Here is a 121,896-nt window from a genome sequence, read left to right on the forward strand (position 1 = left end):
GTAGGAATTCAAAGCAGGAGCCTGGGGCCAGAAACAGAAGCATAGGCCATGGAGAACTGATGTTCACTAACTTACCTTCCATGGCTTATTTCTTTCAAACCCAGCACCACCTCTCCAGTGTTGACACCACTTGCTGTGAGCTGGGTCCTCTCCCATTAAATGTTACTCAATAAAATGCCTTCAGACTTGCTTTTAGTCCAATCCGATGGAGGCATCTTCCCAATTGAAGTATCCTTTTCCCAGGAAACACTAGCTGTGTCAAGTTGACAAAACCAAGCACAGCATCAATGTCCAACTTGGTGAGCCAATGTATTTTATTTGAGTTATTTACAGAAATACAGGTGAGGGGTTACTTCACAGAAGCAAGAAATAACTCAAAGACATCATCACCAAAGCCTGCTTGAGTGTAGGTGACATATCTTGAAAGCTGGAAATCTGTAGTGCCCTGCACACTCTGCAGGCAGTGGCATGGGTTGGGCAGTGTCCTTGGCACTATCTGAGTCTGTTCCAGACATCTCTGCTAGTCTCTGCTTCTTCTAGGAAATTTAGCTTATCTGACGGTGTCTCTCAAGAGTCCTTACAACTTACATAAATTTGGGGAGGGAGGTGTCTAATGTTCCTGGTCAGTTTCAGGAAATTCCTGAAGGAAATGAGTTCTTTATTTCCTGAGCTTCTTCTGCAGGATAAATAATTTACTTCTTAGAGCATCCTGTTGTTTTATCTCCCTCTTAACATCCTGTGCCTTATATAGTTTCCCCCTTAGAGTAGCCTGTTTTTATCGTTTTTTTTTTTTTTAAAAAACGCATTATACCCTAAGTCTTAGAAAGCTTGCGTGTAAGATGGAAGGTTGTAATGTCCTAGGAAACAAGCTATTCAGTCCTCTCTGCCTCATCTCTACTCCCAACACTTTCTCAATGTCACTTGTAAACTCATTTTCCCCCGTGCTCTGTAAATGTTTATAACCTACACATTTTTAGGCTCAGGATGACTCTCCATCAATTTTCCAATGATAGGAGCCTCTCAGCATCTGTGCACACCAATGATGGTGAACGTTTTGTCCAGACAAGCTCTGCATTGGTGTGTGTCACTGTCTTTTTGGGCCACGAGGGAAACATGAAAGAATTAAAATTTCCAAATGTCCTCCCTGTCTGAATTATAACTTCTCATTTATTTTAGCCTCATACTTTATCATATCACACCAAAGTCTCCAGAACATGCTTTGCCTCTCACATGCTTCATGTCCTTTAAAGCACTCAGCCTGTAGACCTGATATGGCTTCATATTTATACTGTTAGGCTGACCCAAGTCTCTGGGCAAGAGGGAACCATCTCTGGTGAGTAGGAAGCCTGCATTTTCTGAACATCTTAGGAATCTGACCCAAGAACATTGCACCCTGTAATCTTAGCTTCAAAAGCATGTCATTATGTTAATGACCAATGGTTCTCTCTTAAAAACTTCTGTTTATTAAAGTTTCTGTGCAATAGTTCCATTTCCCCTTAGGGTGCTATGCCATTCCCCAAGCAGCTTAAACCATACTGTGAAAACAAAACTCGCCTTTGGTGCTGCTGCCCTGCCTTCTTTCAGAGACAACTGGGTAGTCTGAACCTCCATAAAGCTTCATTCTTTCACTTCAGTGCAGCTCATGTGGTCTTGTCCCACAAATCTTATACACAAATATACTATCACAGCACACACCTAATTGGTACTCTAATTATGCTATCACAATAAGCACCTACTTGTTACTCTGATCATTTTTCTGGATATGAAGCCATCTCTTTCCAAAGCAATTTTGGCCTCGTGCATTTTTCAGGAATAGATACATTTATAGTGGCACCTATCCACTGGTAAAGAATCTTTTATAGTCTGAGTATTTCATACATGTATACAATGTATTTGATCATAGTTACCTCTCTTTTTGCCCTCTACCTTCCCTCAGAAACATCCATCACATCTCCTTGCCACTCAATTTCACCTTTTAATTATTTGTTCGTTTGTTTGTTTGTTTGTTTTTACCCACAGAAGCCAGTTGGTGCTGCCCTTATATCCATTGTCATGGGATCATCTTCTGGGACATAGAGACCTATTAGTGCCAGCTTTGCTAAAGACAAGTGATTTCCTCATCCCTTATAGCTCTTCTGCTAGGACTAAGATTTGGGGAGCTCCTTCCTGCTATGTTCTGGAATTTTTAACTTGCTTACTTTGTGAAGGTCTCATGTAGTGGACCACAGATACTGTGTGTGTGTATGCATGCATGCATGCATGTATCTATAGTTCATTTATGTAAAAGCCATGCCATGCTGAGGACACCATTTCACAGCACTCCTCCTGATCTTCTGTCTCTTACAATTTCTAGTCCAGCTTCCTAATGTTTCCTAAGTGCTGTGAGAGTAGGTTGACACACACATCCCAATATCGCTGAGCTTACGGTCCCTTTTTTCTCAACACTTGAACAATACTATGTCTCTGCATTAGCCACCACCTACTGAACTAAGAAGTTTCACTGACCAAAATTTGGAACACCACAAATCTATGGATATAAACATAGGTATTTAGAAAGTAGTCTAGTGATCTGATCATTTAGAAAGACTTTGTCAATGGGTTCTTCAAAAGATCTTTGACTTAAATTTTCACTTGAATGATACATGGCATTGGAAATGAGCCTTTGTAAATACATCGATAGAAATTTTGGTGCATAATAGATATTTCACAAATATTATAGAACTAATTACTGTTGAAAGGCAGAGGACAATGATAAGATTTGCATGGCATTGTTATATTTTAAGATCTATCTCAAAAAGGACAATTTCAATTACGATATCTTGTTCAAATACAAAAGAACTTGAAAACAGTACATTGGCATTAGTATAAAAGGAATAATTTATTCACTTGATGGACTAAATGCCATCTTGTAATAAACTTTATATTGCTATAAAGAAAACAGTTTGCAGACACTAATTCTCACAACATGAATCTATAAAAAAAATGCCTAACAATTCAAGGTCAAAAATGCCAAGTGCATTTGGGAAAATGGAAGATACTTTATTGGAAAGAGGACTGGACAATTAACATTGCAGACAAGGTAGCTGATATTTGAATAATAAAATCAGAATATTAGTTTGGAGCAAAGGATGATGAAAAGCTTTTCAAGGTTTTCTTTTCTTCTTTAGATAGTGATGCAGCCATTTTTGATGGCACATGTTTGCCAGAATTTGTTTCTATATGTTCTTCTGCTTAGGGATTTTATCTATCTTTCAGATGTCAGACAATGTGATTCAAGCTTTGACATGAGTATGAATTACCCAGGGATCCCACTGATAATGTAGACTCAGATTTGCTAGTCTAGAGTGGGGCTCATTTTTCTGCATTGCCAGTAAGTCCCCTGTGGCTCCAATGCTTTGGGGGCGTGGTAACGTATGAGATAAGGAGGGTTCAGGGCAGAGGCTCAAATTCTGCTGTGCTCTGGAATAACCAGGGGATTGTTGTAAACTACTGGTGTTTTCGCAGAGTTAATTGGGTTGGGATTTTTCCTCACTTTGGGATTTAAAAATTGCCCAGATTTTTCAGATGGATAGAAAACTTGAGGAACACTAACCTAGAGAATACTTAAAATGATTACATATTTTTCCCATGCAAACTGTTAAATACTTGTTTTGGCATTCTGATTTTAAGCATATGAATAAAAATAATGGTGTTGTTATGGTGTTATCATATTTATAGTTGATCTGTATATTAATGTTTTGGTAAAAGAATGGGGTATAAGTTAATTTATGCTTTTTGACCAAAAAATGTATATCAATATATATACATTGTTAAAATAAACAGCATCATACCATTGCTTCTTTTTAGCTAATGTGCAGTAGGACTCTATATCAACAGCATTTAGAAAGAATATCATAAACTTACACATGCATATACATGTATAGTTTACTAACTGACATATTTATTATCGTAGATGAGATGATCTTAAGTGCTATACATGTAATTCACGCCAACTCTATAAACTAGGTATTGTTGTTCTGAAACTATCATGCTAATGTATATTTGCTATCAAGAGGCCAAACTAAGGACTAATGTAGGAATGGATCAGCCAGTTATGCTCTTACAGTGGTTCACTTTGATGCTCTGTCCAGCGAATCTGACGCCACCTCCTCCTGATAGAACATCTCTTTAAATTCAGCACTTAAAGGTAGTAATACACAGTCACATGCAATAGTTATATGCAGGAAGGAAAGACTTGTTTTGCACCTGCTCTGGGAGTAAGTAGATTAACTCTGATGAGGATGTTTTACTGAAATCATCATAGAAAGTTCAGTGGATAACTGGAGTCTGCAAGAGTGGAACTGGTAGAAAACTTTTTTGAAGCTCGTTCTTTGTTTAATGCAAACAACAAATTTTTGCTTCTAACAGTGAAAGCAAACCAAGCTTTGCAATAACTGTATTTAAAATAGCAAAATCCTCCATACAGACTTTATTTCAAATGTAGATTAGTTCAGGTTTCAGGCATCATCAGGGAACTTTCCCTATTAATCAATGGTGGTTAACATAGAAATTCAGAAGAGGTCAAAGTACAAAGAGACTATGCAATTGTGGAGATCTCAGTCACAGGTGGGACATTTATATCACCTCTTCACAGGGCTCAGGCACCACTGCAGAAGGAGAAGAAAGATCATAAAAGCCAGAGATTGTAGAGGACTAGAGCCAAACAGTGACTTCAGAACACTGCGGCACCACTACACTCAGAGCACCTGCAGTAATCCATATATGCCCCGAAAAAGACGAAAGAAGTCACCATTCTAGCATGGAGTGAGAAGGGGGCTCATGGGCACCCTCACCTAAGGAACTGTAGATAGTCCATACCCTCAGGTGAAGGCAGAGTCCATTTTTCTCTAAAAGTGTAGCACTTGGTGTAGACTGCACTCCGGTAAATGACTCAAAATATACTGACATAACAAATTGGAGTTGAAGGATTATTAAACTAAAAGAAAAGATGCAAATTAGAAAGGTTAAGGAGATGAGAATGGATCTTGGAAGAATTAAAGGGAGTATTTAGGATGAGTATGATCAAAATGTATTGTATAAACTTCTCAAAGAACTAATAAAATATTTATTAAAATAGTATAAAATGGGCAGAGTATGTAGCTCAGTGGTAAAGTACTTTCCTAGCATGAGAGTCATCTGGGTTCAATTTCTAGCAACAGTGACAGCATAAGACAAAATTAATATAAAGTATAAAATATTCAAGAAGTATTCTGCTTATTCTGTTTTCTGCTCTATCAATATAAATGTGTATATGTACATGTATGTGTATATTGTATTATGTGTGTATGTGTAAGTGCATTGCATATGTATGTATATCCATCCACACATACTTTAAAGAAATACATATTTATATAGAAGAATATATATATCTAAATAAGAGTACATATTCATTTGAGTGTGTGGGGGGGAGTAGAGTATAATAATCTCCTTAAAATAAATACCAACAGCAAAATCCGTAGACCATATATTCTGGTGAACCAGAAGATGGCTCAGTGTTGAAACTACAAAATGAAAGGTGCCACAAAGATGATGAAGAACATAATTTTACCCGTCATTTCTGCAGCCTCTCTCTTCAGAAGCACTCGCCTGGACTCCAGAATATCAATTGCTGACTGGAAATCATAGGATAGGTACTTTTTAAATGCACTGGCTGTCAGCTACAAATCTCTCTTCTCCTCTTGTCCCCAGGTACTTACTACAAACTTACTTATAACAATATTGTGTATATCCTGATTACTAGGATAGCAATGCTAGCGATGGATGATAGGAAAGCCTCCTCTGGGAAAGTATGAAGCGCCAATCTCCTGTTCCATTGAAATTTTTGGTGACTATTTTCTTCCTTTTTCCTGAGTTCTTTTTACAGGAAAATTCTATCTTTCTGAGATGCTTCAAATCCTGTGTTTGACTAGGCTGAGATTATGAACTTGAAAGTGTATGGAACTTGAAGGTATCATACAATGTGACATGTATTTATATGAAGATTTTAATGGAAGATAGACTTCATTGCATGCTATTAAATGCATACACACCTGTGAGAAAGTACCAGACCTTAAGAATATGGCTATGAAAATGCTAACTTCATTTCTGTGCAATTTTACAGAGAAATTAAATGATAAGAAAGCAAAATGGCTATTTCCGGTAGATATGTATAGATATATTCTTTTTTGTCCTTATCTTATGTATTAGTTATTAATTTAAAGCTTGAAGTCAAGAAAGTTAACATCTTTGGTTCAAAGCATTGATAATGATACTAACAACCTTGGTGAAAGTTTATTACTTGGTTTATTATTCTGATATAATTATAGCCAGAGAACCTCAAAGAGGGAAATTTCCAAGCTATGGGGGTCAGTTCAATTGATTTAATTGATTATTCCCCATCATTTCTTATGTCTGTAATTTCTTCAAATTCTGTTCTATTCTATCTCGACATTTTTATTCCTGAGGAAGAAATCATGACAATTGAAGGAGTGCTCATAATCATCCTTGAGTCAAAAAGGCCTCTTCAGTGCACTGAATGTTTGGACCAGTGTGGCCACTCAATGGGCTTTAATAACGCACAGCAGGAATTTGCTCTGACATTGTTTAGCTGTGGCAATGCAATTTCAACATCTTACTACCAACTGCTGTTGCTCAGAACTGTGGGTAAGGAGGGAGATAGACAAATTGTCATTTCAATTAATATCACCTGTACTTTCTGTTCTCTTCTTTTGATCAACCAAGAAAAACCATCTGAGGATAAGACACAATATCTCAACAAAGCCAAACATATTCTCTAAAGGTGACCAATGAGTTAAAATTTAAATGTGTTAACTTTTAATGTAGGCACTTTGAATTAAGTATGTCAAGCAATATTTATATTATTTATGGATATTCTAATACAACACCAATTATATTAGCAGTTTAAAAATAAATTTAAATATCCTCTTTAAGAGGATTTTCCAATCTTTGTTTCTTACTTATATTTAGTCACATCTTTGCCAAATTTAGAGTACTAGATTAAAAAAGTGTTATCAACGTTTTATCAAAGATTGAAGTTATCAACATTTTATCAAGGAAGAACCAGTAAAGGGGAAAATCAATTGTTTTCTGGTTGGATTTGAGGCTACATCACAAGAGGGATGAACATGTAAACTTGATCAAATGCTCATAGCTATGGAGGTTATAGGCCCTCAGAGGGGAACTTTCTTTTGCTAAGTCAACATGACATCAATCTGTCTTCTAATTGTTTATGATTATAGCTATAAGCTAGTATTCCTCTTGGCCCTTGTCTGAGAAGTTTTGCTTTGAAGTGTGTAATGAATAATGCAGAGACAAATCCCAATACCTTTCCATGATTAAGCAAAATAAAAAATAATTTGAATCAAGTAGTATATTCAGTAAAGTTGCAGCATGAAAAAGTCAATGCACAAGAGTCTGTGGCATTTCTGTGTGATAACTAAAAAACTATTAGAGACTGAAGTTAGGAAGATTCCATTTGTAATGATATAAAATAAACATATTACTTCAGGAAAATTAAAAAATTATACAGTGTAAGCTGTAAAGTACCAATGACAGTAATTAAAGGTACACATGAGGAAATTAATACTGTTAGCATGTTCATAGTATTTCATGTAGTTTTAGAACCTGATAGGATTTACATAAAGATATTTCTAACCAAAATACTAATTTTTAAGCAGAAATGGAAACAAGAATCATCACAATATGTTTAAACCAATAAAATTTAATCCATGGCTTATTTGCCAATAAAAATGAGTTTCTTTTCATTTTACTTTTCTGAAGTCATGTTCAGTGACACATTTCAATACATATTCTTTGTTTTTGGCATTCAGTTTCAAAAAAATGTATTTTGGTTGTTTAAAAGAGTTGAACCTGTACTTAAAGAGTATTCTGGACTAGCACAGAATATTCAAGGATGTTTAAATTTATCCCAATTCACATCCTTATTAATAGACTAAAACTTCAGATGATGGTTTTGGTTTTGTCTTTGAGGAAAAATATTCAGCATTAGTGTTAAATGTTTTGTGTAAGTGAATAGTGTTTTATTTCAGAAAATATTTGTCTGACTTGCCAAGGCCTGAGAGCTATTCACTGCTGCAGTGTGTGGGGGTGGTAGTTAGTTATTTTCAACAAACACCATGCCAGTTACTATTCATTTAAGCAGTAAATAAAAACCTCCTAAGGAAGCTAATTTTTTAAACAACAGAAATGTTAATTTTATGGCATTAGAAGAAGATAAATGTATTTATTATTATTTTACTTTAACCAAATAGGTGTTTGGGAAATGCTTACCATATTTGAATAGTGTGTGAACATATGAATGAAAGATGATTCATTTCTGTAATTTACTAATGTGTCAGAGGGTTAACTGTTACTTGTAACCTTTTAGCCTCCCATCACATAGCCACATTTCAGTTACTTTATTGTCATGAAAACTATCAAAATCAATTGCTTTGATTATGGTGTTGTAAAGATAAAATGAGCTAATACATAGCAAGAGCTTTAGCCTTCTTTTGTGTCCCCCCCATGTATGTGTGAGTGTGTGTGTACGAGCATGTGTGTGTATGTATATATATGTGTGTGTGTATGTGTGTGTGTGTGTATTCTTGAAATATAAGTTTTTGTCATATTCATTATTACTGGAAATAGGTCCTTATAATACAACTTAGAAGGCTGTAATTGATTTCAAAGAAGCTATGATGATGAATAAAACCAATTAATTATAATAATCTTAGTTAATGTACGGCTCTTTCTCAAACTGCTGTTTGTTATTCTTCTTATGCTACTTACTCTTACTTATACTCTTCACAATATTACATAATTACTGTGATTCAAAGTATGGAGTCGTTAACCCAGAAGTGAACAAAGTTTTAAATTTATAAATTGATAGATTTATATTCAAATACCCAAACACCCAGTGTAATTTCAACTTCCAATTTCAAACAATTGACCATTTGTTTATCACAGGAATTTAAATACTCAGGAATTCAAACACTCAGTAAAATTGAAATAAAAACCACAAAACCATTCTATAAGACCAGTGTTCTGCTGATATCAAAGCTAGTTGAACATACGAGAAGCAAGTGACTGAGTATAATCTCTTATGAATGCATATACAAAACCAACTTGAATACAGAAGGATATTAGAAGGGGGTCTACACAATAAAGCACTGGGATTTACCCAAGACAGGCAAGATTGCTCAAACACCTAAAATGAGTCCAAGTTACATGTCTTAGTTAAAAAAAGTAAAGAGCCGGGCTTGGTGGCGCACGCCTGTAATCCCAGCACTTGGGAGGTAGAGGCAGGTGGATTTCTGAGTTCAAGGGCAGCCTGATCTACAGAGTGAGTTCCAGGATAGCCAGGGCTATACAGAGAAACCTTGTCTCAAAAAAAAAAACCAAACAAACAAAAAACAAAAAAACAAAAACAAAAACAAATCCAAAAAACCAAAAAATAAAATAAAATAAAAAGCAAAGAATACATGATCTGATCTTCTCAATAGACATAAAACAACATGCTTTAGCAACAGCAACAACAAAAACCAATTCAGCAAAAGATCATAGGAAGAAACTATATTATGACAAAGAACAGAGACAAAACCACCTCAGCAATACCATTTTGTGATGTGAAAGATGGAAAATAACCCCCAACAAGATCAGGACTAGATAGGAAGGTTCACAACTAATTAGCAACAATGCACAGGGAGTTCTAGCTATTGTGTTTTAGAAAGGAAGAAGTAAAATTATCTATGGGAGATGTGTTACTCTCTCTCTCTCTCTCTCTCTCTCTCTCTCTCTCTCTCTCACACACACACACATACACACAGACACAGACACATGCATATACACAGTCACACATACAGATATTGTAGTTAGTGAGTCATTTAACAATATAGGACATAAGAACACATTTATATTTCTGTATATTAGAAATGAAAAATAGGAAAATTAAAATAAGGAAATTACAATAGTATCGGAAAGAATAAGAGTTATGGAACTAAGTTAGGATGAAAATGTATTTCAATGTAAAAATGATATAAAATATTATAGAAGTTAATTTTAAAAGTCCTAAGTAAGTTGAAAGAAATCCCATGTGCATAGATAAGAAGACTTAAAATGGCCACATGCTATAAAATAATCTATAAAGGTCCTACAAAAGCTCCAAATACTTTTTGTTGTTTAGACATGAATTAGTAGAACCTACCACATGAAATTTTAAAGATTCATTAGTAGGCAAAACAACATTAGAAAGAAATCAGAACTGGCAAACACACACTTATCTAATGGTAAAAATTTATGACAAAGATACAATACTTTAAAGGTTCCAACAACTGACATAAGGGTGTACATGGACTAGCATGAAGATGACATGACCCACATGTCTATGGTTAATTGATTTTTAGCAGGGTTATCCACATCCTTCTGTGGGAGGTGCAAGTCTTTTTGATAAAATGGTATTGGAATACCTTGATATCTAAACAAGTGAGATTTGATCCACCCCCAAACCATATTTTAAAATGGATCCAGAATAGATCCACTATCCTAAGAGCTAAATCTATAAAACTTTTAGAGTAAAAGGTCTGTAATATTTATGACCATATAGTAGGCAGTGATTTCTGAAATTATGAGACAAAAAGCAAACACGCTTTTAAAAAACTGAATCAGTCATATATCAAGTGACATCATAAAGAGTTCAGCGGGATGACTATACAGTGAGACAATATTTGAAAATATACATTTGATAAGAAGAGTAATTAATTAATGAGTGTGTTTGTCTGCATGCCTAGTGCCCATGGGGTCCAGATCTGATCCCTTGAAATTGGAGTTTCAAATGCTTATGAGCCACAACGTAGATGCGAGGAATCAAATTCAGGTCCACTGGAAGAGCGAGCAGCCAGTGATCTTGACAGGTGAGCCCTCTCTTCAGATACGTAGAATTACTACATTAAATAGGAGTTGTATTATTATCAGGCTGGGGAGATAATACCATGGGATAAGTGCTTGCTATGGATGCCATCGACATGAGTTTGGATCCCCAGAACCAATTAAAACAGCCAGGTACAGTGACACATGCCCGTAATTCTAGTACTGTGGGACTGAGAGTCCTGTAATGCCAGCGCAGTCAAAATGACAATTCCATGTGCAATGAAAAGGACAGGAAAAGAAGTGGTTCTGCAAAGAGAAGGTGAACATATAGAAAGGCAAATCAAGCAGAAAGATTCCCAACTCTATATCCAGAAAGACATTAGCAGTTGCACATATAGGAATATCTAGAATGCTTACACAAACCAATGTGATATGTATAAAATTTTGATAAAATATTCATGTTTTGAAAAATAAATTTCTACCTACATTAAAACTAACACCTGACTAACAAATAACAGCTGGCACAGACCACCCAGAAAGCAAGAAATATGAATTAGACAATATCCCTGATTATAAACATACAGTGCTATGAAAAGTGTCCCAGAGAATCCAGGGTAGACTGACTTTACTTAGGGGAGATACCATCTTGCAGAATGAAATGACTTCCCTGCATTTCTACAGTTTAAGTTCCATTAAAATATAAAAACAGGCTAGAAAATTGGCTCAGGGATTATAGTACTTGCTGCTCTTGGAGAGGATATGGGTTTGGTTCCCAGCAACCATATGGAAACTTACAACTGCCTACAACTCCAGTCCCAAGGGACCCAAGGGTATTTCATGCATTTGGTACACAGAACTACCTGCAGGGAAAATACCCATGCACATAAGTAAAATAAACTAATATTTAAAAATAATACAAAATGTAAGACTATTGAAACATACAAAATTATATGATTTTATAATTGTATTTGATAAGAATAAGAATTTATTATTTTTACTATAAGAATAAGTAATTGTGCAGAAATATTGTGTTTCTATGCTATGAGAACTTGAAATGATGGAATGTAGAGTGGAATTGGTCCTTACAAATCTGATCAAGGCCTCTAAAACTTTCTTGCATCCTAATCTTAAGCAAAGTACTCAAACTTTCTATATCTCAGTTTCTGTGTAAATTTGAACAATTCATAGACTTTTCTTTATTATTGCTTTTCTATTTTTGTGATAAGACACCATGTCAGGAAACTTTCAGAAGAATTTATTGGGGGAGTCTATAACCATCACTTCAGGAGCATAGCAGGGAAGCAGGCATGGTGCTGGAGTGGTAGCTGAGAGTTTATGTCTTGATCCACAAGCATGAGGTAGAGAAAGTTAACTGGAATGGGCCAGTGACAGACCTTCTTCAAAAGGATATATATCCTAATTCTTCCCAATTCCACCAACTCGGTACTACAAACTGTGCATTCAAATATACTATGTATGTAACACCACACACCTCTCAATTTGAGTCATGAAGGTTGATTTTGTGGATATACATAAAGCTGTTGGCACAGCTTTGGCCTATGCAATAATGGATCTCCATCTGGTACCAGCTGCCTCACACATATTCAGAAGCAGAATATGGCGCACACGCCTCCTCCAGATGGCCTTCTTGGCAGCATTTTGGAGAACTAGATGTCTCTTCTACTTATGAATTCAAACCTTCTTAGGTATATCCACACCTAAATATCTGTTTTCTACTGAATCAAATTTCTCATATGCCCCTCTATGATTTTTATTTTGGAACAAAGCTTGATAAAACAGATAAAATGTCCACATAAGCTCAACACAGATTAGAGATGTAGTGAAGTATTTATGTCAAAATATTCTAGAATGCAGGATAAGAGTGGAAAAGGAACACAGAGCCTTTTTAGAGATGAGACAGTATCAAAAGGGTTGCAACAATTTGGTTACAAAATTCAAAAAGACCTTCTTGGAAATAAGAAGGAAGCTTTCTCCAAACTGTGCAGTCTTTGTTATGTTTCCACAAGCTTCTGTGGAAAAAGAAGTCAGGCATCTTTTCCAGTTCTGGACCTTGGAACTTGTAACAATTTGTCAGGCAAACGTGCTTACAGATGTATTAGTGGCAAGAATATCAAGGAGATTACCAACTGGATTGTTGTTAGTCAGAGGCCCACTCTATAAGAGTGAGTTAAACCTAATGCTGTAGACCTGGTCAAAGGCCCATGGCTGGAGAGGCCATAGACACTAGTAGTAAACCCACTGCTTTTGTTTTCCTAATTGTAGTCAAACTGTATCTACAATATTTATAGTAATAACCATAGACTGGTGCAGCCTTCAACCTTCACCAAAGAAACTTCTATTTACAGTTACCTGCAATTAATGTAGAAACTCAGTCAAAATGCTGAGACATGTGACTGCTATGTGCTTAGCCATACGTGGGACACCTATGTCACCCACTCCAAGACTTAATGAACATAGTGGAAGGGGGTAGAAAAAAAGATAAAAGGTAAAAATTCAAAAGAGAGGGAGGGAAACTGTGAGTTGCTGTCTTTTGAACACGACATGGCCACGACCCTTACTTCTTACAACATCCTGCATAGGATTTTCACAAGATTGACATCATAAAAGCAATAAATCAAAGATAGGAGAGGAGCATATGGGACCCCACTCAACCCATGGGAACTGAGTGCTGCTGGGAGATAAGCCCCTGTCTTCTGTGATGGTAAGTGGTTCATGGTTCAGAGGATAGCTACATAATTTTACTCATATCAATGCCCTTACTTAAACCAAATGCAAAGGTAAAAACAAAACAGAGAGACATGAAATTTGGATAGGAACTTGATGGAGTATGTGTGTGTTAGTGGGGATATGAATGTATATATTAACTTTCTACTATAGGAAAAGGGGTTATGGCTGTGTCTGTGAAGTCTAACTGTAGTTGAGTAGTACTCAAAGGTATAAGAGTTCAAATAGACATATATTGGAATATATTATGACTCTAAAATAGCTAAAAAATATTAAATTTTTTAAAAAGCAATAGCAGAGAATAGAAAAATAGAGGTAGAGAGGACACCTGTTGCAGTAAATTGTGATAGGTGGCCTTCACTATTTATGTCTGAATCTTCTCTTGTCTGAAGTTATTCTTTTTCAGTAGACTCCCAATCTAACACCTGACTAGAAGCCCTCATCTCCTCTTTCATAGCCTTCTAGAGCCTAATAACTTTGAACATTTCAGAAGTATTTAGCTCATGACTGTGTTGTAATAAAATGTATGATTGAGATCTAGAGATCCCAGCACTCAGTTTCTGTATACAAGCTCTCAGTGATGCCATGCACACTGTCAGTGACATCATTACTGAGAGTAGTCAGTCTCATTCCAAGAGAGAAGGGAGGCAAACAACTTCAAGTAGCAAGGAGATAAACACAGGCTATCACTTTGCTCCTGTCCTCAAAATCTCATTTCACAGAAACAGAAAATAGAACAGTGGGTTTCAAAGACTGAAATGGGTAGCGGTTGGAAAGAGTGGGAAGAGATTGGCTATCATTTACTAAATCAGAGCTATGTTTATTTCATTGCATCTAAAAGAATAAGCTTTTAAATTTACTTACCACAAAGAAATGATAAGTATTAGATGATGAATATGCTAATTATCCAGATTTGATCAATATACTTTGTATACATTTACTGAAATACCATCCTATACTACATAAATATGTAGTTACTAGGTGTCTTAAAAGCAGTTTTAATATACAGTTAAACTCAGAAACAAACTTTAGTCATCACATTATCTCACAGTAAAATTCTATATTTATACTCATACTTTTTAAATTTTCTATATGCTTTGTTTATATTCCAAATGATTTTCCCTTTCCGGTTTCCCCTCACCTTTTAAGTCCCATAAGCCCTCTTCCCTCTGCCCATTCTCCAATCAACCCCCTCCTACTTCTCTGTCCTGGTAAGCCCCTACAATGCTGCATCAACTCTTCCAGGACCAGGGACCTCTTCTTCCTTCTTCTTGGGAATCATTTGATATGCGAATTGTGTCTTGGGTATTCAGAGCTTCTGGGGTGGATATAATAATATCCACTATTACCCCAATGACTGCATCCCATGTGTGTTCTTTTGTGATTGGGTTACCTCACTTAGGATGATATTTTCCAGTTCCAACCATTTGCCTAAAAATTTCATGAATTCATTAATTGCTGAGTAGTATTCCATTGTGAAAATATACCACATTTTCTGTATCTATTCCTCCATGGAGGGACATCTGGGTTCATTCCAGCTTTAGGCTATTATAAATAAGGCTGCTATGAACATAGTGAAACATGTGTCCTCATTGCATGCTGAGGAATCCTCTGGGTATATGCCCAGGAGTGGTATAGCAGGGCCCTCCGAAAGTGTTATGCCCAGTTTTCTGAGGAACGGCCAGACTGATTTCCAGAGTGGTTGTACCAGCTTGCAATCCCACCGGCAGTGGAGGAATGTTCCTCTTTTTCCACATCCTCACCAACACCTGCTGTCTCCTGAGTTTTTAACCTTAGCCATTCTGACTGGTGTGAGGTAAAATCTCAGGGTTGTTTTGATTTGCATTTCTCTAATCACTAATGATGCTGAACATTTCTTAAGGAGCTTCTCAGCCATTAGAAGTTCTTCAGGTGAAAATTCTTTGTTTAGCTCTGTACCCCATTTTTAAATAGGGTTATTTGTCTCTCTGGAGTCTAATTTCTTAAATTCTTTGTATATATTAGATATTAGCCCTCTGTCAGATGTAGGGTTGGTGAAGATCTTTTCCCAAATTGTTGCTTGCCGTTTTGTCCTTTTAACAGTGTCCTTTGCCTTACAGAAACTATGTAATTTTATGAGGTCCCATTTGTCAATTCTTGATCTTAGAGCATAAGTTATTGGTGTTCTGTCAGGAACTTTTCCCCTGTGCCCATGTCCTCAAGGGTCTTCCCCAGGTTCTTTTCTATTAGTTTCAGTGTGTCCAGTTTTATGTGGAAGTCCTTGATCCACTTCGAGTTGAGCTTAGTACAAGGATATAAGAATGGATCAATTCGCATTCTTCTGCATGCTGACCTCCAGTTGAGCCAGCACCGTTTGTTGAAAAGGCTATCTTTTTTTCCACTGAATGGTTTCAGCTCCTTTGTCAAAGATCAAGTGGCGATAGGTGTGTGGATTCATTTCTGGGTCTTCAATCCTGTTCCATTGATCTACCTGCCTGTCACCGTACCAACACCATGCAGTTTCTAACACTATTGCTCTTGAGCAATACTTGAGGTCCAGGATATGGATTCCCCCGAAGTTCATTTGCTGTTGAGAATAGTTTTAGCTATCCTAGATTTTTTGCTATTCCAGATGAAGTTGAGAATTGCTCTTTCTAACTCTATGAAGAACTGAGTTGGGATTTTGATGGGGATTGCATTGAATCTGCATATAGCTTTGGGCAAGATGGCCATTTTTACTATATTAATCCTGCCAATCCACAAGCTTGGAAGATTTTTTTTCCATTTTCTGAGGTCTTCTTCCATTCCCTTCTTCAGAGTCCTGAAGTTCTTGTCATACAGATCTTTCACTTGTTTGGTTAGAGTCACACCAAGATACCTTATATTGTTTGTGGCTATTGTGAAGGATGTCATTTCCCTAATTTCTTTCTCAGCCTGCTTATCCTTTGAGTATAGGATTTGCTTGAGTTGATTTTATAACCAGCCACTTTGCTGAAGTTGTTTATCAACTGTAGGAGTTCTCTGGTGGAGTTTTTTTGGTCACTTAAGTATACTATCATATCATCTGCAAATAGTGATAGTTTGACTTCTTCCTTTCCAATTTGTATCGCCTTGACCTCCTGATGTTGTCTAATTGCTCTAGCTAGTACCTCAAGTACTAAATTGAAAAGATATGGAGAGAGGGGGCAGCCCTGTCTACTCCCTGATTTTAGTGGGATTGCTTCAAGTTTCTCTTCATTTAGTTTGATGTTGGCTACCGGTTTGCTGTATATTGCTTTTACTATGTCTAGGCATGGCCTTGAATTCCTGTTTTTTCCAAGACCTTTAGCATGAAAGGATGCTGAATTTTGTCAAATGCTTTTTCAGCATCTAATGAAATGACCATGTGGTTTTTTTCTTTGAGTTTGTTTATGTAGTGGATTGTATTGATGGATTTCCGTATATTGATCCATCCCTTCATTTCTGGGATGAAACCTACTCGATCATGGTGAATGATCATTTTGATGTGTTCTTGGATTCGATTGGCAAGAATTTTATTGAGTATTTTTGCATCGATAGTGGCCTGTAGTTCTCCTTCTTTGTTGGATCTTTGTGTGGTTTTGGTATCAGCATAATTGTGGCTTCATAGAAGGAGTTGGGTAGTGTTCCTTCTGTTTCTATTTTGTGGAATAATTTGAAGAGTATTGGTGTTTGGTCTTCTTTGAAGGTCTGATAGAATTCTGCACTGAAACCATCTGGTCCTGTGCTTTTTTTTTTTTTTTTTTTTTTTTTTTTTGGTTGGAAGACTTTCTATGAACCCTTCTATTTCTTTAGGGGTTATAGGACTGTTTAGATGATCTATTTGATCCTGATTTAATTTTGGTATTTGGTATCTGTCTAGGAAATTGTCCATTTCCTCCAGATTTTCCAGTTGTGTTGAGTATAGGCTTTTGTAGTAGGATCTGATGATTTTTTGAATTTCCTCATTTTCTGTGGTTATATCTCCCTTTTCATTTCTAATTTTGTTAATTTGGATACTGTCTCTGTGCCCTTTGTTTAGTCTGGCTAAGGGTTTATCTATCTTGTTGATTTTCTCAAAGAACCAACTCCTGGTTTTGTTGATTCTTTGTATAGTTCTCTTTGTTTTTTTACTTGATTGATTTCGGCCCTGAGTTTGATGATTTCCTGTCTTCTACTCCTCCTGGGTGAATTAGCTTCTTTTTGCTCCAGGGCTTTCAGGTGTGCCATTAAGCTGCTAGTGTATGCTCTCTCCTTTTTCTTTTGGGAGACACTTAAAAATATGGAATGCTTCACGAATTTGCATGTCATCCAAGCGCAGGGGCCATGCTAATCTTCTCTGTATTGTTCCAATTTTAGTATATGTGCTGCTGAAGCAAGCACATACTCATACTTTCAAGTATCACCCAACTGTAGCCGGATCCCACAGCCACATCTCTTATAGTAGAGCTTTGCTGGTTCTTCTCCATCCTTCTGTCTTTCCAAGGCCATCTCTACATTCTTCCCTGTGAAGGTTCCAAAGCCCTTCTTGCTTTTTGCTTCTGGTTTCCCAATTTCCTCTCCTTGAAAGCCTCCCTCTTTAGTGATTGGGTGACCTCTTTGTCCTTAAGGAGTCAACTGGAGGGATGTTCCAGTAACAAATCAATCCAACCTGGGCTTCTGCTTCCTGACAAATGTATTCCTTCATGACCCCATTGTATTGCTTGCCTTTTCCCTACCCCAATAACGCAGGGATTTGAAAACCTAAACATTGTTCATACACCAGAGAGGATAGACTGGTTATTGAGGGTAATCCTATTTCTATTTATGGCCTCAATTTCTAGATAACTACTGGAAAGAGGGTAAATACTCAGATTCATTAACTGAAATGGATCCACAAAGTTATGGTAGGCCTAGAAAACGATGAAAAATTTATTTCATACTAAAAATAAGAAAAATAGCAAATACACAGAAAACATTTTCTGATGTTGTTAAGAAAGCTATGTAGTGCCATAAGGAAATAATAAAAAGCCGGTTCTGTGACTTATTTTACTCACTGTCACTGATTTTTAGTATTTTCAAATTACCAGGAGGGTCAAGTGTGTCTAACAAAACTATTCAGAATGTTAAAAGACATCTTTTACTTTTTTACAAAAGTATTAATGAAAAACTTTATATGTATAGCAAATAATATTTGTGTTAGGAAATCATATAATTTATGTGTTTTTTGACAAAATGTAATACAATAATACATTTTAAAGTTATTTAAGAAATAGATTTGGATTACTTTCAAAGACAAGACATTGATTTTAAACTATTAGCTAATTTAGAGGCTTAAATGTGGCAACTTTAAGATCAGAAATAATATTGTGTCCTGATACTGTGTTGACACCTTTCCTTATATACAGCAGAAAGATTTCAAAGTCAGTGGCTACCTGTGAAAATTATAAAAGATGTTTAGCAGGTAAAAAAAAAAATAGGACCCAATCAGAAGGACTGATATATATTCATCATTGCTCCTGTGTTACAAAAATGGAAAGCACATTATAAGTGGGATGTTTCAGTGGAATTTTTACGGCATTAGAGTACCATAGACTTTAAGGAAAGTATCTGATTAAGCACAGAGAAGAGGAATGTTCGTAGGCTGGAGATAAATCTAGGCTTGTTACAACCAAAGGCAGACATTGGAATAACGTCGTAAAGATCTTCTCATTTCTCCTCACTGACAACTGTAACACATGGGCATGATTAATCATAGTAGAGGACTTGGAAAAGGAAGACAAAGTATAGACAGGTTAAATGCCGTACAATGACAGCTAATGATAGTGACTCAGAAATAACAGATGGAGCCCATGTTTATAGATCACCGATAGCAAGGAATCTCCAGACACTAACAAGTATAAATCTAATCAAAGTTGCAACAAGCCTTCACGGTTGACATGAACAGTGTAGGGAAAATTTATGTCACAGAAAGACACCAGCTCCCAACAGGTACCCGATTTGTATTGACAGATTTGAATGAAGTCCATAGAAGGCCTGCCCCCCACTTTCACAGGACACAAAAGTTCTGGAGAAATAGATGATTTTTTTGAATGATAACATTAGCATTTAAGTGATGTTAAGATTCCAACCAAATTAAATGTATACATGATGGACACATCATCGTTTTATTAGTTCTTTGAAAACTTTGTACTTATTTTGATCCATCCACTCCCTCTCCCAACTTTTCTAAGATCAACCTTGCCTTTCCTATGCACTCAACTTTGTGTTCTTGTTACTTTTTTATTCTGTCAAGGTCAAGGGTAATTTGAGCTCAGATATTCTTGGATGCAGAGACCGTCACTGGAGGGTGGGAGATTTTAACCAGAGGATATACTCTTGGGGAGAAAAACCTTGATTCTCTCAGGAGTTCACAATTGCCGATAGATCATCAACTAGAATGGGTGCTTTGTATCCAGCTCCCCACTGCATGCTGGGGTTTGTTTGTTCTGGGTTAGACTTGCACAGGTGCTGAACATGTCGCAACCACTGTGAGTTCATAGGTGCAGCTTCCCTACTGTGTCCAGATGATGCTGATTCTGGATTCAGTGTCACTGATTCCTTCCAGCCATCAATTGCCTCAGGCTCTTTCAGACTCCTCCTTCCCCCCCCCCCAAAAAAAAACCGAGCCCTGAACTGCAGAAAGGAGGGCTTGCAGTATAATGTATTCCTTTCAGAACTAAACATCATGCAGCTTCTTAATCTCTGCACCTTGGCCAGATCTGAGTCTCCAATTTAACTATCATCTACTGCAAACAGAATCTCCTCTGGTGTGGGTTGAGAGATGCATTAATTAATCTATCACTGTAATAAGTCATTAGGAGTCAGCTTAATACTATATCCACTTAGCAGAATAGTAGGTTCTGCTGAGATTTGTTACATTTGCCCTTGAAAGTGCAAATCCCTATTAAATACAGCCTTGAATTAAAAATGATCCACTCCTCATTTTTGATAAGGAGTGGCAGGCAATGCCTTAACAATTCAGCCATTGCCAGCTTGGCACATGATAAATACTGCGATGCTATATTAAATATTAAAATATTTGGTTGGAATGACTTTTGCATTGGCCTGTTTGAGGCTAGAGTGGCTTATGATTACTTTTGCATTTGCATTACAAAGACAAGTGAAGAAATGGATCTTCTGTTAACCATGTATTGACCTTCCAGCCACATCCACAGGCTTATGCATGCCAGTATAGAACAGTATAGAAATTACATGTAAAACAGAAGGCAAGTGATGGGAAACGGACATGTTCAGCAAATAAACAGGTTAAGGTAATTATTTACATTCCCCCCTTTCCCGCCCCACTTTTATTTTTCAGCTTCATCTCCCTGTCGCTCAGCCCTGGGGATGGCTGTGAGTTGCAAGCTAAGTGCTGGAATGAAGAGTGATTGATCTGGAGCTGAGGTCAAGGAAGATCTCTGCTCCAGAATCATTGCTGCAACCTCCCCTGCCATTTCCCTGGCTCTTCAGCAGTTTCTCCTGGTGCAAATCCCCTGCAAAGACACGGAAGCAGCAGCCCGAAGTTGCCCGGCGCAGGGCTCTGGAGGCATTGGCTCAGGAACTTTTCACGTCATTCCCGGCTCCAGAGCCCCTAGTCGCGGCGGCGCAGCCTTTCCCACCGCGGATCCCCGGTGCTCATGGGGCAGGCGGAGACAAGCTTGCAGCACTGAGCCAAACAGGACCAGTCCGTGATGTCCAGCACCAAATTAGAGGATTCCCTCCCTCGTCGCAACTGGTCATCTGCTTCGGAGCTGAATGAAACTCAAGAGCCGTTTTTAAACCCCACGGACTATGACGACGAGGAATTCCTGCGGTACCTGTGGAGGGAATACCTACACCCAAAAGAATATGAGTGGGTCCTGATCGCAGGGTATATCATCGTGTTCGTTGTGGCTCTCATCGGGAACGTCCTGGGTGAGTCTGGTCTTGGGCAGCCCTCCAAAAGGGTTGTCACCCTCCCTCTGCCCAGGCTGCAAGGCTGGGAGACCCCTCCCTTCTCCTGGGGTGCAAACAAAGAGGTCGCTGCTCTTGGGTGAGGTTTCTAATAATTTTTTTTTTAAGTTTTCTGATTTTTCAAACTAGGAGAGATCTCTAGAATGATTATTCTGTTTGTTTGCAGAGTAAAGAGGGAAACTGTTTCTGTTTGAGAACCTAGAATACAAGCGCAAGGAGAGGGGCAAGGACCTCCAGGTGGATTTGCTGAGTGAAGGGGAATTTGTAACGCTTTTGTGCAGGCTGGGTGGGTTTACTGGGGAGGGCTTGCACCCGCAGAAACTGATGAAGTCATAAGGCCTCCGTGAGCTCGGTGGCACGTCCTTTAGCAAGGAGGCTTAGGCTCAGGTCAAGAAGCATTAATGAAGGGGCAGAGTGGAAGCAGAGGCAGACAGAGGAGCAGGAGCGCGCTCAATCGCAAAAGCAGAATTAAACAGAAGCGGTGCCTGAAGCCGCAGGAGGAAGGAGGAGCATCCTAAAAAGTACCCCGGAGCTCACTTTCACCATCCATTCAAGCATTCATTCATTCATGCATGCGTGCATTCATTCATTCAACCAATGCATACCTCCGCACGAGTGGTTGTTACCAGTTTCAGAAAATATTTGTACCAACTGATTCTTTTTCCTAAAACGAGATTAAGCTTAATATCAGAGTCTGTCTTGGTCTGTGAGAACACAGGTTCTCTTGCGCGCTCATTACTATTCTCCCCACCACCACCTCTGAGGGATCAAGTGAGGGGTAAGGAAACTATGGGGACTGAGGTGATGGATTTATTAGGACAGGACAGGGGATCGCTTTTAAGACGCGGAGCTTCCCCCAGAGAGCTACGACTTAAATTGTGAATGGAAGGAGCATGTACCTTGATGAATGGGAGAACAGGAGGCTTTTCAAATGCAGAGGGCAGTGTGGAGGAAGTCTGTTGAAAATGACAGGAGGAGGCAGGCAGCTTGGAGACAGTGCTCTCCCCAATAAAAAGGGTGGAGAGGTGAGTGAAAGGGAATAGGCTGTGAAGCTGGGACATGGAAAAGAAAGGTTGTAGCTGCAATGAAGGACAGTAAGGAACTCGCCAGGCTATCAATCGCAACCTGGCTTTTCGCTTCTCTCCTAATTCACAGTGTAGATAAGCTGCCAGTTCCTGACTGAGAGGGACTCATAAGGGAGAATCTTAGTCATGAGACTAGATCTCCAAGAACTTTAGCTTGCCCTTTTATTATTTTAGGATATTTTACTTTTTTGATTTATTTTAAGATTAAAAATAAAGACCATCTTCTTAGGATACAGGGAACGTAAAGGACATGTGAATGGATATGATTCAGCCTCTTGTTAAAAGAACAAGTCTTTTAATGGTTTATCTTCTGGTTCCCACCTTGCCATCTACAGAGTCACAGGCTATATATACACAGAGCCCTCTGAGCTCAGCAGTGCTTACTGCATGGGGCACATACTTATTGCTAAGTGAGTGGTAGAAACCGAACGTGCACTGAGTATCTACTTTTGCAAGACCACTTAGCATATGCTCTCTTGCTTAAAAAAACTACAAAAGCTTATTAGAAGACATGATTCATATTTAAACCCCCCCTTTTTTCCCTGATCTCAGGTCCAGAATTCGTTACTGTAATTCTACTCAAGATCTAGAAAGCCTCTAGACAATGGATTCTCTGTTCTGGGTTGTCTTCTAAAAGCTCCCTTTTCTCCTCTGCATCTATGTAGACTGCTAGCAAAGTACCACTATGATTCACCTCAGCAAAAGCAACAACAACAACAACAACAACTGTCTAGGAAGCTATATTATTGCTTTTAAATTCAAGAAACATATAAACCTTCACCATTTCCTTCACAGTTTTTTTTCACAGGCTTAATCGCTGTGAAAAAAAAATGTGTTCTTTGATGTTGTTCCTCTTTGTTTTGCATAGACCCTGTGTTGCAGAATATTTGCCACCTGATTACATAGTTCAGACATATATATTTGCTAGTTAGGGAAAGAGAAACATCACTGAGGCTACTTCATAGTGTCAATGAAGACAGCATTGTCCACAGCCTTGAGTCTTAAAACACTTACTTCCATTCAGCTTAAAAGAAAGACTTACCCAAGGAACTCAGCTCTCTAGACACTGACAGCTATTTCCCCAGGGAGCGAATTACATCTGAGTAACATTGAAATTTCCTCTGGGGGAACTGAAGTTCCTACATTACTGACATATTTCCTGAAAGTTGGAGAGGTTTGGGTTTGACATTTAGACAAATGAGCACTGGCATTGCTTACAGACTTCTCGACCTTTGATGTCACTGTCAAGTCTGCAAAATGGATGGGAACAAGAATTACCTTCATGCTTTATGGTACAAATAGCTCTACTTAGGGTATCAGGGGAAGTGGCACTACTCATGCGGCATAAACAAAAGGGATACCAGTCATGTGAAGGAAGCATAACATAGTACAGGCAGCGGGTGTAATCACTGACCTTCAGGTCCACACAACCTGCACACTTTCAAGTAACTGACTACTTGAAAAATACCAACCTTGTTGAACTTACAAATATAACGCCATTAGCTAGAAGTCTGTTCTCTGACAATGTTCTTTTGGAAAATGATATAGAAGAATACTGTCTAAGCAGAAAAGCAAAGACTTGATCATTCTTTTCCATCCTGACAATCCCTCACCAACATTATGACCCCACTTCATTATAAGGATGCTTCTTGCAGCGATAGAAAGCAGTTTCCTGGAAACAAATGACAAAGTCATTCACAAAAAGGTACAATTACTGTAAATGGGAGTTGATGAGTGTTTGTGTTCCAGCAGAAAGTCATATGCATGTCTAATTATGGAACTTTAAGTCCTAGGAAGCAGTAGGTGGTAAGGTTCTATATCTTATAACCAAGTCCACTCATCTACATATTTAACTGATATATTTTGAGCGAGATTATATCGATAAAAATTGATGTGCATAAGAAGGAAAAGTCTTCAGAACACTAAAATAAATAAACTAGATGTAATCTTTAACCATTATTCCTAGAGAAAAATAACTGGACAATAAGGTGTTTTTATTCATTTAAATATTAAATCCCCAGGAAAATTCTCAATTCTCTGCCACTCTCCCCCTATCTGAGTGATATTATTTCACTTGGGAAATTTCAAATATCTCTGTCACTGCCTCAATATAGAAAAAGCAAAGCATTCCAATAATGAAAATTCACCTAGATATGCTTCTTGCTGTTTGTGTGTCCACTATCAAATTCTCAACTCTCCAATCTACCCTTTGCTAATTATAAGCTGAAGCCAATACTAGCCTTATAAAAGTCAAATCACACATAATATATAAATGCTTTCTCTTGATAAAAAGGTAAACATGAAAACATGTGTTTTAAAAATAGCAAATACTAATTAATGTTATTTTTTATTCCTTTATTTCCAATGTTGAGGTCTGTAGCTATCTTCTGCTGCTATTTCCCATCTTGATCTATGTGGTTCTTTCAAGCCTCTGTTTTCATCCCATTCTCCAACAGAGGGTTTTCCTGAAAAAAAGAAGTGAAATGGAGTTGGCCGCATTCCTCTCCCTTTCTGTGTCAGATCCATCTACCCACCCACTTGGTATTGTCTGCTTAACATTACTTTTCTGTTCCTCCATGAAGGTTCTTCCTAATTCTAGATTACATTTTTTCTCACAGATTATACATGTTGCAGTATTTCCTATTTGTTTGATCATTTGCTTATTTATTGCAGTTGCTGTTAGTCATCTGGTCTATCCTTAATAATGTTCTAAATAATTATTTATAATATGTTGATTCAATAAAGTTATACTATCTTGGCACTTAAGGATTTAACCCATAAAACTGAAGGCAAATTCTATTTGTGAGGTGGTAGACAAATATGCAATGTAGTTGTTTTCTACAGTTAACTTTGTATCCCAGAGGTGGTGTTGCAAAGTCACAACTCTATGCCTAGTCTCCACTGCCATTAGGTTGATACAATGTGATATTATTAGAGAATACCCAGCCATCATGAGCATGTTTGTCACATATTTTGGTTAAGAAGAATCACAATAACTTTCCCCAAGTTTACTCTTGTCCAACCATAGGAATTTTAGGGTATATATACCAACTTACATGAAAATCAAAAGTAGCAAGATAAAGTATATGATGCTTAACCTAAAAATTAAACACAACATTTCAGCTTTTTGATTCTTTTACAAATTTTAGTGGGAGACAATAAACTAATATAATTGAAGAATTTTCATCATTCAGCATTTTGGTTGTGCTTGAAATTTTCCCATGCTAACACTCAAATTCACTGAGGTCTCACTAGGCTCTTACCATTCAAAACCACAACTCCTACTGCTCTTTCTCTGGTGAAAGAGAAGCCTACTGTTGCTTCTTCTGGCACTCGGGAGCTCCCTGCTCAGCTAGGGGTACTTGCTTAGATCAGTAATGACTCATGGGGATTGATCAGTCAGTTACATGTGACATGTATGATTGATGTGTTTATCCCCGCATTCCTTTTCTCACACTGAAGAAAGATGAAGACCATTTATTGAATACTATGAGCTAGGCTCTGCTCATGTATGTTTAAATGCCAATGTACAATCAAATTATAATACAGAAATTAATAAAGGTTTAGCAAATGAGAAAAATACAATTTTAACCAGTCTGAAAGTTCAGTAACACAGAAAGTAGCAGCACTAAGTCTCAAATATGGATTTGTTAGAACCAGTGATCCATGATCTAGTACTTTGCACATCCTCTTTATCATCTAAGCTTGACAGGAGAAGCACAGGTGAAGGGAGGGGACAGGCAATGCTCTGGTGCCCTCTAGACAGTGTGCAGCACTGTCCTGGCGTGTTGTCACACTGTTTCTCTGATAGACTACACTTCTTCAGCTCTGAGAATGAGCTCATTTGATAAGGCAATCAAGGTCAGGATAGGGTTACATAGAGAAAGTTTCAAGGTAAAATAGGTACTGCCAAAAATGCTTTTGCCTGTTCTGGGGAGCTGACTCACTGGGAAAAATGTTAGATAATTTTGGCTAAGGATTTTTTGTATTATTGAAAGTATTATTGCTAGACATAACGTAAGACCAGAAACCACTTAAAACCTGATGTAATCTGGAGACCCTTGTCCTTTCTCTTTGTTTTCAAACTCAGTGATACATTTAAAACATTAGTATTTTGTTAAGCAGACTTTAGTTATTAATTTGACTATGTAGATTTGATATAGTTTAATTCGCATTAAATTCCTCATCATTGGATCCTCATAATCTAGCTCTTCAAATTAAGTATCTGCTTTGTTCCTTTATTCTTATTTACATATCACTGTCATTGAATCTTTGATAGCAATTTGCCTTCGATAATAAATGTTGAGAAATCAAGTTTATTATTTGTAGAGTATTTATTGTTTTGTCTTCGTTACTCATCCAGAGCATCTTTCTGAGGCAAATCATATTTAATTTAAGATTCAAGATCTTGTAAGGTACTCTGAAAGAAAAGTATGGCACATACTAGCCTGTAGGTGGTTGCACAGAGTGAGAACAACTGTCCATTTCCTATCAATCGAGAGGACCAGATCAGGAGCACAATGACCTTTTCCCAGTCCTCTGCTAAACTGTCTTTGATACATGGATTTGTCAGTACAGTGGGAACACAATCACACTCAATCAAACTTAAAAATTGTGAAAATAAGATCATTTCAACATCTTGCTTAGAAGGAAGAAATGACTAGAAGGTCTTGAAAGACTAAAGTCTTTCTAGTCATCAATTGTTTCTATAGGCAACTAACACGAAGAATTTTGTCTTAGTTATTTTCCTATTGCTATGAGAAAATACTGTGACCAAGGCAACTTATAGCTGGGACTTAACAGCTTCAGATGGCGACTCCATGACCACCTCAGCAATAAACATGGTGGCAGGCAGGCAGGCATGGCACTGGAGCAGTAGCTGGGAGCTTACATCCTGATCCACAATTAGGAAGCAGAATGGGAGCACTAACTGGCAATGTTGGTTCTGGGATAAAGAAACCCCAAACTCAACCCCAAGTAACACAGCTCCTCCAATAAGGTCACTCCTCCTAATTCTTCCTAAGTTCCACCATGGAGCACCAAGCAGTCAAACTATCAGCTTATGGAGGCTATCTTAATTAGGGTTGCCATTTCTGTGAACAGACACCATGACCAAGGCAACTCTGAAAAGGACAACATCTAATTGGGATTGGTTCATAGATTCAGTACATTATCATCAAGGCAACATCTATGCAGGCATGGTGCATGAGTTCTACATCTCCTAAGGAGAGTTCTTCCTCTTCATCTGAAGGCTGCTAAGAGAAGACTCACTTCCAGGCATCTAGGATGAGGGTTGTAAAACCCAAGCCCATAGCACACCTACTTCAACAAGGCCACACCCACTGCAATAAGGCCACACCTTTAAATAGTGCCACTCCCTGGACTAGGCATACTCAAATCACCATATTCAACTCCCTGGACCCCATAGGTTTGTTCAAACATATGAGTCTGTGGGGGGAGCCACACCTAAGCACAGCATAATGGAACATATATTTAGTCCAACTTCATAAGTCCCCATAGTCGATAGCAGTCTCAGCAATGTTAAAAGTCTAAAGTTCAAAGTCTCTTCTGATATTCATCCAATCACTTAACTGTAATCCCCAAAGCTAGACAGGACACCAGCTGGTCAAACTCCAAACTCCGCATCTCCATGTTTGAAGTCAAAGCAGTCTTCTGATCTCTAGCTCCTTTTCCATCATTGTTGATTTCAACAAACTTCTTTCTCCTGGGCTGATTCCACTCTCTGTTATCAGCTTTCCTCAGAAGGTATCCCATGGCTGGGACATCTTTAACATCTTAGGGCCTCCAAAGCAACTTCAATGTCACAGCAGCTTCTTGTTCCAATGTCTGGGATCCACACATGATCTTCTGGGATCCTCTAAAGGGCTTATATCACTTCACCAGCTCTGTCCTTTGTAGCACTGTAGGTTCAGGTTAACATCAGTCCACTGCTGTTGCTATTCTTGGTGGTCATCACATGGTTCTTGCATCTCCAATACCAATACTGGGGTCTTTTGCAGCAACTAGGTTTCACTAATCTCTCATAGGCTCTCTTCATGTGCCAAGCCTCAACTTCTTTGCATGACCTCTTACACGTTCAAAAACAGTACACCTAGGTGATTCAAGTCCAGCTGTAGGACAAGGAACAACCTTGGCTATTTCTGGAACAGAGGCTTCTTTGTATTCTCAAAAACACTTCCAAGATTTCACTTCAGTGATATTGGTCTCTTCTTAATCACTGCTAATTTCTTTGCCTCAGCTAACCAGCATCAATTGTCAAAGTAGTCCCTTCTATTCTGGACTCTAAAGCAAAAGCTACTTGGTCTAAGCTGCCAAAATCTGCTATTTACTGGAGCTGGAACATGGCCTGCTTGTTCTGTTACCAGCTTTCTGTTTTCCAACTCCCTCACTGCCTAAACTTGGCAGTCCTGAAACTTGGTCTGTAGATTGACCTTGAACTGCATGCTCTGTCTCCTGGGATTAAAGGTGTGCACCAAGACACCTGAATTTAAGTTTTTCTTTACTTCGAACTTGCTCTGTCTCAGGCTGGCCTTGAACTCAGAGATCTGCTTGGCTTTGACTCCTGAGATTAAAGGTGTGTACCACCACGCCTTGACCCAAATTTAGCTGGATGGGATCTTGCCCCAAGGTCACCATTCCCTTAATTCAATTTAATATCCTCGAACACAGGATTCAGCTCCACTTCACTTCCTGGTGCCCTTTTAATACTTAAACCATATATTTTCTTTTTTTTCCTTTCCCAGCGTTCTATGCTTGTGTTCAAAAATGTTCTTCATGAGATTTAACCAGAGAACCAAGTCTCTGCTGGGCTTTTTTGAGACTTCTTTTGTCAATACAATTAATATATATATCTTTATTTTAGTGTCAGGTATAGTATTTAAACCATGGCAAAAAGCAACCACATTCTTCACCAAATTATCACAAGAACAGTCTCTTGGCCACATATTAAAATTCCTCTCCTCTGAAACATCTAGAATCAAACTTCCACTCACCCTCAACACCAATGTCTTCAATATTCTTAGTAGGACTGCCCATTAAGCCTCACTTAAAGCAGTCTATTACTTTCTAAATTCAAAGTCCCCAAATGCACATTCTTCCAAACAAAAGAATGGTCAAGCCCATCACAGCAATACCCCAATCCCTGGTTCCAGCTTCTCTCTTAGTTAGGGTTCCCATTGCTGTGAACACACACCATGACCAAGGTAACTCTTAATAAGACAACAGTTAATTAGGGTTGGCTCACAGATTCAGTCCATTATCATCAAGGTAGAAAATGACAGCATCCAGGTAGGCATAGTGCAGTTCTACATCTCTTACTGAGAGTTCTACATCTTCATCTGTAGGCTGCTAGGAGGAAACTTACTTCCAGGCAGCTGGAAGGAGGGTTGCAAAGCCAAAGCCCACAGTGATACACCTACTCCAACAAGGTCATACCTTCAAATACTGCCACCCCCTGAGCCAGGCATACTCAAACCATCACAGAGGCCACTCACATTTAAACCACTAAAATAAGGTTTGGTCTGAATAACAATTCCCTGCCAAGGTAGCAAAAAAGCCTTGAATTTTCCTCATCTCAGGCAATATACATATATTATTTCTTTTTTGGATTTTTAAATTATATGTGTGTGTGTGTGTGCTTTTGAGGGGTTATGTGTATCCCAATGTGTGGGCAGGTGGCCTAAGAGGCCAGAAGAGGTTGTTAAAAATCCTCTGTAGTGGGCTTGTGAGAAGCTTCATGCAAATGCTGGGAACTAGATCACCATCCTCTATGGAAGAAGTCTATAATCTTAACCACAGAGCAATTTCTTCAGCCCTTGTCTTGATAATTTAAGAAAGGATGTGGGTCAGAAAGTCTGTTTTACCCAATATGTCTCATGTTCCAAGCATCTACTGTGTTTATGTACCACCTTAGCACCTGGCACCTATAGTAATCAGCTTCCAATAGCTTCTAATATCTCTACTTCCTTCATACTTTGTCTCTTCAAAATTCACATCATCTTTGTTTTAATCTGGATGACAACAGAAGATGTGAGTGAACGCCAAATCTACAATTACGTTTTGAAAGATTAGAAGCTTTAGCTAGAATGCATATTCCATATTTCCTCCCGTGCTCGTAAGTATTTCTCTCTGGAGCAAGCATACTCAGGGTCCATCTGAATCCCTTCCACAATCCAGAGAGAAAATGAAGACTGTTAACAACTTCATGTGTGACCTTGACAGCAAGACCCCTCATTTCTGAAAGGGGCCATTTGAGAAGACTGTGACAGACCCCTGATCCAGTTTTGACTGACACTTAATGACAGACTCGGAAACAGAGCTGTCCATCCAAGTTCCATACCAATAACTGGCTCTCTGAAATTGAGAATATACTTCAGTTCTTTTAGGCCATTAGATTTTTAGGTAAGTTGACATGCACATCCTAAAATATACATGATAGGATAAGAGTGAACTAGAAAATTTAAAAAAAAAAAAAGATTCTTTAACCAAAATATGATGTGGTAAAATGACAAACATGCTCATAATCATTGAGCTTCATTTAACAACATTATATTTTGTCATCCTAATTGCAAAGGAGTCTGGGAAACGTGCATCTCCCTCACAGAAAAGGTATGATACTAAATGGTATTTTAATTTGCATAAAGTCAGAATAAGGGAAATGAGAGAAATTCAGTACCCAGCAGCATACCATTAAGATAAGCTGATTTACAGATATGTAGTTTTATATCTCTAACAATAGAGTTAGCTGAAATTGTTGAGGTGTTTTATGACAATCACTGTACTAAGTCTGAGAGGACAAAGAAGAAATGAGAAGGGCAGGCACCCCAGAAGAGACAGACATACAGTTGTCTCACTATAATGTGACAAGAGTTATGGTAGAAGAGTTCACATGAAATAGCAGAAACACACGTGAGAAGACTGTAAGCTCCTTTGCAGGATTAGGTAGTGTCTTAGCTGGTGTTCTATTGATGTGAAGAGACCCCATGCCCAGGGCAACTCTTATAAAGAAAAACATTGGATTAGTAATAGCTTACAGTTCAGAGGGTTAGTCCATTATCATCATGTCTAGAAGCAGGGAGGCAGGCAGGCAGATATGATGCTGGAGAAAGCACTGAGAGTTTTATATCTGGGTTGGCAGGCAGCAGAAGGAAGATTGTGGCATGCTGGCCAGGCTCGAGCTTTTAAAAACCTCAAAGCCTACCCCCTAGTGACACACCTCCTCCAACAAAGCCACACCTACATCAACAAGTCTCTGAGCACTGCCACGCCCTATGAGCCTGTGGGGCCATTTTATTCAAAGCCCCACAGGTAAAGACAGAAAAAGAAGACTCCTAACCTGAGTATTAATGAGCGAATTCAAGTTGTATGGGTAAAGAAAATTGGGTAAGGATATTCTAACCATAGAAAACAGCATAAACAAAATCAAAGGGGCATGAACTACAAAAAGAATTTTACCAACGGGCAACTCCCAAGTATCCACAGATAAGAAAAGACTGGAAATAAGTCTGGGTTATGATAAGGCATGAACTAAGAAGAGCCTGTGCATGATGCCTAAGGTCAGGAGTTCTAATGGATATTTATCTCTAGGTTGGCAACATTATATACTTTAAAATATCTGAAGGCATGAGTAGTTTTAAAACTTTTGTTTTCTATGATTCATAATGAAAGCACAGCAATAATTAACACTGGAGTATCCTAGGCAGGCTCAGTGGGTAGAGGACCTGCTGCCAAGCCCAATGATACTACATGGCAGGAGAGAACTGACTCCCACAAGTTGTCTCCTAACCTCAGTGAGCACATGGTAGCAAGTTCGCAACCATACACAACACAGGTATACATCTACATGAACACAGAAATAAATAAACATGATATTGTTATACAGCTGTAATATCCTTCTCTAAACTGTCAGTGTCTTGAATTTTCCAAACTCAAGAGGGTATTTTTAATTAGTATCCATATGAATGAAGTAGCCTTTAAGAAAGTAGAAGTCCAGAACATGATACCACACCCATGAGTCATGGAACATGGAGAAATCAAGCTGGTCGTGAACTGGAGAGTCATCCCTTCTGGATAGCTTTCGTAGTGATGGCAGCTATAATTCATCACTTCTGAGTGATAAAAATAATCACTTATCTAGTTGAGTGTTCTGGTATAAAGTCCCTAGCTAATGAGCTATTGGTAATTGATAAGTATAGAGAATAGAATGCTGTGATTTTTCTTTAGAAGTATAGGCCCCTGAAAGTTGACCACATTCCAATACATGGTCTTACATGCAAAAATATACAAGCAGCAGTAATTGGACTCCATGGATTTATTTTAAAATATCATCTGACAACTCAAGGTTAGGCTATTACAGAATGGGCAGTAGATCTGGATGGAGTTGGAGGAGAGGATTAACTGTGATCAAAAAATAATGTATGAAACTCTTAAAGAATTAAAAACATTTTCACTAACATAAAAAGGATAAATACATGGAGATACATTGCATTTCTTTATTTACTTATGTATGTATGTATGTCTGTATGTATGTCTGTATGTATGTATGTATTTTTGGTACTAGGACTGAACTTGGATCCCCATATATGATCAAGTATAAACTGTATCACTAAAAGGATTTTCAGCTCAACATTTTTCTGTTTTGTAAGGACACATACATCTCAAAAGAATTATGTTATAATTGCTAAACCAATAATTGAGAGGTACCATTTAAGACATCTCTCCCCAGAAGAGCAAGCCCTCGGTATCACACAGGGGCTTATACCCGGAAACCATTTTGCTCCTCTAGGAAACATCAAGCTGCAATAGTTCAAGTTTTTTTTTTCCTCAAGGAAAGTACACTGAGATCTTACTAGATAATATTCTATATTGCTGCAATATCTGTGGCTACATAATGTACAAAACTTTCACCTCAACTATCTTTGTTTCAAAACAATCCCTAGTTGCCTTTATGAATCTACAAGTACACTTGAGTTTCCTGTTCTAACGGCAGGATGAGAACTGATCCCGAATGTCACCATGACTCCAAAGTTCTGTCAGGCAAGCACATCTTTACCTGAGCACGAGGTGCTTGGAGCATGCCAACCGCGGCTCAACTTTGGGAACTTTCCATAAAACACAAGTAAGTGATACTAACTGCAAACTTTCTGCTGTGTAAACAATAATTGGAGAAAGAAAGAAAGGAAGGAAGGAAAGTAGGAAGGAAAGAAGGAAGGAAGGAAGGAAGGAAGGAAGGAAGGAAGGAAGGAAGGAAGGAAGGAAGGAAGGAAGGAAGGAAGGAAGGAGAGGAAGGAGAGGAAGACATGAAGGAAAGAGAGGGAAGCTGGAGAAGTGACTCAGCTAGAGTACAGAGTTCTCAGATAAAGAAAATGGAAAAGTAAGAGAAGAAAAGAAAAAAATCTCACTTCTGGTGGAGTATAAGATCAACACTGAAAATCATTGGATAGTTCCAAAAACTTGATTTAGTAGAGAATAAGAGAAACAAAAATAACCCTCTGAGTGGCTCTGGTTCTTAATTTTCAGAAATTTTAATCAAAACATTTTTTTTTAAATCCAAGGTGCAGTTTTGTCACAAGAAGAGTAGTGTCATTAAGTATACAGATATCAATCAATCAAAGCAACTTTCTCAACAATGTTTATTGTTACCAGTCAGTGAACTACAGTAAAATTTAGAGAATTCACTTTTAGGAGCTATTATATTGCCCAACAAAGTATTTGTAATAGTCTAACTTAGACCTTGAGTAACAAGGATGACAGAACTATTATCTCTCCTTCCCTACGTGGCAACAGTCAGTATTAGAGAGTTGCTGCTGTATTAGTTTTCTGAATAGCTTCTCATTCCTAAACGGTGACTAACTTCTTCATTCTGTTATCCATTTTTATCCTTATATGCATATTTTAGTCTGTGCAAGTTGGAAATGTCTGTGGAGTTTAAGAAGGCAAATGGATGGAGCTAGAGAACATCATACTAAGTGAGGTAACCCAGACTCAAAAGGTGAATCATGGTATGCACTCACTAATAAGTGGATATTAACCTAGAAAACTGGAATACCCAAAACATAATCCACACATCAAATGAGGTACAAGAAGAACAGAGGAGTGGCCCCTTGTTCTGAAAAGACTCAGTGAAGCAGTATAGAGCAAAATCAGAACAGGGAAGTGGGAAGGGTTGGGTGGGAAAACAGGGGGAGGGAAGGGGACTGATGGGACTTTCGGGGAGTGGGGGTCCAGAAAAGGGGAAATCATTTGAAATGTAAATAAATATATCAATAAATTAAAAAAAAAGAATACAAAAAAAAGAAGCACACAAACTGTTCTGTGTGTTTTCTTATAGAATTGATTTAAAGGGTTTTGAGTTTGACAATCACCACGGGCTCAGTGATCTATAATTGTCATAGTACCTGACAACAGGTGCTAGGAGGGAGGGACAGGGAAAGACACAAGATGAGGAAGACAAGCGAAGTAGAGATCTATCTTCTCCTCTTGGTTAGAGGACTTCTTATAACTACTCTTAAGTGTCATGTGTTAACAACAAAGGAACTCTCTAAAGATTATGGGTGTCAAGTTATAAGAGATATATTTATCATCCAAGTGGAAACAAAAGCAGCAAAGCTTTATAGAAGACTCAATCTTGTGTAGAAAGGAGAAGCAAACGGAAAAAAAAAAAAACCACAATGTCTTGCAGCAACATGGTAATTTTCTAGGATTATTTAATTTAGAGCTATTTCCTTTCCTTATTTCATTCAGCAAATATTTATTAAACACCCACAACATGCAACCTTTTTTATTTCATTCTGTAGAGGAAATAGGGAAGCTAATGAGATATGACCCTTAACTACAAGGAATTCCTAATTGTATGTTTGAGTCAAAGTTGTAAATAATAGACTACAGTTTGGTAGAAATTGAAGAGACAAACATAAAGTCAGAGGGAAGAGCAAATCTAACTTGAGGTCAGATCCTTCACTAAAAAGGAAATGTGTAATGTTCCATTTGTTGACATGTGAGTATAATTTTGAAACGTTCTGAGAGTACAAAACATTCCAGTAAAGCTGATAAAGTAGTAAATTGAAATAAATTGAAAATACATAATAATTGTACATAAACCTTGCCAAAATTGATGCAGAAATCCCAACAAAGCTTTCATTTTCATTTGCTTCTTGACAAATTTAGCATAATACTTGTTTTTGATTCTTTGAATTTCTTCCTTTGTTGTTTTGTGAGTCCTTATTTTGTATTTCTTTTCTGTAGCATTGGGTAATGATAGATTGAATGAGCAAAACTGCCATTTTAATATTTGACAAAACAGACTTCAAACCAAACCTAAAGTGTCTGTGGACTTTAGGGAACACATGAACTGTTATGAAGAAATAGAGAAGGACACTACACATTCATCAAAGGAAAAGCCTTCCAAAAAGATATTACAATTCTAAATATTCCCTAAACTAGTTTTTAAATGACTTTGTTGTCACATGTGAGAGTTCAGAAGGAAGATCAATTTGGAGCAGAATAAGAATGAAGATGTGAGATACCCTACATTAACAAGCCTGCTCGGGATGCTGTAGGACAACAATTATTAAGGTAAAGTTCATGCAGCAGATGAATAGGAATATAATGAAACAAATACAAAAGATACTTACAGAGCTGGAAGTTTTCAACTCATCAGACATGAAGAGTACAAGAGTAAAAATAAATAAATGCACTTGACAGTAAATATACAGTTTTAGCCAAAGAAAGTATGTTGCTGTCTTCATCTTTTTATTAATGTAGAAAAAATGTCTACAAAGGAAATAAGGTATGGTAGGTAGAAGGAGAAGAAGGAAGAGGAGAAGGATAGGGGGAAAATGAAGGAGGGGGAATAGAAGGAAAGGAGGAGAAGAAAAGAAAATAAGAGGAACTTGGCAACAAGGGCTGGAGTCACATTGCTAGAGGAATACCAATATGGGGTCATCCTGCTTCAAAGGAATCTCACATCCCACAGGCCAAGCATAGTACATTTGTTCTCTATTTCCTTGTATTGTGGTTATATAATGTGCATATTTTATTCCATATGTACATATTTTATTTCATTCATATATATACTGAATTGTAAAAATATATAAAGTAAATAAATATGTTCAGTTGCTTTTAAAATTATTTTTAATTAGCATACAAAAGTAACAGGATTTTTGTGCTTTCTTTTTAATAACACACTGCGTGTACTCATTCTGATTAAACATTCAGCCTATATTCTCATTTCCTCTCACACCCTCCATCTCTTCCTTCCTACAAGTCCACTTCCTTCTTCCATGTCATTTTGGTTTGGTTTTGTGACACAGGTGAATCAAGGCTGTCATATGTACATGCATGTGGATCTATCATCCACCAGAGCATGGGACTCACTAATGACTATACCTCTGAAAACAATGACACTCCTTCCAGTATCCATCAATGACCAATAGTTCTCCAGTAAGAATATGGTCCTATGATCCTTTCCACTAGCGATGACTGAATATTGAGAGGCCCAGTGCAGAGAACCACAACTGCTGTGAGTTAGTAATTGCAGCATCTGTCATACCAAAAAGACATCATCTGCTTCTTATATACTTTCTGTTCCCTCTTCTGTAATGTTTTGATCCCTGAAAAGATGATATTGGTGTCCCATTTAGAACTGAACACTCACCAGTGATTTATTCTCAGCTCATTGAACAGCCAAGACTCTTTTGCCTTAGATATATTGTTGCAAAAAAGGTTTTCTCTGATCAAGGCTGAAAATAACACTTATCCAAGGGTGCAAATATAAACATTTAGAAGGCCATGCAACAATGTCCATTTTACAATATAATAGCAGTAAGTAATCCCTGGTGTCTACAACCTCCCAGGTCATGAATATTTGAGTTTCTAGTACAAGGCATGAATTCTGTTTGAAGGAACAGGTCTCAAATTGAAGCAGTGGTTAATCCCGCTGTTGTACCATTGGGTACAACTTGCCTGGTAGGTCCATTCTGTAACACTCTAGATTTACCAATGAGTAACACTGTTGATTATTTTTCTACCCTTGTTGTCATGTAACATCCCCAGCAGTGCTAAAGTCAGCTAGTAGTGAGTTTAAGAGGATTCCAGTTCAGTTCCAGCTTGATTTCCCTGTCACTTGCAACAGAGGTTTGTGATCTCTTCAACAGTAGGGTCTTGTCATCCAGTCTGGGTGACCAAACCAAGAGCAATGGCAGTATAGTTTGCTGTTTGGAGGTCTACAAAGGCATCCCTGACCACCAACTCATACAGAGGGATCTTGTCCTGGCACTGGGATTTTCATTTGGTCATCTATGGCTTCTGGAATTAGCATTATCCACCCATGCAGGATACCTACATTTAATTTTTAAATGATTCTTAATTAAAGACAAGACTTCTTTATAATTGTTTCTTCCATCTTTAAGTTTTGGTTCTCCCTCACACTCACCTCCTTCCTTTCTTCTATCCCCTGACCTTCCTCGTTTGACTCTATAAGCCCCAGTAGCATCTTCCAACTGTATTCATTTTGAATGTGTTCTACTGTGATTCTCCTATATACCACTTCTCTCCTCCATTTTCCTTCAGCTCCTTCTCCTGCCTATATACTTTTATTCCCAGTATTTCCTCAACATTTCATTTCACATGTGTTCTATTACCATTCCCGACTCCTTCTTTCACATCCCACCTCTTACATGCCTGCGATGGTTAGTGGTAATTATCACTCAACACCTAGAAGGCACTCTTGTGAGGAATTATCTAGATGAAGATTAGCCTCTGAGAAAGTCAGTGAGGGATTGTATTAATCCTTGAGTTGTGTGTTAATTGTGGACAGAACCATTTCCTGGGTCGAGATCCTAGACCACATAAAATGAAGAAGCAAGCTGAGCACTACATGCATGCAATAATTCAGATTGTTCGGCTCTTGAATGTGAATGAAATGTTACCAGCTTACCCAAGCTTCTGTTGCTTGATTTCGTGGTCAAGAACTTTAACCTGGAACTGAGAGCCAAGTTATTTTTTTCTCGCATATGCTGTTTTTTAGCATCAGGAAAAGAAATGTTCTTTTTTCTTCTGCTAATTGCAGTTTCTTGCTATTACAAATTGAAAACAATAAAAAATAAGAGTATAAGTATCTCTGATATGATGTAGGATCCATTGAGTATATATATACTCAGCAGTAGCATAACTGGGTTGTATTAATTGCTTGAGAAACGTCACCACTGATTTTCATAGTGGCTACATCAGTTTACACTCTCATTAGCAATTAATGAAGGGTGCTCTTTCTCCCCATTCTCCACGGGGGTTGGTTTCTCAGTGATAGGATTTCTGAGTGGGGTGAGATAGACTCTAAAAGTAGTTGTAATTTGCATTTTTCTCATGGCTAAGGACTTAAATGCTTTTAAAAATGTTTAATCTATTTAGTGTGTGTATTTGTATTTATGTACATGTGCGAGTGCATGGGTATCTTAGTATCCATGTGGAAATCAGAGGACAGTTTGTGGGAGTCAGATCTTTTCTACAACATGAGTCTTGGGAATCAAACTCAGGTCGTCCTGCTTGGTAGCAAGTGTTCTTACCTGCTGAGCCCTTCTTGGTTTTCTAGAACCTTGAGATACATCATTAGGTAATTAAATCGCTCTGACTTTTTTTTTAATTGGCAAGGCTTATAACTATGAAGTTTTTATTAGTCCTGCTTTGGTCATATTCTAGAAGCTCTGGTAGTTTGTTCTATCACTTTCATTTGGTTCTAGGAAAGTTTTTAAAAAATATCCTTTCTACATTCTTTAATGGCATGCTTTTAATTCAAAAATATATTGTTTAATCTCAAAGTATATCAAGCACCTGTTTAGTTTCTGAGGTTTCTCTTACTGATGATTTCCAGTTTTATTCTGTAAATCTGATAGATTGTTATAGTTATTTCAATTTACTTTTGGTGTTTAAGTTTTGCTTTGTAGCCTATAATACACTCAATTTTAAAGAAGATTCACGTGGCATGGAAAAGAGTATTTATTCCCTATCTGTGAACCAGAAGATGTTGTAGATTTATAATAAATACAAAAATAATAATGATCTATTCTATAAGTCAGCCTTTAGGATTCTTTTCTAACTTCAGTTCTGTAAGATATATCCAGGTATGAAGGAAATCTGAATTCTTCTACAATTGTGTTAGGAACCATGTGGTCTATGATTCTTTTATCATTGTTTTATAAAACTGATAACAAAGGATTTGCCATATAAGTGTTTATAGTAGTAATATTTTTACTAATATGTAGTTGTCCCTGTGGGTCTTTTGATTAGTTTTGGGGTTGAAGTCTACATTATCACATATAAGATTTAAATTGCCAACTTGTTCACAGTTTCCTTTTACGTCATAAATTGTTTCCAATCTTTGATTATCAGTTTGGGAATATATTTCCTACTTATATGCATTGATTTAGACAATAGAGAGTTGGTAATTTTTTCGTCTCTTTTTATTTTTCATTTTTGAAATTTTCATCCACCATATTTTTAAAAGAATTAATTATTAATTTTATGTACTTTGAGTTTGTTTATGTAGTGGATTGTATTGATGGATTTCCGTATATTGAACCAACCCTGCATTCCCGGGATAAAGCCTACTTGATCATGGTGGATGATCGTTTTGATGTGTTCTTGGATTCGGTTGGCAAGAATTTTGTTGAGTATTTTTGCATCGATGTTCATAAGGGAAATTGGTCTGAAGTTCTCTTTCTTTGTTGGATCTTTGTGTGGCTTTGGTATCAGCGTAATTGTGGCTTCGTAGAAGGAATTGGGTAGTGTTCCTTCTGTTTCTATTTTGTGGAATAGTTTGAAGAGTATTGGTGTTAACTCTTCTTTGAAGGTCTGGTAGAATTCTGCACTGAAACCATCTGGTCCTGTGCTTTTTTTGGTTGGAAGACTTTCTATGACTCCTTCTATTTCTTTAGGCTTTATGGGACTGTTTAGATGGTCTAGTTGGTCCTGATTTAATTTTGGTATTTGGTATCTGTCAAGGAAATTGTCCATTTCCTCCAGATTCTCCAGTTGTGTTGAGTACAGGCTCTTGTAGTAGGATCTGATGATTTTTTGGATTTCCTCAGTTTCCGTTGTTATGTCTCCCTTTTCATTTCTAAGTTTGTTAATTTGGATACTTTCTCTGTGCCCTTTGGTCAGTCTGGCTAAGGGTTTATCTATCTTGTTGATTTTCTCAAAGAACCAGCTCCTAGTTTTGTTGATTTTTTGTATGGTTCTCTTTGTTTCTACTTGATTGATTTCGGCCCTGAGTTTGATGATTTCCTGCCTTCTACTCCTCCTGGGTGAAATAGCTTCTTTTTGTTCTAGGGCTTTCAGGTGTGTCATTAAGTTGGTAATGTATGCTCTCTCCATTTTCTTTTTGGAGGCACTCAGGGCTATGAGTTTTCCTCTTAGCACTGCTTTCATTGTGTCCCATAGATTTGGGTATGTTGTGTTTTCATTTTCATTGTGTTCTAAAAAGTCTTTAATTTCTTTCTTTATTTCTTCCTTGACCAAGGTGTCATTGAGTAGAGTATTGTTCAATTTCCACGTGTATGTGGGTTTTCTGTTGTTTCTGTTGCTATTGAAGACCACTTTTATTCCATAGTGATCAGATAGGAGGCATGGGATTAGTTCTATCTTTTTATATTTGTTGAGGTCTGTCTTGTGACCAATTATATGGTCGATTTTGGAGAAGGTACCATGAGGTGCTGAAAAAAAGGTATATTCTTTTGTTTTAGGATAGAATGTTCTATATATATCAGTTAAGTCTAATTGGTCCAAAGCTTCAATTAGTTTCATTGTGTCCTTGTTTAGTTTCTGTTTTCCTGATCGGTCCATTGAGGAAAGTGCAGTGTTGAAGTCACCCACAATTATTGTGTTAGGTGTAATGTGTGCTTTGAGTTTTAATAGAGTTTCTTTTATGAAAGAGGGTGCCCTTGCATTTGGAGCATAGATGTTCAGGATTGAGAGTTCTTCTTGTTGTATTTTTCCTTTGACCAGCAAGAAGTGTCCCTCAGAGTCTCTTTTGATGACTTTGGGTTGAAAGTCAATTTTATCTGATATTAAAATGGCTACTCCAGCTTGTTTCCTGAGACCATTTGCTTGTAAAATTGTCTTCCAGCCTTTTACTCTAAGGTAGTGTTTGTCTTTGACCCTGAGGTGTGTTTCCTGTAAGCAGCAAAATGTAGGGTCCTGTTTACGTATCCAGTCAGTTAGTCTGTGTCTTTTTATTGGGGCATTGAGTCCATTGATGTTAAGAGATATTAAGGAATAGTGATTGTTACTTCCTATCATTTTTGACGTTATTTTTTAAATTTGATTGCTTAACTTCTTTTGGGTTTGATGAAAGGTTACTATCTTGCTTTTTTCAGGGTGGAGTTTCCCTCCTTGTATTGGTGTTGTCCTCCTATTATCCTTTTTAGGGCTGGGTTTGTGGATAGATATTGGGTGAACTTGGTTTTGTCGTGAAATATCTTAGTTTCTCCATCTATGGTGATTGAGAGTTTTGCTGGATATAGTAGTTTTGGTTGGCATTTGTGTTCTCTTAGAGTCTGCATGAGATCTGCCCAGGACCTTCTAGCCTTCATAGTCTCAGGTGAAAAGTCTGCTGTGATTCTGATAGGTCTTCCTTTATATGTTACTTGGCCTTTTTCTCTTACTGCCTTTAGTATTCTTTCTTTGTTTAGAACATTTGGTGTTTTGATTATTATGTGACGGGAAGTATTTCTGTTCTGGTCCAGTCTGTTTGGAGTTCTGTAGGCTTCTTGTATATTCATGGGCATCTCTCTCTTTAGGTTAGGGAAGTTTTCTTCCATAATTTTATTGAAGATATTTGCTGGCCCTTTAAGTTGTAAATCTTCACTCTCATCTATGCCTATAATCCTTAGGTTTGGTCTTCTCATTGTGTCCTGGATTTCCTGGATATTTTGGGTTACAAGCTTTTTGCACTTTGCATTTTCTTTAACTGTTGAGTCCATGGTTTCTATGGAATCTTCAGCATCTGAGATTCTTTCTTCTATCTCTTGTATTCTGTTGTTGATATTTGCATCTCTGTCCCCTGATTTCTTCCCAAGGCTTTCTATCTCCAAAGTTGTCTCCCTTTGAGTTTTCTTAGTTGTTTCTACTTCTGATTTTAGATCCTGGATGGTTTTGCTTAGCTCCTTCCCTTGCATGTTTGTGTTTTCCTGTAATTCTTTAAGAGATTTTTGTGTTTCCTCTTTCATGAGCTCAGCCTGTTGACCAAAGTTCTCCTGTATTTCTTTAAGAGATTTTTGTGTTTCGTCTTTCATGACCTCAGCCTGTTGAGCAAAGTTCTCCTGTATTTCTTTAAGTGTTTTTTGCATTTCCTCCTTGTTGGCTTTTGTATTCTCCTGGATTTCTTTCAATGATTTTTGTGTTTCCCTTGCAAGGGCTTCTAACTTTTGATCCATTTTCTCCTCAATGCCCTTCATGTGTTCCTGTACCAGCATCATGACCAGTGATTTTAAATCCAAATCTTGTTTTACTGGTGTGATGGGGTATCCAGGACTTGCTGGTAGAGGAGAATTTGGTTCAGATGTTGCCATATTGCCTTGATTTCTGTTAGTGACGTTTCTGCGTTTGCCTTTTGCCATCTAGCTCTCACTGGTGTTACTTGGTCTTGTCAGTGCTGGACTCACCAGTGCAAGCTGCCCCTTCCCCGTTGGCCTCTGGTGCACAGCTTACACTCTGCACTGCCTATAGACAGAGTGCTGTTGTCCAGGCTGTTCAGATCCCGAAGCAGGCACCTGAAGGCTCCCGCTGGGGCCCGCAGGATTTATTGGAGCACACCGACTTCTCCCAGCTGGCCGCCCGGAAGCCCCCACTAGCCTCTTGAGGGACCTGGAGATGTGGCGGCCACCCAGGCTGATCTGAAGCGGAGAGAGTTGAGCTGGGGGCTTCTGCCTGAGGCCTTGCCCCAGATTGTGTCTGTGGACCAGGTGGAACCCGTGTGCACCCCCAGGGAGCTCCGAAGGTGAATGTTGCTGTGACCTCCCCTGTGCTCCGCTCACTCCGCTGGGCAGCCGATTTCCCCAACCGGGCTGGCGCACACTAGGTTCGCCTTGTCGCCTGGGCCCTGAGTCCAGGCAAACGCCTGGGAGGCCAAGGTCCGAGCAAAGTTCCCCTAGGGCTATGTCTGTTATTTGGGTCCGCCAGGTGACCCGGATGGCGGGCGTGCGCGTCCGCGCTCCGCGAAAGCACCGGGAGAGTCTGTTGTGCTAATAACCTCCTGGGCTGGTTGACACACAGATGGCCCACCAAGCCGCCCAGTTCTTGGGGTCAGTCCTGTGCCTTTTGGGGCCTAGACCCCCGTTTTGTTAGCCTCAGGCTACGCTTGTTAGCAGTCTCTGCCCTCCCGATCACTCTGGCTCCTGTAGGCAAAATGGCGGCGCGTGCACTGGCCGGGGCAAAAAAAAAAAAACTCCTGGCTGGGTTGGCGCCCCGATGGCCACTCGAACAGCCCAGGGCCTGGGTGCAGGCCAACGCCCGTCTGGCTCCGACCCCTGCGGTGTTGGGCCTAGGATTATGTTTGTGTACCTCAGTCTGACCGATCTCTGGAGCCCGGGATCAAGATGGCGGTGAGTCTCTCCTGACTGGCGGGCAGCCGAGTTCTGAAGTGGCTTCCGTGCAGCGAAAGGCTCCGCAGAACCGCAGTTGCTTGCCGCCCGGCTGGTCAGCGAAGGTCAGTGGTCGTGGGCGCAGGGCCTAAGTGGACCCTGTGTCGCCTTGGTTCCACCGCTGATGGCCCTTCAGCTGGAGCAGCCACTGCTACCGCCGCCGCCGCCGCCGCCGCCCCTCAGTGTCTCGTATGTGAGTACACTGTAGCTATCTTCAGACACACCAGAAGAGGGTATTGGATCCCATTACAAATGGTTGTGAGCCACCATGTGGTTGCTGGGACTTGAACTCAGGACCTTTGAAAGAACAATCAGTGTTCTTAACCACTGAGCCATCTCTCCAGCCATGCACTATATTTTTATTGATTTTCTTTCCCTTCCATTAACTCATTCCAGATACCTTCTACCCCTGTTCCATATTCACATACTTGATATCATTCCTCTTTCTCAAAACAACAAAACAAAAACAAACCACATCGCACACAGAAAAATAAGTGTGTGTGCATGCATGCACATGTACACACACACACACACACACATACACACACTCACTCCCATAAAATTACAATGGAACCATGAAAACCATTTTGTGTTGGCCAGCTATCCCTCACCTTGAGTGTGGTTGCTACACCCTGCATCAGAAACTGAGTTTTTTGTTTCCAAGCAACTATCAATCATAAAGACATTCCCTGTTAGGGATAGGACATTGTATCAACTTCCCTTTTCTGGGGTTAGATTTTGCCTGCTCTGAATTTGGGCAGGTCTCGTGCATGCTATCAGAGTTTCTTTGATTTATACATTCATCAGCACATTTTTTTGTCTATAAAACAATCTCCTTGGAGTTACCATCCCAGCTCTGGCTTTTACAATCTGTCTGCCTCCTCTTTCATCTGCATTCCTGAGTTTTGAGGGAAAGAGTATAGTTCAGAAATTCTATTTGGATAGAGTGCTCTGAAGTCTTTTTCTTTCTTCACTGTCCAATTTTGGGTCTCTGTTAATTACCACCTGCTGCAAGAAGAAGCTTCTCTGATAAGGATTCAGTGATCAGAGACAGCTATAGCAATGTGCCATTAGTAACAGTTTCCAAGTTGTGGCTATTATGAATAGAGTAGCAATGAACGTGGATGGACATGTGTCTCTGTAGTAGATGCAGAAGCTTTTGAGTATGTGCCATAGAACATTATACCTGTGTCTTTGGTAGATCAATTTCCAGCTTGTTGAGGAACCTCGACATTAATTTCCTGTGTGGCAATACCAGTTTGCACTTTCACTAGCAATGAATAAGTATCCCCCTTCCTTGAAACCTTACCAGCATATAATGCTCTCATGTTTTTATTATTTTTTAGATATATTTATTTTATTTATATGAGTACCCTGTAGCTGTCTTCAGACACACCAGAAGAGGGCATCAGATCCCATTACGGATGGTTGTGAGTCACCATGTGGTTGCCGGGAATTGAACTCAGGACCTCTGGAAGAGCAGCCAGTGCTTTTAATTGCTGAGCCATCTCTCCAGCCCCCATGTTTTATTGATCTTAGTCATTCTGACTAGGGTAGGATGAAATCTCAACACAGTTTTAACTTACAATTCCCTGATGGATAAGGATATTGGACACTTTTAAGCGTTGCCCAGATGTTTGTGCTTCATTCCTTAAGAGCTCTGTTTATTTATATAATTTTTATTTGTTAGTTTGCTTGTTTGTTTTTGGACACATTGTTGTTATATGTAGCTCTGGCTTTTCTAGAATTCACTATGCAGACCAGGCTGGTCTTGAACCCACAGATATCCACCTGCTCCTGCCTTTCAAGTGCTGGAGTTATGGTATAAACCACCACAGCTTAGCTTCTAGACCCTGTTTTCAATTGGGTTTTATTTATTATCTTAATGTTCTGATTTTTATATCCTTTATTTTTATATCCTTTATATTCCACATACTAACCTTGAATCAGATGTATACTTGATAAAGTTTTCTCCTGATTTATAGGCTAACACATTGCTTTAGTGATGGTGTCATTTGCTAAACAAGCTTTTTAGCTTCATTGAATCCTGCATTTTAATTATTGGTCTTAATACCTAAACATTCAGAAAGCCTTTTCTAGTGCCAAAAGTTCAAGTCTATCCCACTATGTTCTCTTCTATCAGGTTTAGAGATTCAGGTCTTGTGTTGATATCACTGATCCATTTAGAACTGTGTTCTGTACACAGTAATACATATGGATGTATTCTCATTCTTCTACATGTAGCCATCCATTTTGACCAGGACTAATTGGTGAAGATGTTAGTGTTTCTCTGTGTTCCCTTTTGTTCTGCTCTCTTGGCTTCTTTTTCAAAAATTAGGTGTTCATAACTGTATAGATTTATGTCGTGATTCAAAACTACTCCACTAATCAATGTGCCTGCTATATAAAAATACAGTGTTTTTATTGCTATAGCTCTGTAGTATAATTTGAAATATGGGATTGTGATACTCCCAGTAGTTCTTTTATTATTCAGTTATTTTATCCATCTTGTATTGTGTGTGTGTGCTTCCATATAATATTTAAAAGTTTGGTTTTTTCAATTCCTATGAAGAACTATGTTGAGATTTTTATAGGTAGTGCACTGACCTATATAGGTTGTTTTGGGTAAGATGGTTATTTCACAATTTTAATCCTACCAATCCATGATCATGGGAAGTCTTTCTATCTTTTGGTTTCTTCTTCAATTTCTTTCCTCACATGAATTAAAATTTTTTTATACAAGTCTTTCTCTTGCCTGATTAGAGTTATGACAAAATATTTTTGAGACAACCGTGAGAAAGTATTGCTTCTGTGATTTCTTTCTTGGTAAGCTGGTCATCTATATAAAGAAAGACTACTTATCATTGTGCACTTGGGGTGGAGATGTTGGGAATCTCTCCACTTCAGTCACTGAATAGCTCCAGATATTCATCCTGGGGGCAGTTGCTCTGAGAGAGAATCTTCCCCTCATTCCACAGACTGCCATGCTTTTTCTAGAGTTCCAGTCTCTTTCCTGATTAGGCAATGACTGTGTTTTGTTTTGTTTTGTTCTGTTCTGTTCTGTTCAATCTCATATTCCATGACTACTGCCCTGGTGCCTTTTCTTTCAGTTGCTGTGTTCCTCTTTCCTCTGCTTTCATGCTCACTGAATTCAACCTTGGTCATCTTTTCAGCATTGCAAAGGCCCTCTCCTTGGCTTACACTCACTAGCACTTGATGTTTTTCCCCACAACTACCTGATGGACCCTGGTTCTGCAGTAGCAGCAGTGGCTAGGGGACAGGCTGGTTTCATTATGGACATTTCTGAATGGTCTCCTTTCTGGTTTCTCTAATCCATCCTTTTATTGCTCATTTGATGGCTTTCGATCTTGACTTTCTTCCATCCAAACGCTCTCTGCACAGATGCTACTTCTAAACAGTATTCTTCTCCTCCTTTTATATATACTTGAGACTTGAAAAGAATCATCTTGAACCATGTACTTGCAAAAACAGCCAGAAAATAGAAGCTAAATGCACATCAGAAATCTAATTTCAAGGCCCCTGTTTCAACTCTTAAATCAGAATTCCAAAAGTTTACAGACATTGGAATTTACATTTTCCAATAAGTTTAAGGACTTATACAATGAATATGAAAATTGTTGCCATAAGAAAGAGTAAAGATGTCACCCCAGGGGTTAGATGGCAGCTGCCAGAAAGAAAAAAAAATGCTTTCACATGAGCTGGAAGTTGATTGTGCCAGGAGTTACCAAGGGAAAAATATAAGACCTATTTTTAATTGGAATTAGACTAGAAAACAAAGAAATGTAAAAAAGGACCAATAGGAAAAGAAGGAGGAAATAACAGAAGTCAAAGCCATCAGAACTCTAAAATGTTTTTTGATGTTAATTTTTAAGTAATATTCTGATATCACAACTAATGTATAGTTACAACTGTGGACTTTAGCACACTCTATTATCTAACAGACAATTAGTATATGTCTTATTATATGACATCACACTAGAAAAGGAGAGTTTGAAGTCTGAGAAGGTAAGTAAATTTCATCGCAAAATAGAATTAGTAATACAAAATCTTACTTCATTTTCTACATAACAAGGCAGCTCTGCAAAATTAAATTGAAGTCATTTCATTTTACTATGTCCTTTGAACCATTAAACAAAATCTACATATACATATTGCTTTTGAAAAGTAAATGTAAGTTAATCAGTTATGTCATAGAAAGAACTGAAGTGATGATATGAAAATTAAAGGGGTGTCACCACCAAAGCATTATAAAAGCCAAACTCTGAGTCATTCTTAATAGCTCTGATTTATTATGTCATACATTTCAGGAGTCATTGGTCACATATTTGGATTACAAGAAATTTTGAAAGCATTAAAAAATTTCAATAATATTTTAAAGTGTGAAAACACTAGAAGAATAACTCAAGAGGAGAAATCTAAAAAAAAAATGTCTAAGAATATTTCCATACCTAAATTTTAGAAATGCAACTTCTACCCCAAAATACCTAATTTCTAAATGTGTTATAAAGGAAAAACAATAATCTGGCAAGCTCTAACACAATGTAGATAAATAGTTGGCTATCTTTTTCTACAAATTTTCAGAAATTGATATTATTCCTCCAAAAGTTATGTCTTTGCAAAATATGCAGTTAGATTTATAAGCCTAGAGATATATCATATATAATAAAGTTAGAGAATTACTTTGTTATAAACTAAATAAATTTATTCAGATTTTAACAAATCTAATATTTCTATGTATTGCATATATTTCACTACAGATATATTATACATATGTATATGCTTCTATTTCTCACACACTTTAAATAAATGTCTATGTAATTAATAGTAAGATTTTTTTTAAAATCTTTTTTTAATTTAATTTTATTTTTTAATTTACATTGCAAATGATTTCCCCTTTTCTGGGTCCCCACTCCCCGCAAGTCCCATAAGCCCTCTTCCATCCCCCTATTCTTCCATCTACCCCTTCCCACTTCCCTGTTCTGGAATTCCCCTATACTCTTGCACTGAGTAATAGTAAGAATTTTTAAATAACATGGTTTACAAAGTACTAAAGTCTGAAACTGTCATTTGACTTGCACAAAAGTTTTAGCTTTTCTTAGCTTTTCCTCTAAAAGTTGTTACTTTTAACACAATTTTATGCCCCTTGTAACAATGTGTTACTTTGTGCTTAGTTTTCATATTGATAACTATTTACTGATAAAGCATTTTAAATACCTTCATTGCCAAATATAATTGGCTTCTTTTTCTGTCAGCAATCTCTAAATGTCATAAATTCATCCATAGTTCCAAAGACAGTACAAGAGCTAAACATATGTTGTACTCTTATCGGCCATTTTCCTCATCAGTATGATAATTAAAACTGCAATGATAATTATGAGTACAAGGGATGATGATCTGTGTTCAGATCTGAGAACTGAAGAAAATCACTAGAAGCTTCTGGATAGCAAAAGCAAGATCTCAAGAACTGATTTCCTTTGGAAACTCATGGAAAATTATTTTATCAATAAAAGATATCTCACAGCTTGCATCCTGTTGTTCTGTTGAGATCTAACTTCAGTGGTGTGCCTCTGTTGAGTACATATAAAATAAATCCCAATATCACTAAAATATCCATTCATTTTTCATGACACCACTATGCAGAGAGCCTACTGTTTAGAATTTTCTTTATAATAGAAGCGTCAACTCTCAAAAACATATCCTCACTGCCTTGAGAAGTCAGAATCATCGTGAGGAGGCCAGAGATGAAATAATTAAAGTAAAACACAGCAGGGTGGCCATTCTTAGGTAGAGAACTTAGATATCCTGAGTATATATTCACACACACACACACACACACACACACTCACATTGAGGAATTCAATGGATGAAAATGAAATATTAATGCCAGAGATTGGATATCAAGGAAGTGATGACAGATGAGGTAAGAGAAAACTCAAAAGTGGCTACAGAAGCTTTGACACAAGAAAAATTCCTCTACCTGTAATTCCTCAGGTAATACAGATAACAAGGAAAACTATTTTCTCCTTCTTATTCCAAGCATGAAACTATAGTGTCTAACATTCACCAGCACTGTTTACCTGTTTGTTCACCTTGTAGTGCACAAGACACTGCTTTCACCTTAGAATGCACTGGAAATATAGCTTGTTTGCAAGTTTATCTCTTTTAAACCACACAAGCTGGAATAGCTCACACTGCTCGTGTATAGCAGTTTCTGGGGAGACAAGAAGAATGTCCATTCAGCTCAGGTAGGGAAACTATTACAGGATGAAGTAAGGACATCACCAAAAATTAAGTGAGTGAGCCCATGGGTTTTACTGGGCTTCGTTACAGGAATGCTGATGAGGGGTTACTTACAGAGGCAGAAATGGCTGGAATGCAGTTGGATCACCAAAATCCCATCTCAGGATAGATGGCCGCTGGTGAAATCTGGAAATCTGGAGCACAGGGCATGACCTGCAGGCAGCTCAATATATTGGAGAGTAACCTTTGGAAGAAAAGTTGGCTGAGTCTCTTCCAGGAAGCTCAATAGGTCCCTGCTTCTCTTGGACCACTTTAGTTAAGCTCTGTTTCTTTCTTAGAGCTTGTGTATGCTTGTGGAGAAAGAGAATTAATATATCTGGTCTGTTTCAGGAACTTTCTGGAGCCGTTGACATGTCTACTTCCTGAGATTAATGGGCTCCCTTCCAGGATGCATGTCTCACCTCCCTTGGGATCACCCTCCTGTTTTACCTCCTTTCTAACGTCTTGTGTGGTAACAAGCATCCATCAGTGGTGAGATGGGAAGGTTTAATCTAGGATGAATCTACACAATGGTTGCTAAGAAGCCATTGACGTTAAAAGATAATGACATTTCACACAAGATATAGTAAGAGAGTTAGAGTTTGTTTACATATGCATTCTCATCTTGCAATCTACTATGTTGACATAATAACTAGAAATCTTTCTAACTTTTATAAAATTTGAAAACAATTCAAGGTACAATTGAGATGGGTAATCTATGTCTCCATTTTGAAATTTCAATAAATTAATTTCATCTGTGTCATGACCAGCACAGCTGTGGGCATTACAGGAACCTGGAAAAGAGGGTATGGTTAGACAGAGACACAAGATTCAGTGTTCATTGCAGATTATTTTCTTTTTCTTATATCTGCATATTTTTCTTACTATTTATCTAGCTACTAGAGATCTCACTGCAAGCAAAGCTTAAGCAACCAGTCTCTTTGGCCCCCTTATCTGAGTTCTTCCCTATTCCTGTGACTCCCCCACCCCGGAGGACAGTCTACCTGGGCCTTATCTCATGCCTGCAGTTTTCTAACATCATGGAAGCATATCTGGATCAGGGTTTGTGCTTTAGATAGGAACTGGGAACTGTGATCACCTAGATCCCAACATATCTGAAATGGTAACTCCTTCCACATATATATAGATATAGATATAGACATGGATAGATATATAGAGATAGAGATAGATGATATAGATATAGATAGATATAGATATAGGTATAGATATAGATATAGGTATAGGTAGAGGTAGAGATAGAGATAGAGATAGATACAGATATATAGATATAGATATATAGATATAGATATAGATATAGATAGATATCGAGATAGATAGATAGATATGTATATATATATATGTATATATATATATGTTTCTACTTCAATCTCAATATTGTAAGACTCAAACTATTGATTTTAGAGTTCAGGGTTTTAATAAATGCATTTAACAACATCAACAGAAAACAAATGAGCCTTATTTTTGTAGGTTCTACTCAGTGCTTTATTCAACACTGTGATGTTCTGTTTACATTCATGTTTCTCTGTCTGTAAGCCTAGAATGTGACAGCAAAGCAATTAGATATTAATTTATTATCAAGTCTGATACCTTTAAAACTAAATGCCTACAGGGTGTGCAGGAACATAGAGCAGAGATAGAGGGAATAGCCAACCAATAACTGGTCTGACTTGAAACCCACCCCATGGGCAAGAACCAATTCCTGATATTATTAGTGGTTCTCTGTTGTGCCTGCAGACAGGCGCCTAGCATAACTGTCCCCTGAAAGGTCCATCCATCAGCTAATGGAAACAGATGCAGAGACCCACACCCAAACATTAAATGGAGCTCTAGAAGTCTTGTAGAAAGAATTGGAGGAAGGATTGAGGGACTCAAAGAGGATAAGGGACTCTACAAAAAGACCCAGAGAGTCAATGAACCTGGATTCTGGGCATTGTGGGGGAGGGGTGTCCCAGAGACTGAACTGCCAACCTAAGAGCTAAGCATGGGCTGGACCTAGGCCTCCTGCACATATGTAGCAAATGCACGGCTTGGTCTTCATGCAGGTTCCTAAACAACTGGAGCAAGGGCTGACCCTGAATCTGCTGCCTCCCTGTGGATCCCATTCCCCTAAGTGGGATTCCTTATCTCAGTGATAGAGGATGTGCCTAGTCCTGCAGTGACTTGATGTGCTAGAGTGGAGTGATACCTAGGGGGGCTTCCCCCTAGAGGAGAAGGGGAAGTAGAATGGGGAGAGAGGCATTGTGAGGAAGTGATTAGGAGGAAAAGACCAGAGGGGAGTGGGGGGACTGAGATTGGGATGTAAAGTGAATAAATGAATAATTTAATGAATAGTATAAAAATAATAAAAATAAATGGATTAGCCTTTTAGAATGAAAGAGCAGCTTTTAAATAACTTCAATCATATGGTAAGGCAAAATATGATTGAAAAATAGTATAAAATGATTCATAAAATATTTTACATATAAATATAATACCTAGAATTTAGATAAATTATTATTATTACCTAAAAATATAGACAAAAATCCCGCTTGATTTTATGATATATCAAAATTTTTGGAATAAAAGATACTATGGAAAAATCACTAACATCTGTAATTATAGAGTCATTTCTTCTAGAATAAAAATGAAGAGAGAAAAGAAAGAGTGGGGCCTCAAGAACAAGGTAGGCCAGAGGAGTGACTGAAACTAAAATGAAAAATCAATAAGAAATTGACTTTAAAAAACATTAAAATATAAAATACCTCAGGGAGGAAAAAATCAATGTAAGATAATAAAATGAAAAGAAAAATGTAAGAAAATGACTTGACTTTAAAGTGAATTTAGATAACGGTATCACGAGGAATATAATGTGTCAAGCTTCCCTGAAGACAAGACTAGAGAAGATAGCTTAAATTAAAGACAGAGAGAAAAACTGAAATACAGTATAGCGGATGAACAGGAACACAGCTCCAAATGCCAAACCGTCAAGGAATTTACACGTCTCCTCTAGCATGAGGAGCTGTGGCTTTGTGTTCCCAATGATCATGTCCCCTCTGCTCATTGTCCCCTGCCAACACGATCTCTCCTTTAGAAAATGAACCTGGATTCCTGTACTATATTCCGCAGAAGGATGGTGGAGCTACAGAGACCCAGAGCTGACCTGCCTTTCCCTCCTCCTTCCCAGAGTCGTCCGATGAGGTCAAAGAGAAGTCACCCAAGGAAAAAAATCACAGTGTTTTATATTTTCATAGATCTGTGGAAATCAAGTTTACATTTTTTTCTTTTAAGATTCTTGCTTAATCCCAGCACTTGGGAGGCAGAGGCTAGCAGATTTCTGAGTTCAAGGCCACCTTAGTTTACAGAGTGAGTTTCAGGACATCCCAGGACAGCCAGGGCTATATATATATATTCTTGCTAGTGTGAATCATTAGACATAGAGATAACCAAGATCTTTATCTTTTCCACTTTAATGACCTAGAATATAGTAGCAACCTCTGGTGAATGTGTCTGTCTGTCTGTTTCTGTGTGTGTCTGTGTGTGATTCTCTGTCTCTGTGCGTGTCATACATAGTTACAAAAAAGCTTTAGAAGTCAGGCAGAGTTGACAATTGTGACAATGAAGAAGAGGAGGAGGAAGAGGGAGGGGAGGAGCAAGAGGAAGAGAGAATTACCAATAGTCTCAGCATCATGCTCACCTTCCCTTCAATATTAAGTCAAGAGTTTTCATCCTTTCACTTAAAAAGAGGCTCTTTTAGATTCTCCTTGGCTTATCCTAATTTCTATCACCTATGCTACTTCATTTGGAGATAATTGTTAGTTAATAAAGACACACACATACACACACACACACACACAGAGAGAGAGAGAGAGAGAGAGAGAGAGAGAGAGAGAGAGAGAGATCCCATGATAATGACCTAATGATCATGACTTCTAAATGGCTAACAACCCAGTATGATATACTACATGTATATACTGAGTATAAGAGAAATTTTCCATCAGAATGGAACTGAGTAGGGTGGTATGAGGCTTTGCCATGTTGCAGAATGAAAAACAAAGCTAAACATAATCTATGGTGTGTATTTAAAATTCTCTGTTCATTACTTATTGGCAGAAGTTCGCTGCAGATAAGGGAAATAGGAAAATTGATAGAATAACAGCATAGGCTTTGATCGTTACAGTGGAGACCCATGAGAACACTCTACAGCAATGAAGGGCAAATCTCAAAAGATTAATTCAAAGATCTAGTCTGACTAAGGCTTTTCTGCCTTTTCTTGTTATATGCACCTTATTTAGTTTATACTCATTAGGTTTAGATGAATGTACTTCAAAACAATAAGTTAAATAGGAACAAATGCATGCATCATATTGGTAGGAACAAAGACAGAAAGAGAAGGGTTAAAGAAAGAAGGTAACAAACCTCTAATTTCCCGCTAATAATTTGCACTCCTGAAAGACTTCACTAACTTTGTCCCGTGTATGTAATGTGTATGCTGGAACCACGGCTTTTCAAGCCTCTGCCTAATGAGTGGAGGAGAATATTATCTCCAGTTTACTTAGTGTCCTAACAAAACTACAGCACTAAAACTAAACCCATTCCTACCTATGACCCAAAATGGCCGTGGATACTGCAACTGGAAACTTGGACCTTCACCTAACTTTAGCCCCACGGCATCAATTTAAATTCTGTCTGCCTCTAAACTGAACAGTCAGATTTTTAAAACTAAGTCTAGAATTAGCCACAATGTGCATGTGTCATGTGATAAATTGGGAGGTCAGCTGGGTACTGTGGCACAGTCCTTTAATCACAGCACTCAGAAGGTAGAGACAGGTGGATCTCTATGAGTTTGAGGTCAGCCTGATCTTCACAGTGAGCTCCAGGTCACCCAAGGCTACATAATGAAACCCTACCTTAAATAAATCAATAATTGAATTAATGAATGATTGTATATATACATACATGCATACTTATTTAAAGACATCTATATTTTTCCTTTAAAAAGGTGGAGAATGCTGAACTCCTGTTCAAAATGAACTATAGATAGAATTCTTTGGGGAATACGAGTCATACCTTGTCTCAGGCCAGGCAAATAAATTCTTGTGTTGTTGGGGTGTTTTTAAATAGAATTTATTTCAATCTATAAAATTGTTTCCTATCTTTTCCTAGTTCATCAACTTTTCCTAGTCAGCATTGAGAAAATAAATAGAAATGTAATTATGCATTTAGAACTTAATAGTGTTTAATGTTCCATTTCAAAATGTACTTTTAATTAAAATAGAATTGTATCACTTCCCTCTTCCCTCTTCCCTCTTCCCCAGTTTCACAAAGTACCACGCCTCTGGTGCTTCCCATGATTCCCATTCTCAAAACAAAATCCCTGTTTTTATTATTATTGTTACATGTGTATATATGCAAACATATCTGTGAAAGAGGCTAGTTCTCTCTCTCCCAGTATTTTTAATTGCCTATATTTCTTTGTTTAAGAGCGAGACCCAGTGAAATATTTTCCTTTCTACTTCACACATCTATAGACATTGCAATACCTCTACTCTTGTTTATAAAATCGTTTCTTGAAGAGACTATTTCATAGCAGATTCCCTGATATTCTGAGTCTTAAAAACCTTCTGGCACCCACTTTCTGCTGTGGTCCCTGTGGTCCCTGAGATGTAGCTGTAAGAATTGTGATGTAGATGTATCCACTGGGGCTGGTCCTGTTGCTTCACATTGATCTCTTCATTGTACTTGTGTTTTGCCGTATGTATATCCTGTAAGAAGCTATATATGCTATAAAGAGATATTTGCTGTAAATGCTCTATGTGCTGTAAGGAGAAGCTTCATTGATGAGGGGTGATAGCTACACTTATCTGTGAGTATATAGATAAATTTAGAAAGGAGTAAGAAATCCTGCAGATCTAGCGAGTGGCACTGGCAGATGCTTTTCCAATGTCCATGACCTTTTTAGCCTCAGGAAGGTGGAAATGTCTCCAGTACCTGGTGTAGTTCCCCTCCTGTTGGGTGGGTCTCAAGTCCATGTACATAGTTGTCTGCATGACACTTATTGCAAACTTAAGTATATCGTGTCGTGGTGATCATTGTGGTTCACAGGCATTGCATTTTGGTAAGACCATTAGCTGCCTCTCTCCACCGTTTGCTTCAGAATTTTCTGGAACTATAGTAACTAGACAGCAGGAAGAAAGCTTTTGGGTTAGCTATAACTCAAATGTTTATGTTCCTCATGTTTCCTCCAAAATAATAAAATCTATTTATTTGAGAAAAATTAACTGATTTGAGGATAATTTCAAGATGAAAGGAAAAGACCTTTACTATAATTGAGGATTTGACAGAGATGCCCAGATATTATATTAACATTCTAGGTTTTTCCTGTTTGAGTGAATGAAATGAAATATTCATAAGGGAGGATTTAATGAGTTAGTGAAAAATCTAAATCCATCAGAATGTGATTCACTGCACACTACCAACTGCTCAGGACTTGAATGAATACATTAAAGAACTGTGTGTCCTGAGTTTCAAATGAAGACAGACACAGGGACTGAAGCCTGGGCTTTGTTACCAGACAGGCCTAGTCACTGCTGCACGTTGTTCAAGGAAGCATTGCAACCTACCGGACTTGTCTACTGCATTGCAACAACCAAGATGTACACCATGGTATGACCCATAAAACATTTTCATTTACATTTATTGTTCTTTTAATATATACTTCCTCAGTTTCATTTATTTAGATATCTTATTGTGCCTATTTTATGTTACTTTTAAAAAGTACCATTTGGTGATTTGAAAGCCATCACGTAAAATTGATTTCTGTTAATGTTTGTCTCTAAGTACATCAATTACTGTGTAAAGCAGCCACTGATCTTTTTTCCTCAAACCTGCTTATAGCATTATATGATTCCATATAGCTCATTACATTTTCTTAGTCTTATTAAAATTTAATCTATAATTTCATATTATTGCCACTTAAAATATTTAGTATAATTTTGACTTCATATCTATTATTAGAGTATCAATACATCTTATATAACATTATATACTTTATAAATAGTCTCTATGCATATTTTAATAAGGATGTTATTATTTGGGAATTGAATTGTTTTCAATATTCAGCTGTAGTTTATTCATTTGTTTTCCACTGCCATTCTTGGTTTTGATATGAGCACTGATTTTGTGTTGCAAAATTCCCTTATTCTAGCAGAGAACACAATTCATAAGAAGGTTGGCTTACGGTTGATTGGACATATGATCCTTTATCCATAAACATTTTAGATTTTATTCTTTATGTATTTGCCCAGAAGTCTTTTCATTTTAGTGCTGTGAGGAAATGATAAACCTGGTTCCTTTGCTCATTGACAATAAACCACATTTCCTCCATGCCTTGTAATCATTCTTATCTCAGATTTTATGTATCTATTTTATTTGATATGGGTATTACATTTTAAAATGGATATTTCCATTGTTTTCCTTGTGCTAAAATTTCTTCCATGGTACACATTTTATTTTTAGACAAGATCTCAATTATGTAGGCCTGGTTCTGCCTGGAACTTGCTACCTAGACCAAGCTGGCTTCAAAGTCATAGATATCTACCTGCCTCTGCCTCCTGAGTACAGGGATTAAAGTCATATGTTATCATGCCCAGCCTTAAACTCTATCTTTGCCTATTTTGTCTATTATCTTCTCTTGAAGAGTAACATATCATTGTATTTCAGAATTCTTATGAATTCTGGAATGTTTTTCTTTATAGTTTGGAGCCTAGATTCTATCACTCCTCATTCATATGTGGTTTATGTCCCTTCAATCCTTATGTCTTACTTAGAGTTTCCATTACAAACATAAAAAAAACAAACAAAACAAAAACAAAAGCCACCATGACTAAAAGTACCCCGGGGATTTGAGGTTACATCATTCAGGTTACCCTCTCATCATGGATGGAAGTCAAGTCAGGAGTTCAAGTGGGAACTGAAATGGAGGACTCTGAGAAATGCTGCTTTCTGACTTGCCCCTCATAGCTTGCTGAGGCTGCTTCCTTATAGTGTCTTGGACCACCTGTCCAGGGGTGACATTGCCTGCCATGAGCAAGCAGGGCCCACCCACATCAATCATTAGTCAAGAAAATGCATTACAGACTTGCCATGTGGCAAATTTTCTGGAGTCATTTCTCAACTGAGAGTTCCTCTCCCCAAATGACTCGAACTTATGTCAAGTTGACATAAAATTAACTAATACTACTCATTTCACAATTTCATTTTTAATTCTTCTGCCTGCTGTGCTGTGACCATATCTTAAATTGTTTCTGGATTTTTCATTTTCTGGAATGGATCCCTTAACAGTTCCATCTTTTAGAAACATTAGCAAAATGTTCCCTAATACTTTCATCTGTTTTGTAGAATGATTCAAAATATGTTTTATCTTAATTCTCCCACCTAATTCATTTTTACTTTGCCACTGAATCTCCCCTCTGTCATTCATTTTTAACTGGAAGATCAATGCCTAGGCCGAACATTTGACAATGTTAAGTCCCAGTGGAGTATCATACCGCATAAGCGCTGGGAGCCTTTCTCCTCAGAGTCAATTCAGAATAATATCATTTATTAATGCAGGACTTTCTAAACTATGAATTCACAAGGCAAGTATTGCAGAATAGTATTTAAGTCATTCTTTGAACTGTATGATTTGCTAATTTTACTCAGTTTTAAAGTATTAAATGCTTAAATATTAAATATTTAATATTTAAAATATTAAATCTACATGAAAGTGGGAAACAAAGAAAATATATCGTAGGAACCTATTAACCATTATAAAACGTCATGCTTGAGCAGGGCAGTTTGATTGTCTTTTCCCATAGTAAGATAGAGATTTATTATTTAAGTAGAAATATAGAATATCCTGTTTCATGATTCAGAGGCTCACTCTGTTGCTGGGTTAAAATCACAAACTTGAGATCAGGCCCAAGTCAATTTTGGTCAACCTCTAATTCTTTGTTTCTTAATTTTGCTTGCATATCAGCAAGTGTACCATGTGAATGCAATGCCCTAGGAGGCCAGAAGAGGGCGTTGGATTCCCTACAACTGGACTTATGCATAGTTGTAAGCTGCTGTGTGAGTGCCAAGTCTTCAGAAGAGCAGCAAGGACTCTTAGGCAAGGTGCTACCTTACAGGCTCAACTCCTGCTTTGCACAGGAGAGCTTTTTGTGAATACCCAAAACATGTCTCTGAGAGTCCATATCCTCTCATGGGCACACATTTTGGGGATACTGACCTTTTCACTCTTTGACCTAAATACCCCATTTCCTAATAGTATTTCTCAAAAGCTCTTTTCAAATAAACTACATACAGTTAATGTTTTAATTGGAGTTGGGTTGTTTTGTTTTTGATTTTTTTTTTAAAGAAAACTAAGCTAAACAAGGTCAAAGAGTTACTGTAGATTTCTCTAGTGGTGCAGCAGACAACATCAAAGCTTTGGCCAGGTGTTAGCAATAAATATTTTAAAAAAGAAGCTATCACAATTTGGATACAGTGAAGATGAAGATGAAGAAATTGGGTAATATATAGATTGTGAAAATGGAGCAGGGGGAGATAGAGACAGAGAGATGATAGACAATAGGTAGAGGATAGATAGATAGATAGATAGATAGATAGATAGATAGATAGATAGATGACAGATAAACAGACAGATAATAGACAGACAGACAGACTGACAAATAGAATGTGAGAATTATCTCAAAGTTATCACCAAAATGATTGTCTTAAATAAGCAAAGGTTGGGATTGAATTAATCCAACTGAAGTGTCTATTAGACACCCAAGTAGAAAGGCCAATCAACACTGCAATGTGTGAAATCCAGGTTGAAGATAATATTTAGAATGTAGCACCATGTAATTCATATTTTAAGTGACAAGTGAGTGAAACTGCCATATATGTGAATTTAGGTAAATAAAAAAAAACAAAAAACAAACCAAATGCCAAAATAAAAATGTTGGGAAGTAGTACAGTCTAAAATGAAATTGAGCAAGAGTCATTGTGAAGAAATCTAAGCAAGTCAAAGGACTAAAATATTTCCAAGGGGGGAGAAAAATGATACTAAAAAATAGATGAAATGAAGATTGCAGTTTTAGCACCTACTATGGTACTGCGGAAATCATCAACTACCTTTTTTTTTTTTCATTTGACTTAAGTTTTTTTTTAATTCAATAAATTTTTTATTTACATTGGAAATGATTTCCCTTTTCTAGACCCCCACTCCCCGAAAGTCCCATCAGCCCCCTTCCCTCCCCCTGTTTTCCCACCCAACCCTTCCCACTTCCCTGTTCTGGTTTTGCCCTATACTGCTTCACTGAGTCTTTCCAGAACAAGGGGCCACTCCTCCACTCTTCTTGTACCTCATTTGATGTGTGGATTATGTTTTTGGTATTAGCTTATGCTCTAAGATCAAGAATTGACAAATGGGACCTCATAAAATTACAAAGTTTCTGTAAGGCAAAGGACACCATCAAAAGGGCAAATCGGCAACCAACAAATTGGGAAAAGATCTTCACCAACCCTACATCAGTTAGAAGGCTAATATCCAATATATATAAAGAACTCAAGAAGTTAGACTACAGAAAACCAAATAACCCTATTAAAAAATGGAGTACAGAGTTAAACAAAGAATTTTCACCTGAAGAACTTCGGATGGCGGAGAAGCATCTTAAAAAATGCTCAACTTCATTAGTCATTAGGGAAATGCAAATCAAAACAACCCTGAGATTTCACCTTATACCAGTCAGAATGGCTAAGATTAAAAATTCAAGAGACAGCAGATGTTGACAAGGATGTGGAGAAAGAGGAACACTCCTCCACTGCTGGTGGGGTTGCAAATTAGTACAACCACTTTGGAAATCAGTCTGGCAGTTCCTCAGAAAGCTGGGCACCTCACTTCCAGAAGATCCTGCTATACCACTCCTGGGCATATACCCAGAAGATTCCCCACCATGTAATAAGGATACATCTTCCACTATGTTCGTAGCAGCCCTATTTATAATTGCCAGAAGTTGGAAAGAACCCAGGTCCCTCAACAGAAGAGTGGATGCAAAAAATGTGGTATATATACACAATGGAGTACTATTCAGCCATTAGAAATAATGAATTCATGAAATTCTTAGGCAAATGGATAGAGCTGGAGAACATCATACTAAGTGAGGTAACCCAGACTCAAAAGATGAATCATGGTATGCACTCACTAATAAGTGGATATTAATCTAGAAAACTGGAATACCAAAAATATAATCCACACATCAACTACCTTAAGAAAAATGTTTTACATGAAATAATGTGTCCCATCCGGTTTTATTTCAACTTGACAGGGAAGTTCAACTTGGAAAAGGGAACCTCAATTGCAAAATGCTCCCACAAGATTAATTGGCAAGCCTGTGGTTCATTGTATTTTATTCATGAGGTAGGAGTCCCCCCCCCCCCAGTGTGAGTGGTGGCACCCCTGGGAGAGTGGTACTGGGTGCTATAAGAAAACAGGCTTAGCAAGCTCTGGAGAGGTAGCCAGGAAGGTTCACTCCTCCCCCACCTCTGCTTTAGTTCCTACCTCCAGATTACTACCCCCATTTGAGTTTTTGCCTTAATTTCCCTCAAGGAAAGAATGTGTCATGGAACTATAACCTGAAATAAATCCTTTCTTCCCCAAATTGCTTTTGGTTAATCTTTTAGCACTGCAGAAGAAACCTAAAGAAGATAGAAAAACAGTATCAGTTTGTGTGGCATCGCTGTGACAGACAGACAAGACCTTGTGTTTGGGAAGGAATGTGGAAGGACTTAGAATTTTGGGGCTACAAAAGCCATTGAGTACTCAGAGCTTAATGAACTGTGGTGGAAACTTAGAAGATAATGCTGAGAGCTGTGCTGATGATAGGGGCTGGCTCAGTGTCAGAGCAGAGTTTTGAGAATTTTAAAGTTTCTGTTGGGAGCATCGATGAGATACTTTGCTTTCCTGAAGCAGTGATACTAGTCAGCTGGGTCTAAAGAATAAGCTGTGATTAAGAAAAGAGCAGCATCACTGAAGCTAAATCTTCTGAGAAGTGTATCCTCGGGGTCAGCACAGAGGCTGTGATCCAGAGGAGTCAATGCTGTGTGCTGGCAGCTGAACAAGGTCATATGTAAGAGTTTCTCAGAAGTTCCTAGATTTGTGGGCACCAAAATGTCATGGAAAGAGCTGAGGAGTTGTACCATGAGAAGCCATGAAAGGTGAGTGAGGAATATGTTCTCTCATTTGAAATAGAAGCCCCAGAATTGAAGGGGTAATGGAGAGAAGTCCAAGTTTGGCGCCATGGTACAGGACCACTCACAGAAGAGAGTCCAGGGCAGTCTATGGGCGATGGTACAGCCCAGTAAGTACCTCAGCATTTTGGAGATGCTAGAACCATGGGGTGACCATTAAGGACAGTAGCAGATGAAGAGCAGGAACAACCCAAGCCTACTAGTCAAGCTGCTGCTGTTGTTAAATACAGAGCTGTAGAAATAGAATCTTTTAAAGCACAGGTGATAGCACATGGGTTTCAGACATCGCACACCTAACTTTTTATATTCTTTAACTTCTATTTACTTTGAGTATTCCCTGCTTTTTCTATCTTTGAGTAAGAAAATGTTGTTTATTTTTTATTTAAAGGAGCCCACACTGGACAGATTTTTTTTTAAGAGACAGTAAAGTACTGGTGAGATTTGGAATATTAGATTTGTGGTATTTTAAGGAACTACATGTTTAAAGCGCTTGCATTTGTAGACTGTGAGACTTTTAAAGATTGGCATGTTTTATATTGCTGGAGATATAAAAAGTAATCTGGAATAAAAGAGAAAGGTGGTGTTCACAACAGATCAACCATGCTGGCTAGTTTTATGTCAATGTAACCCATCCTAGAGTAATTTTGGAACATTGATAAAATGCTCCTACCATACTGCCCTGTGGGCAAGCTTGTGGTGCATTTCTTCTCTGATTTGGAAGACTCAACTCATTGCGGGCAATACCACCTGTGGGCTGATAGACCTGGGTACAAAAAGCAAGTGGGTTGTGCAGCCCATGAGGAACAAGCCAGTAAGCATCGTTCCTCCATGACCTTTATATTTGCCTCTACCTCTAGGTTCCTCCCCATTTGAATTCCTACACTGTGGGCTCTCAATGATTGACTATGATTTAGAACAGTAAGCAGAGTAAATCTTTTCTCAGCAAGTTGCCTTTGGTTGTAGTGTTTTAGCACAGCCATTGAAACCTAAGACAAATAAGGAGTAATAACTAGAGTGGATTCAGTAGAAGGGGGCATCAAATAACATTATAGATCATTTTGAGTCACCATGTGGGTTCTGGGAGTTGAACTCAGGACTTCTAGAAGAGCAGCCAGGGCTCTTAACTGCTGAGCCATCTCTCCAGGCCTATGTTTTTAAAAGGTGGGCTGCTTTGTGTCTTTTAAATGGTATTCTATAATTACATTTTTTTTAGTTCTACCCATGATTTCATCATATTCTGTTATATTATAACTACACTCTACTCACATATGTCTGTGTGTGTCTGTGTGTCTCTGAGTGTGTGTGTGTGCAGGAGCTATACAAATACCAGTTAAAGGCTTTTTTTAAGTTTTATAACTAATACATAGAATTTTATATATTTAAGGCCTATTTGAATTCATCAGACAAAAACATTTACAAAGCAATCTGGAGAACCACCGATGATAATTATAAAATGTAAAATTATGAGACAACTACAACTGGAAGCAATAGCATTCTTTAGATAGTACATCATGATTTTCCTTTTCTCCTTTGAGAGGGAAGTCTTGTGGGTATTCATCATTGGATATGGGCTTAAACCAATTGAAATCTCAGTGTAGAACTGAGCCTTCTTTAGGGTGAGTTTTTAGGCACAAAAACCATATCCTGAGTTGTCATACTTCAGTTATCATGAACAGTTAGCCAGAGGCAGAACTGCAGAAGCTAAGACAGCAAGATAGTACATTCAGAGACTCCCAAAAGTATAAACTTTGATGGATTCGGCCTTTGTTTTAGTTGAGGCAGATAGTGATGTCTACATGTTGAGTTTTACAGTCTGAATGGTACTTCCACCACTTAGCTGGTTGTGCTAGGATGTGGGAGCCTGTTACAGAAAGTATGCAATCAGTATTTAACTATGCACTAGCCAAAGTAAGTATAAGGAAATGATAAATATTTTGATGCAGAAAGTATGGCTAATAGAAATCATAAGGCTAAAAGTATAATAAATAAAGTTGGAGATATAACTCAATAGTAATATTTTTCTAGTTTATACAAGGTTCCAGGTACAAGTCCCAGTAACATAAAAACAAAAGAAACAAAAATGGATGTTTTGGTAAGTGCCTAACTTTTTCTGTGAGAAAAACAGGACAACTGTAAGTAGTATAATAAAAGTATTATCTGCCTATCAACACTCATGAAGCCACGTACAATTTTAAATATATTCCCAGAAGGAGAATTATGGTCATGTCCTGGTTCATTCTAACTAGATAATAATTAAGGAAGGAAAAATAGCATATATAACATATATTGGAAAAATAAATTATTTATTTAGATTATTACATTTATTCTTGCCTACTATACAAAAAGCCCTGGTTTTTTAACTATAGTACCACAAAAAGAAAAGAAATTTAGGATTAAATTAACTTTAAAAAATTATTGACTTCTTAAAATTTTACATTACACAGAAAAATAATGATACTTAAATTATTAGTAGAATATATTTTGCCTGTAGTGTGTCATTGAGTTAGGAGAATTTTCTCAGTTTATAGCTTACCATACTATAAAATACCTAGTTGTTTAGAATATACTATCAATTAAATTTTTGTCTTTACAATTAACTGATTGTGTAGCCATACAAAATAAGTTTACACTTCTCCATCTTTTTGAATTTTTTATGAAACTGGAATATTGAAGATAACTTTAAGCTATTTTAAGAAGCCTCATTTTTAAAGATGAAAATTCATAGATTACTAGAGTACATTCAATCTACTTATTGTTAGGATTGTTAATATTTTCAGAAATCTATCCAACTTGTTTTGATCAATGAATTAATATATCTTAAATTCTATTGTATATGAGTTATTAATTTCTAAAATAAAGAAGTTATTAAGGAAAGCATTTGTTGATATTTTAAGTTAAGCATTAGATAGAGAATTAAATGACTTCTTTGCCAGGAACTCAGTTAAATATGAAAATTCATAGGTTAGTGTTTGCTCTTTTCCAGAAATCTAATAATTCTCTGTTCACTATCTACATGCCTATCTCTAGCTCTATATCTATCTCTATATCTATATTTATTCCATAAAATCTACACACACACACACACTCACACACACACCATAGACTTGATTTGCTTCAAAGGAGACTTATCATTTGAAATAAATTTAAACATCAAATTGGATTATGGACATATGGAATATAAGGACCACGCTGTTTTTGTTGTGTTGTATTAGTTAAAACAATAAAAAGAAAAATGTAAAATACTGTAGGAAAAACCATCTAAGAACCATTATAAAATGTGGAACGAGTCAAGCATCACTAAAGCTTCTAAACATATCAAGTGGTTAAGTAATTTACTGTATGATATCTGATGGTATTGAAGATTTTTCTGTCTTGAACGAAATATTGGAGAAAATAATCTGAACAGTTTATAATAATAGTGAATGTAACAGAACCCCCTTTATTTTGTCTTCTGTGGGCAAAATTATTATAGAAATGATGCAGTATTTTTATTGCTGAATATCAAGATACAGTCTGAACCCATACAAATGCTCCGATTAAAGATAGTTGAAGAATTTATAAATTTTGTGACCCTAGATTAAAACTAGCATTTATAATCAGGCCACCTCTTCATACTTGAATGGGCCGTCACTAGAAGTTAGAGCACTTTAAAAACATCATTTTATGATATGGCTCAAGATTTACATCTGTATAGACTTGGAACAAATATGCTTTGCCAACTAGTGAGTATACATTCAGCCTCTTAACAAGAGCCATTTTTAATAATAAAAGAGGAACAGAACTCTGAACTTGATCTATAAACCTCTGTTGGAGAATGAATTACTCAAAAATTTGCTCCCTTAATCTTTACACCAAACCCTGTCCTGCAAAGGATTTTGTATGATCAGTAAAGCATATTAGAGTGTTATCAATGACATCTATTGATTTCTGTTGTCCACATGAATGAAGTTCAAGGTTATCCTTTGTGCTGCTACAAATCTTCCCATTATCTGATGTGAAGGGTATGCAAGACTTTCTAATTATGTCTGTAATGGAATAAGCACATGAATATTTCTGAGTAGAGTTAGATGTACTAAATGAGTTATGTTTTCATTAGCACCAGACTTAGACAAACTACATAAATAAAGGACCCATATATCTAAATGATGTAAGTCTAACTTTATTTATTAGAGTTCACACTGAGCTTAAATTAAGAACTGTTCTGAAATCTTTTATAATCTAATCATGGCTTTGGGACTTATATTCTGGCACAGGTGTGTTGATCTAAGAAAGAAGATATGAAATATTTTAAATTACTGATTTTCTTATTGTTATTTCAAATATACTTCCTAAGTTGGCAAATACATACCATGCTATGTCATGCTAGCATAATGATATAGTAAACTATGCATTTTTCAAGATAAAAACATATTGGTGAAGAATTTGATAACTTGAGGTGTGTGGTGTGGTGTGTGTGTGTGTGTGTGTGTGTGTGTGTGTGTGTGTGTTTGTGTGTGTGTTAGGATATTTTTCAGCCATTTAAAAGAACGAAATCCTGTCTTTGATACCATGCCTGAACCCTGGGGACACTATAATAGCTGAGATAATCCAGACAGAAAGACAAAAACCTCATGATCTCACTAACAAATGAAATCTAAGGAAAGTGAGTCCATAAATAGGAAGATAGAATAGAGGAAGCCAAGCTAATGCTCACTGACCCAGCAGTCATTAGTCATAAATTCTCCCCTTTCAGGTTAGAATGTCTAAGACTATTACCTGACCATGTGAAAGCCATTGACCTGAAGAGATGTTTTTAGAGGATAAAAAGTTTTAGTTGACTAAAATTAGCTTAAATATAGCTATTATATTATACTTAGTGTATATTTGTTATAGTATTAATTAATTTTGTTAATGTATAATATACATATTTAATAGATTATATTGTCAATAATATGGTAATTATTGATTATATAAATGTGTTACATTCTAGAAAACTACTAAGAGAGTAGATTTTAATGTATTATCACTACATATACATATATATGCATGTAATAATAATAATCAAGAAAAGAGGGTATAATTTGAGAGAAAAGTTATGGAAGGGTCTGGAGGAAGTATAAATGGGAGTTAATGCATGATGTAATTAACACATGCAAATTAGGCCAAATATAGCTATTTCACCATGTATATAAATATTTCAAAATACACAATAAATACATGCAATTTTCTCAACTAATCAGTAATAAAAACTAAGTGTAGAATTTTAATATATACAAATTAATAGGGATTAGGCATCAGATTATGGAAAATTTTAGTGTACAATATTCATCTATATTCACATCAATGTATTAAATGCAATTTTAATTAAAATAGAATGTCATTACTTTCTGCCTTCTTTTGTCTTCCTCCAGCCACTCCCTTTGCATTTCTTCTAGCACCTCCAAATTATATTACAAATACACTCAAATTATAGCTTCTTTATCTTTATTATTGTAGTGTATATATATATATATATATATATACACGTATATATATGTATGTATATGCACAGATACATAACTACTACCTTTGAGTCTGTTTTCTGTTTGTTTGTTTGTGTGCATATGGTTTCAGGGCTGACCACTTTGTATTTTATAGCCAATAAGGAAGCTCTCCTCTGGGACAGACTAATTCTCCCTCTCCCAGAAGTCATTATTGCCTATATTTAGGAACTTGTCTAAGGATGGGACTCCATAAATTCTCCATTTTCAGAATAGCATGTCTAAGAATATTGCCACAGTTTCAGGCTTGTTTTTGTATCCATTTATAGGACAGACTGTTTCATAGCAGAATACCACTTCCTGGTATTTTGGCTCTTACAATCTATCTGTCCATGTTTCTGCCATGTTCTCTGAGCCAGGGAAGCAGGAACTCTTATGTGGATATATCCACTCTAGCTGGCTTCCCACAGTCTATTGATCTTTACATTATTCTAGTTGTGATTTTCTGTAATGGTCTCCATTGCTAGTAAGATAAACTTGTTTGATGAAGTATAATGGCTACACTTATCTATGGGTGTAAAGATACAATTTAAAATGTGGTACGAAATGATACTGCCCTAGCAAAGTAGATTCTTCCTAAGGTCTATAACCTTACTAGCCCTGGGAAGTTGAATGGATTTTCAGCCATGGTTTCCATTCTGTTGAGAAGACATTTAGTCCATTTAGACAGCTGTTAGCATTGAGACAAGTATCCCTTATTTCACCATTACAGATATATTGCCATGGTGGTCATCACTGAGTTCATAGGTATTGTTTGCAGCTAGGTAGGACTATTAATTGTTTCCCTTGCTTGGAAGCTTACAAAGTATTTTTTCATACTTCAGAAGGCAGATGGAAGAAAGGAAGCTTTCAGGTTAAATCCAGCTTAAATCATCTGAGTTCTATGTCCTAAGACTTTAGTGTTGTGGTGATTTGAATATGAATATGGGTAGTGGCACTAGTAGGAGGTGTGGTCTTGTATAAATAGGTGTGGCTTTGTTGGAGGAAGGGTGTCATTATGTAGGCAGGCTTTGAGGGTTTCTCCTATGTCCAGACTCTAACCAATGTAGCTGTCTGCAGAGGAAATTGGTTTCTTGGCTGCCTTTGGATGAAGATGTAGAAATCTGGGCCCCTCCAGCACCATGTCTTTGTGGATACTGCCATGCTTCCCACCATGATGATTAAACGTCTGAAACTGTAAGCCAGTCCCAATTAAATGTTTTCTCTTCTAAGAATTGCCTTGGTCATGGCAATTCTTATAAACAGATGTTTCTACATCTCAAATTTAACCAATATTTTTAGTTCAATTCAACTTATCTACCACTCTCTTCTATTTGTTCACAATAATGGAAACTCAAACTAAGACAAGTGTCTTCAGCAATAGTGGTTTACCTTCAACCTCAGAGAGGCAACCAAGGTGTACATCAATAGTCTTGTTTTGGGAGTCCTTTGAACTACAGTAAACAAGCATATGAAAGAGTGCTTCTTATATGTGGCACTAGGCTTGTTTAGGTTTTTGTATGGAACATTATCAGCCTAACTAGCATAACTTTCTTTGAAACTTTTGTACTATAAAAAAAAAAACATTTATAAAGAAGGTACAATTGAGTGTTTGACTATTGATTATCCATGTAGAGTCCTTTTATTGTTTTTTGTGCTCATGAGAATTGTATCATTGTGAAGAATGTTGTCAATTCCATCTCTAGTTTCCCCCTTGTGCATTGTACTTGACTAAAACAGTATGTACTTGGTCACCCTTAGTAAGGAAAATGGGGAGAGGCATACTTAAATTAATTTTTCTTGTGACTAAACAAAAGAAAATGGTAGATAAGTAGAATTGAACTAAAAATATCAGTGAAATTTGTAATGCAGAAACTTTGTTTAAAAAGATACCAATAATCTAGGCAGAGATAAGAGAACATAAATAAAAATGAATATGGCATTTATTATTGACAAACATGGGTAATAGATTGGCCTTTAGAAAGAAGGAAGTTATTTGGGTCCAGTAAGAATCTAGAAGATAATTCTGTAGAATCTGGGCACAGCAGTACAAGCAGACAGTGAGGGAGGAACTTGTTTAGGTTTGAACATCTATATATACAAGTCATGGCTGAAGATGGGAAAGGGTAGCAAGTTGAGATGAATCACAATCCTGGAGAGGGAGCATATGTACCAGCAGAATATTAGGAATAATTGTACAGTGGTGCATTGGTTTGAATACATTGATAATAAATTTAGAGTCACAAATAAGATGTTGGTGTCACATTAAGGACAGAAATTAATACATCATTTCCTTTTGGTGTCATTTGAATTCGCTACTTTATTTTCCCTGAGTCTTTGAAAATCTCTATTTGGTGTGTACTCTCAATCCTTCTGCCTGAATACTGTTAAGAACCTACTCCTGTATCTGTATCTGTGTCTGTGTCTGTGTCTGTGTCTGTGTCTGTGTCTGTGTCTGTGTCTGTGTCTGTGTCTGTATCTGTATCTATCCTTAAAAAACAGTTTTGCACTCGTTTTTTAATGAACAACACAGAAAGTATCACACGAGGGAGGAATTATGGATGTTTTACACAAATAACTGATAGAGTTTTACAAAGGATTAAGTCACAAGACTCCAGCTGACTATAACTGATACTATCTGACCCAGAGAGCAAACAGTAAATAAACACCACTTTTGCCAATTATCTGCATGTTGTATTCAATATTTATGGTGGATATTCATTTATAATTGACTTTAGGCTACATTTGTTGTTTCACAAAATGATTATCCTAACACATTTATAAACACATATGTACTACCTTTGGGTCACATCCATGGAAAAGTAGATAATGCAAGATTACAGCCATGCAGTAGTTTTGGCTGTAAATGTTGATTCATTGGAAATTTCAAGGCTATTAAGGTAGGCTGTTAAGATGTTCTCTTAGACAGGTTAAACAGACAGGTTGAGTACATGGTAAGGTAGCAGTATTGAGTATTATTAAGCATTACTGGTTGTAAGGTCCAGAAAAATTCATCTCTTAGAACGTAGGAGGTATTTGTTTAATCGTGCATCACTCCAGGATGGGGAAATTAGTCCAAACTAATGACAGAGGAAAAGAGCTGAAAAAAGACAGAAAGAAATAAGCATAGGAGTTAAAATTTTCTTATGTGGGACTTAGAAGCAACTAAGATTTTAATAAGGAAAAGGACAAAATATTAAAGTTTATTTATAATATCATAAAGTTTTATCATGCAGTCTGGATATCAGAGTCTGGTTCTTCACTATTTTATTGGCTTAACTATACAGCAAATTGTAAGGATTTCTGCATTTAGAAGTACTTAGCTTATTTCAAAATTAAGGGCACAATATTCTTCATGAGCATGTCTTCTCATAGGAAACACAATTTCCTTAGTAATAATGTTGTCAGATGCACACTAAGAAAATCCAAGTAACATGTTCTAGTGGTGTATAGAGATGGAACATGAAGCCCCCGCAGTCTTACCACACTCCTGTCCATGGAGGTCTCGATTTAATGTCTATCTATACTAAGTGAAACCAACTTTCTTAGAATTTCTCCCATACACTCACCACCAGTCTTAAACCCTTTTGGGATTAACAATTTAATATTCCTATCATTTTATAAAATTCCATTCTTTTTAAACAGGCTTCTTCTTAATGCCTATCCATTTTTTTTTAGAAGAAAAAGCCTGGTACATTAGAGACAGAAGATAGAGAGTATCAAAAGGGCTTACAAAATCCTCTACATAAATTACCAGCACTTTCACAGATGAGTTCAGAAACCAACTCTGTATTGCTATTAATCATACACCTGTAGGCCTGCTTGTTTTATATGATCAATACAAATATAGGTAAGAATGATGTATATGGTGGGCTGACAATTGGAAAATTTTCTACAAATCAGAATGACAGTAAGGTACTGTTCTATGGTTTGAATAGTCCTGACCTATTTTTTCATAGTTTATCATAACACCATACATTCTGTATGGTTTAGTTTCTAATATTTTAATTTCTTTTGCATCATTAGCATGCAGCATAAATTTTCATGTAATTCACTTTCATATCCATTCACTGGGATAGAAAAATTATTGAGTCAATTGGACGATTAAAAAACATCATAATTACACATCCATTCATTGGAATGCATCCTACAATTCTGAATTTATTTGCAACTATAACTGAAGCCATGGGACATGAGTTTTGAAGCATCAGAGATTTGCTGTCATTCGTGCTACTCATGGCACTAGGTGGACAATCCCCACCTCACCTCTGACTAAAGCTGGATTTATTTTTAGTCAATCTGTATTCCATACGATGTTTGAAAGGATGTCATCTTACCTTAGTCATTGAGAGCTCAAAAACTAGGCAATGTTTATGGCTAACTATCAGTTTGAAAATGAAATTCAGGCAATGTCTTCAATTAAAGTTCTGAAATAATCATTTGCAAAGTCTTGATAATCATACGCCAGAGATCACATTTTACTCTATTGGAAATATGCATTTTTAGTGAGTATCAAAAATATGTTTATAATCTAAACTGTTTCATTGAAACATCTCTATGAGATTTCTATGACATATCTCGCCTCTACACATATTATAGCTGAAGCAATAATAAGCAAATAGCTTGAAAGCGGTCACTGTTACCAAAATCTCAGCTGTACTTGATTTTCTTGCAAAATCTTAAAGCAAGTCATGTTTAGGAAATATGCAAATAGATGCTGCTGTCAATTATTTATTCATCTATTGTAATGGCACTCAAGGGCTGCAAGAAAACTATTATTACAAACACTAAATCTACTAAAGATATATATATATATATATATGTATGTATGTATGTATTACACACATATGTATATATATGTAAATGGATATGTATATGCATAAAGAAATAATTGTGTTGTGTCTGTTTAATACAAATCAGTATAAAGCAGAAGCCACTGTGATTTATGGTAGATTTGGGACATTATGCCCTGATAGAAAGCCTTCCCATGCTTTCTGATAAGGTGAAGATGACCCTCATGCTCTTATATATGGTCAGTCCGTAGTTTTCAGCCTGCAGCTGAGATATTCTTTGATATTATTTAGTGGGTTTATGTGTGTGAAATAATCTAAGTTGAAGTATTAGAAAACCTGGTTATCAGGGGATACTTAAGGTATTTTTCTCTTCTGAGTTGAACATTTGTGATAAATATTCTAATATAAAAAGGACAATGTGTGATATGGATACCACTAGATTTTTTAAAAGAGTTCCTGATAGTCAGATAAGATGAACCTAACCCCCAAGAGACTGAAAGCCCCAGGGACTTTAGAGGTCTGGTTGAGTGGAGGGTGGGGACATCCTCGTGGAAACAGTGGGGTGGAGAGGAGGATGGGATATGGAACAGTCAGAGGGTGGACGGGGGGGGGGAATAAAATCTGGAGTGTAAAATAAGTAAATAAATAAAAGATTTTTTAAAAAGTAAACAATGAAGGATCACTGATTTTAAATGGCATATAAAATCAAAGGAATATTTGATAACATTATAGAGATAATAGACAATATTAGAAATATAAATGTTCACAAAATACTGTTTAAAGGATACTTCATTTTAAAACAAGTGTAAATTTAAACTAAGTAATCATCATGCCAATTTTAAAAGGAGTCATATTCTAAGTAGTCATGAAATACCCAAATATCTTTTCATAAGATATCTCTAGTAAGACCCACAGAGTAGTTTCCTACACAATTCTTAAATTGCCACTATATAAATAAAAAAATTTAAAATAAACAGCAAACAAAATGTCCAAATATCTATAACCTGGGAAAAAACACAGAACAGTACTAAATGTAAATAAGAATATAAAAGAACTACATTTTGAGGTTTGCTTTCACCTGCTAATAAGAATAAAAACTCAACTACATCAAGTACTGCTCTTGAAAGTTATGTAGTAGTGATGGCCACTGTCATGTTCTACAAATGCACTTTAATTCAGGTTAGTATAAGTTCACCTACTTGTATCTAGAAACATATAAAAAGAAAGTAGGATATATAATCATACACACACACATAATTTGAATAATACAAAATGTTTTCACAATGAAATGTAATTGAGATAAAGTAGTAACATTTATTTAACAATCAAAACAAAGGACCCTAGGTTATTCATAAAGCATGAATGACTTTGCAATCACTATAGAATGAAAATCACAGGTATACAATGACAGATACTTTTTATCAATTTAGATAAAGATAACAACAGTAAATGTTAATCTGTTGTTTTGTAAGTCACACATGTGTTTTCTTATGGCTACAGAGTGAATGCTCTTGAAGAAGCCACATGACAGCACATTTGAGGAGCAATCAGACATTGTTTCTTAGTCTGAACAGTAGCTAAATAAGATGTATTTCTTTCATGACAGGTTTCCCAGTGATACATGTATGCATATGTACTCCTACAATTTAAACATTTTAAAAATATCAATAATAGCAATCTCACAAGTAAAAGCCATTATCTGTAAAAAAAAAAATATGGATTCAAGATACAAACTGACATTTTCAAACAGACACATCAAGTAGGGTCTTTTATATTTTTTGATGTACTCACATGCTAAATACTATCAACTTTTTAAGTTTATTGTTTTGGTTATTGTTTAGTACAAATATAGTTGAATATATATAGTTGAATATATATAGTAATGGACATTTTCTTAGACAGATACCAATTACCAAAATTAAACCAGGATCAAATAGACCATCTAAACAGACCCATAACCCCTAAAGAAATAGAAGGGGTCATAGATAGGCTTCCAACCAAAAAAAGCACAGGACCAGATCGTTTCAGTGCAGAATTCTATCAGACCTTCAAAGAAGACTTAACACCAATACTCTTCAAACTCTTCCACCAAATAGAAACAGAAGGAACACTACCTAACTCCTTCTTCGAAGCCACTATTACGCTGATACCAAAACCACACAAAGACCCAACTAAGAAAGAGAATTTCAGGCCAATTTCCCTTATGAATATCCATGCAAAAATACTAAATAAAATTCTTGCCCATCGAATCCAAGAACACATCAAAACGATCATCCACCATGATCAAGTAGGCTTCATCCCAGGGATGCAGGAATGGTTCAATATACGGAAATCCATAAATGCTATCCACTACATAAACAAACTCAAAGAAAAAAACCACATGATCATTTTATTAGATGCTGAAAAAGCATTTGACAAAATTCAGCATCCTTTCATGCTAAAAGTCTTGGAAAGGACAGGAATTCAAGGCCCATATCTAAACATAGTAAAAGCAATATACAGCAAACCGGTAGCCAACATCAAACTAAATGAAGAGAAACTTGAAGCAATCCCACTAAAATCAGGGACTAGACAAGGCTGCCCCCTCTCTCCATATCTTTTCAATATAGTTCTTGAAGTCCTAGCTAGAGCAATTAGACAACAGAAGGAAATCAAAGGGATACAAATTGGAAAGGAAGAAATCAAATTATCACTATTTGCAGATGATATGATCGTATACTTAAGTGACCCTAAAAACTCTACTAGAGAACTCCTACAGCTGATAAACAACTTCAGCAAAGTGGCTGGCTACAAAATCAACGCAAGCAAATCAGTAGCCTTTATATATTCAAAGGATAAGCAGACTGAGAAAGAAATTAGGGAAATGACCCCCTTCACAATAGCTACAAACAACATAAAGTATCTTGAGGTGACTCTAACCAAACAAGTGAAAGACCTATATGACAAGAACTGCAGATCTCTGAAGAAGGAAATCGAAGAAGATCTCAGAAAATGGAAAAACCTTCCATGTTCGTGGACTGGCAGGATTAATATAGATTTTTCAAAAATTAAAAATAAAGTTTCTTAGTGAGCTCTCCATGTCTGAACTAATCACTTTGTGGTCAGACCTTTATTAAAACACTATTTTCCTAGGGGTTGAAAGTGATAAAGAGACAAAGGAAATGACTTGATCTCTATGGGCTATTGAGGGTATACCCCTAATACCCTAATATCCTCCTGTGGGCTTCTCTTACTAAAGGTTCAATAACATTCCTAATGAGCAAGCCTTGTCACATATACCTTTGGGGATACTTAAAATCCAAAGGAAAGCAGTATTATTTCATATCGAAGGACTGTAGTGAATTTATCTTTTAAGATCAATAGTCAGGGCATGTGCATGCACAAGCCAGAGTTTACTTCCTGGAACCATGAAGAAATATGTTAGTTTGATAAAATGCTTACAGAATTTCTAGTTTGATCATTTAGCTGCCAGTTTCTTTATGATAATGTAAAGATGATGCATTTTCATTGTGCTTTAAGATTATCCCCAATGCTGCTTTTCAGAAGTTGAATAGGAAAGCATGAGTTTCTTTTATAGTTATTTTATAGTTATTTTACATTTATATTTGTGCCACTTCTTAAATCTGTGAATAGATACTACAGTTCAGTTTTGGATAAATCTTGAGTGATATATCTGCCTGGCTAGTATTTTTAGAATATTTCTTTCACTTTGTTTTCTCTACACATGTGTAAAGAATTTAATTTCTTGTACATTAAAAACACTCATCATTTTTACTTGTATGCTTTTCTGCAATTTCTGTTTTTCTCTCCACCTAATCAGTGAAGTCTATTTGTTGTTTTCCCTATTTTTACTTTTACATTTTCTTTAATTTTTCTAATTATTGCCTGATAGTCCCAATAACAACAAGCAATCTATTACAATTATTATACAGCCATCCTCAATTTTCTCATTTTTTCTTGCCTATATTGTTGTTGTTGTGTGGTGCTACATCCTTGTACAGGTACAGTTTTTATTGGATGTGTGGAGTGGCATTTTTAATAAAAAACAATGTAGAAATTATTTGATGCTTTGAGCTATGCTGTCCTCTTTTCTCTAGAGAATTTCTTTTCTTTGGGCAGTTAGTGTTGAGACAGAAACATTCTGTCTAGTCAATGGACAAAAGCCTTTGATATGGACTTCATCATTTTGGATCCTATGTCTGCTACAGTAATTTTTCTTAAGAGTTTATGGTTGGAGCTACAGCTATAGCCAAGAATGTTAGCTGATTTGATCAGCCTGGACTCCAGTAATTTTCCTCTTTTCATTTTGATTTCTCAAGTTTCTGCTCACAGCCTCCCAAGAGCTCAGCTCTCTGTTCTCTTCAACATCCTCAACTTATGTTAACAGAGGAACTGAGTGCTAGGCCCTTACTTTCTGCTATTCTTTACCCAAAGACACTGCTCCTTCTGGTTATTGCCTTGAAGGTGATCAAAGGGGCAAATTACATGGCTATGATGAGTTAGGGAGACTGGGTGTGTGTAAGGTGGTGTGATCCCTGCTCCCATGGTCATAGGTTCCACATGTCTTATAGGGTATTTGGACTTCAGCAAACTTACCTGCCACTACCAGGAATGCACTTTTTGTGTAACATAATGCAGCAAATGTGACTTCAGAGGTCAACTGGTTTTCCTTGAATATTCTCCATCTTCTGGATGAATTAGGTCATTTCTCTCTTATGACCTAATCATTCAACCCTAATCATGGTCTCTGTTCTGGTGAATCATAAATGTTTATGTATAAACGAAATATATGTCCTGAAAATAGAACTACAAAACAGACTGGACTTTGACAGTAGGATAATTTACATGTGTTTCTGAACCATTTTTATATCATTGGGTTCTTCGTCTTGTATTTCTGCTCCTGAACACAGTCGCCTAATTCTTTCTTTCCAGTTCAGTGAGTGTCACCAAATGTTTGACACCACATGTAATTTTCCTCACATCTTCTTTGAGGATAATTCATGTTTATGTTTATAACTAATCATTCACCCACTGAAGCCTTCTATTTAAGCTCCATTGTAATCTTTGTATCATTAATATTTTACCAGTGTTTGGTCATGAATTTATTTATTTAAAATTGAAAAATTGTTTCAAAATTGATGCTTCTGATATTATATCAAAGTCACATGTAATTTTAAAATAATTCCTCAAGTTACTTTTTGGGCAACCACATGCAGAAGAGGCTTGGTGAAAAGTGATACAAAAAGTGAAAGTCACTCAAGAACTAGACTCAGACATTTTGATTGTAACTGTCAGTCTACCAGAACACTAGAGTTGTGTTAAAAAAAAATAACAGTAACTAAGGGAAATTCAGGAAAGAAGGAAAACAGGGAATTTAGGAATACACATATTTTATACTGAGATAATATTTGTTCTTCTGTAAAATGATCAAACTATGAGTTCCTTCTGGCATTAAATTGAACAGAAGCCAAATGCCACTAGAAGGATCCATTGCTTATGTGTGTCAACTCTTGAGTTCAGAAAGGTTAGAAATAAAAATTGGCCATGTGCCCCTGAATAGCTCTGACATAAGGTAAAAGTGCAGGTAAAAATGAGTAGGACTGCACTACAGTAGGGACTTGCAGTGACTTACATGCAAACGCAGAAATGAGCAACACAAACTCCACTCAAACTCCACTCAAACTCCACTCAAATTCCATATGTGAAATAATTACTATATACAACACACCAGTACTACTCAGTCCCTGACTACAACACAACTTCTGATCCAGTGCTTCAGTGGAGCCTTAGCTGCCTATTCATATATATTAATAACTGTGATATTGTCTCTCTGGGAGATTTTCACAAAAGGTTTAGAGACAGTTCTGTATCAGTCCATTCCCTCCTGCTGGTGAGTCCAGGTGCACACAGAGGCAGTTGCTATACATATTCAACACCCTTTTTACTAGTATTTTTTTCTTCTGTAAAAATATATCATTAGACTTTCTCCTGTCCTCTTTCTCTTTGTCTTTTTCCCTTCCCCCTCCCTCTTTCTTTTACTATATGTATGTATGTATGTATGTATGTATGTATGTATATATGTATGTGAAGACAGTATTTTTCTAAATCTCTTCCAAGCAAATTCTTCCTGTAGTGATACAATTACTCCTCACTGCATCAGCACCATGGTGACAGTCTTAGTCTTTCAGAGAATTCATGGCCACTTTCACAAAAGGATCAGGTATGTCTGAGATATCTGTTCAATTACAGACCTATATTTTCTTAAGTAAATAAAAGTGAAAATCATTTTAGATACTTGTCCGTTTATAGTTCCCTTAAAAATTTCCTCTCTATTAATGTTAATTAACACTTTGGTTGACAAATTCATAATAATGCAGCTACATTTATGGCAAGAATGCAGCCAGGAAGCATGTAAAAAGGGAAACACTATGTTTGTGTAATGTTTCAGAGCCAGGGAGGTATACAGAGAACTTTGCCTAACTGAAGGAGTGGATAAGGGTTGATACGACAAGTCTATTGTTACATAAGGAAATGGGCATAAGACCAAGGTTACAAATAAGGAGGGCCACAGACCTGGAAAGGGCTGTAGTGGTACATTGGAGATGGGGATATATTGGTGACCCACTTCCTGGGTCCCTATGTCTATCCCTCTAATTATTCCATGAGTGACTCAATACATGATACTGAAAAGGCTTCCCCACCTACATTTTCTTGATGGCTTTCTTTCTCTTATATTTCCTTCACAGAGAAATACATTATTTCATCTTGACTAACTCATTTACCTAAATTGAGACGGTACAGGATGGTTTATCCTTCCTTCAGCATTCTTTCTGGCATGTGAAATGTGACTTTAAATGAACATATTAATTTCTTCATTATAATAAACGTTACAGTTGATTCAAAGTTGAAGATATCTTTGAGATGCCTAGGTAGGTGGCTCCAAAGGCTTCCACTGACACCTGGTGGAACTAGATGGAACTACACTCTTGTTTTTTAACAAATTTCCTGAAATGGTTAATACTTTGAGCACAGATTGTCCTCTCAAGTGTCTCAATACATATTCTATATAGAGCTGCAAATTAGACAATAAAGTTGTAATTTTTATTAAATACTACATTATAATGTATAAATCCCTACACTGCTGACCTATGCTACGATCCTAAATGTTTCAGATAATTCTTTTATTTTTTTCACCAAACACAGGAAAATTCTCTACAATGAATCATGTTTTATGTCTTTGATAGTACATTAGCACAATGAGACTGTAATTGCTAATTTTTTAATGTTTTAAATTGAAATAGAATTACATAATGTTCCCTCTCTCTTTTCTCCCTTCAGCCCTTCTCAGCCACCCTATCATGAACTCCTCCCAATGATAGCCTCTTTTATTTATTATTTTTACATGTATCACTTCTCGGCCTTTTGGCTAAGATCAAGTGTATTATTTTTACATGTGTGTGTATTTATGTGTGTGTGTGTGTCCATTTTTTGTGTGTGTGTATGTATGTATGTATGTATGTATGTATGTATATATGTATGTATGTTTTTGATTTCAAGGCTGTATGGACAACAAATAAAGGGACTTATCCCTGAGAGAGGCAAAGTGTATTCATAAATGAAGGAGGGTCCCAGACGCAGATCTGAATAGACTTATAGATTTCTAGACAGCAGTGGTTCTGGGAATGAGACGGCAACTCCCCCAGGAAAGGTGGCAAGATGGGCAGTACAGGAAAAGGGTGTGTTTGCAGGCCCTGTGTCTGAAACCAGGCTTGTGAGGGGTGGGGAGAGGAGGAGAGAAAGGGAGGAAGCCACTTACCTAGGAAAGGTGGATCGTGGCCCAGGACTATCACTTTTCCTACACAACTTCAGCTCGTAACTTTGACATTTTCTAGAACTCCAGGGTAATAAATACCAAAAAAATAAATGAGATTATGAGTCCAAGACATGCGTGCTGCCATAATTGTGTCACCATTCGCATCTGCCAAGAAATAGGAATAACCAAAGTGTCCAATAACTGAGGGATGGATGAAGAAAATGTTACATGAGCAAAATGACATGCTACAAATGCTCAAAAAAAATAATATCCTCCATTTCTAACAATATGGATGGAGCTCGAGATTGTAATGCTAATTGAAATAAGCTTGGTCCCGGGCGGTGGTGGCACACGCCTTTAATCCCAGTACTTGGGAGGCAGAGGCAGGCGGATTTCTGAGTTCGAGGCCAGCCTGGTCTACAGAGTGAGTTCCAGGACAGCCAGGGCTACACAGAGAAACCCTGTCTCAAAAAAAAAAATCTATGGACATAAAGACAAGCTTACATGATCTTATTCATATGAGTAATCTGAAAATAAAAAAACACAGATGCTCTCATAATCAAGGAGAATAGGGTGGCGCTTCCAGGAGCTAGGAAGAGTAGGGTAGCAGTGAATGAGGAGAATCTTATCCATGGTTGCTACTCATAGTTGGAGGAGAAAGAAACTCAGGTGTGTTTGTGCACAGCAGGACATCAACAGGGAGCAATAATGTACTATAATTTTTAAAAATTACAAGAAAGATTTATAAAGTTTTACCATAAATAAAAGATATATGAGTGGACAGATATACTTACATTGTTTTAAACATTAGACAATAATACATATATTTAAAATACTTCCCTGTCCCATTATTATATATAATTATCAGCTTGTACTTATCAGTTTCAAATAAGGTGAATTAAAAAGGGATATTGTTACACAAAACTTTTCAGAAAGATATTATTACATTGTAATTATTTTATGGCTTTTCTTATCTTTGGAGACAATGCTGTAAATTGTGATAAAAACATATTTAACATAAAATATACCAGCTTAAACTTTCTGTTTTTCTGCTGTTTTTTGTTTTCAGGTCTACATATGTATGTAGCTCAGGCTCTCCTGAAACTTGCAGTCTTCCTGCCTTGTCCTCTTGTATGGTAACGCCCACAGAGTAATGCCCTATGTACTTATAATGCTTGTATTAGTTAAGGTTTCATTGCTATGAAGAGACACCATAACCAAGGCAACTTTCGTAAGGAACATTTCATTGTGGCTGGCTTACAGGTTCAGAGGTTCAGTCCATTAGCATCAAGGTGGGAGCATGGCAGTGTCTAGGCAGGCATGTCATTGGGTAAGCTGAAAGTTCTACATCTTGTTCCAAAAGCAAACAGGAGAAGACTGACTTATAGAAAGCTAGAAGTAAGGTCTCAAAGCCCACCCCCACAGTGACATACTTCTTGTTAGACCACACCAACTTCAACAAGGCCACACCTCCTAGTAGTGCCACTCATTGAAGTGCCAAGCATATTCAAACCACCAAGATATTTAACAAGCAAGTGAAATGCCACACATTCACTGATTTTCTGAGTGTTTCCCTGGGAGCTCTGTTAGATGGAGACAATCCCACTAGATCCGGTGGTAGGAAGATCAACTGGGAACTCCACTTTCCATCTGTCTGCCTGTAGTCCCACCTACCACTCCACCAAGCATCTGCATCTGACTGTTTCCCTCTTGAAGAACCTGGAAGTCTCCAGACACACTTCCCCTTCTGCTTGCCTGCTATTCATACCACCCAAAACATTGCAGGTCATCCTGAATCATGTAGATTTTGACCAGACTGTCACATAGCTAAGACTACCCTAGATTTCCACAGGCAAACCAAGAGTGGCCCCAAGATTGAGCACCAAATACCATTCAGCCATCTTCACCCTGGAGAAGTGGGGATAATATTAAACAACTATACAAATAATTATTCAAAAAGGAAAGAACAAATATATACACCAAGAAACACTTCTACAGTTCTAGTTCTAGTACTTAGTACCAGCCCAGCCCTGCTATAGTTACCTGACCTCATCCTTTCTGCCATATTTCTGACTTCTAACCAAAGTCCAATTGTAGATCTTGCAATGGGACTCATTCACAAATGCTCCACAATACTAGGATCTAACTCAGGCCCCACATTCATTGTCCAGGCTTATGGTGAGTAATACTCAGGTCATCACCAAGCTTCAGACTTAGGCACACATCCCACATGCCAGTCCAGGCTTTCTGTGGCCACTTGACTTCATCCTTCACATTCCCAATACAATCCAGGTCTAGTCTGTCACCAAATAATTTATACCAGGACCCAGTGCAATAAGTGTGACTGATTCATCATATTGTACCCTTCTCAGATGTAGCCCAGGTACCACATCCAGTTCTCAGGCATTATTTAGTAAGTTCCACCCACACAGTCTTCATACTCCTGGCCTGGGCTAGGATTCACATACTCTTTATCTGTAAACAAAATGAAATCTGTAGATAAATGATGGAGATTGAAAATGTTATACTGAGTTGTGTAAATTCAGAAAGACAAATAGCACCTATCTTTCCTCATCTTTTATTCCTTGTTCTACATATCCAGATATGAGGATATAAGCTGGAGTAACCACAGAAACCTAGAAGGCAAAACTGGATCATTGGATAAGACAGTACTAAAGAAGGAAATAGATGAATTCAGGTGCTATGAAAGGGAAAATGGGAAAGATGAGGCAGGAGGCTGTGTATATTGAAGGAGAGGGAGGGAAGAGGGATTGATGGCATCAGGATTGTTTGAAAAAAATCTCATGAAGAATCATATTATTTCATATTTTTCTGAAATTATCCTGAAATTATATGAAGTATATGTTAGCATGTATGTATATTTTCAATAAAATTATGCTATTTGGAGTGATAATGCTCCTCTCAAGAACATAGACTGACATATACCCCATTACCAGACATGGGAAAACCCTTTTGAATTGTTGGCCCAGTATATCCAAGAGACGCCTCAAAAAAATATGAGTGTATCTGCCCTTGGTTGCCTCCTAGAAGCTGAGCATAAATTCCTATTTCTGAAGACACTGTGCACTTAAAACTAAATGCCCAAAAGAATCAAGCTGAAAATGATACAAAGTCTCCTCTCTGAGGACTGGATTTCATAAAAGAAGCTGCCAAGGAGGGGCAGAAATCAATAATACTACACAGCTGTGGAGCCTATAAATATGAACAGTTACAGTGACCTGAAGGATAAGATATCCCTACAAGTACAAGAGGGGCACTCATATCTTGACAGTAACCAAAAGATATCAAGTTGGTTTTAAGGTCTACTCAACAGGAGGGAAATCATACTTAGTACTGTAAACCTAGTCAAATACCTGGGGCTATTAAGGTCATGAATAGAAAAGAACCCACTACTGCCACCTTCATAAGCTAGTATAATTTCTGAGTCTAAACACTTCTTCATGTACTCACAGATATGTACAGCTCTCACCCCTTATCAAAGAAGGTTCTCTTTGGAACAGAGAAGAGCAAGAATGAAAGCTTCAACTGGTTAAAATACAGAGAGCAGTGATCATAAATTTCTCAGGACAAACTAACACATCGACCGCACAAACCCCATACCTAAAGTTGAGGAGACATTTGTCAAAAGCAATGTAAAAGCAAAAGCCAGAGGACTGGAAATATGCTCTGCTATTGCATCCTAAAGTGACAGGGAAGCTATATCCATGATGCTTGATTCATGTCTACCTAAATAAGACATGAAGAATGACAATACCAATATATATGCTAACAGGAAGGGGAAGACATCACAGGTTTTCACCCCTAGAAAAGAACTACAGGCAGGTATGGACTACTGAGACAGAATTAGTCTTCCACTGGGATGAGCCCCCAATTGATTATCTAATGCAATGTGGTCCTCCCCCAAATATATCCAAAAACATTAAACACACTTGACTTGTTGCACTTATATATTTATGCATATGTGTAGTAATAATAATTAAAATAAGAGAAGCAATAAATTTGAGGAGCAGGGGCATATGGCAGGAATGGGGGGGAGTGGGTAGAAAACTATATAATTAAACATTAATTTGACAAAAAGACAAAACCTGGATAAGGATTTCCTACAGAGATGGTTCCTGTGAAAGTTAAAGAGATAATGTAACTAGAGTGTGGGATCAAAGAACACGATCCATGAAGATAAAAGCAGATGCTTTGCCGGGAGCTCTCAGGGGGGCATGACATTGCTGTTGCTAATGGTTACAGTGACACTGGATATTTTCAATAGGAATAGGAAAAAACATGACAGGTAGAAGATATTGTGGAGATTTCAAGCATTGGTCACTGGGGGGAAAAGGGAGGATATTACATTTCAGAGAAATATTAAATCTGAGTAAAGTCTTGAATCTAGTTTTGGATGAATGTGGCATGTTGTAGAAGAAGAAAATGGTTACTATTGTACCTTTTGGTCTTGAAAGGTGAGTGAACAGACAAACTCACATATGCACAGATCAGGAAACATACCTGTAGGGTTGTGTGTCATTGACAGGCCATTTAGAAACAGGTCCTAACAATGTAGAATGTTTTCACAAGCGGGCCCAGGGCAATGAGGGGTGGAGCTACCTTGGTGTGTTTGAGAAGAAACGTGAAAGAAAAGAAGCAAAGCCTTGTGGGTAATCAAAATCAGAATCTATAAATATTTGAACAGACACAATACAAACACTACCCTTATTTTTTTTTTTTAGTAGCAGAATAATACCACCTAACATAAAGCTCTAACATAAAGTGCTCCAGGACTCTCCTGATAATATTCTTTATTGATTTTCCCTTTTGTTAACCTCTACTATAATAATGTGTGATGATTAATGCTGAATTTCAATTTTGCAGCATTTAGAATTACCAGAGACAACCCTCTGGGCAAAGTGTTTGTGAGGGATTTTCTTAATTACGTTAGCTGAGATGAGGATGCCTATCTTAATAAGGTTGGCAACAGTCTATGGTTTGGGGTTCTTTTTTTTCATATATTTTGATCATGGTTCTCCCTCCTGCTCCTTCCCATCTCCCTACCCACCCAACTTCATGATCTCTCTCTCTGTCTCTCTCTGTCTCTGTCTCTCTCTCTCCCCCCCAGACCCCCACACACAAACACACTCCAAAAAGAAAACCAACTCTTTTGTTTTGCCCATTGATCCTGGGCATAGAGTCTACACTGGAGTATGAGTGATATAACCAGTGTCACCCCATTAAAAATGGCTTCTTTTGTGGTCAGTCGTGGGATTCAGTGTTCCCTTCCCCTCGCAGTGCTGGGACCCTGTCTGTCTTCCACCTACCTCTGTGCTTCCACAGTCTGAGCTGACATGTGCATCAGTCCCGTTTTGTCTGGAATATACTGTATCCTTGGAGTCATCTAGCATCTCTTTACCTTACAATCTTTCCTCCTCTGCTTCACATAGATCCCAGAGCCTTCATGGGAGGAGTTTGATGAAGACATCCCATTTAGGAATGAGTGATGCAAAACCTGTCACTCTACACATAATCTAGTTTAGGTCTCTGTTAATTATTGTCCACTGCAAAAAGAAGTTTCTCTGAGAAATGCCCTTATCAAAAGTTATAGCACTGTCAGTGGAGTCAGAACACTGAGATAAAAAACATAGCAGTCATTCTCTTCTTTGCTCAACACACTAAATCTGGAAGCACACGTGTTTATATATGGCTCATTGAGAGTAATTATTGATAACCTGGAATGTCTTCATAATACAGGGACAAGAGTGACAAGTGACACAGAATGATGGGTATATGTGAGAGTCTTAAGGATTTAGCCAGAGATGAAAAGACTGGGAGGACAGGCACAACAGTGGCTTCGAAATACTTTAAATTCATTATAGCTACTGTTCAATTTTACCCCTCAACTCCAGAAGTTACAGTGAAATCCTGGTCTCTTTAGTCTCAGACAGTAGCTTTCTTTGTATACGTGTTTTTAAATTTTTTGTTTTATGTACATGATTTTTTTTCCTGAACGTATTTCTGTGTACCATGCATATCTGATGCCCGGGGAGGCCCAAAGAGGGCACAGAATCCCTGGAACTGGAGTTACAGACAGTTCTAAGCCACTGTCATATGGATGCTGGGAATCCAACCCAGGTCCTCTTAAAGAGTAGCTGGTATTTTTAGCCCACTGAGCCATCTTTCCAGATGCCAAATATGATCCTCTTTGGAAATGGGGTCATTGTACTTGTAATTTGTGACAATGACACTAAACTGTGCTAGGGTGAACCTGTAACCCCATATGAATATGATCTTGTAAGAAGATGACTGGGCAAAGATCTAGACAAGGGAAAGTGTCATGTGACCACTGAGGCAGAGATTGGAACTACATGTGTAAAGTTTGCAGATTCAACCATGACTGCTATAAGACCACAAGGGAAGCAATGGAGATCTTCCATACAGGCTTGGGAGCTAGCAGAGCTAACTATATGTTATTTTCTTGGTCTAAGTTGCATTGTTTAGCATACGTTAAAAAGTCCCAGAAATATTATTTTGATATCCATTCTTCTTATTACAAACCATAAGAATGTGCTTTTCAGTTGTTAAGATATGTATAAGTATTTATGTAAAATAACATATTTGGCAGTATCACCTTCAAGCGAAAGCATTGGAGTGTATCCTAATCAAGGCCACCTGATGTTTTGGCTCTCACCTTGCTGAAGTTAAAGGATCATGTGAAGTATTAAAAATCTAAATCTTCCAAAGCATAAATATTTTCTTAAATTACATATTGGTAACTGAAAGCTAATTTCAGACTTAGGCACTAGTGGATGTATTTTCACCAAGGTATGAAAATTCTCGAATGGCAGATTGTTGAAGTTCTGGCCTGTTCTGCCTTTCTCGTCTACTGTGACCTTGGGAGAAGCCCCAACTCCTGTGTTCTGCTTTTAAATTTAGTAGGGGATTCTTTTAAAAAGCCATCTTCTGTACTATCTCTGTAGGCTTCTTCTCCTTAGCTAGGAATCTTCCTTCCCAGTAGCTCATCTGGTGCTGTTCTGGGAAGATTTCGCTTTGGTCTGATTGATTGATTGATTGATTGATTGATTGATTGATTGATTTAAAGAAATCAGACTAGCCTGACTTTTTCCTGCTTTTTACCCAGGCTTTTCTAGGCTGTAAGCTTGGATTCTAACTGCTGTCAGTTGAACACCATTTTGTAGAAGTTAAGCTTTGGTTCTTCCTCCCAGTCCCTCCTAGAAATAAGATCCAGACTCAAAATATATTTACAAATTCCTTGGCCATATAGCTAGGCTATAATCTGAGTAGATCGTAACTAGAATAGCCCAATTATCTTAACCCACATTTTGTCATGTGGCTAGTGACCTGTGCTCAGGTACCATGTATTCTTCTCCTCACATCTTTTGCCCTGGACCTCCCACCTGGCTCTATCCCAGAATTCTTTCTAATTCTGGATGTTCCACTTCTATTTCCTGCTTTAGCCATAGGCCATAGACTTTCTAATTGACAGGCAATGCATCCATACAATACACAAGATACTCTCTCTACAGTAGATGATTGTCAAAAATAAATTGTTAGGCACTTAAATTTAACAAGGTGTTTTTATTTCTATGACACTACTTAAGGTTTCCAATCACAGCATCATTTCCATGATAACCCTAACAGGCTAAGGATACCATGGAAACACAATCACAGTTCCATTTGCTGAAGTTCATTAGCAGATGAGGTAGATTCTGAAACTGGTGGTTTTGAAACTTGTTTGTGTCAGACAGGTGGAGAGCACAGAGTGTAGTAATTGATATTCTTTCTGTAAAAAGCAGCTGAGTGGGCTAGCACAACATCATAGAAGGAAGGTTCCACAGTGTGGTAAGGAGGCCAGCCCAGTCAGATTTCAAGGTGATATTCAGAGGCCATCAAGAGTGATAGAAAGAGAGGATTGGAGCCTAGAATTTATATATACTCTGTTATAGCCTCTTCATTTTCAAAAATAAAGGCAAACTAAGCGGTGAAGGAATTTACTACTTTTCATACTTTGTGAGTTCTTAACAGGTCCCACAATGTCTTTGTCTCAGTTTTCTCACAAACAAATATGCCTGATGTCTTCCTGTGAGATTTGCCCAACTAACACAATATAAGTACATAAAGGATTTGGCTAAGTATTTGGCAAAAATTGGGGTTGACTAATGGTTGGGTAGTAGTAGGTTGTTTTGTTTGTTTGTTTGTTTGTTTTTCTCTCCCACAGTTAATATTTACTTCTTCTGGTTTTCCACAATGCAAATTTGTGGGAAGACATGTATCAAGGTCATGAATGAGATGATCACAATTGTTCTCTGAGGATTATTAATTCTAATTCTCCCTACTCAACTTTTACTCATCGACTTTTTATTTTAATTTTGGCAGAGTTTCATTATGTAGCCCTGACTGACTTAAACTTTACTGTGTAAACAAACGTTCATCTCAAACTCACAGAGATTTGCCAGATTCTGCCTCCCAAGGCTAAGATTAAGGACATGTGCTACTGTACCTAGCCCAGGAACTATTTCTTGATATTTTCTACATACTGAGCACTGAAGGAATAAAAAGATCAATCAGAACCTGCCCTTTGACTTGACATACAACTCAAGAGAAAAATAGCACAGCCCTATGACTAGGAAATACAAGTGTTGGATCAATGAACTCATTTTAACAACAGATTCCAAATTCCCGGAGATTAATGGATGGACTGACAACAGCACAGCTTTAAACACACATGTATGGGTTTTTCAGCACATGTGTAGGACTTCACAGTCATGTTAATTCTCTTTACTTTCCTCATCACCACCTAGTCTCTTTGTTTATTCCCTATCACTTTTTCTTTTCCTAACAGTCTGTGTGGCAGTGTGGAAGAACCATCACATGAGAACAGTCACCAACTACTTCATAGTCAACCTTTCCCTGGCAGACGTGCTTGTGACCATCACCTGCCTTCCAGCCACCCTCGTTGTTGACATCACCGAGACCTGGTTCTTTGGACAGTCCCTTTGTAAGGTCATTCCTTATTTACAGGTAATTATTTTATGATCCCTTTTAGAAATTATTTTTACATGTTTTCAATTATAGACATTACTATCTGGTAAAATAGTTAATGAGTTAATAAGTAAACAATTTAAGGATAATACTTGAGATTTACTGAATAAATCATGATTGGATAAAATTGAGACAACAATGTTCTTAATTATTTCACAGTCCTCATCATAAAAGAGATGATTTGAACAAACTAATGATTAACTCATTCCTAGCTCAAATAATCATGAACATTTGTTTTTCAATAACCAGAAATATCAGTTTTTCTTAATGATTTCCTTTCATTAGGAAAAATTAAGAAGTATGTGGTCAACTTTGGACATCAGGTCTGGTTTGGAATGTTTGTTCTGCCATCTCTAGATGACACACTATTAAGCACAATACAGTCTCTTGGCACTTAGTTACCTAAATGGTAATTATAGTAAGATCTACCTCATATAACCGTTGTGACAGATTATTTAGATCATTTACATAAGCCTCTTGGCTCTGTGATTATCTCTTCATGATCTTACAAAGCAATGCATTCAGAGTAAGAACTAAGTTACCATGGGTGTCTCTGTGGTAAACAGTGAGCACAGCCTGTCTCTGTGGTAAACAGTGAGCACAGCCTGTCTCTGTGGTAAACAGTGAGCACAGCCTTTCTATATCTGTTTGACAAAAAAAGGAATTAAAAATGCTTTTAAAAAAATTATCTTCTGATTGTATTTATAAATGGAAAGCCTTTGATAAAAAAGTTTGCTGATAATGACCATAGTAACACATGCCCAAGAGTGGTGTCCCACTTAGGAAGCAGCCAGTGAGGGAAAGCACACTGTCTCCCCCCAGGAAGCACACACGGAAAGAAAAGGTGGACGGTCTCTCTGTATCACCACACAGTCCCCATCACCCTTGTCCTTACGTCCTTCACCTTTCCAGGTAGCGATCACAATGCTCCCACGAACAGATAATGAAATTTACATGAAAGAAAACTGGGAGAGCTCACAAATACCCATTACTAAAAATAATTTAAACTATTTTTTGGAACCAAAATGTTAGGTTTTTTTTTTCAATTAATCTTCGATGATCTTTTATAAATAGAAGTAATATTTTTAAACATCAGACATCATTTATAGTAAATGTGCTGATGTCATAGAAATGATAAGCTACACACATACATTATGTTTAATTACAAGGTTGATGGGCTCATCTGTTGAGGACCCTCGATGAATTACAAAAGGGACTTTAACAAAAATTTCAGAAAAAAATAGTCAAATGAACAATAGAGAAGAATTACCTCAATAAGAATGTATTGCTATGAATGAACTCGCATGCAGGAACTAGGATGAAATCAAAAGCAGCAGAAAATTCTAACCCCTGAAGACCTTCCTGTTATTCCAATAAAGTGCATTTCTCTCAGCTCCTCTAATCATCCAAGAAGAAATGTCAGCTCCCCTTGGTGTCTGGGTGGTTTCACCTGCCTGTGTGCTTGGCTGCCTGAGAACCAGCATGATACGTGTCTCGTGAGCATCATGGATTGTTGTTGTTGTTGTTGCTGTTGTTGTTGTTTTGATAGAGGGAGTGATGCTATGTGGAATATCACCTGTACCAGGAGTGTGCATTCTAGCTCTGATACACTGAAGGCTTGTTGTGGCTTTCGTCTCTAATTCTCCTGGGAGCCGAAATCAAAAGACAGGAAACAACATTAACAGCAAGGGATGCGGGCATGAGTCGTGCCTAACGTCACTGGCATCATTTCTCCCTCTAATGTAACTTATGAGACAGTTCTAAATGTCAAGGGTCAAAGGGAGATTCTGGCTCCTGGATAAACAGTGTCCAGTTTATCCATCTCCACAAGAGAAAAGACCAATGTGTGATCACAGACTGGAAACAAACTGCACTCATTGCTTAACTCATTTACCTTGACCTCTTGTTAGAAGCTTGCAAGTGCACCAAGAAATTCATGCATTGGCAAAACCAGTTTCCAACTGTATTTCAGAGGCACAGAAGCACAGTGACAGTGCCCTACAGATCTAGAATGGTCTTTCCTACCCACATTGTAAGTGGAATCTGGGCACTGAGGTCCTTGACTTCCTAAGCATGAAGAAAAAGAGGTCATGGGAAGTTCGGAATTCATTAAGAGAAATTTGAGGGCACCTAAACTTCTCAACAGTCATCAGCTAACATGTGATTAATTTATAGAAAAATTAGCCTCCAAGATTGAGAAAAATCTATGAGTTCAATTAGATTATCTATGAGTAGTCTTTCTTGAAAAATCTACAGAAAGGAGGACGAGAAATATAGTATCATGATTAATATCATCATTTTAAAGTATAATGAATAATAGTAACTACACAGCACTTTCACAGAAGCCTTGAGTTAGGCATTTTGCATCTAAATTAACTCTACAATTCCATTTAATCAATGCTTCATTCAGAGCAGAATCATGTATTAAAGACAGGTCCATATATTAATTATGTGGGAACCAATAGGGTTGAAATGTTTATTTCTTTCAATTTCCAAAGTGAAGAATGTGATTATTTACATGCTTGTTTTTAGGAGCAAGTTACTAATTCTGTCAGTGGGTAAACTATAGCACACATACTCACATACAGAATTCTCTTTCAATGCAATCTAGGCTTTTATTTGTTCCAATCTATTGAAAATCAATTGCCACTTTGTATTTAAAAATATGAAACAAGATACCCATGACTTATCTACAATAACAAAATGTAGTAAAAACCTACATGATAATTTAAAACATACAATGCCACGTCCTTCTAGTTGAAAGAAAATTTTCAGTTACAGAAGAAATACATGTGTAAATTTTTTGTCAGAATATAAATACTACTTACACTGCCAGTACAAAATATGCAAAACAAAGTAAAGATGGGAGTTATTCAAACACTATAAACTGAGCATTTAGTGTGAGAAAACTGCAAGGTTTCAATGCACCTATTTCACATCTGAAAGGAAATACAAAGTTTCCCCATGCACTTCTACATTTCTACTTTCATCATTATTTTTTAACATGAAAATTATTTGTGTGAATTAGCACATGGAACCGGCTACCCTGAATGTCCCTTTTCTGCTGTAACTACTTTGCTGATGCAGCAAATATTCTCAGGGTCCCTTTCCGACACCTCTTGAATCATGTTCCTTTCTTTCTGTTCTAGACTGTGTCAGTGTCTGTGTCTGTTCTTACATTGAGCTGCATTGCCTTGGACCGATGGTACGCCATTTGTCACCCTTTGATGTTCAAGAGCACAGCCAAACGGGCTCGAAACAGCATCGTCGTCATCTGGATTGTCTCCTGCATCATAATGATTCCTCAAGCCATTGTCATGGAGTGCAGCAGCATGCTCCCTGGCCTAGCTAATAAGACCACCCTCTTTACAGTATGTGATGAGCACTGGGGCGGTAAGTAGGCGTCATCCACTGCTCACACTGACATGGTACCCGCAAGGGTTGGATTAGCATCACTATGGCTAAACTGGTCTTAGAGTCTTAGATACTTTATTTATATCTTTTCAAAAGAGCTCAGCAAAAGGGTGAAAATAAAGTTGAAACAATACAATTTGCATAAATAATTTAGGTCCTTTGGAGGTGCTTTATGAACCATTTTCAATTTTCATGTTTTTGACAGTGGAAATGAGTCGAGGAGTTTATTCAATGACTCATTTTTAGTTATATCTTAAAGATTTAAAACAACTAGTCAATGAAACAAATCAAATTACAAATTAACAGTTTATTAAAATCATTAAAAATGTTTTCTCAAAAAACTAAATACAGGGATTTTATATAACCCAGTTTTCCCACTCCTGGACATAATCCTGAATGACTCTGTATTTTATTTCAGAGATACCTGTGCACCTATGTTTATTGTTACTCTACTCATAATATTTAATAAAAATAGAATCAGTATAGACATCTATGAAAGTATGATATATATATCACAATGAAATTTTATCCAACCATAAAGAAGAATAAAATATTCAGGGAAAATGGATGGAGATAGAAAATACTACATGATGTGGACCCAAGCTGAGAAGGACAATTGCTACGTGTACTCTCTCTCTCTCTCTCGTGTGTGTGTGTGTGTGTGTGTGTGTGTATGTGTGTGTGTGTGTGTCTTAGCATTTTAATTTTTTTAAGTGTGAATTTATGTGCGAATAAAGCAAGGCAGATGCCAGGAAACTAGAAAGGGGCCTGTGATGGGGGAAGAGAAAAGAAATGTTAAGGACAAGAGGTCAGAAGAGTAAAAGAGCGCACATACTTTAAAGATGTTTTCCAGTTTATAACTATGTTCTTAGAGCATCACAGCATCACAGAGATGCCTGATCACTGAGTGAGGAATTGTATCAATTAGGAATCTGTATGGTATACATGTGTACATGCATAGCACCTGTGATAGTAATATAACAAGCAGCATTTTCAAGGCATTGTGATTCTTCGCCTTAAAACTTCTAATATGCGAACATACCCACCCATGCAGGGGAGGGACAAAGATGTAGACAGAAGGAGAAAAATAACAAAAGGTCACCAAACATTTCAGTATAGCATGTACTGGCTACACATGAGAGGAACAAATTGCCCTCTTTTAGATAATTGCATTACAATGGCTCATACTTATAGAATTTACACATCGGGAAAGAATGATTGTTAAATATATGTGCAGTCACACTTACTAGTAAGATGAATCAAGCCAGCTGACTTGGGAGGCTCAGGTAGACGGATCCTGAATCCTAAACCAGATGAGGCTGCCCACTGATACTCAGTCTAAAAAGAGAAAGAAAAAAAAAAAACAAAGCAAATCAAAACAAAACTATAAGTAAAATTTTACAATTTGAATCTCCTGTTACTGAAGATATTGATCTTTTCAATAAGTTTTACTCTTCTTTCCTAACGTTGTGATACTTTTGCCTTTTTATGTTCAATTTCTTAATAAAGTATATCTTTAATATTATGGACAAAAATAAACTGAATGGAAAGCTCCTAAATACTTTCCTTAAGTGTTCATGTCCCATTTATTTAATGTTCAAACAGCATCTAGAGCATCAGAGTGTGCCAGCCACTTTGCCTAATAGAGCATATTCTCCAGTAAGGCTGAAAGACAAACAAACCACTGTGTGATTAATGGGCGTATGTACCAAGTCCTAGGGACACAAAGGAGATAACCAGTCCTGGCCATCTGGACAAAGGTTTATAAAGATGCCGCTAATATTCCAGCAAGCATTAAAGATGAATATCAGTTCTGAGACCCAGGAGCAGGGAATGTGTATCCCAGGGAAGGAAAAGATGTGTTACCATAAGTCAGATAACCCACTCACTGGGTGTAGTGAGAACAAGAACTCGCTTGTTCTGATCAAGGTTCAACTTTATTGCAAAGCAGCAGGCTTTTATAAAGGCAAAAAACATAAGTCCAAACCCTAGACGTGACTGGTGACATAAATCAGCTCAAGCTGGCAGCCAGTGGCATAGGTTTGCATTTTTTGGCACAGGTCTTTCTTATCAAGACAAAAACAGAACTCCCAACTTGGGCAGGGAAATTCCACCAAGTGCTGTGATAGCAAAAATAGCTGATGCAGCAACTCCTGCTATGCAGGTCAGGGCAGAACATCTACAACTGGGGCCAGCATCTTAAGGAAGAAGGAGGCAAGGGAGAAGGCATGGCTTGTGGGGCCCAGGCATCCTGAGAAAATGACTTTGGTGGAAAGCTGAAGTGTGTAACATGATTTCTTTACAGTAAGTTATTGATGAAAAGCATCCAACAACCCATACCCTGACCCTTCTCCATAAACCCATGACTAAACTGAGCCCACAGAGACTACAACGTGTACAAATTAGAAAGCAGTGTGCGTGCACTTGTCAATTACAAGAGTTCTATTGAAATGTGGGCATTCTTTGAAGTAATGCAAAAGGCAATTAGATAATATATGGATCTATAGATGCATACGGATAAGAATTTATTTAGATACTGCTTTCCATCAGTTGAATAATGATACTAGTTGTTGTTGTTGTTGCTGCTGCTGCTGCTGCTGATGTTGCCATTGCTGTTGTTGAGAAAAGTACTGTTAGCCCAGTCTGGCACTAAACTTGCTATGCAGATAAGAATGATCTTAAACTTCTGATCTTCCTGCCTCTCCTCCCTAACTCTGAGATTATAGATGTGTACCACCACACATGGATTTGTGCAATGCTAATGATTAAACTGAAGCCACGATAAGCAAGTATTCTATTGACTGAGCAACATCTGCTGACTAAGACACAGATTTATAATCACCAGTCTACAACACACCACTTTCTAATTCTGGCAGTGCTTAAGCTTAAGCAAAACGAGTTTTATGTAACTATATTCTAGATTGTAAGTTTCATAAATATATATTGAAGATAGTGATTGCTATCAAGTCTATTATTCAAGGATATTTTTAGCACATGCAACTTAAATTTTAAGTAGTATATTTGAATTTGCAACTAGTTCTCAGTCTGAGAATGTAAAGCAGATTTTAGGGCATTAATTTTCCCTAATTATCTATTATAGCTTCTCCAGTAATACATTTGTTCCAGCCTGGAATATAATTTTGTTTGTTCAACTTTTCTGCATATGTGTTCATCATAATATATATTTTCTTGCCAGTTATTAATTTTTCCACTTTTTCAAAATTACCAAAAGTCTCCTTCCTTCCATTCATTCAAAATTTTAAATTGCTATGTCAGTAATGGCATCTGCTATTGTAGAGGGAAAAATGTTAGCAATCAAATCTACTTACTTTCCCCCATCTGTTCAGTTTAGTCTGAGGCAGGTATTAGAGCTTCAATATGCAGAAGCTTCAAAGGTCTCTCTCTCTCTCTCTCTCTCTCTCTCTCTCTCTGTGTGTGTGTGTGTGTGTGTGTGTGTGTGTGTGTGTGTGTGTGTGAAGTTCATGTGACATGTGATACTTTCTTTAAGACAAATAAAAGATCAAAGCCACCCTGGTACCTGGGAATTGCTGAGGTGACCTTCTAGTAACTTTGAAACTGGTCCAGCAAATACTGTTCAAGCTGTTGCTCTTCCACTCGGGAAGTTATCTGCTCTGCTATTATGCCAGTACTTGAATTCTATCACTCTTTATAAGGGCCTGTTTTATAAGATAAACTTGAGGGCGGTGGATGAGTGTCTCCTGACCCAGAAAGGATCTAAAAATGACACCTCAAAATGGTCTCTTACATTGCCCAGCAGCCTATGTGCTGTGTGTGCATCTACACAATACAATACAGGAAAAAATGAGAATTGAGATAATTTCAGAATGAAGAAGACAAAAATATTAGATTCAAAAATATTAGGTACAGTCAATTGCAGATAAGATGGTATATGTTCTACTGCTGTGAAGAGGCACTATGACAAAAGCAATTTTTATGAAAGAAAACATTTCATTGGGACCTTACTTACAGTTTCAAAGGTTTAGTCCATTATCACCATGATGGGGAGCATGGCCACATGCAGGCAGACATCGTGCTGGAGAAGGAGCTGAGAGCTATATTCATAGGCAGAAAGAGAACCTGAGCCTGGTATGGGATTTAAAAAAAAAAAAAACTTCAAAACTCCCCATCCAGTAACATATTTCCTCACACAAGGCCATTCTTCATAATCCTTCTAATCCTTTCAAATGACGGCATTCCTGATGAGTGTGCATTCAAATATAATAAGCCTCTGGGGTCATTCTTATTTATTTATTTATTTTTATTTTTTCCCTCTCCCAAAGATCCCCAACCCCTCCTCCCACCTCAAGATAAAATATATAGTTTTAGAAAGAAAGAAAATGAAAGAAAACAAAGCAAAAATAAAGTGAAATCTTTCCTTTGCTTTGCTTTGTTAGCATTTGTTTAGAATTATAACTAATTGCTGATTTATTATTTATAGAACTACTTATTATAGGAGAAATACTAAAATATTCTTAGGCTTAACTGCATTAATTAATTGATTAACTTAGTTAATAAATGCTAATATTTTGATAGATATATTTGTGTTTAGGATTAATAACAAATAAGAAAATCACTATAATCCTAAAAGTAATTATTACCAATAAGTGAGATAGATATAAAAAAAGTATAACATATTAACTGTAAAATCCTTAAAGTTCTCAATTTCATTACAAATAATAAGTGTGAATGCTACACATGTGGGTATATTGACAATAAATCAACAAAACAAAAATTGACTGCATTTATTTTTCCAAAATTTTTTGCATTTATATTTAAGAGCACAATTGGTACTATCATTTCAGAAACTTTAATGAGAATAATGAACTGTATTTACACTTAGCTCTTATTTAAACAACTCATTTAATTATTTAATGGAAGATTTTACTGTTTGACTCTCATCTCAGGTGAAGTTTACCCAAAGATGTACCATATCTGCTTCTTTCTGGTGACGTACATGGCACCTCTGTGTCTTATGGTATTGGTTTATCTCCAAATATTCCGTAAACTCTGGTGCCGACAGGTAAGTAATATCAAATAATTTTGTTTGAATCTTCTTTAGACATGTATATAAAAACTAACTTTAAAATTCGTTGAATTACTATAACAGATCTAACACAGGATTATTTGTTCTAAAATAGTGAGACTCTGGATATGAAAATATCCCTTCAATGTTTTACTGATATTCAGCAAATGTCTTAAATTCTACCTTAAGAAGTCTACACTTCTGATAAACTCTCAACCTCAATAATGAACTGATTATATTTTGTCTGGGAGTAACATTTAAAGATTTTGTCTGCATGTATATCTGCACACTATATGTATAAGGTACTCTCGGAAGCCAGAAGAAGAAACCGAATACTCTGGAGGGAGTTATGGATAGTTAAGAGCAGCCATGTGGATTCTGGGAACCAATCCTGGGTCCTCTTAAAAAAAAAAAAAAGCTGCCAGCCCAGTGTTTTTAACTGCTAAACCATCTCTCCAGACCCTGGGTGTATACTAATTTATTTGCTTTTCATTACAAATAACAAAAATTGATTTCAATTCCCAGGGGCTATAAATACAAATGATTGTACTTTAAATGAAATGTTTGTAACACATTTAACATATGGGCTACATCTTTAATGTCAATGCTCTCATTTTTCTACACATTTAAAGAATAAGACAATTTAAGTTTGTTTTTCTGCTCCCCAATTACCTTTTTTCCCTTTTTTCTCCTCTGTATCCAGTTGAGTTAAGAAATTTTTTGAAAGATTTTTAACTCTAATAAATTCTAAATTAGAAAATGGTAACATCCATGAGATTTCATCCACTCCAGTGATTCGTTTGTTATTTATTAATATTTTTTACATACCACCTTTAAACTAAACCACCAGTTCATGTGACCCGTAATTTCAGGCTATAGAAGAGGTATAATCAAGTACACGGTGAAAACAACTTCTTTAATACAAGTACAGGATCCTAGAGCTGAGTGATGCACAGTTTAAGCTCAGGATGGGAACTTTTAAGTTGAAAACTGATAAATTGAAAAAATCAGCAAACATGTGGAGAATTGTATATATGCTGAGTGGATATGGCTAATCTTATATTGTTTAGTAGATAACATGATAAGGATGCACTTTTTCTTACTTCTCTATAACGATGGCCAGTATAGTGATTTATTTGTCTTTAAGTTTGTGGGCTAACAGGTTGTTGGCCTCTTTGGTCTAAAAATTTTTATTGAGAAAGAACTTACTGAGATAATCTTAATTCATTAAAAGAAATTCCATTTGTTTTCTTTTTAAGAAATATTTCTATTATATGTGAATTTCATATATTTATCCAATATGCACTCTATTTTAATCATGTTTACCTACGACTCTTATCCCTAACTCCTCCCAGATCTTTGGATCTTGAAAAGTCATATCATTTTTTTTATTTTTATAATCAACTGAGTCAATTTTGTGCTTCTCTATGCTCATGGACTTGAGGACCTCCCCTGAAGCACGGTTGGCTCACCAACAGACACACACACACACTTAAAGAAAATTATTTCTCCCAACCTCTACCTCTACTGATCACCCACCAACATCCTAGCCTTTCAGATAGACCCTCCCTGAGCTCCTCCTACCTGCATAATGTAATGTTAATTGTCTTGATCTTGTGCATGTCTTATGTAGGCCACCATAGCTACTGTGAGTTCATGAGTATAGTGGTCCTGTCACTGCCAGAAGATGCTATTTGGCCCCCTTTTCCCCCCAACGTCTGGGAAATCTATCCATTCCAGTTCCTCTTCAGTGAGTCTATAAATTGTGAGAGTAGAGTGTGTGTGATGGATATGATCCATTCGTGACTGATTACCCCACCCATACTAGGCACTTTAGCTAGTTACAACTTTCTGCATTAGTTGCCATTTACAAGCAAAAGACAAACTTCTCTGTAAAGATGGGAGACCTGCACTAATCTTTGGTTGAAGAGACAGGAATATTTTCTAGACAGTTTCCTTCTCTAGAAATACCATACCTGATATCATAAACCTTGACAAGAATCCAGGACTGGGCAGCTCATAGACTCTAGGATAAATCGACCACTATCATTTTGCTAAAATTTTCCCTTAAATTCTAATTAGAAAGTGGTTGGTTATCCACATAACATTCATGCCACTATTGCACTCTTGAGTGTATCTTGAAATGCCTGTTTGTATTGCAGCTCAGAGGGTCATAGCTGAGTAAGAGTTGGTGATGACTATCTCCCAGCACCTATATAGCATCTTCTGATACTATGAAAACTAGCTAACGGAAAGGAACTTTCTCTGTCAACACCACCTTTATTTCTCCATATCAAAGTGTGTAGTGTTGACATTGACAGTGTCTTATCATCAAAATCAGTAGGAAATAAGAGCAAAGCAATTGTATGTATAGAATTAGAAATAGAAATAGAGTATTCTATGAGACTTCACTGATCAATAATTCAATACTTGGCAATAGGCTTTTTATTTTGCAACTTACAGCTTCTGGGAGGATTATCCCTGTGTAACTCGAATTAAAACATTAAACTCCCATATGAATATATCTATATCTATACACAGGCATATAATTTACTATTTTATAAGCATATATGTATATATTACTAAAATTTCCTGTTGGTTTTTTTGAGAATGAGTCTTCATTTGTATTTTATTCAATTCAGTATTCAAACTGTCTTTTCAAGACTATCTTTCACTAATTGGAAACAAACAACGTTTACAATTTCTCAGCATATCTGTTGTATAAGTCCTAATTTCCCTTTTTTTTTTTTAAATTTTTTACAATGTAAGATTTTAAATGATTCCTTTCATTATATCTATATATACATATATTTACACACATATTTTTAAAAATCTTTTACAACTTCTGTGACCTTTTTTGTGTCCAGTAGTGAGTGGAGTTACATACTGTTCTACTGTTCTCTGTTCTTTTTTTTTTTTTTTTTTTTTTTTTTTTTTTTTTTTTTTTTTTTGAGACAGGGTTTCTCTGTGTAGCCCTGGCTATCCTAGAACTCATTCTATAGACCAGGCTGGCCTGGAACTCAGAAATCCAACTGCCTCTGCCTCCCAGAATGCTGGGATTACAGGTGTGTGCCACCAACGCCCAGCCCATACTGTTATCTGAATCTTAGTCAAAGCAAAGAAAGACAAGTATAAACACTGTAAGACATGAGCAGAGATGTGTTTAATTCCCAGCAACTATTTTCTCAGACTTTCAACTTGTCCTAAAGTTAATGCCACTTACTCTAGGATGTTTTGTTACTGTAACACCCCACTTCTGTATGTGTGCTGTTGCATCAGCTTTTACCAGGTTAGTACTATCCAAGATGTATACTGTTCTCAGCAACAGTTCTATCTCACTGCCATCTCATGCCAGCGCTGGGCTCAGCTACTTTTCTGCCAGCCAATGTGAGCTATGCTTTCTGGGACATGGCATTCTGGGCATCACAGTATAGACAGAAATGCTGGAAAAAATATCCACCACCACCTGAAATTTCTGTTATGAGCTTACATCTAATAATCTTCTATTGCCCCCAGAGTCATATTTTTCAGTATTCTCTGACAAAAGGTACAAATCCCAGAGCCATAAGAATCTTCTCACAAGTTGAAGGTAGAGGATATGTAATATAACAGCATGAAAATGTAAAAATGCAGTCATAGGCAAGAATGTAAGAGTTTAAACTCAGAGCATGTTACTTGATGGTTGCACAAAGTTTGTCAATGATTTCTGTGACTTTGACCATCTTTTTTTTTATATATAATCTTATGGGTATGTATAGAGATTATGTATGTACAGTACCTGTGCGGACCAAAAGAAGGCACCATATATTTTGGGGTAGGAGTTACTGCAATAGGGGTTATACAAGATTGTAGGCTACCACATGTGTGCTCTGGGAGAGCAACCAGTGTTCTTAGCCACTGAGTCACATCTCCAGCCTCACTTTCATCATGTTTATATTGGGGGTGTACAGCTCAGAAAATCGTACCTATTAGGTGGATTAAATACCTAAATCATTGAAATGAGTATCACTGAAGAAAAATCCCTAAAGTATCATTAAATAAAGTACCTTAACACTCTATGCTATTAGCTGAACTTTCAACTGAGTCTGATTATATTTCTACATTAGCATGTGTTAAATTGTTGGGACCTTTATTTCTTCCTCCTCTTCCTCCTCCTTCTCCTTCTTTTCATACTAGAGGATGAAACTCATAGCCTGCCCATGTTTTGAGTGACATCTTTGCCACTCAGTGGCATATCCTTTGACTGAACAACATTTCTAAAGACAAATTTTCTTGGGGCTGGAGAGATGACTCAGCCGTTAATACTACTGCTCTTCCAGAGGTCCTGAGTTCATTCCCAGCAACCACTTGGTGGCTCACAACCAGCTGTATGGGAACCAATGCCCTCTTCTGGTGTTTCTGAAAACAGCTAGAGTGTACTCATACATTAAATAAATACATCTTTAAAAAATTTTCTTCATGGGACTTTAGAACATTCTTGTAATGATTCTTCTGTTTCCTCTAAGCCGCTAATTGAAGATAGTTCATAGTAGCCTAAATATTTATATTCTTTTAATTATCACAAGCCTAAATGAGTACCACATAAAAATATCTATTGAGAGTTTAAATAAGTAAGGACATGTAGCAATCAATTGTTCTGACATTCCAAGGAATGCTTTAGAAAAACTAAAATATGACAGTTTCTCAAAGAAGATACTAATGTATAATATAGCTATGCATAGGTTTTAAGTGTACATTGAGTTTCTGAGGGTTAAATTAAATATCAAGATACCCCATTTTGTAGTTTTACATATATTAACATTTTTTGCATATTCACTTGCTTTAAAAGTAATATACCCTTAAAACCCTTAAGAATGATACATAACTTGTCTTGCTATTATTGTGTGACAATTGTTACCTTTTACGGTGTACGAAAAGGGACTTGAAAAATGTTCTTTAATGTGTAAATGATTATTAAAGCAACAACAATATGCTTATTTATTATTTAAGCTTATATTTCTCAATTTCCAAACCATTAAAATAGATTCAAATTGTATTACAGGCTTAGAAATAATCTACATTTTTTGACAAAATGTCCCACTTAGTACTATCCACATGATTCACAAGATTTGCAGTGAAATGCCTGAACTGTGAAACTGAAACATTTTAAAAGCAGATTGGAATGGAAATTGGCAAGTTGAGCAGAGCCCACTTTACAGCTGTAATAAAGCAAATTGACCCCAGATGGATAATTAAATAGAACTCTGCTTGAGCAACACTTGGCTTCTAACTGTTACTGCCTCTAAACAAAGTTGTCAGGCATTGTGTTCGCCACAGGCCACATCAAGAGAGCCATCAAGGGAAGGGCCTATCACATTTGCTTAACTTTAGGAAGATGCATGGATTCTGTTTTACACTTCTGAATTAGCAAGTGTGAAGTTATTAGTGAGCAAATGTGCGCCCTTGTCTGACTTTGTCAAGAACTTTAGTTATCACTTAAAAAGGACCAATCATCTTACTCGAATTAGCAACTTAAACTTTCCTTTCCTTGACAATATGAGTCAAAGAATTCACTGGCTATGAAACTTACAGACTAGTCTCTCAAGAGCCTTTTGTTCAGAAACTTCCGAAGCTTGACTCGCTTGGCTACTTGTGCACAATTCAGCCATCAATCAAGTATTGAGAGTGTAGTAACAGATCTTAGTTATCATGTAAACTTCTGTTACTGCATTTCAGGAAGATTATTAAGCACTTACGTATCTCATGCTATATGAGGCATTAGGAGAAAACAGCAGTATACTCTGAGGTCAGACAGGATGTTCACTTTCCAAAGGCTGAAAGGCCTTCCATACTATGACTGTGTCCATGGGCCCATTTAACTTTCCTTTACCACATTTTTTGAGATGTTAGAATTCATACAGTGATATTGAGTTATAAAAATTGGTCTAGTGTGAGAAAATGGACAGAAGATCACAGAAGAAAAGTAGATGCAGGAAGGCAATGCTTCAAGTTTCATGAGGAAGTCAAAAGCACAAATGAAAGTAGTGCCTTACTGACAGGCAGTGGAGGTACATACCTTTAATGCCAACACCCAAGGAGCAGAGGCAGTCAGATCTCCGAGTTCAAAGCCAGACTAATCTACAGAGAGAGTTCTAGAATAGCCAAAGCTACATAGTGAAACCCTATCTTGTAAAAAGAATTTACTGTAAAAATATTTTTGTTTGTAATTCTTTTCTATTTGTATTCAGAGTGAAATATAATTGTAAAATAAATCCAAGAATTCAATTTCTAATGTATAAATACATAACTTAAAGGAAACATAAATGGGGTGTAGAGTGATGTTGAAAAATATAAAATTTATATGAATTAAAATTTGATTAGCATTAATCATTGTTTAGATTAAGTTGTTCATTGTAACCACTAAGAAAATACTTTTTTCAAAAAAGTATCTAGTGACAGACACAATAAAATTTCTGTACAGCAGAAAACAATAAAAAATAATAAAGTACTAATGGAGAAATAGACACAATAGATGAAATATACATATTCAAAAAATATCAAAATGGCAAATGTAAATTAGAAAATCTGAGCAAACCTATAATGGGAAACTGAATGAGTAATCAGGATTCTACAAACATTAATGTGAAGAGCCACATGATTTTGTCTTTCTGACTAAGACATCTCACTTAGTATAATACTTGCTAGTACAATCCACGTTCCCATAATTTTCATAGTTAATTTTTTCCTAACCCCTCAGGGTGTTTCCATTCTGCATGTGTCACAATTTCGTTACCCATTTTGTTGATAATGATGATGATACATATCTAGGCTGGTTCCGTCCCCTTGTTTGTGTGAATAGTACAGAAGATATGCAACTATCACTTCTGTGATAGAATACAGAATCCTTTGTTTTAGCTGGTTAATATGGTAGTGAGAATTGGATGTTTTAAGAAATCTTGATACTTCCATAATGGTTACACTAGTGTATACTCTGACCAGCACACCTTCTTACCTCACACCTTCACCAACACTTGTCATTCATTTTTGATATTGTTGTTTTGTTTTTGTTCTTGTTCTGATGATATTTACCAGATATAAATGAATTTTAATCCATCAACATGGCTGCTCTGGCAAGGAATCATGTACAAAGATCTTCTAGGTCTATGTGATCTGACTGGAATGGATCACCACCTTTAATCCCTCTGGATATAATACAGACACCCCATTAATTCCTTTAATTGCCAACAATTAGGTAAGGTTAATTTGTAGAAAGAAGCACTGATATTTGCAAGTAACGTCCAATTGAGGGGAAGACAAAGAGATGAATCAGAGAAATATTGGACAAAATGAGTCAGAGATAGGATATGTCCAACTCTCACAAGACGATCAGTGAAGAAACACTGCAGAGAAGGGAGAGAAAGGGATGGAAGAGAAAGAGAGAGAGAGAGAGAGAGAGAGAGAGAGAGAGAGAGAGAGAGAGAGAGAAGGAAGGCAGTTGCAGAGAGAATGAGCTAAATGTAGATGAAGACATAATAAGCCAGAGAATATGAAGGTACCAGAAGATTAAAACATATCGCCAGAGTTAGAGGCCAAGCAAAACAATTCAGTCAGAAGCCAAGAGAAACCAGTTTGAATCAGTCACCTTAGAGAGGAGTCAGGCAGCTAATTTGAACCAGCAAGCCAGAACTCAGAAAGAACTAAAAAGAGTGAGCTTATTCAGCAGCAAACTCCTGAGACAATGATTACATCTGGTGAATGAAAGTTACTTTTACAGTCCTAACTGGGTTTTGTCAACATAAGATAAAGTCATTTTGGAAGACAGGGCCTACAATTGAAGAAATATCCCCACCAAATTAGCCTGTTGATGTTGCAAGCCTCTGGTGCATTTTCTTGATTGATAACCGACATGAGAGCACCCTGTTCATCATGAATATGGAGCACTGGGCAGGAGGCACCATATGCCGTGAGAAAGCAGATTGAGCAAGCCCTGGGAGGCAAACCAAGCAGCCCATCCCCTCCCCCAGCCCCAGCCCCAGCCCCAGCCCCAGCCCCTGCTTCAGTTCTTGCCTCATGTGCCTGCCTCCAGTTCTTACCCTAACTCCCCTCCATGATGGACTAGGATCCTCATGGGGACTTAACCTCCTCAAGTTGATAGGGGTTTTGTTTTTGTTTTATTTATTTATTTTTGTCATAATATTTCATCAGTAGAAAGCCAAACTAAAACAGTAATCATTCTGATACGGGTGAGATAGCATCTTAGAATGGTTTTAATTTACATTTTTTCTTATAACTGAGAATGTTAAACAGTTCTGAAAACATTTATTGGTCATTTGTGTTTCCTTTGAGAACTGGCTGCTTGTTTCATTAGCCAATTTATCTACTGGCAGTTCTATGGTTTGGGTATTTAAATTTATAGTGCCTTATTTATTCTATATATCAACACCCTCTCCCTTTATAAGTTATAGCTGGCAAGGACTTTCTTCCTAATCTGTGATGTATCTGTTTGCTCTGCTGATAATTTTCCTTGCTGTGTAGAGACTTTTAAATTTCACACAGTCCACTTCTTGTGTCACAGGACTATTCTCTGTTATGGAAGTTCTGTTAAGAAAGTTTGTGCTTATGCCCTTAACTTTAAGTATATTCCTTATGCTTTGCTCAAAAATCTCAGATTTAAATTAAGATCATGGGGTGGAAGAGATGGTCCAGTTGTTAAAACTATGTCGTACTCTTAGAGAAGACCCAAGTTCAGTTCCTAGCATCTATATCAAGGAGCTCACAACTGTCTGTAATTCCAGCTCCAGAAAGACCTAACACCTTCAGTCTCTGTTGGCATGTGAACACACACACACACACACACACACACACACACACACATACACACACACACACACACACACAGAGAGAGAGAGAGAGAGAGAGAGAGAGAGAGTTAAAATAAAATTACATCTTCATCTTTAAACAGTTTGAATTGACTTTTGTACAAGGATGAAGATGTGGATCTAAGTTGAGTCTTCAGTCTGTAAATATTGCTTTGTCAATGCCATCTCTTGACTAGGCTGCCATTTTCCAGTGTATGTTCTTGATGTCCTTTTCAGATTTATGTAGCAATGCTGTGTATTTGTCAGTGGGTTCTTTATCCTGTTTTATTGGTGTGCATGTCTGTTTATGAGCCAGTACCATGCTGATTTTTTCACTATGTTTCTATAGCAGTCTACAGTTGGGTACTATTTTATCTTTAACAGTATTCTTTCTGTTTAGAGTTTTTTTTCTACCCATAGTTGTGTTTATATTTGATTATGATATTTTTTAGATTATTTTCTAGTTATCTAAGGAATGTCACCGGAATTTTGATGCAGATTACAGTGAATATGATGATTACTTTTTATTAATATGGCCATTTTCACTAAATTATCTTTGCCAATCCAGAAACATGAAAGCCCCCCCTGCCCCGCCCCGCATCTGGCTAGCATTTTATTTCTTCTTCAATATTCATCATTTGCATGGTACTTTTAACTAATAATTATTCTTCATATTTTTATTGCAGTATTTTTTAATATCAAAGACAGTTTACACAGTTCGTTTAGACTATAATGAACATGCATTGCTATGATTTGCCTTCTCCAGTTAGGTAGAAAGTTTCTTGTTGACATTTTGGTGAAAGACCTTCCATAAGGACAAACTCTTGGAATGTGTCTTTTCTCGCTTTTTTTAAATCATTTTTAGTGCTTTTTTGTTATAAGACATGCATTCAAAAATTAGGGGCCTGGAGTGACAGCTCAGCCTACAAATTTCTTGTCTTGGAAGCATAAAGACAAGAGTTTAATATTCCAACATCATGCAAAAAAAAAAATCTGGGCAGCATGGGACACAGTTGTAACCTCAGTGCTGGAGAAGGGAAGGCAGGAAGATCCCCCAAGGTTGACTAGGCAGACAGGTGGGCCTACTTGGCAAATTCCACAACAAACAAAAGATCCTGTTTAAAGAATAAGATGGATATCAACTGAGGAATGCCATCCTCCATTGTCCTTTGACCTCCAGTGCTTATGCACACACACATGCATATAAAAATGCACAAAAAAGTGTTTACTCTCTTGTATATAAACTTTCAAAAGAAATCCTTTCACGATTGAAAATAAGGTGTGTTTTGAAGTTCTACATTAGACATATGGTCTGAAATATTTTGCTCTCTTCTACTTAGTATCTTCTCAATCAAATCTATAAAATGCTATTCATAGTTTACCTTTAAGGACACACTGAACATGACTTAAGGTTATGTACAGTTCTTGAATGTCAGTTGACGTAATGATGCCTGATAAATTTTCTGCTGTCCCCCTTGTGCTGTTCTGCTTCTCAGCAGTTTATCAGTGGAGAAGGAATTGCAGGATTAAGCCTCTTCTGCCTTCAGGCTGTTATCTGAGATTAACATCAGCACATGTCTCTTTTCATTGCAAGGACCACAACTCTGGCCCCTGGGCCACTTTCTCTTCATGGAAATGTTTTTGATACTTGACAAAGTCATCATTGGGCAAAATATTGGTTCTCCCTTCGTGGGAACGTTCAAGAATAGAATGATCTTTGTGGTTTTATTTAGAAACTGCTTCAAGACCATTTATGGACACTTATCTGCTTTTGTGATAAAATTATTCTGAAACATTCTAAGATCTAATGTTACTTCTAAAACAATTGTTTCAAAATTATTTTTTGTAAAGGAGAGCCACATTACTGAAAAGGTCCTCAGCAGCTAAGAGTAGTGACTACTCTTGCAGAAGTCTATGTTCGATTCCAACCACAGGCATGGCAGCTCACAACCATCCAACTTCAGTTCCAAGGAATCCAATACCTTTTTATGACCTTTTCAGGCACCAGGTGTATGTGTGACGGACAGATACACAAGAGAGCCAAACACTCATATACGCAAAATAAAAATTGAAAAACTTTTTAGGAATATAAAAGCAGAATCATCGAGATGGGAGCGTTTGTAGTTCTTTATCTCTCCAGCTAGTGGTTTGGTAAGATGGCCCCGCCCATTTCTGAGAAGTTTCTGTCTCAGTGCAGGTTTTCATCTGTGTGATTGATCTCCTAAACCAAGAAGATAGTCAAGTGGGGTCTCATGTAATGAGACTCATCTGTTTGGACATCAAAGCAAAGCTCCATTTTCAAATGAAAGATTCTCTAATAGACTTTGATCTCGTAGTGTAAACAGCCACGGGTTCAGCGTAACCTTCATTCCGAGAGGCCACGGGAACGCACTGCTCTGTACTGTGTGCGGCGCAGAGATAAAAGTAGCGGCTGAGTAACTGTAACACAATCAAGCTGTCCCCGCGGTGTTCTTATTGGCACATCTTTAAAAAACAACACAAAAAGAGGCACAAGCTGCATTTTAATATTTTGCTAAGATCTATCAATTTTCATGAGATTATAATTAAGAAAATATTATACTTGGCAGAACTTTCTGCTATTATCAACCAACAGAAAAATCAAAGGGAACGCTCGGCGTGTAATGTTATTGCTACAAATCGTGGCTATTTGAAATATTAGTGTAAAACCTGGACAGATTCTCGGTGCTTTCAAGAAGGGAAAATTGCAAAAATTAGTTTCAAGTAATTTTGTAAGTGAGAGCAGTAAATCACGAAGAGTAGTTTTTTGTTCCTTCTACACTTACATTTGCTTTGTCTCATGAGACAGAAAACCTTATAAAATAGCTGGTTAGGTGCCGTGTCTCTACACGACAGCAGGTGGCAGTATCGATGCATCAAATTTTCATTTAAGTTTTTTGGTGTTTTTCGGTGGTGCGTGTGTGGGGTGAGATGGGGGTCTGTTATCCGATGAGGCGACATCTGAATTTAGAATTTATAATGAAATCATACTATCTGAATTTTCTTAGCATTCATTCTTCTCTCCATGTCTCTTCTCTGTTTAATAAGGGTATATATTCTTTATTGTTCTCTTCAGACCTTGACAAGATTATTGTGTTTTAACACAAGAACAACGTAAGCTTGCTTTTATCTTTTCCCAAGACAAATACCTATTTGGCATTTGTCTAAATGTGTGCTAAGAACATACTCTGCCTAGCCAGTGCTTTGTAGAGATGAAAATTTCAAACTCCAAACCTCTGTTTCTTAAACTTTACTTGAGGTTACACCTTCTATGTAGAACTTTGCTAAGTAACAATGAGGGATCCCGTCTCCTTTCAGATTCCTGGAACTTCTTCTGTGGTTCAGAGAAAATGGAAGCAGCCACAGCCGGTTTCTCAGCCCCGGGGGTCCGGACAGCAGAGCAAGGCCCGGATTAGCGCTGTTGCTGCTGAGATAAAGCAGATCAGAGCACGAAGGAAAACAGCCCGGATGCTCATGGTTGTTCTTCTGGTCTTTGCAATTTGCTATCTACCAATCAGCATCCTCAATGTGCTAAAGAGGTAAAACCTGTGCGTTTATTTAAAAATGAGGCAGCTTGGCATTTTAATTAAGAACTCTTTTCTTTCTAAACAGACAAAACCCCCTCTCCCTAAGTACTTTGCCTGGCCAATCAACTCAGTTGTTTGAGCTGATGGTGTTCTTTGGGCACTTAAAGCAATACCAGCCTTCTAGCACAGTCAGGAAATACACTCTTTCAGTCGATGAAGATGCTCAGTTGAATGGCAGATAAAAGGATTGTTTTCCTAACTTCGCATTGTTGACAGCTAAGGCTTAGATGGGGGGGCGGGGGGGGGGGAAGGCAGGCAATTCGCAGGGTGGAGCGGTGCCCAAGGAGAGTTTTCTATTCTCAGAGAATGTGAGGGGGTAGTGCGGGGTAGGGGCTTGTAACGGGGTGGGGGGATCGGGTCGGGGTGCCATCCAGATGTAAGGTGAACAAATAAATTAATGAAAAAGGGCACCACAAACTTGAATGATACTGAATAGATTCATCCCTCCTTTCCCCTCCCCTTTCCCTGTCCTCTCCCCCTCCCTCCTCCACTTACCCCTCCTCTCCCTCCCCTTCTCCTTCCTCTCCCTCCTCTTCCTCCTTCTCCTCCGGCTTCCCTGGTTTCTTTACCAATCCAGATCAAAGATTTTGAAAATGGATTTAGCACTCCGTGGGATGCACGTTTGAATTTCTTCTGTCTTGGCATTTGCACCTCTCCCTCTAGTTATTTCCAGATGCGCTCTTGTCAATAATATTCGTCTTATTGTTCTAAATTGAATAGCTTCCTTTTCAGGGCGGGAAAGAAATCTAAGTATAATTTAAAACTTTTTTAAAAGTTTTTGAGCAATCTGTGTGTTTGTACACACACACACAGGCACACACACAAACATTTTAAAATGATTTTGAAAATGTTTTTGCTGAATACAGCTTTTTTAAAGGAGAAGGAAGGAAGAGGAGGGACAGGAGAAAGGAGGGATGAGTCTATTCGGTATCATTCGTGTTTATGGTGTCTATGGGATGGGTCTCAATTTGGGGCAGTCATTAGTTGGCTATTCCCTCCAGCTCTGCTCTAGCTCTGTCCCTTTGTCCTGTGTAGGCAGGACACATTTTGGGTCAAAGGTTTAGTAGGTGGTTGGCTGTCTTTATCCCTCCACTGAGAATCTTGCCTGGCTACAGAAAATGGCCACTTCAGAATCCATATCCCCCACCGCTAGGAGTCTCAGCCAGAGTTACTCCAATAGATCCTCTGTGGCCACTCCCCATCTCCCAGCATGCCCCTCCTCACCCCACCAATGATTGCCTTCTCTCCCCTGGCTCTCCCTACATTTGAAACCCCTCCCTTCTCCCTCCTCATTCCTTCTTTCAAAGTGATTTTTATTGGTCTAGTATTTCAGAAATTTTGAACCAGAAGTTGCATCTTATTATATATTTAATTTAACAACATTCTTTCACACTGTGTGTTTATTCATGAACTTCTGTTATGTTTATTTGTGAACTTCTACTACTCTAAAGAGCATCACTTCATCCCTGAAATTAATTTCTATTGCGTACCCTCTCATTAGAAAGAAAAACATAAGATACAAATCACATAATCAGGGATGGGGCCTCCAGGAGGGAACACAATGTCTTTTCATCTTAGGACTTACTGAGTAGTGAATATAGTTATCAAATTCTACAAAAGAGAAATGGGAATTTCTAAGAATATAATACAGTGAGTTTTTTTTTTCTTTTTAGTACTGCGTGTGTGTATATGTGTTGTTGTTGTTGCTGCTGCTGCTGCTGTTGCACACGTGTTATAGCACAGGTGTGGATGTTAGAGTACAAGGGGAAACCCTATGGGGGCCAGTTCTGGCTTTCCATGTCTTTTGAAGCAGGACTACTCTTGTTTCTGCAGCTGGGCTATATCCCCAGGCTAGCTGGCCTATGAGCTTCCAGGAGAGTCTTCTGTCTCCATCTCCTGGTTCACAATAGGATTGCTGGGATTACAGATGTACACTATTTTATCAGGGTTTGTACATGTACCTGCAATCAGAACTCAGGTCATCAAGTCTTCACAGAACTTGTTTCTACCCACTGTCTAGTTTCCCCACACTAAAGAATGCAAGATTTAAAATGCCTTAAAGGAGGAGGCCAGCAAGATGGTTCAGTGAATAAGACACTGGTTATGAAGCCTGCAGGCCTCAGTTCAACCTCTGAGACCCTCCTGGTGGAAGAGAGGAGAGATTCTCCTGGAGGAGAGAATCAATTCTTGATAGTTATCCTATGAACTTGACACATGTCCTCTGCCTGATGCCCACACCCCAGAAAATCAAAGCTAAAATTGCTTTAAAACAGTTCCTTTTAGTTTAACATAATTTATAAAAACATGAAACTCATGTAGACTCTTACGAACTGAAAACCAGTTAAGGCCTGCATAAGTAAGGTCTCATTTCAACAAGGCTGGGAAGACTGAAGTTGAAATATAATGCATTGGTAAGAACACAGGTGAAAGTGGGAAGAATTTAACAGTGCAGTTTTGGAGTGGTAATTAAAACATGTACAATGGGATGCAAGATGGCTTAGTGGTGCAGAGCACTTGTTGTTCTCCCAGAGGACCACGCTTCAGTTCTCAGCACCCACTTGCAAGCTCACCACCTCTGTAACTCCAGTGAAAGGAGATCCACACCCTCTCCTTACCTCTGTGGGTACCAAGCTGTGGTACCCAGGCATGTAGGCATACCACCTATATTATTAAAACAAACAAATAAAAACATGTACCTTGTGGAATACCAACAGAAAGTTACTCAAGTAATTCAGAGACAAGATAATTGAAGGGAAATAAATATTCAGCCTCTCTCTTCTTGACAAGAGATTTGCATGTCCTGACTGCAAGACAGAGACTTTTTCTCTGGAGTGGGGAGGGAGTGTTCTTGTGGGCACAGGAAACCATTCAAAAGAAGCTGTGCTGTCCTCAGGGCCTTTGCAGAGGACAGGGTCTGGATATTCTGTTATGTTTGTACACCTTTGGATTCAATGATTTAAGACTTGACTTTCCGTTTCTGTTTCTTTTCCTACAGAGTATTTGGGATGTTTACACACACCGAAGACAGAGAGACTGTCTACGCTTGGTTCACTTTTTCTCATTGGCTTGTATATGCCAATAGTGCTGCAAATCCAATCATTTATAATTTCCTTAGTGGTAAGTTTTCAACGTTTCTTTGTTAAGCCTCTACTGAAGGTAGAGCTTCTAGAGCAGACGCCCTGGAGCAGATACAGGGCTTCGTTCCTGTTTGAGCTGTGATTGCCCCTGAGTAGATTTTTGTAGAATGACTTCACTTTGAAAGTGAATATATGCCTCCTAGCTCATCAGAGAAAATGATCTAATCTTTTTCCTTGGAAAACTTAGAATAAATGTTAAAGGGAAAAATGGGTATCTTGCATACCTTATATCAGACTTATGATTGAAAAACACATGTATACACATAAAAATACTATGAGATATGATCTCATCTACCCTATTTCTTCCCCCCAAATTCTCCTCATAATCCGACAAACATACCCCTACCAATTTCATGTTTGTTTTATTTATAAAATTGACCATAAGTTATGGGGGAGGGTCATCCACAAGCACTTTGAAAACCAAGTGACCATATCAGAATTATGCTGTGATTAGTTTAGCCACATCTTTGTACTGTTTTATTTCCAAATGTTTGGTTATTTGTTTCTTACTTTCATTTCTAACAATATAGTCATTTTACACATATATTTTTGATGTATTTATTTTTACTTTTTTGTTAGATATTTAATAAACAGTATGTATCTTTCAATTTCATGTTGTCTTTTTGGTTTGCTTGATTTGTTTAAGTGCTTACAACAGCCAGATAGGGATAGACTTTCTAGAGAGATAACTACAAATAGAAGGTTCCATTATAGGTCTCAAAAATTTAAAAAAAAAAAAAAAAGAAGAATTTTAAATGTTTCTACCATGAATGCATAATGAACATTTGCATCTATTTAATTCCATTCAAGCCTTGAAAATTACATACATTTCCTAAAATATCTCATGGCAGCCTAGAAATATGAATTTTATAATATCAAAAAAGTTATAATTGCTAAAAGAAAAGCACAACTAACTTAATTTCTGAAAAGGGATTTTGCCACTTTGAAATAATCACCCTGACTAGTGCTCTGGCCTTGCACTGGGTAGGTGAGACCCAGAGAGAAATGAGGGGACAAGTGTTTGCAATAGAAGACACAGACACAGAGCAAGGCAGAGGACTGGGATGAGGTCCAGAGGAGATAGGGAGGCCACTGACAACCCCGTGGTGTGTGTCTGCCATTGTCCTAGGTCTGTGAACAATCAGCTCAGCAGCCTAGTGCACAGAGAGACCTAGGCACATAGAGAAGCAAGGACAGTTTCCTATCATGCCCTACGTTCTCTGATAGAGGAGATCATTTCACTTTCTCAACTACCTAAACTCTCATTCATAGTTTAAAGATAACTACCTCCTCAGATTTTTCCAGTTTCACTATTTTCTTATTTTGCCACTCTTGGATTATGAAACAGGTTTTTTTTTTTCATAAATATTTCAGTGTATTTTTTTGTTTTGTTTTGTTGAACTCTTATGATACCAACATCCTTAGAATATAATGTATCTCTGTTCTTGCTTATACACAGGGTAGATTTCATTGCTTTTGAAGCAACTGAAAGCCTAAGCAAACTTTTCCTAAGAGCCATTTGGTATTATTACAGGGTTAAAAACTAACTCGAGAAACACAGTGGGGGTTGCCTTTAAAGAAAGAAAACAAATGCCAAGTAGTACATATGAAAATACTTCATCGTTTAATTTCCTTTTTCTATTTCCTTTATTGATACAAAATGCTCCACCTCACTCTTAGCTTGGCTCAAGAGAACGACTCATTTGTACCCTGCCCATTAGGTGTTGAGCTGTTTATGCATAATTCACTTTCTTTCATTCTTTCTGGTCTGCCAGGAAAATTTCGAGAGGAATTTAAAGCTGCCTTTTCTTGTTGTCTTGGGGTTCATCATCGCCAAGGAGATAGCCTCACCAGGGGACGCACAAGCACCGAGAGCAGGAAGTCCCTGACAACTCAGATCAGCAACTTTGATAATGTATCAAAACTCTCAGAGCACGTGGTCCTTACCAGCATCTGCACACTCCCAGCAGCCAACGGGGCAGGACCGCTTCAAAACTGGTAGAATATTTATTGCTATGATGAGGATACCCGACTCAATCTATTCTTTTATACAAACTCTGTGAACGGAAGTTTTAGTATCCAAGCGATCTAAACTTAAAATTACTTGTCAATCCATTTTTTTTTAATAGATCACTCTTTGGAAATAAAAACCAAATTTGAAATATTTTCTGAACCATTTACTCGAACATGTTATAAGTTTAAATTGAGCTGAATTTATTTCATGTTATTTTTTTCTTAATTCTGTGAACTGAAGTTTGTGGCAATTAAGGATTTGAACATTTCTAATTCTTTCTATAACCACTTGTTAATTTAACAATTTAAATTACTAAGAACCACCAAAAAATTAATCATTAATAAAGGAAGTAAGAATTATTAACTCTTAGTTAACAATAAGCAAAATTAATTGACTTAACTTTTTTAAAAAAATCACAAAAACTATTATTACAATGTGCTACCTGGGAGAATTAATGGAAAAGCTTATAATTTGTATATATTCCAAGTATATCTTTCCAAATTACATGAAATATATGATTAAGCTTAATTTGCCACCGATTTTATTTTGCATTTATTAAATGTTCTCAGGTTTATAACCTTAAAATATATAATATTTGTGTGTGTGTGCGTGTGTGTGTGTGTGTATGTGTGTATAAAATGCAGAATCAAAATGACTGTATTAAAGTAAAAAAATTGCAGCAACTGCTAATACACAATCATTTTCATCTCTGAGGAAGGATCTAAAATTTAAATTAAGAGGTAAAAATCAGATTATTCTTCTAGTTAAGGACAATGAGTTAGTCAGCCTTGCTGGACTAAGAATGTGACTGTATGATAGGTAATGGAAGTGAGTGGAAGAGGCTGCAGACAGGGCTCAAGAAGGGCTGTACCCTAGGTCTGAGATAGGGGTAAATGGCTGAGCATTTCGCTAGCAGCTGGCATTAGGCTGGGGTTCAAATCTCATCAATGAAAACGAGCAACATCAAATACATGAACCAAGCTTACTGTAGTCTAGTGAGAGAGGAAGGCTGAAGATTCCCAGGCATGGCAGAGAAGTCACACAACCAAAGACGGTGGTCCCCACCACAACACTGGCAGGACTGTTACAACCCCCACCCCACCCCCATTTAATTACATTACACTCTCTGTGTTACTAATTTTAGCATGCCTGAGGCTAAGAGACAGGAAACTGGGAAAGTGGAGGGCTTGATACTAACTCATACACAAGTGGAAACTCTAGAGTATATTTTGTAAATATTTAAATTATGGGATTGAAATGATTATTTCAAATTCGTTCTCTGCAAAATTTTGATCATGTAAATATGTACTTCTAAATTAAGAATTCAAAAGTGTACATATCAAGTTGTTCCTCATCCTATAGTGTAGTAGTAGTATGTAGACACTCTGATTATAAAGAAACAGGATATATTTAATATTTGAGAGAGATTTTATTTGAAAATACTTATATTGCCATTTTGCCTTTTCCCCAACTCTTTAATCTCAGAGAAAAATAGCACATCCAAATTATCCATACTTTCTTTTCAAGCGTTTAGGATTTTGTTACCATGTGCCTTTTAGTATGCTAAGCCAGGACTACCCTCTTCTATGAGGTTTATCAAAATTATATGGCTGAATATCATGATGTTCTGTATCTATGAACACAATCACTTTCAATGTCTCCTTTCTCCCTTTTGAGAGCTTTGTCTACCACACACTACATGCAAGGAGAGCTGTAATTTTCTGATCGTGATGACAGTTAACACTTTAAGATTTGAAGTTATCTTCAAATCTTTTTGGTAATACGCCTTAATAGCCTTGAAGCTCAGTAAGCATGATATAATGATTTTCTCCAATATAATTGAGTTCATTAACTCTAAGCTGTGAGACAGTATTAGATCCCAAGATGATAGTTCGTGTTATATCAATAAGAGGAGAGGCCTTAAGTGGAAAGGGTGGAGAGAAATGGAGAGAAACATGGGGAGAGGAAAGGATGAGAGGTCCAAAAAGGAGAGGAGAGATGGTATTGGTATGGCCCACCAGAAGTCAGAATTTCTGTGTTCTAAATTGGTGATCCTCAGTGCAATGTCGTCCCTGCAACCAGCAACATCCACATTTAACAGAAGTTAATATTAAATATGTATCTCAAACTTCCTGAACCTGAATCTTGTGGGTTTGGTACCCAGAAATGTAGGCCCTTACAAATCCTATGGATGATTACGAAGCACTTTAGCATTGAGAACCACTGCTCTAAATGGTGTCTCCTGGACTCAACTTATTAGCCCATGTGAAATAAAGTCTTTTGCCGCACAGGTACCTACAGCAGGGAGTACCGTCTTCACTCCTGTCCGCCTGGCTGGAGGTGTGAGAGAAGAGGCCCGAGCATCCTTATGGAATCTCACTCACGGCTTCTCAAAGAGATAATGGTTTACAAAACAATTGCCACTGTGGTCTTAGTATGATGTTAAAGAAGATGGACCTTAAGGCGCTTATGAGCTTTATACATGACCCAGATGACTTGAGTTTTTATTTACTAAAGTTTCTGTTTTGTGGAAGCCATTCATGTTCAAGAATAATTGTTGCCTAGAAGAAAACTGATGAATAAAACATATGCATAAATGATATGCAAGGGATGGAATCATGAACTGTGTATATACTTCTCAGCGTTAGGGCTCGTGAATCCCGAGAGACTTGGATTAATGTGGTGATCTTCATAGGACAAATGGTTAAAAAAATAAAGCAGGAGGACCCCCAAACATAGCAATGCTATTGGGGTGCTTAACTACTTCACTGTGTGCTAACGATGCAAATGAGACTTCATAGGAAAGTTTTGTTTTGGAACTGAGCTATGCTGAACATTGGACACTGACCTATCTTTATTTCCTTTGTATTTCCAGCCTTCGATGTGAGATGTCAATATCACTACTTTTGTCACTAATAAGATGGTGTAATAATTTTACCAAATATATATGAGATGAATGATTTATGAATTTTTATAATATCATGAAAACCTTGATATTTTGGGGGTTATCTATTAACCCAAGTTTGTGTGAGAGAGAAAACATGAGCTCTAAATTTTCCACAATGTGGAATAATTAAGTAGTTATAAACTATTGAAAAGTTCAGTGCAAATGTGTTAGGCACAATAATACCTAGTTTCACCCCCGTACACATTAATTCAGGATGAATAATTAACTATGCTTATAAGTGACAATCTGAATGTGTCTAGAGTTGTTACTAATCATAACTGAAATGAGGGCTATTAGCACTTTGATACAATGTAACAATATCAGGTTTGCATTAGCTGTGAAACGTAACAGGAATTAACTGCATTTCAAGAAACATGGCTAATCCTTACAATTAGAAACCTTTCAGCAGTACATAAGTTTCAACAGCTCCCTCTTCTACTTCATGTCTCAAGCAAAAGCATAAATTCCATTAGATTATTTTCAAATAGATTCGACATTTCTTGAAGCAAAATAATGGGATTTTAAGGTCATTATATAAGTAGGAAATTATTCATTTACAATCCTTTCTATTACTTTATGCGCAGAACAAAACAACGTAAACATGAAAATCACTGTTAGTTCTCAAAGTTCAAAGGGAATGCTTTTCTACACTCTTCTGCTATTGGAAAGGGGGACAAAAGACTCCCCCAACTTGCCACGTATTTCTATTCTTTCAAATTTCCTTTATAGACTTTGGAGTTAGAAAATCTAGGTTTTTCATGAAACACGTTTTTATTATTGTATCCATATATGTATGTATCAGCATGACAGTTGTTCAATAATTATTAATTTAAAATAATTATATCTTTATGCTTGATTGTACTGTGTCTTCATGAGAATCTTTTTTGTATAAAAAATGTGATTATATGTCTCCCAGTGTGAAGGTTGAATTATGTAATTTTTAAGTAAAATATCACTGAGAAGTTCATAAACATATCCACATTGTCCTGCTGTCCTATGTGAAAAATGATGTTGTTGTTCAATACATAAATTGGATATTTGCTCATAATTATTGTCAAATCTTTCAGTTAAGGATTGAATTAACCCTGGTGCAGTACTTAATGACCAAAATATTTTTCCAATAAGTTTATATAACCAGGGATAATTATGATATAGAAGATTTTTAATATTATTTCTAAGAGGAGGTACTATAATAAAGGTTAATATTAAACACACAGATATTTCATAAAAGTTATATAAAACCACACATTTATAGAAGTAAAAATCAAAGCTTTTGTCTGAGTCAGAATTTTCCTCTGCTTGTGACTTAGAATAATAACCCCCTTAGTTTACAAATGATTATTATAGTCTGCAAATGCATGAGTTAGCTTTCTCTAAAACATTAAACTTTTAAACTATACCTTTAGTTGACTCTTTTTTTTTTACCCAGCTGATTATCAAGGACATCAAAATCTAATGTAAATGATTTAAATTCTTGAAATCAGTTCTTATTCAGAACATTTTATTCTACTTCCAAGGGTAAACATTTGACTCATAAGGTGGAACACCATCATAGAAGCAGAGGGAGGGAGGATGGGATAGGGTTTTTTCCGGAGGGTAAACTGGGAAAGGGGATAACATTTGAAATGTAAACAAATAAAAAATGAGGTATAATCGAAGATCATTTGACTTTCCTTGAGGAAAAGGCTCATTTTGCAATGAAGTTCAGAAAAGAGGTTCTCTGTGATGGGAATGGTGAGGGAATAATCCTTAATCACATGCTAAACACTTTCCATTCCAGTCAATGGCCATGCACCAGGAGTGTCACAGAGAAGAACTTGTTGAGGCATTCTTTAGTTCTATCCTCTTTATATGATTCTGCTTGTTTACCTGTTCCACTTTTCTCCAAATTAACCTTTGTCCTGCCATCCAAAGCACCAGGACCACTCACTAGCCTAATATTATCCATCTCTGTTAGGTTCTCCTTGTTTCTTGAAGTGAGCAAGTAACACATTCCAAAGTAAATAACTCTAAGATCAAGAAAAAAAGAGAAAGGAAGAGGAAGAGACACTTCACAGTTTATAACCAAGAAATAAACTTGGAACTGCTAGTATGTCCATGATAGGACCAATAGATTTCTGTGCATATGTCCAGGAAAGGCAGAGCAGTGTCTTTAGTTCATACTAGTTTTAGATATTTGAAAAATCTTCATACAAATTTCTACATCTGTGGCACCAGTTTACATTTATATCAGAAGAGAAAGAAAGTTATTGTTTTCCTATATCCCTGCTAAGATTTGCTGTTTGTTTTCTTAGTAGTGGAAATTCTAATTGGGTAAGATAAGATATCAAAGTTTTCATCTGCATTTCCCTCATGGCTAATGATATGAACACTTTTTCAAATATCTATTGGTCATTTGTGTTTCTTCTTTTGAGAACTGGAAGATGTATTTTGCTAGTGTTCATTTTTTGCTGAACTATGTGCATGTGTGTGTCCATATATCTGTAAATAATGACATCATATTTACATGCACATTTACATCAATCCCGTCAAACGTGTAATTGAGACAATTTTTCTTTCATTCTATCTCTTATTTTGGTGGTTAGTTGTTTCTTTGGCTGTACAAAAGATTTGAATTCCACAAGGTCCTATTTATCTGCTTTAAGAAGTTACTGTTTATGCTTATAGCATGAAATGTTTGTTTCCTTTTGCTCTAGAAATTTAACAGTTTGAGAACTTGGGATAAGCTGTTTTATCCATTATGAAATTTTGTTCAGGATAAGATATATGGGGATAATTTACATATAAATATCCATTGTCACAGCAGAGTTTGTTATGGAA

General features: G+C 37.1%; 1 protein-coding gene and 1 non-coding gene across 2 annotated transcripts; one reads left to right on the forward strand and one right to left on the reverse strand.

Annotated features, from left to right (window-relative positions):
• Positions 1–17,899: 17,899 nt before the first annotated feature.
• Positions 17,900–18,006, reverse strand: LOC127690456 (U6 spliceosomal RNA). The gene has a single exon (XR_007979144.1). It is a non-coding gene; the product is annotated as a U6 spliceosomal RNA (small nuclear RNA).
• Positions 18,007–21,274: 3,268 nt separating this feature from the next.
• On the forward strand, positions 21,275–118,475 carry Hcrtr2 (hypocretin receptor 2). Its single transcript, XM_052189421.1, has 8 exons — positions 21,275–21,558; positions 89,879–90,057; positions 93,228–93,471; positions 98,418–98,533; positions 110,710–110,930; positions 113,974–114,095; positions 115,891–116,113; positions 118,421–118,475. Exons 1-8 carry the CDS (start codon positions 21,336–21,338, stop codon positions 118,473–118,475), a joined length of 1,383 nt encoding a protein of 460 aa, XP_052045381.1. The 5' UTR covers positions 21,275–21,335.
• Positions 118,476–121,896: the final 3,421 nt, after the last annotated feature.

The sequence above is a fragment of the Apodemus sylvaticus genome, chromosome 7 (assembly GCF_947179515.1).
Source record: "Apodemus sylvaticus chromosome 7, mApoSyl1.1, whole genome shotgun sequence".
NCBI lineage: Eukaryota > Metazoa > Chordata > Mammalia > Rodentia > Muridae > Apodemus > Apodemus sylvaticus.

Coding starts and splice junctions, on each gene's coding strand:
- Hcrtr2 (XM_052189421.1), top strand. CDS start 21,336: ATGTCCAGCACCAAATTAGAGGATTCCCTCCCTCGTCGCAACTGGTCA. Junction 93,472..98,417: donor ATGTGATGAGCACTGGGGCG/GTAAGTAGGCGT, acceptor CTCTCATCTCAG/GTGAAGTTTACCCAAAGATG. Junction 110,931..113,973: donor ATCCTCAATGTGCTAAAGAG/GTAAAACCTGTG, acceptor CTTTTCCTACAG/AGTATTTGGGATGTTTACAC.